The sequence below is a fragment of the Dama dama genome, chromosome 11 (assembly GCF_033118175.1).
Source record: "Dama dama isolate Ldn47 chromosome 11, ASM3311817v1, whole genome shotgun sequence".
Classification (NCBI taxonomy): Eukaryota; Metazoa; Chordata; class Mammalia; order Artiodactyla; family Cervidae; genus Dama; species Dama dama.
The window spans coordinates 42,433,322-42,577,500 of NC_083691.1; the positions used below are offsets into that span (position 1 = coordinate 42,433,322).

The window sequence follows — 144,179 nt, forward strand, 5'->3', positions numbered from 1 at the left end:
ATGGAGAAAATGACCTTTTGCTAGGTGAGTGCTTTAAAATGCCCCCTGGGAAAGCTGGTACAGGTCAAATAGCTCTGCATTAGGAAAGGAATTAGGGAGATTTAAGAAGCAACCAAGGAGAGGGTTGGAGAAGGCTAGAAGCTAAAGAGGGACTTGGGGAGAAAAAAAATCTAGTGAGGATTTTTATCCCTTTGTTTCTCATGTAAAGAGTGGTAAAACGCTCTTTCTCCCACTGGCCATTCTTGGCCAGTATAATCTCTTGTCTTTGAGGATGTGACAAGAAGGACAGAGGAGAATATGCCTGCTTTCAAGAATGTCTTCAGGTGAATCCCAGACTGTTCACATGAGACCAGCCACTTACAGTAACGTTGAATAAATATATAAATGCAGTGGTGTTAACCATTAAAAAAAGAAAGCTTCAGATCATCATGGCAATTCCCAGTGCTGTGGGGGCTGTGCTCTTGATGCTCATCAGAGGCATTGGTGCCCTGCTGACAACTGGGCAGAGGTTGCTGAAGGCAGGGCCCAGGCAGGTGCTGCAGTAGCTGTCAGCCCTGGCGGCACCTGGCACCATACTTGGCACTTCAGGAGCAGCTCAGAAATGTTGGCTGCGTGCTTCCTGCACGGCCACTTCCTTGTCCTTCAATGCTCCGGGGAGCAGGGTTTACAGGGGAGCGGGGCTTACAGGGAGCAGGGTGTGGGTTGCAGCCCCTTGTTCCTAGATTCAGGAATGGCTCCAATGCGCTGGGCCTGGGACAGTGTGAGTGACAATACGGATCTGACCGCATAGTTGCCACTTTCTTCTGAAGCTTGCCTGTCTTCCTGAAACAAACCCCCTCGTGGACTCTTTCTTTTGTTTCCCCTGGGTAAGTTCTTTCCCGTGGGTGTCTTGGTCTCTTCTATGAAAAGGCCTCCACTTCTCCACTAGCCTTCAGAATGTGTCTAGACTTTCCTGAATTTGAGAGTGAACATGGCTTAGGTTCAAATAGGAACTTCTACTACCTGTCATATGCATATGAGGATTGAGACCAAACATAAGCCCATCAGGGTCTGATGTTCTAGACCTGCAATGTCCAATATGGTAGCCATGAGCTACATTTGGCTATTTAAAGTCAGGTTAATGAGGGACTTCCTTGGTGGTCCAGTGATTAAGAATCTGCCTTGCAATGCAGGGGATGTGGGTTCAATCCCTGGTCTGGGGAACTAAGATCCCACATGCCGTGGAGCAACTAAGCCCATGTGTCACACATACATACACAAGGACACATACAAAAAGTTAAGTTAATGAAAATTCAACAAAATTTAAAATTTAGTTCCTCAGTGGCATTAGCCACATGTGAAGTGCTTAATAGACCCTGTGGCTAGTGGCAACCATATTGGACTGTGTAAATTATATTAGTAGATAAAGCCTCCTCAACACCACAGTTTTATTGAACAGCCTTGTGTCTAGAGCCAGAACTCAAAACATGGATTCTGCTATCAAAGAGCTGGCCATTATGTATACACAAGAAAACTATTCATTCAAGATAAACAGAAGTCTGTCTCACACATGGGTTAGGCGCAAAAGTCAGCATATAAGGCAAAAATAGCTTCATGTCAAACTTTCCCTTGAAAAGTCCCTTAGGAAGGGGTCACTTGGGAGATGAGCTCTCAGTGAACTCAAGACCACAATTTTTCATCCAGTGATAGAGCAGATCTTTGTTTCTTTGGCTGAGCACCAGATAGATGTGATTTGCAGTTAGGAGCAAGCACGAGGAAGATCAAAGATCTCTCTGCACATTGGCTCTCTGACACTGCAGGGAGCCAGAGAGCTCAACTGTGAGAGACGCGGGAGACAGAAGCACCTGAATCACATGTGCATCCTCGGGCCCTCTGCTCCTTCGACGGGAGGGCAGGTGGAATTGCCCAAAGTGGTTAAGGCTTCTTTTTCTCTATATGGTGTTTTTTGTATTGTGTTGTGTTTTGGTACCAAATGTGTGGAGGTGAAGTTGAATACATGAAATGCATTTACAATACAATTTCCCCACACACATTCCATAAAGACGTCATTTTCTTTTTTTTTGGTATTGTTGTGGGGCATATGGGATCTTAGTTCCCCAACCAGGGATGAAACCCATGCCCTCTGCAATGGGAGTGTGAAGTTTGAACCCCTGGGCCACCAGGGAAGTCCAGGCCATCCTTTCTTTGCCAGGGGCATCATTAGAGAAAGGGTCTGCTCTCCACCAGAGACTCATGTGTTTTGTAATTAAAGAATACCAGGTTTCTCCTTGAACTCCTCCTTTGGGAGGCCAGAATCTCAACTACAACACTGAGTCCCGGAAAACACAACACTAGCCCCTCAGATTGAACCTGAAGTTGGTCTATGTACTGGGGTGTATGGGTGTTGCACAGAGAGTGAGGGGCACTCAGGCCGTTGGAAGCCCCAGCTAAGGCCCTTTAGACCCAGCTGCCCTCCTGGGTCACCCCAGTGGACAGGTTGTGTTCCTGGGAACCCCTGTCATATGCACTTCTCTGCCCATTCAGTCTGGCTCTGTATATCGACAGTCATCCTTATGTTTTATTTCATAGGTACCTGACCTGTCTTTCAGTAAGATCATAAATTCTTCAAGGGCAGATGGCATAGGTCTTTTATCTTTTAATAACCCACACTGTCTAACATGGTGCCTTCATATAAAAGTGCTCTGTTTCTATGCAGCTTCATCAGTTATGAGTGATTCTCTCAGGATGTGAACTAATTCTACGCATGTGCTATAAGAGCTCCAACTATATGAAAAGGCCAGGATTTGCCCTTTCAATTTAGCAAGCTGAATTTTTAAAATCACTTACTTAATTTTGAAGTTGAGGATTGCAAGGGGATTCCCAAGTCAGGAATTTACATTTGTAAAAGCAAAGATAATGTTAGTTGCCTTAAAAACCTCAAACTATAAGGTAATCCCAATATTTGATGTTAATCAAAGCCTTACCAAAAAAATCAGCATCTATTTATAACTTCCTCAAACAAAGAGACTATGATCTTGTGTCTGTACAGGTGTGCGTTTTTTTTAAAAAATGAGGGATTAAATGAATGGTTAATTAGAATCTTAGAATAACAGAACACAGGACGCTAGGAAGACCCTCATTTAAAAAATTTTCTTTTAAGTCATATCTCATTATGTTGTATATTTCTTCCTTGTTCACCTTTCACAGCATTAAAAATAATTTTATGCTGAACTAAAGGTGATTTTTATTGCATTAGGAGAAACCCATGCTTTGTAATGTTGGAACAGCTGTGATAATTCAAAGTAAAAAAAATCCCTGAGTACATTTTACAAACATCATTCTACACATTGTCTAATACACTGCTAATTTTGGCTAGATTTTAAATAAAACAGGCTTCAATGAAATGACATGAAAAGTATGTTCCAGTGGATTAGACACAGTTTCAAGGATTTAACACTTTTAGTACTGCTTCTTACAAAATCATGCAGGATTATTACAGAAATTGGTATCATGATTATTTTAACTCTGGCCTTATCAGCTGTAAGAAATGCTTACACCACTATCACTGCTGGCTCTCAAAACACACTGTCACAAGTGTCATTATTTCCATTTCCCATGGGAGGCAGATTAAGACTAGAGATTCAAAGTGCCCGTCTGAACACACACAATATACACAATATATCCCCGAGGTCAAGATGGTTCTTCCTTCTCACCCTCATCACAGCCTCACTGCTTCTCTTCCCGTTCCCAGACTAACTGTTCAGGTAAGCTTTGATCATGTGCATCTGTCTTTTCAGAATTAATGACAGAATACTGACAGAAAGGGAGGTGCTGGAGTTAATGGCAAATGTTTCTTATTGTTCTTACTCATGAAAGCTTGGAAGATCCATCATCCCCAAGGTCTGTGGCTGGCTTGCCACTGCCAGAGCCTATTATTTAGAACTGTCTGTGTTGTCCTCTCAAACAACAAAGCCTGCTTCCCCTCTGTGTTTGCTCACCTCATCACCGTCTTTCCCTGGGAGATGGAAGGGTGTGTCAAAGCAAGAGAAAGCGTCAGTGGCTATTTCTTCCCCTTCTCTCTCTAGGTTGAGTATTGTTTCGGCACCTTGTATATACCTATGTAAATTCATGATGAAATATATGCTTTCCAAAGCAGTTCTTTGCCTTTTGCAAGAGACTTAAAAAAAAAAAAAATCATTGTGAAATTAACACAGTGATCAGGAAACAAGTTAGGCATGCATTACTGGGTACAAACTCAGCTGCTCTTTGTGAAAGGGAGACTTGAAATTTATTTCCAAAATGCTGTGAACAGCTCAGCTGGGGCATTACCACTTGCCCTCTACCCTCTTTACAAGTTACAAGCCACCTTGTATATTTACGTTATAGAAAAATCGGGCCCCACCCTGGCAATTCTGCAAATGAATAATTAATTGAAATGTTTACCAAGAAATGAGGTAAGCTTCCCCTAGAACCTTAGTCTTTCTCTGAGCACCTGCTACTTAAAACAGGTGTCAGGGTCCTTTGATGGCTCAGACGTTAAAGTCTGCCTGCAATGCCAGAGACCCAGGCTTGATCCCTGGATCTGGAAGATTCCCTGCAGAAGGGAGTGGCTAACCACTCCACTATTCTTGCCTGGAAAATTCCATGGACAGAGGAGCCTGGAGGGCTCCATGGAGTCACAAAGAGTTGGACACGACTGAGCGACTAACACACACAGAGGGTTCTAGTGAGGTCCTAAAGCCACCCCAATAAGGAGGGTTCTTACACAACTCTGTTGAAAGACACTTCCTTTTCCTACAGTGTTTATAGTGAGGGAGGGGTGGGAGTGAGGAAGGTTAAACCCGGGGCGGGGGGCATGGTGGGGGGTGGGGGTGGGGAAAGACATAGTTGTAAAGTTACAATGAAAGTTGCGCAGTGGTTTTTTTGGCAAAGAAGGATGCCCCAGTGTTCAAGTTTTCACAGAAAGATACCCACAGATCAGAATCCCACAGCCTGGCACAACTCAACAGCTTGATTCAGTGAATGTTTATGGAGCTGCTTAGTTTGGGACCTGGGACCACTGACACCATCAAGGATGTTTTTTAAAAATACAGACTCCTGAGACCTACTCCAGACCCACTGAAACATAATTTCCCAGGGTGAGAATGGACTTTTACCCTCTAAGGAGGCTACTTGGGTGATTCCTCAGCATACGGAAGTTTAAAAGCACCAGGGTCTGTTTTATTCATTGATGTGTTCAAGCATCTAGAACAGCAATTCAAACACCTGCTGAATGAATAAAGGTTCTTAAGTGTCTGTGGCACTCAGAGACTCCAGTTATAAATATCATCTAGACTGTCTAATTCAAAATGCTGTCATAGAACAGGGATACTCTTGTATCCCCCGGGGGCAGAGGAAGCTCTCCTATCTCTGCCCAGCAGCCTCAGCAAATTATTCCCACTTTGACAGGGCTTTCCCTGCCTATGTATGTGCATGCCAAGTCGCTTCAGTCGTGTCCGACTTTTTGTGACCTCATGGACTGTAGCCTGCCAGGCTCCTCTGTTCATGGAATTCTCCTGGCAAGAATACTGGAGTGGGTTGCCATTTCCTTCTCCAGGAGATCTTCCCGACCCAGGGATTGAACCCAGGTCTTCCGCATTATAGGCAGACGCTTTACCGTCTAAGCCACAGAAAGTGAAGTCACTCAGTTGAAGAAATAAGTAGGTACCCTAAATCCAGTATATTGAGTAAATTTTCTTTCCTAAACCACCCATAACTAAAGCTAGGCAAACTTCTATAAGCCAGTTTTATTTGTAGTCATAATAGTTAAGAGATCAATTTTCCTTCTTAATCATTCAAACCACAGGAAAGATTGTATACACAATCTTGCTTTTGTATATACATGTGCTAATAAGATTATATTAATAATTTATTAAGAACCCACTACATCCTTAACAGGTGAATGAATCAAGAATCTGATTCATCCACACAATGGAATACTACTCAGCAATAAAAAGGAAAAACTTAATACACGCAATATGAACCTCAAATGCATTTTGCCAGAAACCAGTCCCAAAGGATTATATGATTCTCTTTATATGACATTCAGGAAAAGGCAAAACTATAGGCAGGTGGAATGGGTCAGTTGTTGCCTGATTAGGCCTGGGAGTGGAGGTCATATTTAACCATAAAGTGACAACACAAGGGGGGTTTGGGGGGTGATGGGACAATTCTGTATCCTGTTTGAGGTGATTGTTATGTGAATCCATTCATGTATTAAAATTCACAAAACTGCACATCAAGAAATAATGTGAATTTACCATATGCAAATTGTATTTAAATATAACGCACTGCACACACAACTCATTAGGTCTCTGAGGCAGCCCCCTCAGACACTTTCCTTCCCTTGATCAGTTTATTAATGAGGAACACATAAACAAGTGGTCTTGGAGTGAGTGTGTGAAAGTGAGGGAGGGTTGCGCTACCAGATGGTCCATGCTAAGTACCTCACGTGCCTGTGCTCTTAGTCCCGTCCGACTCTTCACAGCCCCATGGACTGTAGCCTGCCAGGCTCCACTGCCCATGCGACTTTTCAAGCAAGAATACTGGAGTAGGTTGCCAATTCCTTTTCCAGGGGATCTTCCTGACCCAGGGATTGAATCTGAGTCTCCTGTGTCTCCTGCACTGGCAGGAGGACGCTTTACCACTGAGCCACCCGGGAAGCCCAAGTACATCACACCTGGTACCAAACTTAGCACCTTATAAATGGGAAACCATTTTGTAGAAAATTCCTTTATTATAGTGCAAATAACTTTCAGCAGTGACATCGTAACGCTAAAACACATTTAGCAACATTTTACACCACGCAGTAAATAAGAAAGTGTTTCTTTGAAAATATGTCATCATAGGAACATTATTTCTACATTAATAATGTAGCTGGAAAATGCCAAGGGTGTTTCTCTCAAGGCAAAAGGGCTCCCTACCTCTTTTTAGATATTTTCTTTTTAATACAAATGAAAGGAGTCGCCATTTTAATAAATCATCAACAATGCTAAGAATGATCCCTTTGGAGGTTTTGAACTAAGACTGGCATGATTTGAAATGGGGTTTCAAATTTTTTAAAAAATTAAGACAATTCTGGGATAGCCCAGAAAGTAGAAGTCACTTCTATTAACTTTTAAGAAGATACATACATTCACTCCAATTGTGATGCAGAAATGAACAGATTGTCTAAAGCCTGCCTATTATTCCCCCAGAGCCTGATTGTTATTTATGTTCCTTGGTTTTGGTCATATTGCAGAATTAGGGCTCTGGTTAGAAATAACACCTTACACACCCAAATGCTTTCCTGTGAAGCTTAAAATTGCACTTTTCATCCTGAATTCCCACCTTAGACCTCACATGCTGATGAGAGGATGTGAACAGTTTCCAGCTAATAATTAATACAGCTGGACTAGCCTCCCGCTAACTTAATTATACCTGAATCAAACCATCACATCATTCAGATAAATTTCAGTAAGTTTAACCAAGAGGTTCTCACTGACCTCACAGAACAATGAAGGGTTAACAGTGTATCTTTACACTAAGCTGCCTAAGGGCTTGGCTGCTAACCAGTTAGCTGATAGGTAGAGAGAACACTGTTAGTTCCAACAGTTACACCCCCAACTCCTCTAGTTTCTGCTGAATTATGCAGTGGGTGGGAATGGATGCCCACTCAAAGAAAACCTCCTGTGTGTGGGGGGTCTTCTACCACAAGGAGAATCAAAACCCCTACCAACATATTTCAGGGTGCCCTCTAGGTCTCTCTACAAACACTTGACAAAATCTAGTGGCTGCACAAGGTTAGTCTCGGGCTCCAAAATACCCGGAGCCAGGGCACAGCCCTCCTGGCTGAATATGGCTGGTTAAGTCTGCTGGGACATAAAGCTTTTCAATGTTCAGCCAGTCTTGTTGGATAAAGCATCTTCTTACATAACACAACGGAACTGTGCTAAACAGTTTCAAAGCTGAGGAGAATCCAAATATATCACCTATAAAAAAAATTCAAGATTTTAGTTTGCTTTTTCTTAAACTTTGGTACTGAAACACTGTCTACATTCTTGACACGTGAAAATGACGTGGCCACTTCAGTGCCTCTGCATGTTGTGTAAAAAAACTCAAAAGCAAAGTAGGACAAGGACGTGTCATAACAAGACGCAGTATGCTGTACAAATAAAACCTAAATTATATATAAATACACCCCCTCCCCAGCACCCCCTTACCCCCCCAGCTAGCTGACCAGAGCAATGCCAAGGGTCCTTCTCTCCAAGGCCAATGCAGTTTATGAAATCCAGCACCCAGGACTCCAACCATCCCTGGCCTTGCAGTGACGTGTGCATCACTGCAGGCTTTTCCTGGAGACTCCCTGCTGTCTAATCAGTTCCACAAGTACAGGGAAACTCCCAGAGCTTCACTGCAGCATTCACACTATTGGCTGGACTCAAAGACCTAGAGTCCTGGGAGTTAACTTTTCAGATAAACTAACTGGATCATTTCCTAGGTTGGATCTTGTCTTATCGTACTATCTCAGCAGAGCCCACATAGTAGGAAGCATCTTCTACTCTGAAGCTCCAAAGGCATTGCTTAGGGATTGGTGAGGGTCACATAATAAAAGTGATACAATGAGCTAACAGCTTAAGTTGATATAAATTATTTCCAAGTAAGTTATTTGGGGCCATTTGCTTCTGCTTTCCATTGCATTCCCAAATCATTTTCACACTATACCTTTAAAAATGTATATAACAGTCCATTTTTAAAACTATCAATGCAATCACCTCTTAATGTGTTTTCAATTAGCTTAACAACTTGATGAGCTACTATGTAGATCCAGTGAAAAGTAGTTAATTAGTCTTAAGGAAGTCAATACTGTGCCAATTTCACAGTATGGAGAAAAAGCAATGTAAGTAGAATTTTACATAATCATCAATAACTTGAAAAGCAGTCTTGCTGAACTGTTGCAAAGTTTTCCCAAAAGCACTTACAGCAATTTATATCAAGAGATCCTAAGTTTAGGGGTAGGAGGATAAGACTCAACTCTTTAAGGTAGAAACTCACCTTTCTCATGACTGTAATAGGTAATTTTCCCACTCAGACCTAAGATAATTAATTGTACATTCAAAAGTTCATAACAAGCTGTTCTTGAGACATTAATCATCTCTAACACATACACTGAGTAGAAATAAATAACTACAAGAAAGCTTAAAAAATCTGAGTTAACATTATGCTGTGCAAAAAGAAAAAAAAAAAACCTTGAACAACCTACATTCTATGTTAAATACCCTGACTAAAATGTTGGTTGTGCTACACAATTCCACTTCAGTGCAGAAATGAGTTGATTTCTGTGTACCGTCTTTGTTGTTGTTGTTTTAAGTCTTTAGCACTTTTGTTCTAAATATCACCTTGCTTTGAAAAGATGAATAACTTACTACTGAATCACAAATCGTCACAAATCCATCTCAGTTTAGTCTGAATAAAATCCAGCATAAATGTATTACTTTGTTCTGGGAATAATGGCTCGGTGTCTTAGTTCCGATAGCTTCCTAAGAGCAAACCACCGTTGAAGTCATTTTGGGTTTAAACTGCACAGAAAGAAGAGACAGTAAAGTCTGCCTTTTTGTTTTCAAGTCTTTAGACCTTGCTAGGACACTTCTTCCAGATCAACAGTCAGGCAGTTGTGGCACCTGATGCTCTTTGAAACAGATGTGGTTTAAACATCAGCCAAGCTTAGTGATCTGGAGGTCTCCGTTGATCTTTATGGTGTCGATTGCAGATAACGTTTGAATGCGGTGGTAAAAATCAAAAAGTTGGTGTCCATCCACAAACACTCTAAAACGTGGGTGCTCACAAAGGATTTCCACCTGGAAGAAACAAAATAAATCCCTCAGTTCATAATTTCAATGAACGCTGCTAGGAAAAATGAAAGGCAACATCTTCAGTAGTTCTCAAACTCTACAGAGTGCACTGGAATCAGACAGAAGGCTATAAAACAGACTGTTGGGCTCCGCCCCCCCAAATTTTCCATTTAGTAGGTCAAGGGTAAGGTCTAAGGATGTGCTTTTCCTCCAAGTTCCAAGATGATGCTGGTGCTGCTGGAATGTGGGACACACTTTGGAAGGCACTGCTCTACACTATTCAATGTCCTTGAAGGATTTAAAATTGCCTTACTATTTCTCCCTTCTCATTGCATGCCAGAAAGTGATATAAGTGGTACATATTTATCTATATGGCACTTAATGCCTCCATCCTCACCCCCTGAACAATTCTATCCCAACTTCAGAGAAGCCCCTCACAAGGCAGAGCAGGTACCCATTAGGAGCATGTAATAACAGTCTGGACACTCAAACAAGATAAACACTAAGCAGAGAAGGATACACAGTAATTACCATTGGACCAAGGATGTGTAATTAACAAGGCTTTGTTAAGCCAAACAAAAATACTGATTCCATATGGTAAAAGCTTTTTCTTCCTCTTTTTTCTAACTTAAGGAATTCACCATAGAGTTTAATCACTGGGTTTGCGCTATGTATTTATTAAAAGCATTTGTATTCATCATATAAGGAGAGACTCCATATGTGATATTAGTCACATTTAATGCATATTATTACTAAGATTATGTCAACGAGAAGGGCTGATTCCATCTCAATTTTGTTGTTGGGAAGCATTATTCCACTGGGCAGAAGCTTTGGTTACTCACTCATGAGCTCTGCATTAAGAGTCACCATTAAGAAACTGTCACAGTTCAGGGGAGCCTCAGGGTCATTATCATTCTAGAGAAGGGTAGGGGTGCCTTCCCCAGGCTATGCTAGAAGGGCAATCAGTCTCTATTCTATCACTGATGTGAATGTCATAGATTCTTCTTTCCCCCCCAAGACTGCAAGATGGGAAGAAAAATTATGACTTATTCATAAAGCCCTTGTACATTTCTAGATGAGGAGCAACAGGTTAAGGGTAGTTCTGGCTCGTTAGGTATATATGAAACAGGGAGTTTTTAACCAAATTGTCATTATTATGATATATTATATGTCATTATTATGATGTATGCTAACAAAGTGTAGGGTTTCCCTGGTAGCTTAGCAGCACAGAATTCATCTGCCCATGCAGGAGATGCAAGACACATGGATTTGATCCCTGGGTGGGGAAGATCCCCGGAGGAAGGCATGGCAATCCACTCCAGTATTCTTGTCTGGAGAATCCATAGGACAGAGGAGCCTGGCGGGCTACAGTCTGTAGGGTTGCAAAGAATTGGATACAACTGAAGTGACTGCACAACAAAGTATAATGCAGACACTTCATCACCAGGTCTGACATGTCAGTAAATTCTTCTCTAACACATTATTGACTTGCATCTTTTACTTGACGTCCTTCACAGAGGAAGGTGCGGCTTGTGCTATATGATGGGAATCGAAGTTTGGGCTGTGCTTACTGCCTGACAGATAGTGGGGAGCAAATCTATACTCATTCCGGCCCAAGGGAAGGAATCTATCAGCCACACAGCCTATGACAATAAAGTAGACTGAGGCTGCTTAACCCAGCATTAGTCACTCAGTCATGTCTGACTCTTTATGACCCCATGGACTGTAGCCTGCCAGGTTCCTCTGTCCATGGAATTCTCCAGGCAAGAATACTGGAGTGGGTTGCCATGCCCTCCTCCAGAGGATCTTCCCCACCTAGGGAACCTGGGTCTTCTGCCTTGCAGGCAGAGTCTTTACCATCTGAGCCACTAGGGAAGCCCAGGGGAGCAACGGCATGGCTAGTCCTCATTAGCAAAGGGAACAAGAGAAAATAAAATAATAATCACTCTATTCTTTAAAAAGGTGTAACTGATATGGTCTGGTACTACTTAATGGTTGAGAAAAAATAAAGAAATTCTAGGTATTTATTAATATTTATTAAATAGCTATCTTAGGACAATTATCTATTAAATGCCTAGTACTATATTGAATACTACACAGAGAAGCATTTATTAACAATCTAGACATGTAAATATGGGTTTATTTACATGTATTGGCTAAACAGAACCAAGAGCTACTATTGACTGTTAATTCATATCGGCAAACAGAGCTCTTTTGATCGTTTTTCTTTTTTTCACCATCAGGTGACAAATTTCCTGGATATGCAAAAATTCTGGCTGCTTAAAGCACTCTTGGCACATCTTAGATGAGAATATCACCATCCTGCCAATGGCTAGACCTGAAGCACTCGAGGTACTCACCCTGAATGGCTGGTCTGGGATGAATGGGAAGTAAGGGATCGCTGACTGTTCTTCACCCCTTTCCCCAGATATACAAGAATTTCTGAGTAGCTGCCGGTCTGTGAACACTGCTTTGAGTTCAATTGCCACGTCGGCGGGAGGATCTTCTGAATCACCACAGGTCAAGCTGATTGCAAAACTGAAAAGAAAACCATCTCATTTATTCATGGTTGAGCAAAATAACATTTAACAAAGACCCAGGCTCCCATTTCCTTCTTCCTCTCTGGATTTGTCAGCTTTTAATGGGCCACCACTCTCCACAGGGCAGGGGTGAGGGTGTGAGAGACTATGGAGAAGAAGGATTACAATCAAACTAGTTTATTTTGTTACCCATAGGAGGTGGCCCTGGAGAAAACTTTGACAGAGATGAAAATACCTAACTGTAGACATTTCAGATATCCCAAACTACCCACACATCTGTGTTTTAATCCATTTCCGAGGACTCAAAAACAGCCAGGGGAAATTGACCAAGGCAAACAATATCTTGTAGTTTGGTTCTCATTTATATTGATAGTTCTTACTCCAAGCACTATGTTTGAAAAACATTAAAAAAAAAAAAAAAAAAAGTCCTCTGGCCTCCCTAAGGGTCAAACAGAAAATGATGTTGGTCTATATTTATAATCTCCGATATAAATAGCTGTCTAGAGAAATGACCGCTGAGATTCATACACATTCTTTTCATGGGAACATAGTACTTTCTTGGCACTTGCAACCAGTAACACTGGCCACAGGGGTTGGAAGAGCAGCAGAAAGCCACAACAAGAGTGAGCAGCGCCTCGTAACTGCTGGATAGGTGTAAGTGTTGCAGTGGAAAAAAAAGAGGAAAAAGTTGTTTTGTTTTTTCTCTTGCCCTTTTCTGAGCTCTTTTTTTCACTTTAACTGTTCCTGATCTGTAGTAGGTAATCAAGACTAACCTGATATGCTGATCACATTCTGTCTGGGGCTCACCTTTACAGCACTCTCTTTGCAGAGGACCCCTCACAGCTCTTTTCCTTTCTTTTTGCATTACAGAAAGGAGGTCACAGTACAATTCATGCAAGACAATGGACCCAACTACTGGGCTACCTGGTGGCCAGTCTTTGACTGTTTTTGAAATGATCCAAAAGGAAGAATACAAGACCTTCACACCTTTGTTCCTCATCACCGACCCCCTCATCTATATAATCACCCCCACCCCCCCACCCCTGATTCCTCATGGAAGGGGCGCACAGTTCTTGAGGCTCTAGCCTGCTGTGTCTCCCCTCCTCTGGCTGAGGATTAAAGCCACCCTTTTATTTCCTCCAAACTCTGTCTCCCTATTTTTCATTTGGCTTAGGTGGGCAGAGAAAGCCATGATTTTTGACAGCATCATAGGAGACAAGGAATCTGCCTTACCTTTCTGGGTTGAGGTCTACAATGCCCATCACTAACACCTTCTTGCCTGGTCTCATGCCACCTTTAATATGCCCACAAAACGGCACGATCTATAGAGGATGAGAGCAGAAACAAAGTTTACAGTCTGTTAGGGAAGAGCCAAGCCCTCAGATCCTTAGGACTTGACCCATTTGAAAATGCAATTAGAAACAAGAGGGTACAGGCAGACACCGAAGAGGGAACAAAGTCATTTACCAGTCGTGGGAAGTACACGTCGGCTTGAACTGGAGAGCCCAAGGAGTTGTTTAAATGCCCATCATCTAGTTTCTAAAAATAGAAGCACACAGATTGGCTTTCCAAAGGCTTTCGGAGGTGGGTGTTAGCGGGAGCGGGGAAAAACCTATACAAATTTGGAGGAATCCAGCAGCCCTCCCCACAACATAGGCTCAGTCCACCGAATACCCGCAGAAAACCCCGGAACCAAACCCGTCCTTTCCATCAGGTAGCTAAGCGTCTGATGCTCCCCAGACCCTTCAGATCTAGATCAAAATGAAGGTCGAGGCCCACTGGGGAACCAGAGCCCCGCTCCGGAGGAGGGCAGGCTCCTCTCCAGTTGCAAACGCCCCTAGAACCTGTCGCCCAGGCCTGTCCTCCAGGACGTGGCTGGAGTGCAGCAGCCGCGCTCAACTTCTCCCGCTAGCCCCCGGCTAGGACCCATTTCCAAGGGGGAATCCCCGGGATGTCGTGGGGGGGAGGGGGAGCGGACACGGGGCGCGCGCGCCGGACACACACCCGCGCACACACACCTGGCTGGTGGCTGCACGGCGCGGGGTGGGCTGTAGCTCACCCTCTCCCGCAGGCCGCCCCCAACACCGCCACTCAGCCAGCGGTCCTGCCGCGGGGCACCCCTCCAGCCCTCCCCCTACTCCGGTCGCGCACAGCCGGCTCCCTCTAACCAGGTACTGGGGCGCCTTCTCCCGCCAGGGGCGCGGGGCTGGGCCTCCGCCAGGCGGGAGCCAGCGGCGGGGCCGTGCGGGCCGCGAGAAGGGGGCGCCTCGCCCGCACTCACCACCACTGCATCGCTGTCGGCCACCGACCCCGCCATCTTCTCGCGCAGCGCGGCGGGGTGCGCGGCTGGCGGCCGGGCGGCGGGGGACGTGGGACGCGGCGCGCGGGCGGGGATCCCGGGGCGGTCCGGCGCCGGGCGGGGGCGCGGGTCCGAGGCTGGCTGGGGCGCGCACACACGCGCGGGGACGCGCGCGCGCACGCCCGGGGGCCCGGCGCCGACCTGGCCGGCGGGGCCCGGGGGAGGGGGAGGAGTAGGGGGAGGCGGGGGAGGAGGCGCCGGCCCCAAGGTCGGAGGTGGCCGCCGCGGCCGGGACGGCGCTGCAGCGTCTAAGCTGATTTCTTCCTCGGGGTGCCGCTGCCGCCGCCCGAGGAAAAAGGTGGCGAGGGCCGCGCCGTGTCGGCCTAGGGCGGCATTTAAAGGCCGCCGGGGCCCGGCTCGGGAACCGGGAACAGGGCGGAGACCCGGCTGGGCTGCCGCGGCTTGCTCAGCTTGCCCTGCCCCTCGGCCATTGGACGGCGGCTGGAGGCTGGGGCGGGTGGGACTGGCCTGCCAGTGTCGGGGCGTGCGAGGGGGCGGGCGCCTGGTCGGTCCTCTCCTGCGGCAGGGTGGGTGGGGCCGGGGGTGAGGAAGTGAGGCCGGGGCCTGCCAGGTGACAGGTGCTTGTGACATCCCCGCCCCTCCCCTCCGGTCACCCCCTTCCTTCTCTGGCTGCGCCTGGGGGCAGGTGGGACAGTGGAGGCCGAGATCCAGGGAAGATTGGAGGTGGAGATGGATTCCAGAGCTCGAGATTTCTTTCAAAGAATTTCAACAAAGTGCTAGAAGAGATTCATTTCGAGCCTTCCAGGGTACAAAGATAATGAAAGGCCTCTGGGCTTGCATAAGTAAATATTTTGACCTAAAAGCAAGAGGCAGAGAGGACTCGGAGTAGGGACTTTTATATAACAGGAGACTGAATATAGAATAGACCTCCCGGCCCTGCGAAAAGGTGGGGTCCCCAGAGACTGTTTTCAAGCCAGGGGTCTGGTTAAGTCTCATCAAATTGAACTGGACACAGTGCCTGCCCTCAGAAAGCCTTCATTGGGCTGTTTTGTTTGTTTGCTTTTTACAAGTCACCTGCTCAATCTAGGGGAGTGGGTTTCTCACTGAACATCTCCTGATACCCCTTGAGGAGTGATTCCCAGGGAGTGCACCTCTCTTCATTCCAAGTCACAAATTCCTTTATGGTGTTTCCACATTAGGAAGATTATGTAACTTCTCAGATAAAGCTGTATCAACATAGCCTGTATTCGGTGACATCTTGGCTTAAACATTCCATTGTGTGAATCACCCTGGTGTTTTATACTTAATAATCAGAGAACAAGTGTGACCTCAGAGGGGCCCTGAGAGACTCCTTTCCTGTCATGGTTGCTGACTGTGTGGCCTGGAACATCACTGAGGCTTTTGTGTCTTAGCTTTCCCTTTATGGACCAGAGCTAATCATGGTAATCTCAGTGGAGTAGGGAGAATTACCTGCACACGACTGTAAGCCGCAGTCATACCCTTTGTGCTCTGAACTTGAGACTGAAGTGCAACACAGTTGTGACTCACACTTTTGCTCTTGTTTACCAGTCTTAGCTCAAAATCACACCTTATTGATGATTTTAAAATGTTAGGCAGTCATAGGAAACAATTAATGTTTTTAAAGTGCACTTTGATACATTTCAACTTCTGAGAGTTTGGTATAGGGAAGACTCATTGAAGTTTTTTTTCGTCATTAGCTGAGCTAAGAGGGACACAGTACACTGTGGTAGTCAAAGAGCCTGTTCCCTAGGTTCAAATCCTGGCTCTATGATTAACTAGCTGGGTGATCTTGGACAAGTTACTAAACTTCTCTGTGCCCCAGTTTCTTCATCTGTGAATCCAAGATGACAGCAGTGATGACGATAGCACTCATCTTGTGTTATTGGAAAGATTAGGTAATTGGTTCCCATACCTTCGTTAGATTAGTACCTGGCATATAGTAAACACTTTACAAATCCACAAACATCCTGAAGGCCCGCAGTGTATCAGGCACTGGGGAATTTGTTGGGATTCTTTTTGTAGTTCTATTTTATTATTATTTTAAAATCATTTTAAGAATGGAAACATAATTGATTATATTACATTGTGTTAATTTCAAGTGTATGGCAAAGTGATTCAGCTATCTATTCTTTTTCAGATTCTTTCCTCTTTTAGGTTATTACACATTATTGAATATAGTTCCCTGTTCTATAAGTAGGACCTTGATGTTTATCTATTTCATATATAGTACTGTTTATCTGTTAAATCAAACTACTAATTTATCCTTCTCCACCCCTTCCTCCTTTGGTACCCATAAGTTCATTTTCTATGTCTGTTTCTGTTTTGTAAATACAGATGTTCGTTCGTATCTTTTGTTAGATTCCACATATAAGTGATAAGTGATATCACATGATATTTGTCTGACTTACTTCACTTACTATAATAATCTCTAGGTCCATCCATGTTGCTGCAAATGGCATTATTTCATTCTTTTTATGGCCGAGTAATATTCCATTGTGGGCTTCCCAGGTGGTTCAGTGGTAAAGAATTCACCTGCCAATGCAGGAGATGCAGGAGACACAAGTTCAATCCCTGGGTTGGGACAATCCCCTGGAGGAGGAAAGCAACCCACTCCAGTATTCTTACCTGGGCAGTTCCATGGGACAGGGGAGCCTCGCGGGCTACCGTTCATGGGGTCGAAAAGAGTCAGACACGACTGAGTGACTGAGCAATATTCCATTGTATATACATAATGCATCTTCTTTATTCATTCATTTGTCGACGGATATTTAGGTTGCTTCCGTGTCTTGGCCATTGTAAATAGTGCTGCTATGAACATTGGGGTACACGTATCTTTTTGGAATATAGTTTTCGTCTTTTCCAGGTAACTTGTCCAGGAGTGGGATTGCTGGATCATGTGGTAACTCTATTTTTAGTTTTTTAAGGAACCTCAGTGAGGACTTTTTTGTTGACCTAAGTAGAGTATAAGCAGGACTTAGGAGGCTCCTGCACCAATCCCAGCAAGATATCGTGGTGGCTCAGACACGGTAGAAGTGCTGAAAATATGACAAGCTGTGGGCCCTTGATAAGTCCTAGCCGTTGTTATTACGTAGTTCGGAGAGTTCAAATCGACTTCTGAACCTCAATTACCTCACTGCAAAATTAAGAGGTTGGGCTCATTCACCGTTCCTCCTTAACTCTTAAAAAGTTCTTCTGGTTCCTGAAAAGCTGTGTAAATACCATCTAAATGTAAATGGTTTGAGAGTAGGTGCTTTTGAATGAAAATAATCTTGGGTTGAATCTTTGAATAAGTAGTTTGTAGGGTGAAGAATAACGCTTTGATTTACATTGTAAGTGGAGTTGAAGATACTTGGATTGCTTGAGATGAGGTCTTACATTTCTTATGTTTTAGGAATGTGAAGAACAGGAAGATACTGAGCCTGCCCAGAACATTTTATTTTGGAAAATTGCTTTTATTCCAAAAATGCTTTGTTCCTTCTCAATCATTCTATAGAATAGTTTTGAACATGGAGAGCAGGCAGAAAGCCTAAATGAATTTTTTTATTGTTATAATTAAAGCTGAGCAGAGTCAAACTATCCCTTACAGGGAAATTCATTAGCAAATAAATGAAAGATAGAGCTTGAGTTTTTAAAGAGCTGTACAGAGAAAGACAGGCAAACTTTGCTCTGGGCTTTGATTATGGGCATTTGTGTCTATAAAACATTAACCAAGACTGTGACCCTTTTATGAAATGCAAGAGTGAACTGCATTACTGCTGGAAACTACTAAAAAGGCTAAGGTAGGTGGGGGAGGCAGTCAAACATGATTAACATCAAAAAAGAAGTATGCACAGCTCTTTGAAGATAGACTTTGCTAAATGATCTTCCCAGATGGAAATAGTAGAAGGGAAGTGTCTTTCTTTCCTTCCTGTTTAATATGTTTTGTTTTTTTTTTTTCCTCAAATGCAGGCATGTAGAATTTCTAATACTGGGGGGAAAATATAGCATTGACTTCAGTTCAGCAACCATATTATGAGCAAGGCTAGGTGCTGTGATAGTGTGCACCAAGAAGAGCTATTTGAAAATCCATGGATGTTGTCCTGCAGGAGCTCACAGGTCATTCTGGGAACCTATGTAGAATGCAGGGGATGAGATAATAAAGGCCTCAGATCTACAGCCTGAGCTACAAGTTGGGAGAGTCCCTCCACTGAGGGGATTACTGCAGCTTTCTGGAGGGGCTGGCATATCTCTGACCCAGGTACAGCAGCTCCTTCCACTGTCCCCCCAAAGCGAGTCTGCAGAGACTGCGCTACAGCTCTAGTCATGGTTCAAATTCTAAACCAGCTGAACCCCTGTTCTCAGAGGCTGATTTTGTCTCCTGCTGTGGTCCAGATAGATGCGTGCCTTCCCATCTGTGTGTATGTATATGCATCAGCAGCAGCAGGGTTTCTCATCCTCAACCCTATTGACATTTTAGGCTGAGAAGTTCTTTCCAGTGTGGGGTAGATGCCAGTAGTGCTACCCGCACCACCACCAAATGGTGACAACCAGAAATTCCTCCAGCGTTGACAAAGGTAAAATATCCCTGAGTGGGATGGGGCAAACTTGCCTCCAGTTGAGAAGCAGTTATCTAAAAGATGCTTTCAGTTCAGTTCAGTTCAGTCGCTCAGTCCTGTCCGACTCTTTGCGACCCCATGAACCACAGCATGCCAGGCCTCCCTGTCCATCACCAACTCCTGGAGTCCACCCAAACCCATGTCCATTGAGTCGGTGATGCCATCCAGCCATCCCATCTTCTGTCGTCCCCTTCTCCTCCTGCCCTCAATCTTTCCCAGCATCAGGGTCTTTTCAAATGAGTCTTTGGCATCGGGTGGCCAAAGTATTGGAGTTTCAGCTTCAACGTCATTCCTTCCAATGAACACCCAGGACTGATCTCCTTTAGGATGGACTGGTTGGATCCTTGCAGTCCAAGGGACTCTCAAGAGTCTTCTCCAACACCACAGTTCAAAAGCATCAATTCTTCGGTGCTCAGCTTTCTTTATAGTCCAACTCTCACATCCATACATGACGACTGGAAAAACCATAGCCTTGACCAGAAGGACCTTTGTTGGCAAAGTAATGTCCCTGCTTTTTAATATGCTATCTAGGTTGGTCATAACTTTCCTTCCAAGGAGTAAGCATCTTTTAATTTCATGGCTGCAGCCACCATCTACAGTGATTTAGGAGCCCAAAAATATAAAGTCAGCCACTGTTTCCACTGTTTCCCCATCTATTTGCCATGAAGTGATAGGACTGGATGCCATGATCTTAGTTTTCTGAATGTTGAGCTTTAAGCCAACTTTTTCACTCTCCTCTTTCACTTTCTGGAGAAGGCAATGGCAACCCACTCCAGTATCTTGGCTGGAAAATCCCATGGATGGAGGAGCCTGGTGGGCTGCAGTCCATGGGGTCGCTAAAAGTCGGACACGACTGAGCGACTTCACTTTCACTTTTCACTTTCGTGCACTGGAGAAGGAAATGGCAACCCACTCCAGTGTTCTTGCCTGGAGAATCCCAGGGATGGGGGAGCCTGGTGGGCTGCCATCTATGGGGTCGCACAGAGTCGGACATGACTGAAGTGACTTAGCGGCAGCAGCAGCTTTCACTTTCATCAAGAGGCTCTTTAATTCTTCTTCACTTTCTGCCATAAGGGTGGTGTCATCTGCATATCTGAGGTTATTGATACTTCTCCCAGCAATCCTGATTCCAGCTTGTGCTTCCTCCAGGCCAGCGTTTCTCATGATGTACTCTGCATATAAGTTAAATAAGCAGGGTGACAATATACAGCCTTGATGTACTCCTTTTCCTATCTGGAAACAGTCTGTTATTCCATGTCCAGTTCTAACTGTTGCTTCCTGACCTGCATACAGGTTTCTCAAGAGGCAGGTCAGGTGGCCTAGTATTCCCATCTCTTTCAGAATTTTCCACAGTTTGTGGTGATCCACACAGTCAAAGGCTTTGACATAGTCAATAAAGCAGAAATAGATGTTTTTCCTTTAAGATTCCTTTTACTCATATATGTGTGTGTAGTAAGTCACTTCAGTTGTGTCTGACTGAAGTGGGTTGCCATTTCCTTCTCCAGTATCTGTGTGTGTGTGTGTGTGTGTGTGTGTGTGTGTGGGCTTCCCTGGTGGTTCAGTGGTAAAGAATCTGCCTGCAATGCGGGAAACCTGGTTTGATCCCTGGGTTGAGAAGATCCCCTGGAGAAGGACATGGCAACCCCCTCCAGTGCTCTTGCCTGGAGAATCCCATGGACAGAGAAGCCTGGCGGGCTACAGTCCCCAGGGTCTCACAGTTGGACACAACTGAGATGACTAAGCAGTACATATACATATATAATCTATCCAATCTGATCTAGAGTAGAAACTTGCACATCAGAAACATTTGCCTTTTTATTTGACAAGTCATTGCTTCCTGATATTGTGGGAGTACTTTAAATGATTCCACAAAGAACCTCTACAATGAAGAGGACCTGTGAAGACCCCTATGAATGTAGCTGCCAGCTCAAAATGTCTGTAATATTGAGAAATTTGTGTGACTTTTGCATTCTGTTCCACAATATCACCATGTTTATTTTTGATATAAACATGATGTGCTCCCACACCCATAAATACAGCAAAATTGAGGCATCTAAATGTTTACCCATTCATCTTGTGGCCGGATTCCCTGCCTGTCCCAGACCCCAAAGGGTGGTTGCAGCCCATTTTGAGGAATAAGATAATGCACCGTTTTACAAGCTGGTCAGGCTTTCAACGCTCCATAATTGTTTTAGTCAGGCCAGTCTCTGCTCGGGATAAATAATCACTTAGGCAGAAAATATACAAACTCAGCATTCTTTTGTTTACCTAGTTAGGTAGGAGGGCAAACATTTATCAGCTCTTTTTCTGTATTTCAATACATGATTAAAGTTCTTAATTATTCTAGGAACTCTGGTCATGGTTATCAAATAATTATTTTGGACACACACACAAATTTGTGTTGTACCAGTGTAATTAGGGGACAACCATAAAATTTGGCAATCAGTGCCAGTTTCCAACATTTCATTATTTTCAGTTTATTTATGAGGAAACTAGAACCAGACTCCTGCTTGCATTTTGATTATTTAGCGCAGGAAGGATTGATTTCAGAAAACCTTCAGGCTGAAGAGGGTAATAATGAGCCCATTTCCCAGGAGGAATTCAGGGCTTCAAAGCTGTGCACTGCCTCCTACTCCAGGGATGACACTGTGGGCCCTTTATCATGTCTGAGACACCTTGGGAGTACACAGCTCCCAAGTGGGCTCACTCCTGTGAAAGGTAACAGGAGTCTTTGCTGATGGGGAAGCAAAAAGCATTCTGCTGTGAAACAGAAAAGAACACTTCGTCCAGCCTGTGGATCTGGCAGCATGAATGAAAGGTATTTTAAGACACAGGCTTTGTGTGGGTATTGAGAGCCAAGGCTGTGTTTGTGTGCCCCCCTCTCGAGCCTTCCCTCTAAGTAATTCCAAAAGTCAGATCTGTGCGCAGCCAACCTTGTACCAAAAAGGAATGTGACCGGACTACGTGACGGAGCCCCAGGCCGCATTTCATTCGTCTCCTTATGCATGAGGTTTCTGTTTCCATCTGTTGGTTTATAGTCCTCCTTTTTATTGCCTCTGTGATTTTATTTTCTAGTTCATCAAGTGGCATAAAGAGTTTCTTGCTCTGGTAGTTTCATGGAAACTTGCTTGGCTTGGCTGCGTGGAAGCAGATGAAGGTTCAGATTTAGCAGTCCGCTGGAAATCCTGACTAATGGGCACAGGAAAACTCCGGAGGCAGGCTGCCAGGTGGTCATTTGATTTTTAGAGGAAACATGTTTGGGTGACACAGATTTCTAGACTCTTAAAAGGTGAACTGCACAGAGGAGGGATTAACACAGGCAGCTTCTGAACAAACCACCAGTCAGGAGGGACCTGAGAATTTAAACTTGGCATCCAAATTTGACTAACCAAAGAGACTCAGAGGAAACAGACTTCGTTTATTTGTTCAATAATCCTTTATTGAGCTGGGCTCTGTTTTAGTTGTAATTAGGATCACTTTTTACTTCCTTGAAAAAGCCCCAAACGACCATACACATGCTCATACTGAAAATATTTGCCGTCCTTTTCCATATGAGTCTCTTTAGGGCATCTCTCCTTCCTCATACTGTAGACCCCTTCCTGCATGCTGCCTATTCCATCTGACAGTATCCAGAATGGATCTAAGAGCTCCCTTGCCAACATGGCAGCATAGCCCAGAAAATAAAAATAAAGTGTTTTGAATTCAGAGTCTGGTTTCATTCCACTTCCAATCAGATAACACATTTTCTATCTAAATTTAGTTTAGCTGGTAACATGTTGATTTTTAGGCCTGAAATTGTTCAAATGATTAATTTATCCCATAGAGAAAGATTAATCGAAGAGTCGAAGAAAATGTTTTAAATTGCAGGAGTTCAAATTGGTAATCTACAGTATTTAAACTCATCACATTTCATTCATTCACAACCTTGGCCATGGCTGGCTCAGTGTTGCTCTTGAACATAAGAATTAATTGGAACTTGTAAATTTAAGGGTCTTCCCAGGTGATTCAGGAGTAAAGAATCTGCCTGCTAATGCTTGGAGATGCAGGAGACACGTGTTCAATCCCTGTGTTGGGAAGATCCACTGGAGAAGGAAATGGCAACCCACTCCACTATTCTTGCCTGAAAAATCCCACGGAAAGGAGCCTGGTGGGCTGCAGTCCATAGGGTTGCAAAGAGTAGGACACGACTGAGTAACTGAGCACATCACACATCACATAAATTCAGGAGACTTTGGAGTTAGGTGTGAATTTTCACAGTTGCTTGGTATGTGGGGTGTGTGTGTGTGTGTATGTGTGTGTGTAACAAATGGGGCTTCCCTGGTGGCTTAGATGTAAAGAATCTGCCTGAAATGCAGGAGACCTGGGTTTGATCCTTAGGTCAGGAAGATCCCTGGAGAAAGGAATGGCAACTCACTCCAGTATCTTGCCTGGAGAATTCCATGGACAGAATATCCTGGAAGCTTATAGTCCATGGGGTCTCAAAGAGTCGGACACAACTGAGTGACTAACATTTACTTACTTACTTGGTATGTGAGGTGTGTGTGTGAGTGTGTGTGTGTGTAAGGCCAGGTGGAGTGGGGAGGGAGGGAAAATTTCAGCCTTTCTTAAAAGCCAGTCCTCATTTTAATACCAGGAATAGATAGAAGTAACTTCAGGAGAGGAAGCAAACTAGGTGACTGGTTGTTTTTGAGTACATTGATTTTTTTTAAGTAAAAACCCCATCAACAGACGAGAACCTCATACTTTTTTTTCAGATGACTGAGGCAGAGATACACATATTACATTTCTATCCTTTGATATTTTCTCTGCTAACAGATGTCCTCCTTGATACTGGTTTGGAATCTTCCTTCACAAGACTCTATTCCGGGCCAGTGATGCCCACTTTGCACATCAGTCTCATGGGCACTTTCCCCAGTAATCCCAGCTCCGCCCCGCCAGGCTCCTCCACGGCATTGCTGTTCCCAGGCTCCTCCCCTCTCTTCCCATTGGATCTGGGCTCTCCTCCTGGGCAGGCCCCTCCTCCACAGCCTGTCTTCACTGAGTAGACTCTCACCCAGCCTGAAAGAGAAAATCAAAAACGACAAGCACGTTGCGTTTGCAAAATGCCCTTCTCTGGAAGGCAGGTCTTGTCTTTCAGAAGGCTTCTCTTTTAGTCACTGTTGACAGACTGATGCTGTAGCCACGACCGGGCAGAAGAAATGTCATCCCATTTCATAAAGTGATACAGCTGACAGTTAGTCTAGAGAAGCTATAACTAAGGGTTGCTTTAGATGATTTATACAAACTATCCAATGTCAGGTGATACTCTATAGTTAGAAATAACGAGGAATGAGCTCAGTGAGAAGAGAGGATGGGTAGACTTTCTGAGTATGGGCAGGATGCGTGTTTCCTCGGGTCTAGTGTTGGTTTTAATCTCCAGTGTGGTTTTATTCTCAGTGCCCTGATAGCAGCTCATAAAACAGTCACAGTTCACCCCAGAGCCCTTAGAAATTACTGCACCGTGCTAAAATAGAGCATCATCCAAGAATATGAGAGTAGCCACATCTTCTGTAAACTGCAATTCAGGTCTGTCTTCAACGCCGAGTTCACGTTATCAGTATGGTCTTTTAAAAAACATAAATCATGTACCATTGACTCTCCTTAAAATCACGTGGTGAGTTCTCATGGTATTTAGGATGAAACCCTAATTCCTTTCCATGACTTTTGAGGCCCTATGGGAGCTGGCCCTCTCTCTCCACATTTACCTGGGGGCCGTATTCCACCCCCTGCTCACTGCTTTTCAGCCCAAACTGGCCTTCCTGAAGTTTTCCCAACAGTAGAGCACATTCATTCCTTAGGGTCTTTTCACTTGCTCTTGGGGGAGAGTGCTTCCCCAGGCACTTCTTTGGGTTTCTTATTTTTAAATTCTTCACTCAAATGTCACTTTCCATGAGAGACAGTTCCTAATATAGGCTCCAGCCAGGGCTCTTGCACTGCATCCACGTTGTCCCTCCATCTTTAATTGTCTTGTTTATTACCTGGTGTGGCTTTTCCACATCAGAGGGTATGAGCCTTGAGAGCAGATTCTTGTCTTTCTTCTTCCTGAAGTGAAGTGAAACTGGGAGCAAAGATTTATTGATTGAATGTATGAGTAAATGAATGAATTACTGAATAATGCACAGCTGCTGATCTGCAGATGAAATAAAATCTCAGAACTGGACTTTGCTGGTGGTGCAGTGGATAATAATCCGCCTGCCAATGCAGAGGACATCACTTCAATCCCTGACCTGGGAAGACTCCACAGGCCTTGGGCAGCTAAAGCCCATGTGCCACCACTACTGAGCCTGCGTACTCTAGGGCTCATGAGCCCCTCTGCCACAATGTACTGAAGCCTGTGCACCCAAAGCCTGTTCTCCTCCAGGGAAGCCACTGCAATGACTGGCCCCCACTCACCACAACTAGAAACAGCAACAAATATCCCGTGCAACCAAAAATAAACAAATAAATAACTAAAAAAAATAAACCTCGCACTTATAGGGACCCTTCCAGGGTCCCAAGGCCAGAGTCTACTCATTTCCCTCTGTTGCACAGCCTGAGAACAGTCCTCTTTGGACTGACATATAAGGACGTGCCCTGAGAGATCCTTCCCATCCCTGAGAAGTCTTGATTCTCGATGCCATGGGTTACGCGTAAACTCAACCTAAACATGAAGCAACCTAAACATTAGGTTGTTGAACCTAAGTAAAAAGTGTCAGAAAGTACACTTGTAAGCAATGAAAAGTTGGATTGGTGAGATCAAGGGCAGAAAAGATAATAGTGAAAAAAAAATCCCAAAGCACAAGCATAACAATGTCAGTAGCTTTATTAGCAGTATTATTGTTTCCTCATCCTGATGAGATAGGCTCTCAGGCTCTTTAAAGTAACCTGATATTGAGCATTAATTATAACATCTTCTCTAAGAGGAATGAGCAATGAAGGTGCTGCTTTTCCCTGTTACTTAATTAGTGCTTACAGAATGTTCCCAGGTGGTGCTAATGGTAAAGAACCTGCCTGCCAATGCAGGAGATGTAAGAGATGTGGGTTCAATCCCTAGGTGGGGAAGATCCCCTGGAGGAGGACATGGCAACCCACTCCAGGATTCTTGCCTGGAGAATCCCATGGACAGAGGAGCTTGGGGGGCCGCAGTTCAGCTGAAGCTGAAACTCCAATACCTTGACCACCTGATGTTACAAACTGACTCATTGGAAAAGACCCTGATTCTGGGAAATATTGAAGGCAGGATGAGAAGGGGGTGACAGAGGATGAAATGATTAAATAGCATCACTGACTCAATGGATGTAAATTTGAGTCAACTCTGAGAGATAGTGGAAGACAGAGGAGCCTGGAGTGCTAGAGTTCATTGGATCGAAAAGAGTGAGACATGACTTAGTGACTGAATGACAACGACAACAAATAATCTTTTAAAGATATTTAGAAATCATTTCCCACATTACATAATTATGATTTCTTAATGCTACAGACTGGCTTAGGGTAAGGAAGGAATCCAAGGCTGACTGTTTTATTTTGGATGATGTAGAATACACATTTCTCCCTATTTATCATTCTCTTTTTGTCTGTAAGAGCTCAAGCAATAGAAGTCATTATCCTTAAGACTTTTCACTCCAGTGGAATTCACTTGTTTCACATTCTTTTTCTGAAGTTTGGGGAAATCCCCTCTTTAAAAACAGTAGAGAAATTCTGTTTTAACTCCTTGCTATCTTTATTTATATATAAAAACACACCCCCAGTGGCTGTAACAGTGTCTTGATAAGTAAGGGCTCTTTGCAAAAATAGTCAGTGGGGATATGATTCACAACAGGTCATGTAAACTTCCCAGCACACCAAATGTGTCCTCTGAGGGATTAAAGGATCTACGTGGGATTTGAATAAAGATCATTCTTGCTGCTGAACTGATTACATTGTTATTATTGATCCTTAATGTTAACAGGTTCTTTCCCATGTCACATGTTCTAGCACATTCCCTTATGGGTATTTCAGCACAATTTGCCCATTTTTATAACACATAAAGCCATCTTAGAAACTTACTTTTCAGCCCGCAGAATAACACTGCTCTAAATAATTCACAAAGCAAAGCACATACATAGATGTTAAATAATTTACAACCAAAGGAGAACTCATGATGCCCAGTACGGATCTTACTTAGAGTAGATACTCAAACTCATCTATTACACTAAACCAAATTGCGAGGATGTGTGTCTGGAGCATAGTATATTTCAAATGCCATCATCTTAAAAACGAGCATGTTTTCAGAGGAAAATAGCTGTTTCCTGGAGTACATGATTTGTATTTGGGCCGGGGGACAAGTAACTTATTTTTGAACTCCAGGGTTTTATTGAAGAATATTTTTTCCAAACACGACAGGCTTTATGAAGACAGAAGCAGGAATAAGCATGGAAGATCACTGTTGAGCAGTAAGGATTGGGGTGACAGAAGGAAGAGATATTTTGGAGTTCTTCATTGAGCCGTTGACAATTCTGACTTGCCTTTCTGTGGCATTGTGCATGGGGCCCACTGCAAGTAAGCCTTGTTTTAGGGAGCACTGAAAAGGTGGGCTGCTTTAGAACACTGAGGTGCCTGTATTCAATCTTTGGACACTGCGTTTGGAATCCATCTTTTCTAGGACGTTTGTCCCTTCCAAGAGCTGAATTCAGTATCAAAAAGTGGTCTGTTTCACAGAATGCTCCACTCACCAGATAAATCAGGATACATTCTTGTGAAAAATCAAAGCATTTGACTACTTAGAAGTGAAATCGCTTGATTATAGGGTACACGTCTAGTAGTTTTATATAGGACCACCTAAACACATTACCTTCTCTCACATGTGATATTATCATCACTCTCTTGAACCAACCCTAAGACAAAGCTATTTTCTTCTGAAAAACAAGGACAAACATGCAACATCCAGGTCACCAAAATTCAATCTCTACAAGATATTTGGTCACAGATAGGTCTAAAATAAATTCTATGGGGATCTGATATCGACCGTTGGCTCTGTGCCTCCCCCCTGTGATGCAAGCCACACACACACTTTTCAGCCTGCTGTGGTTCTAGAATTAACTGTACACCTCTTTCATAAGATGACATTCAAGCCACAAAAAGCAAGGTCAGTGAGGGCTGGAAGGGAGAGTGAGCGTGGTTCATAAAACCAAGAAGCACTTACGATTTAACAAGATTAACAAGTGCTGTTGAAAAGAGCTACCTGGCCTGAGTCACTGAGGGAGAAGGATGCCAGCTCAATTCTCTTGGCTTTGTTGTCACACAACACGAGTGCAAAGCTCCTGAAAGCCCTGCATGAAACTGCAATAAAGCAATCTGGAAAATGATTGTATTTTTAATGATTATTTCTTTTGGATCATTACAGAAGGAATGAGTTGTTCCTATTCACTGGCCCCGTTACTTGTTGTTAGTATTTCTTTTGTCTACTTTGTTGGGAAGGTTATGTCTGAAGCTTGCCCAAATTCTCAAATCCAAGGCATTTAATATATCATCAGCTCACACTGGACTCTTTTAAGCATTTTCTATTAAAAAAAAACTATAGCGGTTTCAGTATCAGCAAGATAAGGAAGACAGTTCTTCAATCTCTGCATGCTGGGTGAAAATGCATGAATTAGTGGAATTCACTGAAAAATTTGTCACTCAAATATCTATCAGTCTTTTGGTCCCTGGGCAAAAGGAGTTCTTCCAGAGCAGCTTTGATAGCAATTTCAATTTTCAGAGCACACTATGCTTTATGTCTCATTTGCTGAAAGTTCATTTTAAATGCTTAGCGACTAGACGATCTAAGGAATGCTCAGTCATCCTTGTGCAGGTAATTTGCTAAATGTTAAATAGAGAGTGGACTTCCCTGGTGGCTTAGCGGTAAAGAATCTGCCTGCCAACGCAGGGGACAACAGTTTGATCCCTGGGTCAAGAAGATCCCCTGGAGAAGGAAATAGAAACTCTCTCCAGTATTTTTGCCTGGGAAATCTCATGGACAGAGGAACCTGGCAGGCTAAATTCATGGGGTCGCAAAGAGTTAGCCACATCTTTAGTGACTAAATAACAACATGTACAGAGAGAAGGAACTCTTGAAGGTATGCTGGGTGCATGTGCACATTGCAATACAGGCAGGTAGTCAGAGCCAAACATTTATTTAGATGCTTTTTAGATGCCTGAGTCTGGGGGTTACATCCATATAGAAATTACAAGGACTCTGCCTGCCAGGGCAGTTAGCTTGGTACTTCCTTTATATCAGATACTTCCTGATGATTCCCCAATATCCAGTCCCCCCACCCCAATGTTATCCTTTCCTTACAAAAAGAACCTATTCAAGGTGAGTAGTTAATTGCCAGCTAGAAAGCTCTGTTCCCCAGACTTCCTTGCTGTCAAGGTAGTCATGTAATCTCAGCATGATTTTAATAGAAGTTTAATTGGAGGGGCTTTCTGAAAAGCCACTGTTTTACCCATAACTAGCCCGTGCCATTAGTTCTTTGTTCTTCCTCCTTCTTTCTTACTGGAACATGGACATAATGAGGGCACGCTAATCATGGTGGAGCAGAAAGTTAGGCAGAACCTGGTCCTTGATGGTATCAAGGACCCTTAGGTGTCTAATCTGGAGTGCTATCCACACAATTCTTAGGCAAGGGAAATAATCTGCTTGTTTTACGCACTGTAATTTGGTTTTTGTTTCAGGCAATGGAAGCACTGATACACAGTACCTAATTTCTGTATCATGGGTGCTTGTCTTGGGACTTGGTTCTAAACAAGAGTAGGTCAACTATCCCAAAAAGGCACTGTACTTGGGGTTTGAGGGTGATCAGTTTCAGATATCCTGAGGATTCGATTAACCGCAGAAAAGAAAGACAACTCTGAAATTCCGCTTTTAATCCTTGTGGTGCTTTCAGTGGTCACTGTGACCCAAAAGTCAAGGAGTTTATTTGTCTGATATTCTCAACTTTGCAGAGATCGAATGAAAGAAGATAACTTCATAGAGTCTGTTTGACTAACTCCTGGTCATATTTATGTCATTATTTCCCAACAAGCCAGTAAGTTTCTCTGTGTGTGCTTGCGTGCTAAGTCGCTTCAGTTGTGTCCGACTCTTTGTGACCCCATGGACTGTAGCCCACCAGGCTTCTCAGTCCGTGGGATTCTCCAGGCAAGAATACTGAAGTAGGTTGCCATTTCCTTTCTAAATTTTTTCTAGTAAACAAATATGTAAAGAACAAAAGTCAGTTTCATAGCCTGCGGTACCAAACAATCAAGACTTCCTTAGTGTGTATACATGCATCGTGGATATCATTCTTTGATATAGGAGGGAAATCTGGGCTTTTTTTCCCTATTAAAAGTCTAGTTAAAATGCACCACTATACATTTTAGTTTGGTAAATAGAAATGGGCCTGTGGATTTAGAGGGCAAGAATGCCGAGTGGTAGACTCCTATTTGACTATCATGATAAAACACTTTCTAGCTCAAGAGAGAAAGAAAAAGATGTATTGTCACTGAGATTTTTAAAATGGATAACCAACATGGACCTACTTAATAGCACAGGGAATTCTGTTCGATATTATGGAACAACCTAAATCAGAAAATAACTTGAGAAAATAATAGATACATATATATTTGTAACTGAATAACTTTGCTATACACCTGAAACTAACACAACATTGTTAATCAACTATACTCCAATATAAAATAAGATAACATTGAAAAAAGGGAAAGGTGTGTTGAGAGAAAAGTGACCAGTTCAGTCTGGGATGGTTATTTGGAAGCTGTGCATGATAAAGCTGGAAAGGCAGACTGGTGTTTGTCCATGGACTGACTGGCCAGATACAGAAATTTGGAATTCATCCCATACTTTGCCAAAGACTTTCTTAGAACCCTAGGGTAATGAGATATTTCAGAAAAGAGAGGTCCTATGGTCAGAAAGTCTTCCCAGGTGGAGCTAGTGGTAAAGAACCCATCTGCCAACGCAGGAGAATTAAGAGACGCGGATTTGATCCCTGGGTTGGGAAGATACCCTAGAGAAGGGCCTGGCAACCCACTCCAGTATTCTTGCCTGGAGAATCCCATGGATAGAGGAGCCTGGCAGGCTATAGTCCATAGGGTTGCACAGAGTCGGACACAACTAAAGCGACTTAGCACATGGTCATATAAATTTCAGAACCATACATCCATCCCTCCGTCTTGAAAATTCACGATGTATAATTGATGACAAAAGGCTGAGAAGTTCTGTTTTAAAGGAACTGGTTAAACTTAATCCAGGATTCCCCTCACCATTCTCCCACCATAATACCTGACAAAAGAAAGGTGCTGGAGGGACAGTGGGGAGCCACTGGAATTCTTTGAAAAGAATGATGTAAGCAGATGCTTTAGAAACATTTCTGAAAGCAACGTAGAACCTGTATCATCAATATTTTGGAAAGAGGGTGCCTCAGTGAAGACTAGGGGCAAAGAATCAGTAAGTCAGGCTCTTTTCAACCTGGCTACCTTTCAGAATCCCTTGGAGATTTTTAAAAAGGTGCCAACTCTATATTGCACTTCTAAAGGTTCTGATTTAGTAGGTATGCCTTTGGGCTTGGGAATGTGTGTGTGTGTGTGTGTGTGTGTGTGTGTGTGTGTGTGTGTACTTCTGATGCAGAAACTGGTGGTGAGAATTTATGAGCCCAAACTGATTGTGAAGACTATCGACAGTCCAGTTGAGAGCTTATGAGACCAGTACTTGGAGAGAGGCAGTGGGAGCAGAAAAGGTGGGGAAGGATGTAATAAACAAAGTGAGTCAAGAACTTACATGCCTTGACAAGTGAAGGAATGTTGGGATGGTATAGAACCAAAGGGAATTCAGAGAGGTTCTATGCCTGAGTCACTGGGGAAGAATGATGGTATCATAACAGGGGATGAAGGTTGTTGTTCAGTAGCTAAGTTGTGTCCAGCTGTTTGTGACCCCACGAACTGCAGCACCCCAGGCTTCTCTGTCCTTCACTATCTCCCTGAGTTTGCTCAAACTCATGTCCATTGAGTCGGTGATGCCATCCAACCATTTTATCCTCTGTTGTCCCCTTCTCCTCTTGCCTTCAATCTTTCCCAGCATCAAGCTCTTTGAAGTTTAGGGGCAAGAAAGTACTTCGAAGGAAGAAGAGCTCTGGTTTTGGACATTAGGTCGAGATGCCAACCTATGTGAAGGCCTGCCAGACAGTTGGAAATGCAGGTTTCAAAGGCAGGAGAACAGAGGGGTCTGGATCTACAGAGAGAACCAGTCACAACCCTGGGGATAGCTCGGTGATCTAAAAGATGATATCTAAAGAGGGGAAAGCCAAGAGTAGAACTGTGAAAATTCCTTCATTCCAGGCTCATACTCTTGGGATTCAGCAAGGATGGTCAGAGGAGCAGAACAGTCAACAATTATATTATGAAAGTGGAGGAGGAAAGCCTCTAGAAGGGTGCACTGGGTCAGGGGTCAGATCTTACAGCAGATAGTGCTACTGCAAGCTTTGTGCCTGACTCTCTGCTCCACTTCTTGATTACATGGTGTTCTTGAGCAAGTTTACTTAACCTCTCAGAGCCTCAATTTCCTCATGGGTGAGGATTACACTACCTCCATGCTATAGGTAAGGGCCAAATGCAAAACCATGTAATATGAAATATAATGGTGTACAATAGAGCATACTATATTACTACAATACATACTATATTGTATATATATTATTATCTTAGTGAGGTATCCTTTGACCCCTTAAAAATCAGCTATATTACAAAACTGGTAAAAGAAAAAATACTCAACCATAATTCTGTTGTCTTAAAAATAAATTCTTTTGATTTTAATGATTCCATTTTAGTCCTTGTTCACATCCATTTATTATTTTACATAATTATAGCATCACTATAATTTCGAGGTGTGCTTTTGAACTTAGCATATATGCTAAGAATTTCATCTCATTGTTAATTTTCTTTTTTAAAAATTTATTACTATTTATTTGGCTGTGCCACATCTTAATTGCGGCCTGCAGGATCTTTGATCTTTACTTGCTGCATGTGGGATCTTTAGTTGCAAAATGTAGGATCTAGTTCCCCTGGGAGTGAAGTGAAAGTTGCTCAGTTGTGTTGATCTTTGCGACCCCATGGACCATACAGTCCACGGAATTCTACAGGCCAGAATACTGGAGTGGGTAGCCGTTCCATTCTCCAGGGAATCTTCCCAACCCAGGGATCGAACTCAGGTCTCCAGTATTGCAGGCAGATTCTTTGCCGTAGTTCCCCAACCAGGGATCAAACCCAAGCCCCCTGTATTGGGTGCATGGAGTCTTAGCCATTGGATCTTCAGGGAGGTTCTATTAATTTTCTTAATTATCATTTTCTTTACTCAACAGTTTACCAATCAGTAGACATCTAAATCATTTCCAATCTTGTTTTCTGTTTTATTTTAAATACTTATCTAATTAATGCAAACATTAATATAGCCCCTTTAATTTTTATAAAGTATCTCCTCTTAGATGAACTTTCAGCATCAGAACTATTGTGTCAAAAGGGATGAACAGTAAATGATTTTTGAAATAGATTGCTCAGTGGCTTTATCATAATTGTATCAATAACATTGTTTCCAGGGGTAATACCTGTTAACCAAGTTTGAGTGTACCTGTCATTGTATCCTTACCAGAACTAGTAATCTCACTGTTTTTTTATATTTTTGCCAGTATAATGGGAACTGACTGGCAGAAAACAAAGTTCATTGTTGTTTAATTTGTGTTTTGATAAACAGTTGGGCCTAAATAGTGAATATTTTCCCACAGGCTGGTTTTACTAATTGTATCTCCTCTTGTAGAGAAGTCTTAATGATACTTGTATAAAGGCAAACTTGTTGATCATACACTTGTTCACTTTTTAAAATGAAAGGCTTATGGAGGTCACCCTTGGAATGATGAAAGAAAACAAAGAATTGGGTAGGATATTCTGTTAATCAAGGTCTTAGTCTTCAGCATGGTGAAGAGTGCTTAATGAAGGGAATATTTATAGAAGTGTGATGTGTTAAGGAAAGCTAACAGGGGCTGGTATAATATTATAGGGCTAGCAACACTAATACCATTTCTGGGGCGGGGGGCAGATCATGGAACTCAGAGAGACAACTATAAGAAGTGGCTGCCTGACATTTGTAGAGCTGTGACCTTCGAAAGGGAGACACAATCAATCCATGGTGACCCAGTAGAAGGTGAACAGGAAATAAATATCCTGACCTTGATGATTTCTACTTACCCTCTGATTTTTTGGGGTGTTTCTCACTGACCCAGCACAACTGCCAGGGGGTAGTTAGTGCAGTCCAAAAGGTTAGTCTCCTAAAGCCCTCAGCAGGATGAAAAAGAGAGCTGAGTGGATCTGGAAGGACAAATGGAAAATCTTCAGCACAGATATTCTGGCATTAAGATATTTTAGAGTGGTTGGTAATATGAATCTTCACAAATAGATCAAGATGATAGATCTGAGGTCCCATTTAATTCAATTTTTGAATGTTATTAAAAACTATTTAATGTACATAATTAAGCCTTCAAATAGAAACAAAACAGAATGTTAATGCCATTACTTGATTTTTTAAAGGAATCTGGATAAGCGAATTTACTCCTTACTTGAAGGAAGTTTTATTAGGCCTGATTTTCAGAAACAAGTATGAAAGAAGCATTCCAGGGACTTTCCTGGTGGTCCAGAAGAAATAAAACAATTCCTGTTTGCAGATAACATGATCGACTATGTAGAACGTCCCAAGAAATCAACACAAGAAACCCCTCCCAGAAGCAATAAGTTCAGCAAGGTCAAAGAGTACAAGAGGCACAGGATGCAAGATGCAAAATATATGCCAAATAATGTGCAAAAATAGATTATATTTCTATATAAAATATAGAACCATAGTCACTGAAATTAAAGATGCAAGATCATTTATAATTGCTCAAAAGAGAGAACTGCTTAAGTGTAAGCCTAATATGATGCATTTAGGACTTTACAGTGAAAACTACATAGCCCTGATAAAAGATAGCAATATCTAAATTAATGGAAACATACCACCTTTCATGGATAAGAAGACTCAACAAAGATATAAATTCTCCCCAAAATGATATACAGGCTTGACAGAATCCCTATCAAATCTCAGAAAGAGCTTTTAAAGATATAGTAGGAGCATTCTAAATTTTACACCAGAAGATAAAGGAACTAGAATGGCTAAAATAATTTTTTAAAATAATTAAGTAGGAGAACTCAGCTTACCTTAGTTCAAGATTTATTATACGGCTGCAGTAATCAAGACTATGTGATAATGGTGAAGGGACACACACAAAGATCCATGGAACAGAACAGAGAACCCGAAAATAAGTTCACATAAACAGGTCCAACTCATTTTGGACAACGGTGCAAAAGCAGTTCAGTGATGGAAAGACAGGCTTTTCAATAAATGGTGCTGTAGCAATTGGACATCTATAGGCCAAAAAAAAAAAAAAAAAAAGAACCTTGACTTAAATTGCACATGTTATACAAAATTAACTTAAAATGATCATGGATTTAAAAGTAAAATGTAAACTATATAGAAAGAAGCATAGCAGAAAGGCTATCAACTATGGAAAAGTTGACCTCTCGTGGCCAGGACCTTGCTGAGCTCTCTCTGCAGCTGGGCAGACTCCTTCAACAACAGCCTGGGGCACCTGTAAGCTCCTCCACAACAGAGTGTCCTTGGCCCCAAGAGGGGTGAGGATGATGTGGAAGGGAAGACGCAGCAGAGGAACTCAGGTGGGGCTGGACCAGGGTGAGCCCTCCTGGTTGCAGCGCAGAAGATCCTCTTGGTGAGCAGAACTGCGTCTCAGCAGAAAATGATTAACCTGACTGTGAAGTCCCCTGAGCTCCTGGGAAACAAGACTGAGAGGAAATAGGTGTTCATCTCTCATGGGGCCCAGGATTCAAAAGTTGACTTGTTATGTCTAAGCAGACTTAGGGAGGCCGGGAGGCACTGGTAATGAAATGGCCCGTGACCAGCAGGGCTCCTGAGTGGCACCATCCACAGAGAGACTTGTGGTTTTACCTTCCTGAGGCATCCCTGGATGCGGTTAAGAGACCGTTAAGGATCCAGTGTGATGGTAAAGAATCTGCCTGCAATGCATGAGACCTGGGTTTGATCTCTGGGTCGGGAGAAGGGAATGGCTACCCACTCCAGTATTCTTGCCTAGAGAATCCCCATGGACAGAAGAGCCTGTGGGCTGCAGTCCACAGGGTTGCAAAGAGTCAGACACGACTAAGCGACTAACAACTAACTAACTAACAAGGATCCAGTGAGAGGTTGGTGCCCTGGGTATAGGTTCAGGGTCTCAGATGCTGTCTCATGGGCCCCAAAGTGAAGGGTGACCTCTGAGTGTGAGGAAAGAAGGACTTCTGGGTAACAAGAGACGTATCCTCGTGGCCCCCATTCTGTCGCTTTGCTCTGAGCCTCAGATACCACAGCAACTTTATCCTTGGAGTTTTCGGATTTGGATTTGGTGTTCAGATTGAAAAATGAACGACAAGATTGCATATGTTGGGAGCTAGAGGAAGTCCATGGTTTTCTGCATGGGTAATGAAAGGAAGCAACACATTCCTTCCTTTCTTTTTTTTTTTAAACTTAAGTCAAAACAACAGCCGCACAGATGAGTGTGTATGACTGCTGCTGAAGCTGTCTCAGTTAGCGTGGCTCTTTCTAAAACTCAAGGAGAGGCACAGTGAGGACTTCCCTAGCACTGAGACGGGAGGGAAAAGCTCCAGCCTGGAGATGGGAATGCAGGCTTCCACTTCTGGCTAAACCCCAGCTTCTCTGCCTACAAAATAGGTTGAAATTAAATGTTCCAATTCTAGGATTTGTCATTTCACTCAGATTCTTACAAGTGTTTAAGTCAAACCCTACCTATCACAATGATTTTCTTCCTGCAGGTTAAATGGCAGTGTGTGTGTGCGTGTGTGTGTGGTGTGTATGTGCTGCGTGTGTAGTGTATATGTACATCGTGTATGTGTGTTGAGTGTATGCGGCACATGTGTGCAATGTGTATATGTTGTGTGTGTGGTGTGTGTTTGGCATGTCATGCACTATTTATTCCTGCTATCCAGAGCGACCACCCACATGGCCCCATCAGTGCTGGATTTCCGGATCCTTCAGAAACCCTGTCTCCCACACCCAGCCAAATAAGCAAGAACACATGTGAAAAGCCTTATTCCAGCGCCTCTTGAGATGCAGCCAAACAGCTGGAATTATATGCTTTGTAGAGAACCAGGGACGTGGCATGGCAGTAAAAAAAAAAAGTTCAGTTTGTATTTGGAAATCAAATTCCTTTTCCTAAACCTGAGAGGGCAAGGGAGGGCTGGGCTGCCCTCTCTAAGGGGGTGTGTGTGTGTGTGTGTGTGTGTGTGTGTGTGTGTGTGTGTGTCGGGGGCATCTGTCATTAAAATCTCTGTCTTTTCTAGTGTTCCCCCATTTACATGTGTATTTGCATTTCAAGCTCCAATTTAAAAGTCCGCCTCTTCTTCCCTTTGCATCTCTTTCTCTGGTTCTATTGTTCTTCATTCATCTGTCTAGCCCCAGCCCCCAGCGCCCCCGCTCCTGCTTCCTGTTTTTCCTGGGAACAGCGTGTCAAGCTCCCAGTGACAGCAGCTCAGTATTCTTAATCTGCTGTGTGGAGGGGGCCCCACATTCAAGCAGGAACGATTAGAATGCCGTGTGATTGCTAGGATGCTGGATGTCAGAATCTTTAGCACTTATACCTTCCTCGCAACAGGAGAGTTTCCTCTTGATTCTGGGGTTGTTCAGAGCTGCCAGGGTCCAGCTTGCTATTCCACATCTGTTCCAGTCCTAAACTGCTCCTTAACAAGTAACCCCAAACTCAGTGGCTTCAAACAACGATCATCAGTTTTGCTCATTGATCTGTGATTTCAGCATGGCACTTGCGAGGGTGGCTCAAAGGTGAGGGGTGACGCCACGGCTGGGGGTTGGAGTCATCCGAAACTCATTCACTCGCGAGTCTTCTATTTATTGCTGGCTGTTGGCTGGGACCTTAACTGGGACGGTCGGCTGGAACACCTTCATGTGGCTCTTCTGAAAAACCTGCGTTCTCACAGCCTGGTGGCTGGGTTCCAAGAGAGAGTGTATCAAGACACAAGGTGGAAGAGGGTATTATTTTTATGACTTAGTCTCGAAAGTAATTTAGCATCACTCTGTTATACTCTGCTGGCTGTGCGTGCTAAGTCGCTTCGGTCATGTCCGACTCTTTGTGATCCCATGGACTGTAGCCCGCCAGGCTCTTCTGTCCATGGGATTCTTCAGGCAAGAATACTGGAGTAGGTTGCCATTTCCTTCTCCAGGGGCTCTTCCCCAACTAGGGATCAAACTCACTCTCTTTACATCTCCTGCACTGGCAGGCAGGTTCTTTAGCACCATCTGGGAAGCCCATTCTATTATTTATTTATTTTTTTTTGGGTTTTGTCATACATTGATATGAATCAGCCATAAATTTACACGTATTCCCCATCCCGATCCCTTCCTCTGGGTCTTCCCAGTGCACCAGGCCCGAGCACTTGTCTCATGCATCCCACCTGGGCTGGTGATCTGTTTCACCATAGATAGTATACATGCTGTTGTTTTGAAATATCCCACCCTCACCTTCTCCCACAGAGTTCAAAAGTCTGTTCTGTATTTCTGTGTCTCTTTTCTGTTTTGCATATAGGGTTATCGTTACCATCTTTCTAAATTCCATGTATATGTGTTAGTATGCTGTAATGTTCTTTATCTTTCTGGCTTACTTCACTCTGTATAAGGGGCTCCAGTTTCATCCGTCTCATTAGGACTGGTTCAAATGAATTCTTTTTAATGGCTGAGTAATATTCCATGGTGTATATGTACCACAGCTTCCTTATCCATTCATCTGCTGATGGGCATCTAGGTTGCTTCCATGTCCTGGCTGTTATAAACAGTGCTGCGATGAACATTGGGGTGCACATGTCTCTTTCAGATCTGGTTTCCTCAGTGTGTATGCCCAGAAGTGGGATTGCTGGGTCGTATGGCAGTTCTATTTCCAGTTTTTTAAGAAATCTCCACACTGTTTTCCATAGCGGCTGTACTAGTTTGCATTCCCACCAACAGTGTAAGAGGGTTCCCTTTTCTCCACACCCTCTCCCGCATTTATTGCTTGTAGACTTTTGGATAGCAGCCATCCTGACTGGCATGTAATGGTACCTCATTGTGGTTTTGATTTGCATTTCTCTAATAATGAGTGATGTTGAGCATCTTTTCATGTGTTTGTTAGCCATCTGTATGTCTTCTTTGGAGAAATGTCTGTTTAGTTCTTTGGCCCATTTTTTGATTGGGTCCCATTCTATTATTAACAAAAATTAAATCAAACACTTTAAAGTATGCAAACATGTATGAAAACAGTGATAGAGTAAGAGGGAAAAAAGATTTGAACTCATTGTCTTGGTGAACAAATAATACTAAACCTTTAAGAAACTAGAAATCCTTGGAAAATCTAGCATTTACTGACAATATGCAATGCTTTAATGTTTCATCTCATTCTCCCTGAAGAAGGAACTGGAAAGGAGAATGAACTTGGAGTTAGGATCCTTCTAGGCTCTCTCACTACAAATCAGTTTTAGGAATCTAGATACATTTTTTTTTTTTAGCATTTCTTTAATTTTCTCATTTGCTAAATATTGAACTTATTTCATAGAGAGGTTGTAGCGCATAGTAGTGAAAAAAAATGTAAAACTGCTTATTTAATAATGACTGTAAAGCATTTTGTGTATAGAAAATACATGTTTAATGGTGTTAGCCATGGTAATATTTTGGTAATATAATAATACCAGTATTATAATTGTTGAGGCAGTCACAAAATTCTGTCCAGATTCAAGAGAGGGGTGTAGCATAGAACACACTGCAGAATGGGAGGAGGGTTCAATGTCGCATGGTAAAAACAGCCTGTGTGGTGTGTATGTGTACATGGAATGCTCTATGTACTCTATTGTAGTAATGTCGTGTATACGTATTAAGTATAGTGAACACGCACAATGTTGTGGCAGCTGTGTTTAGAAGAAAGTTCAATCTACTACCTCTATTTTCATGTTCACCATCCCTTTCTTTGCCTCTTATATCCTAGTGGTTTACACATATAGACAGAGATGGAATTTATAGTAAGGTTTGTGTAATGTATGGGTGTTAAACTTACACTTTTGCTTGAACCACGTGGTAGGAAGAATGGCCTCAAGATGGACCCCAAGATTTCCACCTCCTGGTCTGCATGTCCTGTATAATCCCCTCCCCTTGAGTTGGGGGAACCTGTGCCTATATTGGGGATTTCCTGGGATGATTAAGTTACATGAGATGCCAAAGGTAGAGGGATTTTGCAGATGTAATTAAGGTCCCTAATCAGTTACTTTGAGTTAATAAAAGGGAGATTACACTGGTGGCTGACATAATCAGATGAGTCCTTTAAAGCAACAGTCCGCGACCTTTTTGGCACTAGGGACTGGTTTCTTGGAAAATGATTTTTCTGTGGACACAGGGTGAGGTAGGGGTGGCTTTGGAGTGGTTCAAGTGCATTACATTTATTGTTCACTCTATTTTTATTATTATTAAATCAGTTCCACCTCAGCTCATCAGGCATTAGATCCTGGAAGTGGGGACCCCCTGTCAGATTTTCCCTAAATTAGGTATTCTCCTCCTGGCTTTGAAAAGTAAACTGCCTTGTTGTGAGAAGGCCATGAGGCTACACTATAAGAGTGGCCTCTAAGAGCTGAAAGCAACACCAAGCAACAGCCAGTAAGAAAAAAGGAACCTCAGTCCTATAAGAAAATTCTGCCAACAACTGAGTGAAATCGGAAGAACTCCAGGTGATAACACAGTCCAGCTAATATCTCCAGACTCAGAGCAGAGAACTTAGCTACTCCATGTCTCGGACCAACAGAAACTATGAAATGACAAATGTGTGTTGTTTTAAGTCATCCAATTTGTGGTATGTGTTACGCAGCAATAGAAAACTCACCCAAGTCAAAACTATGAGATCCACTGGCAAGAAAACATTATCGAGTGGGTAACTGGAGAAACACTAGGCAGATCTAGTAGCAAGACTGTGCACACCTTCTGAAACTCAGCTCAGATGTCACCTCCTTTAAGATCTTCATGGAGTCTCTTCAGCTAGAAGTAATCTCTTGCATCTGAAATCCTATAGCTTGTTGTCCCTCTTTTGTGGCACTTCTCACATTCTATTTGTGTTCACCAGGGCACATGTTTTGATTCCTCAACTGGACTGTAAGGTCCTCCCGATGGAAACTGTGTCCTGTTTTTTTGGGCACCAAGGTACTTAGCATAGTTCTTTGTGTATCAACAAATGTTCTTGATAATTTACCAGGTAATTTTCTCAATGACTGAACTTCAACTTTTTTTTGTTGTTGCGACAGTTCAAGAATACATTTTGAAATATGGAAATTCAAGAGATGGTAGTCCCTGTTGTTTTAAGGCTGCTTAAAATATAAAAACTCACCTAGTATTCTGGCCCTCATTTGCAGTCAGTGACAATGTTTCTGTCATTTGAGATTCTGAAATTAAGCCTCTGAATGTTCATCTAATAGACTCTGGTTTTCAGACTCTGAAACTCTCTTCCAAGGTAGAATCACAGATCTATGTGAGTAATCTTTATTTTTAATCCTGAAAACAGAGGAAAGGACTTCCTAAATCACTGAGATGAGGTACTATTTAGCTATGACCCTTAGAATCAGGACCACCATATTCATGAAGGTAGGGATGACACTTATTCATAGAACACTAACTAATAATACAAGTCTATTTAGAGAAACAGATAGACCTTGGATTTAGCTTTGGGACACTAATGCAGAGGAAGCAGAGAGGCCAAAGGACATTTAAAAAACAGTCATGCTTTTCATAGGCAAAATTTTCATAGCAAAAGAAGCCAGCATCTCCTAGGGACAGGTTGGTTTGAGCTCCGGCGGTCTCTCGTGTCTCAGGGGTGTGAGGACCTGAACACCAAAAGTACTGTTTTTGGCAGGCTTGATTATTAACAACAGAAAGCATTGCCATTAATAGTCTTCTTTGTAGCTCTTATAAAAGTAGAATTGTATTACCATGAGGGTTTCTTTTTGGGCCAAATTATTAGTCAGGTCCACACTTATGCATTTTAGGGGAACGCCAGCTGAGTACTCTGGGCTCGGGAACACCTTCCAAAGACTTCCAGATCAGGGCTTTTAAAAATAGCGAGTAGAAACACTGCATTTATATTGCTTCTGATAATTGGCAGAGTTTACATATATTATTCCACAAGGCAAAAGCTGTCTTCTCCTAACTTGGTCTACCAGGGGCAGGCAAAGTTCAGGGACTATGACTGCTAAGGCCTCAAATGGCATCCAGTCTGTTTAGAAATTGAAAGTGTGTGTCCTGTTCTGGTTGCCAGTCTCACGAGGCCCCAGATGTCTGGAGGGAGCAGATCAGATCACTACTAGTTAGTATCAAGATGGTGATAAAGGCCTGAGTCAGAAATTAATCACACCAGCTATTTTCTGGTTCACCCTATGGTTATCCCCATAGTCAATAATGAAACTGGATGTGACAGGTCCAGCTTTTACATTTCATATAGAGAACAGATAAGCATTTGTGAAATCTACCAGGAATTATTTTCCAAAACTCCTGGTATGGGATCTGTGGTCTATTTGCTGTTTAGACTCTAGACAGTCCTTGGACCTCACTGGGTGTTTATCCTTATAAATGGCTTATATGCTAAATGTGTTAGGGGAACAGATCACAGTACCGTGTGTGTGTGTGTGTGTTTATCTGGAGGGAGGTGGGACAGTAAGTAACTATGAAGAGACCAGGCCACTGCTTCTCCCTTCCTGGCTTCTTGGGAGGTGGGGAACTAAGAGGAAGGAGAAGGTGGAGGATTTAAGAAATAAGAATGTTGGGATAAATGAACTAGGTGCATCCATCTCTGTCTTAGCTTCACTTAGAGAAGACATGTCAGGACATTGGATGAGCTTGCAGAGTGGTCTGTCAAGGCCATTCCTGCAGTGGGATGGCTCAGTGTCACTGATCTGCACGTGGAAAACACCACAGACATTCCCTAAATGCATGCACAGGTGTGTCTCTAATTTGAATTCTCCTCAGCCAGATCCCCCAGATGCCCATGAGCAGTCCAGGACTGACTGACTTGGGATCAGTGCATGATGGAGGAGGAGAGAGAGTGAAAAGAGGCTGTGATTTCAAATTGTTGCTGATAGAAATACATATATTTACATATGTATATTTTATTATTTATACTGCAGATAGTATGATACATATTTCAAGTGGACCCTGTAACTTGTATATTATATATATATATATATGTATATATATATATATATATATACTATATATTCTGGAGAAGGAAATGGCAACCCACTCCAGTATTCTTGCCTGGAGAATCCCATGGACAGAGGAACTTGGTGGACTACAATCCATGGAGTTGCACAGAGTCGGGCACAAATGAAGCGACTGAGCAGCAGCAGCATACTGTATATGTCAATGATATATATAATAGATATACAGTCTATTATATGCTATGTATTATACATTTATAATAGTAAATATTCTACTGTATACATGTACCATATAAATTGATATACACACACACATATATATTGCCAATTTTACAAAAATATATGGTCCCATTGCTAGGGTCCTTCGAAAGCCTGGAGGAGTGAGTGAAAGAGAAGTCAGTGGATCTCAGAGCTTCATTGGCTTTACAGTAGATCCACCTCTGCTTTGATATTGAGACAGAGGCCAGGGTTGATTGTGGGAATCACAGGGCTGAGATTTTTCCCTTGAGAGTGCTGAGTGTTTTGAAAGTATTGGACCTGTGCAGGGTCTGAGCTGATATTTCCCAGTTAGTTATCCTCATTGTCTCCTATCCCCAGTTATCCTCATTGTCTCCTATCCCCTGAAACAGGGTTAATCTTTCAAGAAGTGGGGAGAAAAGTTCTAAGATGAGTACATATCTTGAGAAAGCACTGAGAAACAGAAGCTCTTCCTTGGAGCCCATCTAAAGAGAGCACAGACAAAGCTGGATTGTCAGCAGAGAATCCAGCAGAGAGTATGACTGACTGAGTCGTGTTGGAAGCTGAGCAGGCAGGAGGCATTAGCAAAGATATGAGGGAACTCTGCTGGGGGGTGGCGGGGTGGGACGGGGTAGTGAAGGTGCCTGTCTGTGTGATTGACTTCAAGAGGCAGGAGATAACTGGAGACTTCCCAGAACCCTCAATACGTGATCATCCAAGAGTATAGACTCCACCCAGTAGAATGTGGACACAAAGACAGAGAATTATAAAATCCCCTTGTGATATGGTGGCTGCTCTGTTGGCCAGGTTCACTCACACTAGCTAACTGACATTCTGGATCACCCAAGCTTCCAGAGAGAGAGAGATACAAGTGAGCCTCATCCAAAGACACCTGCATCACAGGGATTCTGGGTTATGAAGGATTAGTCAGATCCTCCCATCACTTCCTGGCAAAGAAAGGGAAAACATGGAAGAGTGGCAGATTTTATTTTCTTGGGCGCCAAAATCACTATGGATGGTGACTGCAGCCACAAAATTAAAAGACGCTTGCTCCTTTGGAAGGAAAGCTATGATAAACCCAGACAGTGTATTAAAAAGCAGGGCTGTCACCTTGTCAAAAAAAAAGTCTGGATAGTCAGAGCTATGGTTTTTCCAGTAGTCACGTACAGATGTCAGAGTTGGACCATAAAGAAGGATGAGAGTCAAAGAATTGATGCTTTTAAATTGTGGTGCTGGAGAAGACTCTTGAAATCCCTTGGATTGCAAGGTGATCAAACGAGTCAATCCTAAAGGAAATCATCCCTGAATATTAACCAGAAGGACTGATGCTGAAGCTCCAATACTTTGGCCATCTGATGTGAAAAGCTGACTCATTGGAAAAGACCCTGATGCTGGGAAATATTGAAGGCAAAAAGAGAATGGGGCAGCAGAGGATGAGATGGTTAGATAGCATCACCAACTCAATGGACATGCATTTGTGCAAACTCTGGGTGATAGTGAAGGACAAGGAATTCTGGTGTGCAGTTCATGGGTTCACAAAGATATGGACACGACTTAGCAACTGAACAACAACAATCAAACCATCATTGTTAAATTAATGCCATGACCCTGCTTTAAAATTCTGCCCCAAATTCTGCAAGTGGCTTCCTTTTGTAAGTAGAGAAAAAGTGTAGGTCAGGGAAGTGGACCTCAGCTGAGGGAAGGCTAAGGAAATGTACTAGAACTCAAATTCTGGGAACCTCTCTTTGCTGGAGGCTCAACTGGATGCAAGACTGGTGAACAGATCCTTTCTTCAGAAAGGATCCTTCTGAAGTCCTGCTCTCCTTTGGTTTTCTTCTTATTTTAAAAAAATTTCAAATCAAAGAATACAATATATATAGTAAAGTGTTTAAAGTGTATTAATCTTATGTATACTGCTCAATACATTTTTGCATACATGTAAATCCATGTCACCACTACTCGGATATATACACATTTTCAGCACCCCAGAAAGTAACCCTTGCTCCTTCATACTTTATTATCCTTCCTTACTCTAGAGGTAACCAGTATTCTGATTTCTCTTACCATTGATTAGCTTTTCCTTTTCTTGAACTTAATAAAAGGAGTCATTCAATGTATTTTCTGTATTAGTTTTCTGCTATGGTATAACAGATTACCATAAACATTGCTTTAAAACAACAGATATTTATCATCTCACATTTTCTGAGGCAGAACTTAGCTGTATCCTCTGCTCAGGATCTTTTGAGGCTGTAATCAAGGTTTTGGCTGGGCTGTGTTCTCCTCTGATGGCTTGATGGGGAAGAAACTGCTTGCAAGTTCATTCAGGTTCTTGACAGAATTCACTCCCTTGTGGTTGCATGACTGTTGGCCAAAGGCCACTCTCAATTCTTAGGAATTACTTATAGTTCCTTGCGACGTGGACCTCTTATCACCGGCTCTCTCACAATATGACAGCTACTTCATGGAAAGTAAGGGAGAATCTCTCTCTCTCTAGTTTACAATGACAGCGTCTTGTATAAAGTGATATTACCATGGAAGAAATGGTGTTCCATTACTTGTGACATATATCATGATCTAACCAAAGAAGCAATGTCCCATTACGTTTGCTTTATTCTATTCTTAGAAACAAGTCACAGACTCCCCCTGCAATCAGAAGGAGAGGATTGGATAAGGATATGATGTGTTGGGGGGAGTCACCACAGAGTGTGTCTGCCACATTCTGTTTTGTGTTTGACTTCTTTGGTTCAGCCTAATGTCTATGAGATTTGTCCATATTGATGAGTGCATACTTTGTTCATTCTTTTCCACCGTGTAGTATTCATATGTATGAACAGACCACTATTCTTTATTTCACTACTGAAGGATGTTTGGGATGTTTCTACTTTTTTGTTATTATAAATATAGCTGTTGTAAATATTCTTATACATGTCTCTAGAGGACCATATGCATTTGTTTCTCTGGAATTATATTTAAGCATGTTTAGCTTTTTTCCCCCTGTAATTTAATTAATTCAACAGTTCTTTACCCTTGGCTCCTTTTGTTGCAGTTTTAAACATCATGACTTGAGATCAGGATTAGAAAGGGGTTGACTTTCGACATGAAAATCATGATTCACCTCCTTCTGCCTTGGTAAAGGTAGTGGTGATTTGATCCCTATTTTATGAAAGCTTTCCTGATGATTCCTCTCCCCACCACCTTTTCTTTCAGCAACCAATGAAACATAAAACAGCAACCACTCACCCTAACCTTGAGACTGCACTGTGATTGCTAATCTAGTTTCAGTGGGATACACTTATCCAATACTTACCACTTTGCTCTGTGCGTGGTTTCAGCCCTAGAGTCCTGGACAACAGAGGAATGCCACAGAAGCATGTGACTTCCTCCAAGGGGCTGGAGTCTAACTTTGTAACTTTGGGAGGACTGCCAATACTCTCTGAGGAGCCTTACCCTCTGCAATGCAAGGGAAATGGCAAGATTCAGTCATGTAGTAAAGTCCAGGTAATGAATGAACCTTAGAAATACAGAAAAAGAGAAACACATCTGCCTTTCCTTATAGTTTGGAGTTGAAGAGGGAAGAATTTAGGTCACTCCTACATCTCTAATACAATCAGGGTGAATGGTGGTGCTGTTTTCTGAGAAGAAGAGGGCCAAGGAGGAGCATATCTGGGGAGAGAAAAAACAAAACAAAACAACTCTGATCTATTAAATTTGAGATGCTTATTAGACATCTGAGTGGAGACGTGGAGTGGGTAGGTGGTTATAACAAGTCTAAATATTAGAGGAAAGTAAGAGCTGGAGATATAAACTTGACACTCATGCATATCAGTGGTATTGAAAACCAGGTCGTGAATGAGCTCACAGAGGGAGAAAGGCAGAGAAAAGAGTTGAGAACCTTGGAAAACACCACATTTGGATATCAGAGAAAAGAGGAAGAGTCAGAAAAAGAGACTGGGAAGGAATAGCCAGCAGTGTAGGAGGAAAACCAGGAGTCTATGGTGTCAGTCAAAAGAGAAGAAGGTTTAAAGAATGAGGAAATGGTCAGCTGTGCCAAATGCTGTGAACAGCTGAGTGGGACGAAGATAGGCGAGTGTTCCATGGATTTGCCTGAGTGGAAGTAGTGTTGCCCTTGGCAAGAGCACTAGAGCAGTGGTTTCTGAGGCTAAAATGAAGTGGATTAGGGGTGAAGGGCAAGTGACTAAGTGGTGATAAGATGTGTAAATATCGCCTCCTAAAAAGTTGGTTTTGGAGAGGAGTAAAGGATGAGGCAGTAGCCAGAGGGGTTGGACAGCAGAGAATGAGGAAGAGACTGCTGCTGCAGGAGAGGAGAAGAGAACTGAAGGGGTGAAGATCTTCTTGGGGAGAAGTGGGTGAGACCCTGGGTGCCTCTGGAAAGACTGGGCTTCGGCAGGAGGAGGGACACGTCATCTCCCTCATATTGTGATGAAAAAAGATGCTCGTGGATTTAGGCTCCATCTGATGATTTCCGTTGTCAGGCTTCAGGACAGTGCAGGGGAGGAAGAGAAGGGAGTTCTTGAGAAGAGAGGAGAAGGAGGAAAGAGCCAGTTTCAAGAGTGGTCTTGAATAGGCCCAATAGGCCCAGGTCTTGGAAGAAGCAGATGCCAAGATGAGAGTAAACATGCAAGGATTTTATTAGTAGAATCATGCATAAGAAAAAAATGGGGAGGGAGCCAGAAGAGGCTGGGAAAGCTGGGAAAGCTGTCAGACAGTGATGCAGGTCTGACTCCAAGGGAAGGAGAGAGGAAAGGAAGGGCGGGTGGAAGCGTACTAGACTGCCATGAAATCTAGAGACGTTTGAATGAGGCCAATGGGGAGCTGAAGCTGGCTGTCAGAGGAGTCCTCTGTTTCCTTGTTGTTCCTGCTGAGCCCAGTCTTTGGGGAGCAGCAGCTGGGAAGGTGGTCTTAGCATCAACACAGACCTGGATGGATTTCAGAGCACAGCCGCTGGGTCCTTAGGCTAATTATGCTCCCTATGATGCGTTCTCAACTGCCACCATGGGGAAGACAGACTTACTAGAACGGATGTGATCATGCTCAGGAAGGGATGGGCACCCATTTGAAGTCTGAGATGATAAATTTAAAGTGAAAGTCATCTTTCCTTGGAAACTGTAATGCCCAAATTTAAATGCTTCATGAATGCATGACTGAGTGCTACGGTCTAGTGGACAGTTGGTAACTCCCAATGTGAACAGATTTTAGGCCAGCATCAGTGTGGCTAGTATTCCATGGGTGAAGGCTTGAGATTTTGACTTCTCAATGGCTTGTGTTTTGGTGTGTGGGTGTGTGTGTGTGTGTGTGTGTGTGTGTGTATACTCAGTCACGACGGATTCTTTGTGACCCCATGGACTGTAGCCTGCCAGGCTCCTCTGTCCATGGAATTTTCCAGGCAAGAATACTGGAGTGGGTTGCCATTTCCTTCTCCAGGGAATCTTCCCTACCCAGGGATTGAATCCTCGTCTCCCGCATGGCAGGCGGCATCTTTTACAAAGTAAGCCACCAGGGAAGCTATGTTCTGGGTTGGTTCCAGCATATTTGATGAGACAAACTTCATTTTTTCTATTGTACTGGCCCCAGCCCACCTTTGGACAGAGAGGCAGTTGTCATTATTTAGGAGAGTCATGGTCTCCTAGGCTCTTCAATTCTCATAACAGGTGCCAACAGACAGCTTCTGACAATTCAGTTTTTTAAAGTATTTTCCCAATAGCAAAAGTAATATACATAGAAAATTTGAAAACTATGTTGTCTGTCCATATTCCTCAATCTGTTCTGGAGGTCCCCTGCTGACAGGGGACCTTATCTGTCGGTGGTGTCCTTTTCTCAGCATCTCTGTCCTCTTTGTAAGGACTTTATCTTCTTCAGGCCACAGGGGCTTGTTTGGCCTCCACACAGGGCAGGTCAAAGTACTGGGGAGTTAACACCCCAAGGGCAGCCCTCAACAGTGGGGGGGGAGAGTGGCTGGGTAAAACCCCGGCTATCTGGCCTTCTGCGCCACAGGCCTGAGATATGTCACACCTGCCTCTCAGAGGGTCCCTGGGGGATTTCACTCCAGTTGCCCGCTTGCCCACATCAAGTGCCCCTCACCAAGGCACTCCTGATTGGCTTTCTTCCCTGCTCTGTTCACTTGCCCACTCCCCTTCTAGTGCCTCCTGGATTATCTCCAAACATACCACCTGCACCCAAATCCTTGTCTTAGGAGTAAGGAGAACCTACACTATGTCAAGAGGAAGTGAAAGTGAAAGTGTTAGTTGCTCAGCTGTGTCCGACTGTTTGTGACCCCACAGGCTGTAGCTTTGCCAGGTTCCTCTGTCCATGGGATTTCCTAGGCAAGAATGCTGGAGTGGGTTGTCGTTTCCTCCTCCAGGGGATCTTCCCGACCCACAGATGGAACCTGCATCTCCTACATTGGCTGGCGGATGATTCGCCACTGAGCTACCAGGGAAGCCCATGTCAAGAGCAAAGTGGTAGGATTCTACCTCCTAGAGACAGTTAACATTTGTATCCTTTCTTTCGCTTTTTCTCTCTCCCTGTATATAAGTATACACACACACACACACACACACACGCACACATTTTTCCACTTAGAATCGACCAATTAATATTTTATATCTTCCCTTTTCTTCCCCCAGTGCTTCATGCTACACATCATATTTTGTTATTGATTTTTTGTTAAACTGTTATATTATAGGCATTTGTAGATTGTGAAAATGATGATACAGAAAATAATGGTTAATGACTTTCTAGTGTTTCTTTGGAATGTGTTAGATTGATTTTTAAGATTACTGATTTGCTTTTAATCAGTATTTTGATTAATAGAAATACTATTCTATTAGAAAATTATTCTAGCTGAGTCTTTTCAGATAGTATAACTTTTATGTACAACTCAACTTTTAAGAAATGTTTATGGAAGAATGCTTGAAGGATATACAGTCCACTCTTTAGGGAATGCAGATATTATTTTTGGATCCACATTGGATTAAGTCTAATACTGTGGGTTGATATGTTTGGCCTTCCTCCTCTGTCACCTCAAAGAATTGCTGTCCTAAATTGAGCTTTGGAGTATCACCCACAGTGACCCTATGGAAAATGCCATAGAAAACTTAGTGTTGGTGGAGAGCTGATGGGGGCACTGGGAGACTGCCCTGCATGAGGACTTGGAGGAAAAGGTTCACTCAGGTCTCAGAACAAGGACAAGTAGAGCTAGTCCCGGGGAACTGGTTTTCTCAGGTCTTTTATTACATTTCACAGGGTCGTAAAAGAGTCTTAAGTGACTAAACAACAACAACAATTTTATAACTCACATTTTCATTTTTGCTTTGTTTATAGGAATTTCACAACCTAATTGATAGCCTACTTTTGAAAATTTTATAAGATCAGTGCAAATCACTGAGTACTGCCTTTCTACATGAATCTCCTTTCTTATACCTCTGTTCCATTTTCTCCTTATACCTAATTTCTTTATCAAATTTTAAAAGACTTTATAGTGGGTAGATTTTGTAAGTTGTCTCAAAAATATTCTAATGATATGTGGTATATATATATTTATAGCTCCCCACCATTCCTTCCTCTCTTGTGTGGCCTCTCGGGACTACCCTTCTGGGGTATTTTTGGAGTGGGAGAGCTGGAGGGCTGAACTAAACCCTCACCTCAGCCAGTTCAGACAATGGGGCTCAGCAATTTCAGGTGTGACCCCCACAGTGCTCAGCCAGCTGTTGATGTAGAACTTCCTCCCCTTCTGCCCAGGGGTGGAGATGAGTCAATGCGAAGAAGCTGAAGGGGTGTGGGTGTGGGCATCACGGCAGTCTCTCAAGGGGACTCCTCCTCCCTAGGCTGTGTCTGCAGCCTTCCTCTGTGCCACCTCCCACCCCGGTGGCGGGGGAAGAAGGCCCCCTTGGGAGGGGTGTCATCTGCCCCTCCTCTCTCCCCTTCTTTTTCAATTCACTTCCCTAGAGCCTTGCTTATTGATTCTCAAGAGCATCATTTGGGAGAAAGGGGAAAAAAAACCCCAACTGAATATTAATTTTGTTTTTCTCTTTATGTTTCTGCTAAGAGCATCGTAATTCTCCTGGGCAATGTTCAGGCCTCTGACTGCCTGAGGGAGAGTGAACAGAGAAAGAAAAACATAAAAAATGATTTATCTAGATTTATAGGAGTGAAATATATGTATTTCAAATATAAATATGTTTAGAATATTTAGATATTTTAGTGTATCTTATAGATATCTATATGTGTGTACCTGTTTGTGTAATATATATATTATATATATGTATGTATATGCGAGCATTGTCTCTCGATCTGATCATGTCATGCTTTCAAAACCTTCCATAGTTCCTTCTTATTATAGAGTGAAGTCCAAACTCTCCTTGGCGAGTCCTCCATACACACCCTCTGGCCTCTCCACTCCCAAGTTCTTCTTGTCAGGCCACCTCCCCACCCCCACACTCAGGCTCCGACGTGGGAACTACTCTTTAGCACGCTGTGAACCTTGCCCTTTTCCCCTTCTCGGCCTTTGCACAAATCATTCACTGTGCCAGCTCCTGGCTCCTTCCCCGTCAGCAGCCTGCCTTCAAAGTTCTCTTCATTCATCTTGAATGAGCTCACCATCCATCCTAAGCTAAGCCTGCTGAGATCCCAATGCCTAGCACAGTGCAATTGATGCTGGCTGAAGGCTCAGATGCACCCCCAGGGAGTCAGGAGTGCCCTTCTATCTGCCCTGGACACTCAGCTCACTAATGTCTCCATGAAAGCATTTCTCAGGTGCCTGCCTCTCCCATCACAACCCTCAGGGCAGGACCCATACTTCTCCAAAATAGTATTCTCCGCATCCTGCACAGGGCCTGGCCCGTAGTTGCCACCCAGTGCATGTTCCTTGAATGAATGAATGTGTATTTATAGACCACTGTCCATGTGACAGATAAGCTGGACACAGAGAAACTGAAAGCCAAATGTTGGAGGCCTTGCTCAAGAAATAATCATCAGGAACAGAGATAAAGTCTCCCACACAGACGAGTTCACTGTGGAAAACTGAATTTGATTTGGAAAGACTTGGACCTCACTACAGCTCTGGAGGACAGCAGCGATTGTTTCTTATTGGGTCCCCCGCCCAATCCCTGTCACCATGGGTGACCTGTGGGTATAACAGATTCGTTCCTGGTGGCTCAGGCAGTAATGAATCCGCCTGCAATGTGGGAGACCTGGGTTTGATCCCTGGGGTGGGAAGATCCCCTGGAGAACAGAATGGCAACCCACTTCAGTGTTCTTGTCTGCAGAATCCCATGGACAGAGGAGCCTGATGGGCTGCAGTCCATGGGGTTGCAAAGAGTCGGACACGACTGAGCGACTAGGCACACCCACAGCTCCTGTAGCAACCAGAAAAGCAGCACCAGGGAAGGAGGCCAGGGGCCCCTCCCCCAGCTTGGGGGGGATCCTCTAATTGCCAGCTGCTCTGCAGACTTGAGCAAAGGGTTCTGCGGCTGCTGCGGGCCAGGGCCCTCCCCTCTAAGCTTCCGATGATGGCTCACTTCCTTCCGTGTATGTGTTGGGGGAAATTCAAAGCTACATTTTCAATTTCCCACTCCCATTAGCCATTACATTCTTGGTGGGATTTTCAGCCTTCCTAATTGCTAGATCTAGACTTCAGGCCAGATGAATCCTAGATGCACCGATAAGTTTGCAATAGGGTCAAAGGATAGTTTCCGATCTGGGGCTGAGCAGCTCTAATTATTCTCTTTATTATCATTTTTCCAACGATTTCCTATTCCTTCCTTCCTATATATAAATTTATATATATATATTTAAAATTTTTATTTGTTGGCTAAGCTGGGTCTTCGTCGCTACTTCGGCAGGGGCTACTAGTTGCAGCAAGCAGGGGCTACTCTCTAGTTGTGGTGTGCAGGCTTCTTTTGTCATGGAGCGTGGGCTTCAGCAGTTGCAGCACATGGGCTTGGTAGTTTTGGCTCCCAGGCTCTAGAGCACGGGCTCAGTAGTTATGGCATAGAGGCTTAGTTGCTCCGAGGCATGTGGGATCTTCCCAGACCAGGAATCGAACCCGAATCTCCTGCACTGGCAGGCGGATTCTTTACCACCAAGCCACCAGGGAAGCCCCTTTCCTTCCTGTATTAAATCTCTAATATCCATCAATATCCATCAGTTGTACATAAGATCCACAATGGTGCAATACTGAAGGCAGCAGCTGGTACCTGTAGATAGCTTGTTGGACCGAAAATGAATGAATGAATGGCTGTGTATTGGAACAAAATGAATGAAGGCTGTAGACACTCCTTTGGTTGTTTTTTCAGCTAGACTATCTCCCTGTCATCTGTGCTGGCTTAAGTCTGGCTCAGTCTGAGGGCTAGATGAACTGGTCTGATTCCTCTGGTCTGAGAACTCTAGGACAGCGAGGTGGGGGAGAAGAAAGTGAGGGGCCTGAGAGAAGAGGCAGCTGGTAGGTCTTTCAGGAGCCTCACTGCCCAGTGAGATTTCTTCTGGCAGCTTCCCCCATTGCTGACCTGGAGCCAGAGCCTGCCTGCTCCACAGAAGCAGCTTGGCTGTGGTCACACTGTCTGGCTCCAAAGTCAACAGTGAAGTGGGGAGTGGCCTGCTCTATGGGCCCAGGGGTTAGGGAAAGGGGTGGGACTTGAAGGGCAAGGAGCCCGGGCTCCATATGGTATCTGGATTTTAAACAACTCTACTTAGAAATAGAAGAAAATCTCTCCGGAAAATGGGAGGGCTCTGGCAGGCATCCCAGGCCTGAGGAACAGCAAGTACCTGCCAACTTGTGACGGAAGTGGAGGTTTTGTGGGAAGGGTGGAGGGAAGAGGGCCCTGAAGGGAATGGACACAACCCAGCAGCGTTCTCCCTGGTTAAAAAGCCTGTCTGGGGTTAAACATGTTTCTGAAAATGAAGATGGTTTTTATTCTTCCAGACTGGCCTACTTCCTGTGAAGGCAGTTATTCCCAGGTGTGCGTGTTTGTGTTCAAAGAAGGGATATATAAACTACTTGTGGTCCCAGCCTGAGAAGGCTTTGGAATCATGGAGTGCAAAACTCAGGCCCACAGCAGAATGGATACATGTGTATGTATGACTGAATCCCTTCACTGTTCACCTCAAAATATCACAACATTGTTATAGGCTATACCCCAATACAAAATATTTTTGGTGTTAAGAAAATTTTAAAAAATAATAATAAATAAGCCCCACCTCCTTGTGTTTCTGAGGCAGGATCATGCCTTCTAGATATCATCTTCCAGGACAAGGCTGGGAATTCTCCTGGGAAGCTCCTTTCCAGCCTGTGAGAGCCAGAGGCCCAGTTTTGGCCTCTTCAGGGCTTTTTTAGGCTGGGGAGGGTGAGGGATACAGATATGCAGACAACCTGCCTTGGCTGCTCCAGCAAGGGGCACTTGGGGAAGGAAAGCTCTGAGCAGGGAGCGGGAGGCGTGAATGAAGAGGGGAAAGGAGTTACACATTTATAATTGCAGAGAGGTCTAAAATCAGCATGGTTCCCAAGAGATCCAAAGTGGATAAGCAGACCCTCAGTCTGCAATAACTCATTCTCCTGTCCAGAACCCCAGCCCACAGCTGTCTCTGATGGGGTGGGGGCATTTCATAATTTCTTTGACTTCAGAGCCTCACTGTGAAGCTGTCCCCAGGGCCAAAAGAGCCCCTTTTTTTCTCAGGGAGTGGACTGTGACTCTGATTAATCTGGGAAGCCCCCCTGGAGAGCCCACGTGGGGCAGGGGATGGAAGAGGGGACGAGTGTGTGTGTGTGCATGCTAAGTCACTTGTCATGTCTGACTCTTTGTGACCCTATGAGCTATAGCCCACCCCCGCTCCCCCAGGCTCCTCTGTCCATGGGGATTCTCCAAACAAGAATACTGGAATGGGTTGTCATGCCCTCCTCCAGGGGATCTTCCCAATTCAGAGATCCAACATGTGTCTCTTCTGTCTCCTGTATTAGCAGGCAGGTTCTTTACCACTAGCACCACTTGGGAAGCCAGAGGGGAGAAGTGGATGCATTTAAAGCCACCCCTTTCACATGGCTTTCTGAGAAGGTGGGTCATCTGTACTGCTATGGGAACTCTGAGGTGTTGCTGGTGGGAGGGTGACTTGGTACAACCACTTGGGAGAACTTGTCACATTACATAGGAGAGTCCAAGATGTGCAAAACTAACCCAGCAATTCCATTCTTCGTTACGTGTCCTAGGACCGCAGCTCTCAAGGCTTTTGGTTTCAGGACCCCTTTTTACTATGAAATATTGTTTAGGGTGCCAAATAACTTTTGCTTAGGTGAGTTATATTGACTAATATTTACCACACTAGAAATTAAACCTAAGAATTTGATAACTTAATGCATTTATAAGTAACAATAAAAATGCATTACATAACCAACAAAATGTTTATGAAAAATAACTATTTTCTAAAACAAAACAATTTAGTGGGAAGAGTGCCATTGTTTTATAATCTTGCAAATCTGAATTAATAGAAGACAGCTGGAATTCTCATATCTGCTTCTGCATCTCTGCATCTCATGTAGTTGGTGGAAAACTTCACCATTTACTTATGAGAGTATGAAAGCAAAAAAGCCAAAAAATCTTTATATTATTATGAAAACAGTTTTGACTTTTCAGATCCCCTCCTCCACCCCAGCCAAGATCATCTCAGGGTTGCCCAGAAAACATTTCTTACTTCGATCCCAGGAGAAAAGTACAAGCATGCTCAGAGTGGTCTTATTTGTAACAACAAAAAGAAATCTGACTTAAATGTTTATAAATAGTAGAAGTGATAAATTGTGATATATTCATAGTATTGCTGAATCCCACAAACAATACTTTACAAAAAACAATAAAGTATGATTTCATGTTCATAGAGTTCAAAAACATAAAGTATATTATTTATTGATATAAATATGTGGCAAAACCTTAAAGAAAAGCAAGGACGATGGTTATCACTGGGGAAGAGGGAAAGAATACCACTGCCAAGGGATATACGTGGAATTTCAGAGATACTTCTGTTTCAGTAATGATGGGCTAATTATGCTTTGGGAACAAACTGCCCCTGAAATCTCAATGGCTTAAATACATTAAAGATTCATTACAGGCCAGCTAATATGGCCTCCACCAGTTGGTATGTCTTGAATAAGTGTGGTGAGGAGAGGGACCATGATAAGACATGCACTGAGTCTTAGAGGTCATCCAGAAGAGGCACTTGTTACTTCTGCTTACATCCTATTGGCCAGAGCAAGTCACGTGGCCATGTGTATGTACAAGGAAGTGGGGAAATGCCATCAGATCATGTGCCCAGGAGGGAAATTGAGACATTTGGGTCATTTGGTATTGTTCTACTTCATTAGGATCATTTGGCTTTAAGTTGAGTGGTAGATTCATAGAGTACTTGCTTAATTATTAATTTATACATATAAATTTATAAATACATTTATGCTTATCATATGCTATTTACGTATATGGGCTTCCCAGGTGGCTCAGTGGTAAAAAAATCCACCTACTAACCAGGAGACATGGGTCGGGAATATCCACTGGAGGAGGGCATGGCAACCCACCCCAGTATTTTTGCTGGGAAAATTCCATGGACGGGGACCCTGGCGGGCTACAGTCCATCAGACACAACTTAGCAACTAAACTATGACAACAGCAACTATATATATATATATATATATATATATATATGTCTTATTTAAGTATATATATGTATATATGTAGGGCCTTCCCTGGTGGCTCAGAGGTTAAAGCGCTTGTCTGCAATGCGGGAGACCTGGGTTCGATCCCTGGGTCGGGAAGATTCCCTGGAGAAGGAAATGGCAACCCACTCCAGTATTCTTGCCTGGAGAATCCCATGGACAGAGGAGCCTGGTGGGCTACAGTCCATGGGGTCGCAAAGCGTCGAACATGACTGAGCGACTTCACTTTCACTTATGTATATATGTATATTAGGTATAAAATATTGGAAAGGAAGAAACAAAAAAAAGAGAGAGAGAAAAGAATAAATCTTTAATTTAATATTTTTTATCCAAATACATAATTTGTATATTTGAATTTTTAAAAAGTGGAGGCTGAGAGAGGAGGTGAGAGCTAAAATGAGAAACACTTGGAAGTCCTGGAACAGTGGTCTTTAACTGGGGTAAACATATTCCCAGGGTCCATGAAGACATTCTAAAAGGTTGTAATACATATTCTATTAAAGAATCAGTTTCTAGATGCTCATTTCTAGACGACCTCTTGACTAACATTGGTCTTCCTGAGAATACTACTGTCTTTGAGCTGTTCTCCTTTCCCCTTTCCTCTTTTCTAAGTGGGCTTTTCACATATTTTTCAAAAGAAAGATGTGCTCCTTCTTGTCATTTTGTCCTTGGTAAAAATCTTCAGACGGGAATCAAAGAGAATTCAAAGTGTTGGTTCTAGCTGAGAAAATGAATTACTCCAAAGATAGGACTACAGATCTGTTTGCAAACCAGAGATTACCCCATCATTTTAACAAAGGTGAAGGAGAAACCAATGAACATTTAGTAATATCACATGATAAATGATTAATAATGATCTTGTTATTGTGCATGAATTCCAAAAGAGTTCAGAGAATCAAATAATAACTACAATGAATTTCCTCCATCCTGAACATGTTTTCTTAGCACTTACATTTTTAAAAGTGAAAAATTAAAGCTAGAATTGATGCTGAACCCACTCTCATTCTGGAAAGAGTAATATTTATCCATGGATATGTGGAGCGGAAAGCACCAACTGTCTCATTAAGAAAAGCATTTCCAAAATATTCTTTGGGATAATAATATTTTATTAAAATGTTAAATAAACCTGTGATGTATTTATGTTATTTTGATGAATTGTGTGTTACTACTAACTGTAATGATAACTCATTCTGTAAGAAAATCTTCATGCTGTAGACCAGCCCTGTCTAACAGAACTTTCTGTGATGATTGGATTTGCTCCATCCAATACAGCCCCATATGCCATGTGCTGCTATTAAATACCTGTGTGGCTAGTGTGAATGAGGAGATGAATTTCAAATTTTATTTATTTAAAAAAGTTTTAATAGTCACAGGTGGCTAGTGGCTATAGTGTTAGACAGCACAGCTTTAGAACTTTATGGCCACAGAAAAGGAAACTACTAAATTTGAATTTATATACATTTTTAAGAGAACTATGATAAAGTGATTAATAAAGTATTTTAATAATAAATGTATATTATATTATGATAAAGTTTTACAGGGAAAGAGAAATGGAAATACAAATTCAAAGAGAAGAAGGAATAATGTAAAATTTCTTACTGTTAAGGAAGTGCACATTTGTGATATTTTTAAAAGGATGATGGAGGATATCAATTCCTTTAATATTTCAATTCTATTTGGATACATTTAAATGAGGGATAACAATGATTTTTAAATGTTTAAACTGTTAAAATATTTCAGATTTACAGTGGACTTTTAATTTTTTGCAGCTATTTAAACTTAAGATGAAAAATCTTAGACACCAATGTAAAAATGTTTGAGAGGAGTGTGTAATGACAGCCCCAAATGTAAAACTTCCCTTAAAAACAGGTGTCCTTAAAAAAACCCCAAAATCCAAACAAATGAGCCAAAAATACAAAGTTGCCTGTCTCTAATGCACACACGTGTACACACAATAGACCCCCAACAGACCCCCAATTCCACACTGGCAATTACGGTGCAGCCGGCTAATGAACCACACTTGGTTAGCAACTTGGGGTAATCTGATCAGTTAGAACTCTTCAGAGGTGGGACAGCCTCAAAGAAGATTCTTAAGGATCAAAAGTTCGTTTCAAAGTTGTTTGTATTTCTGCACCCTAAACCTGCTTGGCCTGAGCAGCCCTCGACGGACCACACACAGGTCTTTCGTGAGTGTTTGGTTTGGTTTTGGTGGAAACTGAGGCAGGGACCTGAGTTAGGTGCAGACCTAGGACAGTGCAGACAGGTCCCAAAGTGACTCGAACTGAAAAACTCCAGAGGAAGCAGAATCTAGGAGGCAGAGGTGATCCTCAGAACATAAGTCTGCCCTCTTATGTGGACGTGGGCCGGGGTTTGGGATTCATGTGCTTTGTGTGTTGCAAGGCATGCTGAACCCAGCGTGGTTATCCTCATTCACCCATGGCCTCCCTGCAGTGTCGCTCAACTCCAGGTGTCAGGAATGGTTCAGCCCATTCCCAGTGGCAGCAAGAAGACAGGAGGCCCAGAGGAGACCGAGAGGCCGGGCACTGAATGACCCCAAGTCACCACCACCAACAACCCACCCCGGGGCTGTAGGGGATGGGAAAATATTCCCGTGACCCAGTGAGTGCTTCCCACACAGGGGAGCGCTGCCAGCCAGAGGGGTGGAGGTGGGGAGAGGGGCAGGGCTGGGTATCCTGGCAAGTGAGTGGCAGGAGAGTGTCTTCACGTTGTGGGACCTGGGATTCCGGATCAGCAGCTATGACTCAGCCTCCGATTGGCAAAGGTCAGGCCTCCCTTTCGCAAGGGCTTCCACTCTCGGCTGGGCCCTGCCCAGGTTAGGCAGGTGGGAGGCCTGGTGCTCAGCACTGACCTTGGGACCAGCTCCCAGGAAGCTGCAAGGGATCCAGGTGGCCTTGGCACCATTTCAAAGGCTGGCTTCAAGATGCTTTATCAGTGGGCTTTTGTACCAGGCCCAGGCTGAGGCTGCATAAGAACATAGAAGATGCCAGGGAAGTCAGAACAGCTTTTTAAAAATAAGGCTCAGATCATAGGCAGGTTCTTCCATACCTCTTGGACCTTAGTGAAGGAAAAAGCGAACATTAGCCCAGAGGTGGAGAACAAAACAGACACCTTCCTGTAGGAAGATGGGGGAATGACTCCAAGAGACATGGGGTGTCAAAGAAAGCCTGGGTCTGCACCTTTTTTTCTTTGACACTTGTCATCTCTGAATGCCTCAGAGTTTGATGTCGTATCACACGGTGAATGCCTGCGTGCATGTGTGCTAAGTTGCTTCAGTTGTATCCGACTTTTTGCCACCCAGTGGACTGTAGCCCACCAGTCTCCTCTGTCCATGGGATTCTCCAGGCAAGAATACTGGAGTGGATTGCCATGTCCTCCTCCAGGGGCTCTTCCTGCCATAGGGATCAAACCCACATCTTGCCTGTGACAAGCTAAAGAGAACTAATAGCCAACAGCAGTGTTGATGGTCACTAACATTGGCTCCTTGAAAAAAATCTAGAAAACCCAATCATCCTCAGCCTTTATTTTAATGTGACTCACATGACCTTTACCTGCATGATTCACCTCTGTAGACAGTGCCAGATTTTGACACAACTGTCAAATGTGTGCAATTCCTGGGCCCTCATTTCATCTCTTTTTCTCCAGCTTAGCAGCTCAGGAAGAATGCATGTAAGAGTATAGCCATTATAGGGTAACCTTGAATTGCTCTAAGTCATTAAAACAATAAATTCTTTGCAAAACTGAGAATGAAATGATGTTGCGTCTCTTTTGTCAGTTCCATTACTTTGGCTCCAGCTTCATCCACTCTACAGTGAGGATGGCCTTCTATCTTTCCCCAGGTCACTTGTTCTGTGATGGACCCAGGAAGTCCAGGTTCCCAGGATGATTATCTGAAATGCAACAGGGACTCCTGGTCCCTTGGACCACTGGAGCCACTTCAGATGCATGCCTTCAGCCTGGGAGCTCCTCAGTTACTGCCAAACCCAGGGTTCTTGGTTGGTCGCCAAAGCCCGAGGGGTCAGAGCCCACAGCAGCTTGTATGGTTGCTGCAGTTGCTGCCAGTTTGTAATTCCATGACCTTGTCTGAGCCCCAGAGCCTGTCCTGGTTGCTCCCACTTGCTTTAACCCTGAGTCTTGGACTTCTCTTGCTGCTGATCCTGGAGTCTGTGGCACAGCCAGAAGCCCTGGTACAGGTCCCACTGGCAATTGTCCTTTGAGCCCAAGACAGGATGGTCCCTGGCCCCTCTCACCATGCTCAGCTAAGGCTGCTCCCCGACTGGAGCCATGAGGAGCTACTGCCCCTGGGCAGCCTGGGCCAGGACAGCATGTGGGAACAGGTTCCCCTGTCTGCCTGTGGCAGACTGAGGACCACAGCTCCCTTCTCCTCTGCATTGCTAGAGCCTAAGCCCACACCCAGTTCCTATCACTGAATGAATTACGTGTCTTTCAAGGAGACAGACTCCTCAGTCATAAAGTCCTTGGAATCCATCTTGCAGCCAGGGGGTTGTGATTCAGTCTTTGAGAACTGCTGAACTTGGAGATGTGCCCTCAGCACAAAGGTCTGCTCATCTCCAAACCAAGCCAAGCTCTGACGGCATCTTCTCGCTTGTTCTCAGAGGACCATGTTGCAGTGGTATCATGTTGTGACATCAGCCATGACTATTGGCTGCAAGTTGTGTTAGGGTGCCACTAGCTGCTGTAACAAGCCCCAAGTTCAGTGATTTAACACATTAGAAGTCTACTTACCACTCACATAAGAGTCTAGTGCCTGATTCCTAGTCAGCAAGTGGCTTTTTGTCATGAGGCTGTTGCCATCGTGTGGCTTTTTCCATTCAAGGACCTGGAAGTCCCCTGCATCAAACTGACAGATGTAGAGAAGTCACATCCTCTTCTTTTTTTATTGCAGTAAAATATACATTAAATTTACCATTTAATCTTTTTAAATTATATAATTCAGTGGCGAGTACATGCACATTGCTTTGTAGCCATCACTGCTGTCCGTCTTCAGAACTGTTTCTCTTTTTTTTGGCTACACTGCTGGCATGTGAGATCTTAGTTCCCTGACCAGGGATCAAACCCATGCCCCTGGCATTGCCCATGCAGAGTCTTAAATATTGGGCCGCCAGGGAACTCCCTAGAACTTTTTCATCTTCCTAAACTGAAACTCTTTTCCCATTAAACACTAACTCCCCATTTCCTGCTACCCCCTAGCTCCTGGCAACTATCATTCTATTGTCTGTCTCTGTGAATTTGGTTACTTTAAATACCTCATATAAGTGGCCTCTTGTGATATTTGTCCTTTTGTGACTGGATTATTTTGTTTAGCACCATATCTTCAAGTTTCACCCATGTTGTAGCACCTGTTAGAATTTCCCTCCCTTTGAAGGCTGAATAATATTCCATGGTATGTGTACACCACATTTCTTTTATTCATCCGTTAATGGACACTTGGGTTGTTTTAACCTCTTGGCTCTTCACACCCTCTTCTTAACCATCTTGACATGCAAGTGACATCTGTCATTTGATCCCATTCCTTAGGAGAACCTATTATATGGCCCCACCTACATACATAGGAAGCTGGGAAATGTAATCCCTGGCTGGGCAGCCACTTCCAGAAATAATTCAGCCAGGAAGATGAGGCACGATTTGTTGGTGGACAATTAGCTGTCCCTGCCATCCCCTCACCTTTGTACTTCCTAGAACCACCATTTACTGTGGTTTAGGAACAATGTCTCCCCCCACCCGCCCCTAGCTTCAGTTTCTAATTGGATGAAGATTTTGAAGTCTCAGTGCACTTTCAGCAAAAGCTGTAGTAACATTTGTGTAGTCTTTTGCATTTTTCCATGTCCTTTTCATATGGTGTCATTGTTCTGATTCTGTCTCTATTGTTTTCTCACCAGCTGATGTTTGTAGAGCTCATTCTGCTACCATAAATCTGATAAGTAGTAATTATTAATCTTCACAGCAACACCAGGTTTGATCATCTTCCCCTTGTGTATAAGTGAACGTATTGAGATTTGTTCAGAGTTGTGTGTGCTTAGTCGCTCAGTCGTGTCCAACATTTTGCAACCCCACGCACAAGCCAGGTAGTAAATTGTGACTCCATCTGTCTATCTGTACCTCTTGCTTAGGGAGCCATCCTCATGGATTTGAGAAATAACCTTGATGTCCTTCAAAGGACACTTTGAGCCTCCAAACCAAACTCTGCCCCCAGAACACCCTCCTTACTCTAGAAATGACAGACTCTCTCCTCTAGCACCCAAGCTGAGCCCCCCCTGGAGAACGTGGTAAGAAAGGGAGGCGAGATCCTCTCACTCTGGAACCTGTCCTGTGCTCCTGGTCTCTAGGAGCTTCCCAGGACCCTTGGAGCAAAAAAACAAAATGTCTTCTGATGCTGCTTCTCTCATGGCAGCAACAACATTCATGAAGCCACTTCTGTGTTCCAGGCCCTGGGGATGTACGCAGGAATAAGAAACGGCCCCTCCCCTCCAAAGAGTGCGTTGTCCGACCAGTGAGACAGACATGGGAATGAATGCTCTCATATCGTATGACAAGCGATATAGACAAAGTGCTATGGAAATTTGGAAGAGGGAGTCATTAATTTTGCTTTGTTATGGCAAGTTACAGCAAGGAGGTGACATCAGAGTTGGGTGTAGACAACGGAGAGAGGATTGGGGAGAGCTATTTTAGATAGAAGGGACTCAATGGTGTCAAAGAATATGGTGTGTTTGAGGATAAAGAGGAGGCCCTGTGAGGGGAAAGCATGAGTTGAGACAGGGTGGGGAAAGACTTGAGATCGGGTGGAGCCAGGGGTAAAGGGCCATCATTCTACAGATGAGGCAAGGAGATTATTAACTGGGGACAAATGCAACCAGAGCCATCTGATACACAGCTTCCTCTGGCTAGGATGAACAATGGGAAATGGAACCAATCACCTGTTTTATTCCAGTCCCATTCATTCCCACAGGGCAGGCCCACCCCAGTCATCCTGTGGCCATCCCATATGCCATGTAACTGGGTCATTCTGGGCAAAGGCCAGAAAAGAGACTGCCTAAGGACATCAGTACTCCCAAAATGACCCCTCCCCCTTGGCCTGTAGGTGAAGAGGGACACATGATAGGTTTTCTTCCTCCCTCGTTGGCTTATAGGGGAGGATTAAGCTGAATCCCAAGTTGGTTATCTCAAAGCCAGGGTCTCTATCCATTACCTGCAAAGACAGGATTGAAGCCTGGGGGTGCCAGGAACACTGTGTCTTCTCTCCTGTCCCATGGTTGAGTGTGAAGGAGGTGGAGAGAGAAGGGAAAGAAGGTGGTGGAGAGAAGAGAGAACAGTGTCAGAACCCAATTCACCATCACGGCAGGTACTCACCAGCCCCTCACTCATACTTCCCCACCCCTTTACATCAGGATGGGATTCCCAGACATGACATGTTTTTCTAAGTAATTTACAATTAGAAGTGGAAAAGCCAAGGGATTCTGGGTTAACTGTGAACCCGTGGTGAGAGATCAAACCCTGAAGGTGGCAGCTGCCCTGCCCAAGAAGCCAAAGCCCTTCTCTCATGGAGGCTGTGGGCCAGTGAGGCTTTACTGAGAACCCACCTGTGCCAACCTTGAGGGTACAGTGATGAAGGGGACATACTTCCTGCCTTCAAGGTCTTCACAGTCTGGTGGCAAAGGCAGGAAGGTACACAGTTCCCAGCATCTTAGGTGCCATGCATTGTGTAAACTGTGATGAATTCTATCTAATCTCTTCAAATGAAACATCTAATCAAGATGCTGGGTAATCTGGCCTCTCCTTCTGCAAATTTGCCCTCAGTGGGATCCATTTCTAATATTATGAAAGACATACTATGTCATCATTTGCTAATCAGAAATGATACCATGAAATTGATATAAAAATCTATTTAGAAAAACAACTCAGATTCTCTCATCAACATATGTCATTCTATGGCAAAGGCTCTAATTAGTTATTTTATTTTCTTCTCCAATTTTGTTCTAGTCTTCCAATGACTTTGTACAGCAAAGTTCTGGATTCCTTAATTCCTCTGAACCCTGCCAGGTCTGGGGCTGTTTTGGTGTTCAGCGATGGGGCAGCTGAAACATTCAGAATTCAAGGCAGGGCCCACGATTGGTTTTTGTAATAAACCATGAGTTTAAGCTGCTGGTTAACATACCTTTGCAGAGCAGATTTTTTAAAGATCCAGGAAGATCTTTTTTAAAGATCTATTTTGAAGGAGTGGAACTGAGGAAGTTAAGAAATGACTCTTGAGAGTCCTTTGGACAGCAAGGAGATCAAACTAGTTAATACTAAAGGAAATCAACCCTGAATATTCATTGGAGGGACTGATGCTGAAGCTGAAGCTCCAATACTTTGGCCACCTGACAGGAAGAGCCGACTTAGTGTGAAAGACCCAGTGCTGGGAAAGGTTGAGGGTAGAAGGAGAATGGGTTGACAGAGGATGAGATGATTGGATGGATGGCATCATTGACTCAATGGACATGAACTTGAGTAAACTCCAGAGACAGTGAAAGACAGGGAAGCCTGGTGTGCTGCAGTCCATGGAGTTGCAAAGAGTCGGACACGACTTAGTGATTAAACAACAAGAAATGACAATGATAAGCATAAAAGGATCTTTGGATGAAAGTTATAGGAATATGAATTTGAGTTCAAAACAAGGAAAACTTTATCATAGTTGGAGCCATCCAAGACTGGTGGAGGTAGTGGGTGTTTGTTGACAGAGGCCAAGCAGAGGCATGATGACAGTCAGAGGGTCTTATACTGGGAGGGAGGTTGAGTGAGATAAACTCTACAGCCCTTTGTGCTGGACTTGAGTCTTCACTCTGCTTTCAGCTGATGGAACAAACCTGGCCTGGCAACATCACCTTTCCTGGGCTCCATTTTATCATTGCTGAGTTGGATAGAGGGAGTAATGGTCAGAGCCCTCACTGACCACTGTGAGTGAACCCCAGACCATTAGCCCTGGGTCTCAAAGGTAAGTGAGCACAGTCTTGGGACCTCTGGATCCTCAGGTCCATCTGATGACTCGGAAGTTCCTTTAATCTTCCACACTGGAGACCAGCCAGGCTGGTTTGTCTTGTTCTAATTATTATTTAGATGACTGTTTGGCTCATTCCTGGGCAAGGTTTAAATCAAGTCAGACCTGTTAATTGGATCAAAGTTATATAATCATATTTGGGCATTTAAGTGCAAACCAATTATTTTGAGCCCAAGCTTCTTATACACAAGGAGGGAGTTCTGTTGTGTGTCAGGAATGTATGCTAATACAAGAAGCCTAACCCCTAAAGTGGAGGGTGGAGCACTCCAGGGCACTCCTGTTTCGATGAAGTTGTTGTAATAGTTATTGCTCTGGGCACGTTCTGGAAGGCTGCTGGAAACATCTCAAACAAATATGACATTGACATTACCCCAGCTTGTCAAACCCATTACATTTGGAACATGTCTTTCTGTAGCATTTGGCTTAGCTTATAAATGCATTTTCAAAATCTGTAAGAGGTGTTATCAGCAGCCTTCCCTTGGCCTTTCTGGTCATCAGCATTCCTTCCTCTCTTGACAAATATATGCCATAGGGCTCTGTTAGGCATTTCATTTTTTCACTTGGGCCTCTTTCTAGTTTCCAGTGTCAGTCTACAAGCCTCTAAACCCTGCAGTCCTCAACTAGCCTCCTCTGCAAAGAGAGAGGAAAATAGGGAGGAGTAAGTAAGGAAGTAATTGAGGAGTTGATGGGACGGACTAGTGACATAAACCAACCCATCAGGAAGAAGATGCCAGACTCAAGATTGAAGTGTTTGCCCCTAAATGCTCTAAGGTGGGAATATAAACTGATACAGCCACTATGGAGAACAGTATGGAAATTCCTTTAAAAAAAACTAGGAATAAAACTACCATATGACCCAGCAACCCCCTTACTGGGCATACACCCTGCAAAAATCATAATTCAAAAAGACACATGTACCCCCAATGTTCAGGCTTCCCCAGTGGCTCAGTGGTAAAGAACCTGCCTGCCAGTGCAGGAGATGCAGGAGACGTGGGTTCAATACCTGGGTTGGGAAGATCCACTGGAAAAGGGCATGGCAACTCACTCCAGTATTCTTGCTGGGAAAATCCCATGGACAGAAGAGCCTGACACGGTACAGCGCATGGGGTCCCCAAGAGTCAGACATGACTGAAGTGACAGCACCAGCACACCCCATTGTTCACTGTAGCACTGTTTACAAGAGCCAGGACACGGAAGCAACCTAGATATCCGTTGACGGATGTGGTACATACATACAATGGGATGTTACTTGCCATAAAAAGGAACAAATTTGAGTCAGTTGCAGTGAAGTGGCTGAACCTAGATCCTGTTGTACAGAGTGAAGTGAATCAGACAGAAAAACAAATTTTGTAATATTAATGCATATATATGGAATCTAGATATATGGTACTGAAGAACCTGTTTGTAAGGCAGGAAATAGAGAATGGACATAGAGAACCGTCTCCTGGACACAGTGGGGGAAGGAGAGGGTGGGATGAATTGCGAGAGTAGCATTGAAAACATATACATTACAATATGTAAAACGGATAGCTGGTGGGAAGTTGCTGTAAACCCAGGAACCTCAACCCAGCGCTCTGTGGCAACCTAGAGGGCTGGGATGGGGTGGGAGTTGGGAGGGAGGTTCAAGACAGGGGACATATGTATACTGACATCTGATTCACATTGTTTTTTTTTTTTTTATTATTATTATTATTTTTTTTCCCAGTGGGTTTTGTCATACATTGATATGAATCAGCCATGGATTTACATGTATTCCCAATCCCGATCCCCCCTCCCACCTCCCTCTCCACCCGATTCCTCTGGGTCTTCCCAGTGCACCAGGCCGGAGCACTTGTCTCGTGCATCCCACCTGGGCTGGTGATCTGTTTCACCATAGATAGTATACATGCTGTTCTTTTGAAATATCCCACCCTCACATTCTCCCACAAAGTTCAAAAGTCTGTTCTGTATTTCTGTGTCTCTTTTTCTGTTCTGCATATAGGGTTATCGTTATCACCTTTCTAAATTCCATATACATGTGTCAGTATGCTGTAATGTTCTTTATCTTTCTGGCTTACTTCACTCTGTATAAGGGGCTCCAGCTTCATCCATCTCATTAGGACTGGTTCAAATGAATTCTTTTTAATGGCTGAGTAATATTCCATGGTGTATATGTACCACAGCTTCCTTATCCATTCATCTGCTGATGGGCATCTAGGTTGCTTCCATGTCCTGGCTATTATAAACAGTGCTGCACATTGTTGTAAGGCAGAAACTAACACAACATTGTAAAGCAATTATCCTCCAATTAAAGATAAATAATTTTTAAGGAAAAGCACTCATCCAGGCCGCACAACCCCAAGGGGGCCTCTAACCCAGAGGTTCCCTGAACATTCTTCACTCCGCACTCGGAGAGTGAGGTACCAGGTGCCCATTTTCTGCCTGGTGTTAAGAACTGAGCTGGCAGGCTTTGCCAAGATAGCTCAGCCTGAGAAACAATCAGATGTCATTGCTGGAGATGGTGTGCTTGCAGAGGAAGAGGCATTTTCTGCCCTCACATTTTGTCTGTGTCTCTAACACAAAAGCATCAGGTGCCTCTGAAGAGAAGCATTCTGGGGAGAGTTTCATCTTCACCACCATCCTAATACGGGAGCCCTTCAGCCTAGGGATTGCAAAAGCCAAGGAGGTACTGCTCACTAGAGGTGGGGACCTCGCTGCAGGTTTCAGTGTAAACACACGGCTGAAGTGTGTCACACGTGGACAGACATGCTGGTGTGTCCAACATCAGCCACCAGCCAGAGGACACGGACTTTCAGCAAGACCAAATGGAACAGCAAGCTGATTTTTTTCAAATAGGCTTCATTAGACCCACAGAGGACTAATCCTCACCCTGACTTTGGATTACACTCTTCTTGCCAGGAATTATATTAAATGATTCTATCTGGAACTGAAGGCCTTGATAGACTTTGGTGTGGCTTTGGAGTCTTTTGAGAGTCAGCTGTCAGGACTCAGCCATTCAGATCATCCACAGGTCCCCAGGGCACCTGTGACACAGGCAAGCCCATGACATCTGGCAAGACTATTAACTTTAGGCAGGAAGGTAGGTGTTAGCATGTCAGAGAAGATCTGAGCAAACATTCCAAGCCAACCCTTCCACATAGGGAGCTCAGTCCCTAAGAAAGAGTCAAGATAAGGGCGACCATCTCGCCTCTAAGAGGGCAGAGCAGGGTAAAGGCCACACCTGCTGTGTGCTGGGCTCAGGGAAGAAGAGGCTCAACTGGGCCCTGCTCAGACCCTTGAGGGACTTTCAGAGCGAAACAGGTAAGAACACCATGCCTGCCCTGAGCTCTGGGATGGTGGCTGTGAGCCCTCAAGATTCTGCAGAGCTGAAAGGTGAGCTACGTGTTGCTTGTTGTTCAGTCGCTATTTCGTGTCTGACTCTTTGCAACCCCATGGACTGCAGCACGGGCTTCCTCGTCCTTCACCATCTCCGGAGTTTGCTCAAACTCATGTCCACCCAACCATCTCACCCTCTATGCTGCTTGGCTGAAGGATAATGGATTCAGGCCCAGGTTTAACTGCATCACTCACCCAGAGGGCTCTGATCAGGAGTTATTTTCAGATGACATAGATCCCCACGAGGCACTTGCCTCCTGCCTGTGACACTTTCAAGAGTGACTCTTGCCACATGACTGTAGTGACAAATAGAACTTTTCTCCAGTGATGTCACTGAGAATTCCAAACTTCTCTGAAAGGAAGAGGGGTGACTACAAATACAGACTTCCCAGTGTATCTCACTTCTTAAACTCCTGTATCTGTGGGCATAAAAAGAAAGCTTAGAATGATGAATACCAGGGAACTGAAAAGGAAAATGCTTTTCAAGTTATGAAATCTGGTTGTTGTTATTACTAGTTCAGAATATATTGTGCTGCTTGAGTTTCTAAAACAGGAGGTGACCGGATTCAAAATTCAAAGTATTTAAGTGGTGGTTTGGGAGCAGGTGTTTAAAGGAAGCTTAGAGGAAGGAATTGGGGCCATAGGTTGCTGGTCACTTTAATGAAACCTATTTGAAGTGCACTCAGCTGTGCTCTGAGCTCTCAGCAGTGTTCTGAGGTCTTGGGTTTCATAAAAGATAATCATAATTTCTCCTCTTAAGGAAAATTGAGTCTAATTGGAGTTTTTCCTTCCTCTACTCCTTATTTCTTAATCCTATCCATCCTTCAAAACCCAGCTCAAATGCCACCTCCCTCCATAAGCCTTCCATGATTGAGCTCAGTTGGAATTTCCTTTTCCCTCCATTCTCACGGTACTTTATCCTCACCTCTCTGATGACTACTTTCCATTTTCTATAAAGCAAGTAACATACTTGTTTATATTCACACATTTCAAAAGACTGAAAAACTTACAGAGTATGTTCTTTGACCACAATGGAATGAAATTAAAATTGAATAAAATACCTAGGTAATTATAAATATTTGAATATTAAACAATAGGTAATACTTCTAAATAGCTATGGATTAAAGAAGAATTTTAAGAGAAATTAGAAAATATTTAAATGGAATGATAAAAAGTCAATATTACATTTCCATTTATAAAATTTATAGCGTATAGCACTTAGAGAGAAATCAATAGCACCAACCTGATCATACCACCTCATGCGAAGTGTTGACTCATTGGAAAAGACCCTGATGCTGGGAGGGATTGGGGGCAGGAGGAGAAGTGGACGACAGAGGATGAGATGGCTGCATAGCATCACCAACTCGATGGGCATGGGTTTGGGTAGGCTCTGGGAGCTGGTGATGGACAGGGAGGCCTGGCGTGCTGTGATTCATGGGGTCGCAAAGAGTCAGACACGACTGAGTGACTGAACTGAACTGATCATATTAGAAAAGAAGAAAGGTTTAAAATTAACTATCCAAATTTCCACTTTAAAAAGAAAAATAAGGAAATTAAACCCAAGGAAAGAAAAAACAATAAGTATAAAATAGAAATCAGTATATCAGAAAACAAACTGTAGGGATTTTTAACAAACTTGAAAACTTGTTCTTTGAAAAGTTTCATAAAATTTATAAACCCATAGTAAGACTGATCAGTTAAAAAAAGAGAGAGAAAATTCAAGTTACCAATATATGGGATGGAAGACAGGCTGACATTACCAATCCTACAGGCATTATAATGGTAATAGGGGAATACTATGAACAACTTTATGCTAGTAAGGTTGATAACTAAGTGAAATGAACTTTCTTTGAAAAATACAACTTACCAAAATTGACCCAGAAGGAACAGAAGATCTAAATAATCTATATTTTATAAAGAAATTTAATTCATTATCAGAAGCTTGCCACAAAGAAATGTGAAGTTGCTCAGTTGTGTCTGACTCCTTGAGACCCCATGGACTGTAGCCTACGAGGCTCCTCCATCCATGGAATTTTCCAGGCAAGAGTACTGGAGTGGGTTACCATTTCCTTCTCCAGGGGATCTTCCCCACCCAGGGACAGAACCCGGGTCTCCTGCACTGCAAGCAGATGCTTTTACTGTCTGAGCTGCCAGGGAAGCTCCCTATGTCTAGATGATTTCCCTTGTGAATTAGATTCATTTAAGGAGAAAAATAGTATAAATCATGCACAAACTGTTTCAAAAAGAGAGAAGAAGGGAAAGTTTTAAAATTCATTTTAGGAGATCTGCGTAACCCTGATATTAAGGCCTGACAAGACATCTAAGGAAATGAAGTGACAGGCCAATATACCTGTGAATATAGACACAGAAATCCTCAACAAATATAAGCAAATGAAGTTCAGCAATGCATAAAAATAATAATGTGTTGTGACCGAGTGGAATTTATCCCCAAAATATATATAAAATGCACAAAACCCCTCTTTTGTAAGTTTTACTTGAACTTTTAAATGTTATGGATATATTTCATTATATTGGTTTCTAGCATCTGTTAAGAATAAATCACAGGAGTACATAAAGCCTCACTTACTATTTTTATAATTTCTAATCTATAGTTATTTAAGAGGGCTTCTCTGATAGCTCAGAGTAAAACACCAAACTATTGAAAAATAAGTTCAAGAACAATCAAGTTCAAGAACACCATAACAAATCTTTATTGCGAAACTGTACTTGAATGAAGTATCACATTTCTTGTGAAGTCAACTCTATTCCAAAATTTAGAAACCATTTAAATATGGATTTGAAACATACATACTGAACAATACTTACACATGTATGAAATAGAATTGTTTTCCCAAAACATGTTCTTTTTCGTTATTTCCCACATCTAATCCTAGTTTTTAAATGCCTTTTAGTTTCAAGTGTTCTATCTTTATAAAATAAAATCTGAAATTTTAATATTTAATTTCTTGTTGAAAAATAATTTTCTAGCCATGACTCAGAGAGGGGAAACTGAATGCAGGTCCAGCCTGCTGATTTCCATAAAAGAGGCTCCAAGACAGCAATCTCCCACCCCATATTTCCCTCTGAACTGGTCACCTGAAGAGATGAGAGTAGTTTATGGAGGCATTTCTGTGATCTGGTGTTGGTAGAGTTGGGGGAGATGGGAATGGGCCCTGTATTTGTGGTTAAGGAATTGGATGTCATACTCCAGGCAAAAGAGAGTCACTAAGGCTTTTAATAGGGAGAAACAAGCGTAGCAAGGTACCATATTTCATCCAGTCTAAGGTACCTGATTGTGTAAACCACCATTATTATAAGTACCTCTAAGAGGGACTTCCCTGGTTGGGTTAGTGGTTAAGAATCTGCCTTGCAATGCAGGGGATGTGGTCAGGGAACTAAGATCCCACATTCCACATGCCACAAGGCAACCGAGCCTCTCGCTGCTGAACCCTCATGCCACAACGAGAGAGTCTGGGCGCCACAATGAAAGATCCTGCATGGTGCAATTAAGACCTGATGCAACCAGATAAATGAATGAATTTTTTTTTAAGTACCTCTAAGAAAGAGAAAATTGCAGCTCAGAGAGATTAAGTCACTTGCTCAAGGTCACACAAGTAGAAGCTGGACTTTGAATTCAGATAGTCTGTCTCCTGAGACAGCACTCTTAACTGCCACACTATTATTCACACTCAAAAAAGGAGAAGGGGGTTGCAAATGAAGTAGGGATGTCAAATAAGATTAGGTCATCCAAGCTTGGCACAGGAACAATTTGTAAAGGGAGCGGTGTGGTGGGCAGAAACCAGACAGCAGCAGGTTGCAGAGAGACAGGGTGTGAAGAAGGAGAAACACCACTGTGGACCTCTTTCATGAGGTGGTTGACTTTTTAAATTTTTTTTAGGTTGGGAGGGAGTTGGGCAGTCTTACTGGTTGAGGAGAAGGAGCCAGGGTGGAGAGAAAATAATCAGGTCTGGGAAGTCTGCAGAGGTAACAGGAATGGGATCCGGAGTGAAGGCAAAGCCTGGAGGAGATGGGACACATCCTCTTAGGCTGAGCATAGGAACCTAGGTTCCTATGTTTGGAGATGCTGGGACATTTATGGGAGCAGGAAACTGAGGGGCTCAGATGCTCTCTTCTTGGTGGAACAGGTGGTGAGGCCGTCAGCGGATAGTGAGGGAAATAGGACATTGAGGATGAGGTGCTTTGGTATGGTGACTATGGAAAAGGAGAAGGAAAGGGACATGGAAAGGAACTAGACCCCACCTTCCCCCAGGAATGTTCTCCAAGACTTTATGTGTATTACGCACATACAACTAATTCCACAAAACAGCCTCTGTCCCCAAATGCCTGACTACTCTTGGCCCATCTCATCCTGAGAGGAATAGTTCACATCTCACTTGTAGGAATAGGTTGGAGACATGCTTGGCTGGTGCTATGACATTAGTGGAAAGCAGGTTTGCACCCCAATACATGGGGTGGTTAGAAAAGAGTGTAGGTTCTAGATTCCTGTATTGAATCCTGGTCCCACTATGCCCCAGCTGTGTGACTTTTAGTAAGTTACTTAACCTCTCTTCTTCAACTCCTCATCTGTACAGCAGGGATAAAAATAGTGCCTATTTCATAGGATTTTTGTGAAGATTAAATGAGTTTACATATATGAAACATTTTAGAACTCTACCAGACACATAATAAGTGCTTAAAAATGTTAGCTATTACTGTGAGATCCTATTCTGATCTCTTACCCTGGTTGGCTTTGAAAGATGCCGAGAAAAGTCAGGCTGAGGTTCTAATGAGCCAATAACTCATTGGAAGGTTCTAGAAGTCACTTATTTCTTTAACCGGACAATGTAGATTTTTCTCTAGCAAGTGTCCCATCAATTATCTTCCAGAGATAAAGGAGAGGCTTAAACTCACTTCTAAGGACTGATTGTATTGCTTTGGTAACCCTTAAGATGCCATTCACCAAGGTTTCAGAAAATTAGTTCTGAGAAGCATTAAGAGCAGTTGACTAGAGGGGTGGAATGGGGTGGGATATTGGAGAGAGGTTTAAGAGGGAGGGGACATATGTATAGTTATGGCTGATTCATGTTAATATATGGCAGAAACCAACACAATATTGTAAAGCAGCTATCTCTAATTTTAAAAATAATTTTTGTTTTTTTTTAAAAAAAGAGCAGTTGACATTTTTCTTGGTTCTTTCAACCAGGGCTTGCCTGGAAATCTTACTGTTTGCAAGTTCATATCTTATATTTGCAAAAACTCTTCCAGATATAAGTGACAGAAAAAAAATTGCTTTAGCAAATTATATTCATCTTAATACACATAACTGAAAAGTCAGGAGTGTATTTGGTTGGTACTCAGGCATTGCTAGACCCAGTAGTTCATGTGATGTCATCAGCCCTTGGTTGCTTCACAGCCTTTGGCTCTTTTTTTTTTTTCTGTTGCTTTTCTTCAGGCAGTTTCCTTTTATACAGTGGCCGCCATAGCTCCAGGCTTACAGATTCGCAGTTTCATGTCTTGCAGAAAGAGAGAATATTTTCCTTGTTATTCCAGCAAACATTCTAGAATTAATTCTGAATTTTACTAATGTGGGTCTTAAGTTCATCCCTGAACCGGTTGCTAGGACTCGGGCCATGAAATACACTGATCCGCCATACTGCATGGAAAGAAACCAACAAATATGCCCATACATGAACACTCTGTCTAGGGTCATTGCCCCCGGAAGCATGGCCCAGCATTCCAGGTGCTGGGAAACGAACAGATTTTCAGGTAAAGCTCTGTATTTATCCATTTCCCAAGAGCTATTCTGACCTGAGCCTCACTTTCATGTGTGCTGAGAGGGGACACAAGTTTCTTGTTCTTCTGACATTATATATAAAGATATAGGGCCTCCCAGAGTTGTCTCTGCCCCTGAAATGTAAGCATGTGTGAAGCAGACACTGTCAACACCCCAACAATATTTCCCAGGGCCTCTACCACTGTGTGAATGCTGGCCAGACCTCCCAATGCACTGGGCTTTCTCTGGCACCCAGAGCCTGTTAGACAGGAGGCCATGTGGCTGATGACAGGCCAGAAGTTTCAGAGAACTGGGACTTCCCCCAAGCTCCAGAGCAGCCCTCCACCAATGGATGATGCAAATTGGTGTAGAAGCAGCTACTCAGGTGGGATAACTCTGAGGTGACTTTGCTGTGTGGACTCCAGAATTTCCAGTGGGCTTAAGCTCCAGTTAGCTTTGTTGCTATTTGGCTTTAAAATGTCCCCTTCATGGGACTTCCCTGGTGGTCCAGTGGGTAAATAAATCAATTTGTTGTTTAGTCACTAAGTCTGTTGACTCTTTGCAATGCCATGGACTGTAGCCCGCCAGGCTCCTCTGTCCATGGGATTCTCCAGGCAAGTATACTGGAGTGGGTTGCCATTTCCTTCTCCAGGGGATCTTCCCGACCCAGAGATAGAACCCATGTCTCCTGCATTGGCAAGTGGATTACTTACCACTGAGCCTCTTGGGAAGCCTCTAAATAAATCAGTGTGCTGTGCTTAGTCGCTCAGTCATGTCCGACTCTTTTCGAGTCCATGGACTATAGACCATCAGGCTCCTCTGTCCATGGAATTCTCCAGGCAAGAATACTGAAGTGGATTGCCATGCCCTCCTTCAGGGAATCTTTCCAACCCGGGGATCGAACCCAGGTCTCCTGCATTGCAGGCGGATTCTTTACCAGCTGAGCTACCAGGGAAGCCCTAAATAAATCAATAAATATTGTAAAAAATGTGCCCTTCATGGATGTTTTCCCTCCCTCACTTCTAGTCTTGTTGTGTTGACTAGGATCACCTCCCCACAAAAACTGTGCTCAAATCTTTGTGTCAGGGTCTTTTGGGGGAAGAACTGAAGCTAGGACAGCATCTGCCTTCACATGTGTACATGCATGCACACATGTAAGCTCACTGTGTCATAAAGATCATGTCTTGTTTGGTCTGTTCAACACCTCCTTTCCCACCAGGAGAAATGCTCTCCTCCACTGGGGATGACTGTCCTTCTTATCCTCCTTCCCAAGAACTATTAGGAAGAAAGCAGACATTGCCAGAAAGCAGAGATCGCAGTGCTGGCTGCACACCATTGTAACGCTAATCCTAGCACACAGCACAGTACCAGGCCTGGGTAGACATGTAATGTTCATGGAATGCATGAATGTGAATGATGACACATTTGAGATGAGTAATCACCTTGAGTTCAGGGGAAGTAACATCATTTTTAGGGAAATGGCTTAAGAGTAGCCAGGCTGGCGTCCTCAAGAGTGGTCTTTTTTCCTGGTCTACAAACTAGCAAGAACTAATTGTGTATGAAAATCCCTTGGATGCTGTGACTGGGTACCCCCAGCTTAAGAAAACTCAGTGGGCATACGAATAAAACGTCATAAAGATGTGATCTCACTCTTAGAAGTTCATTTAAGAGAAAAAGATACACACACACATAAAGGAGTTTATCACAAGGATGTGAATGAGAAAAGAATTTGGAGGGAAGAAATTCATCACCATGACACGTAAGAGCAGACTTCAAACTTCTCCTGGGACCCTTAGAGTTGGAAAAATTGTTCTGCCTGAGGAAGAGGGGAAAATGTGTTTGGACACTAGAGAAGAGATGGCAGAGAGGGAGTGGGGTTGGCACATTCAGGGCAAGCCAGGCTTCCTGCATTGGAATCTGCTCCTGTGGCAGCTCAGACCCCCCACTTTGTAAATTAACTTTTTTCTTTTGTTGAAATATAATTGATTTACAATATTGTATTAGTTTCAGGGGTACAGCAAAGTGACTCAATTATACAGATGTATGTATATATCTGTATTCTTTCTCACTTCTTTTCCATGATTATTTATTATGAGATATTGAATATGGTTCCCTGTGCTATACAGTAAATCCTATTGATTATTTTATATATGGTAGTGTACACCTGTTAATTCAATACTCTCAGTTTATCCTTCCCCCTGCCCCACGAATTAACTTTTTAATTGAAGTAGAATATAAATAAACTACACAAATCAAGAGTGAACTGGGTGATGTATTTTTACAAAGTAAACACGTTTGTATAACTGTCTTGCAGATCGAGATATTGGACATTACTTAAACCCCTGCCTTGTTCCCCCCTCCCCATCATCTTCCCCCTAAAGTAACTACTACTGTGATATCTGTCATCATAGCTCAGTTTTGCCTGTCTTGGAAATTTGTATGAGGGGACCACAGAGTCTGTGTCATTTTGTATCTAATGTCTTCCAGCCAACATTACAACCATGAGTATTGCTGCCTGTAACAGTGCTGCCTGTAACAATGATCTATCTGTTCTTTTTTATTGCTGTCTATCATTCTATCAACCAACTGTTGATTTATGTACCCAAGCTTTTATATGCTACTCCTTTGCTGTTTGATGTGAACAGATAAGAAATAGCTTATAAGCATGGAGATAGAAGCTTGAGGAAGTTCACTGTCAGAAATTTACAAAATTGAAGGGGATGTTTTGAACTCTCAGGGCCCTTGAACTGGATTCTGGGGGAAACTTTAACTCTTTAGGAAGAACGATGCCTCTGGGTTACACTGACTCTGTGGCAGGCCCTCTGCTAAGTGTTTGACCCTCTTACTTCAGTTAATCCTCAATAACAATCCCATTTTTATGGAGTATTATTATAGGTGTTATTAACCCCATTTTAAAGACAAGAAAATTGAGGCTCTGTGAGTGAAGTGACTTTCCCAACAACAGCAATGGGTGTGTAGAAATATGGGGAAGTATAATTAGAAATTTTAAAGTTGAATTAACTTGTAGATAAGATTGATAATAACCAGTACAAAAACTAGAAGGGATGTTTATATCAAAGATTCCTTTTAAAGTTCTGTTAAAAACTAGTGAAATCACAGAAGCTTAAAACATTCTTTCACTATTACAGTGATTTTTCAGTGAAAAAAGAGATTTGAAAAAACACGTTGAATCCTTCTGTGCACCTCCCAAACCAGCCCCTTGTGACTCAGCTCAGCCTCTTTCACCTCACTCTCCTTTTCTCTCTCCCAGCCTTCAGATCAGATTAGATTGCCTATCTAGTTTCTCCTATGATCTTACATCCTCCAAATATACACACACCCTGTTTTTGTGAGATGAGGCCTCTTTTTTGGAGTGTCAGCTCTTGGCTTAGGAAGCATTGCTCTGGTTTGATAATTTTCTGCTTTACGCTCGTAAAAACTGCTGGGACATTTATGGTTCTACCTAAATAAGAGCATCAGCGCCTTGCTGCAGAGATGGGCTCCTCCCACCTCTGTTGTGTGAGTCTGGCTTGTGTAGCCTGCTGTAGAGGTCTTCAGAAATCTCTAGCCTCACACAGAGACGAACATGACGCCTTGGCACGTCAATTTCTGAGATGAGGGCGGTGGCCATGCCACTGGCAAACCTCTGTTTTCCAGGTTGACTTTGCCCACTTGTCATTACAGATACTAATTCAGCGGTTGTCATGAAGACCTGATATAACAGAGGCTTAAACCAGGCAGAGGTTGATTTCTTTCTCCCCTAAGCAATCCAGGATGGATAAAAGGGCTCCATCCTGTCAGGGACCTAAGGTTCTTCTATCTTGTTACTTTGTTAAATTTCGGTTTCCTTATCTATGAAGTGATAGTGGTGATGATGATGATAATAGTACTTTCTCCTCAGCATTGTTGAAGCTTAAGTGGGCTATTATGTGAAAATTTGAGGCTTTATGTTTATATGTGACTTAAATTTATATAAATTATATATGAATTTACATATTAAATGTGATGCTTAAGTGAGTCGTTATGTGGAAAGTGCTAAGAATGTGCTGTGTGCTAAGTCACTTCAGTCACGTCAGACTCTTTGAGACCCCATGGACTGTAGCCCACCAGGCTCCTCTGTCCATGGGATTCTCCAGGCAAAAATACTGGAGTGGGTTGCCATTTCCTTCTCCAAGGGATCTTCTTGAACCAGGGATCAAACTCTCGTCTGTCTTGTTTCCTGAATTGGCAGATGGGTTCTTAACCACTAGCACCACCTGGGAAGTGCTAAGAGCAATGTCTGCCATACAATAGGAGCTTATACATAGATATATATGTATATATTAACTATATGTGTATTAATGTGTGTCTATTAACTAGTATAATTATTACAGAGGCTTTTTTTTTTTGGTGTGTGCATGAAGTGGCAGTGACGGTGATGTTGATGGTAGTGATGATGAGGTGATGATGGTGGAGTGGTGGTAGCGCTGATGATCATACTGGTGATGGTGGTGGTGACGATAGTTATAGCAGTGATAGGAGAGAAGGAATCAGGTTGTATAGGTCCTCATATATTGTGGTAAGTAACTCATATGTTATTCTGAGTATAATTGGAAACTGATGAAGCCTTTTGAGCAAGAGAGTGGAATAAACAGATTTATCATTTCAAATGCTCTCTCTGGCTGCTGTGTGCTGAACAGACTGAAGAGGACCAAGAGCAGAAGCAGGGGGCTTAGCCAGGAGGCCCCTGCAGAGGTGTGAGGTGGCTCAGACCCAAATGCTAGTGAAGGAGATGGTAACGGCAGTCAAATTTCACCCAGAATGGGTCAAGCTCTCTGGGCCATCACATGGCCTTTGCATGGCTGATCCCGAAGCCTGGAAAATTCTTCCCCCAGAACATCCTCTGGCTCACCTCCATCCCGTTATTCATGTCTTTGTTCAAATATCGCCCCCTCCCAGAGGCCTCCTCTGACTGTCCTAGCTAAAACACAGTTTCTTTATAGAACTTATCCGAAATCATGTGATTCTTTTTTCCTTTTTTTTGGCTCAGTTATTTATCTCTGCCAACCACCCCCGCCACACACACACAGGGGGAGATTCCACAGGACCAGGGACCTACTTATTTCACCTGGCCACTGGCATATATTAGGTGTTCAGTAGATACTTATTGAATGAATAAATAAGTAAAAGTTCAAAGTACTGGTAAGAAGGTTGGAAAGCATCACCTCCAGAGGCAGCTGCACTCACTGGAAGGAGTCACTGTGTCAGCCACCCTGATGGGTAGCAGTAGAGAAGAGATGTAGATGGATTCAACTAAGCTCTGAGGTCAGGCTTTCTGACTTATTTATTCATACCCCACCTCATTCCACAAAGGATTCAATATGGCTTATAGGGAATGCACAGTGTGTTAGTGAAATGTAAATGCAAAATGAAATTAGCATGAGGGAAAGGACCAATCAGAATAGGTTGACGGATTTCCCTGGCAGTCCAGTGGCTAAGCACACTCACAATGCAGGGGGCCTGGGTTCAATCCCTAGTCAGGGAACTAAATCCCATATGCAGCAACTAAGAGCCAGCGCAGTCAAAAAAATAATAAATAAATAAAATTTTTTAAAGAAAAAGAATAGGTTGTCTAGATGAGAAGGTATTATACACCTGAGATATTTGGGTGGCAAAAGTATCTCTGAGTTTGCTGGGGGCCGAAAGCAGAAAGCACAAAACTTCCCTTGAAACTGGGTAAGGACACAGAAAGGGAAGTTGGCTGTGGCTGGTGGGAGAGTGTCAGTGGTTCACTGTGGGTTCCTTTAGAGGAGCTGTGTTGGTGGAGCCAGCATTACATTTCCTCTTGCTGCAGTATTTTGTGGGGTGGGGAGGAGAAGGGGACTGGGAGGCAGGAGTCATTTTGAAAATCTAGCTCTGTGCATGGCCACACCTCCCGTTTTGTCCAATTCTCCAAGTTGGGCCTCAGCAAGTCCAGTTGATGGACCCTCTTTGGGAACCCAGGCCTTGTCAGCCACCTCACTGTCCTCCTGTGAGAGACACATCATCCATATTCCACTTTCTGGATGAATGATAAGGTGGAGACACTCTAGATGATTATGCTATATCCTATTGTATTGATTTATATGTCTGTATTGATATGTCTGACCTAAACTCCAGCAGAAGCTGAGGTTCCCATTGGCCTTCAGTTGGTTCATTGCTTTGGAATTTGGCAAACAGTAGGAGTCTACTTCCTTTTGTGAATTTTGTTCATTACTCAAGAGTCATTGTTCCAAGAGCAGAGTTACTCACCAGAGTGAGCTGAATGGCATATCTGGACAGGTCTACTTGGCAGTCAGTCATCAGGCAGCTGTGACTGCCCCTGGTTTACTGGTCTCTGACTTAATCTCAGTTGTCTCTCCCTTAGCACTGATGCTGCACCAAGGCAAAGAAGCCAAGGGACTCTCAGCTCTTAGAAAGCTAATCAACTCTTTCCCAGGGAGCTGTAACATGGAGGCTTTGATTTCCACTCTAGCAGCTAATCCTGAGTGGACCCTGCATACCTCCGAGGTGCCTTAGAACATGGTTCTAAATCACAGGTGATAGAAACAGCCCCAGGTCCATCAGTAGGAAAATAAGCTGTGCTTGTCCATACAACAGAATACAAAAGAATAAACAGAATCATCTCAGCAATAAAAAAAAAAAGAACTGCTTAAATATAGGCATGCCTCACTTCATCGTACTTTGCAGATATTATGTTTTCCACAGACTGAAAGTTTGCAGCAGCTCTGTATTGAACAAGTCTACGAGCACCATTTTTACAGGAGTGATTGCTCATTTTCTCTGTGCCACGTTTTGATAATTCTTGTCATATTTCAAACTTATTATGTCTTTGGTAATTATTATCTGTGATCAGTTTGATGTTACTATAACAGTTTTGGGGTGCTGAAAACTACACCTATGTAAGAGAAAACTTAATAAATACTGTGTGCGTTCTGACTGCTCTACTAGCCAGCTATCTGCCCCATTTTGTCCACTCTCCTCGGCCTCCCTATCCCCTGAGACACAACAATATTGAAACTAGGTCAGTTAATAACCCTACCATGGCCTCTAAGTGTTCAAGTGAAAGGAAGAGTCACACAGCTCTCACTTTAAGTCAAAAAGTACGAGTGCTTAAACACAGAGAGGAAGGCATGTCAAAAGTTGAGATTGGCCAAAATCTAGGCCTCTTGCACCAAACAGTTAGCCAGGTTGTGAATGCAAAGGAAAAGCTCTCAAAGGGAACTAGAAGTGCCTCTCCAGCAGAACCTGTGGGCTTTCCCTCTCCTTCTAGCTAACCCCGGCTGTGGTCCCTCCCTCTATTCAGTCATCCCACTGCCAGGACCAGAGCAGATGCCAGGACCACTGCAGATGCTCTTGACAAAGGGAAACAGTGTTTTCCTACCACCCTTAGACCCAGACAAGTGAGGCTCTGATCCTCCATACCCCTGCTCCCCTGCTTTGGAATCTGTTTTTCTAAAGTTGGGATGGTTCCTGGGACCTGTGGAGCCCTGGGAAGGAGGCCTGGTGAATGACTTGCTTTTGCTGGGTCAGTGCAATATTGCTTTCAGGGATCACAAAAGATCGGGCCACCAGAATGGGGTGAACACCCTGGTTTGGGGAGATTCTCACTCTTGTAGGACTAAGGACAAGGTTGCGGTTTGGGGGTACCTGTGGCCAGACTTGGGCTTGAGCTACGCTCTGACTCTCACCCACATGTGTTCCCACTGTGGAGTCACTCCCAGTGTAAACACCCAAGGGCGGCCGGGGTGTCAGAGGGAAGTCCTGTACACCTTCCTCCCCTCATCACTGTTATCCCACCTCTACCACAGGCTCCAGGCCATGTGTCAGACCGTCCCCTGGGGTGGCCTTGCCTGTCTCCTCCAGGGGTTTAGGAACAATTGCTCTGCAGTGCTAATGAGCCTTTCTGACTGATTTCAAACTCGCCCAGTTGGTCGTCAGCCTTGCTGGACCAGGACCAGAACCAGGACTGACCGCTTTGTGCAAATGGGTTGGATCTTCTGGCTCCACCACTGGTCCCTCAATTATCGTCTCTACTAGGGGAGTGTTTAGTAGTCAGGGATGCTTTCTTTTTTGTTTTTTAATTTAAAAATTTCTTTTTCTTTTCCATTATGTTTTATTATAGGATATTGAATATAGTTCCCTGTGCGATATGAGAAGACCTTGTTGTGTATCCATTCTATTTATAATAGTTTGCATCTGCTAGTCCCAAACTCCCAGTTCATCCCTTCCAAGGCCCCCTCCCTTTTGGCAACCATGAATCTGTTCTCTATGTCTGTGAGTCTGTTTCTGTTTGGTAGATAAGTTCGTTTGTGTCATGTTTGAGATTCCACATATAAGTGATATCGTATGGTGTTTGTTTTCCTCTTTCTGACTTACTTCACTTAGTGTGATAATCTCTAGGTCCATCCATGTTGCTGCAAACAACATTATTTCATTCTTATTTTGAGTAGTATTCCATTTCCGTACATCTTTATCCATTTATCTGTCAGTGAACATTAAGGTTGCTTCCCTGTCTTAGCTATTGTGAATAGTGTTGCTATGAACATAGGGTGCATGTATCTTTTCAAATTATAATTTTGTCTGGGTATATGCTCAGGAGTGGGATTGCTGCATCATATGGCAACTCTATTTTTAGTTTTTTGAGAAATCTCCATACTGTTTTCCAAAATGGCTGCACCAATTCACATTCCCACCAACTGTGTGTGTGTGTATATGTGTGTATATACACAGTATAGTAGGGATCCCTTTTATCCACACCCTCTGCAGCATTTGTTATTTGTAGACTTTTTAATGATGGCCATTCTGACTGGTGTGAAGTGGTACGTCATTGCAATTCTTACTTGAATTTCTCTAATAATTAACAATGTTAAGCATCTTTTCATGTACCTATTGGCCATCTGTATGTTTTCTTTGGAGAAATGTCTGTTTATGTCTTCTGCTCATTTTTTGATTGGGTTGTTTGGTTTTTTGTTACTGAATAGTATGAGCTGTTTGTATATTTTGAAAATTAAGCTCTGTTAGTTATATATTTGCAAATACTTTTTCCCAGTCTGTAGGTTGTCTTTTCATTTTGCTTATGGTTTTCTTTGCTGTTAAAGTTTTAGTTTGATTAGGTCTCATTTGTTTATTTTTGCCTTTATTTCTATTGCCCTTGTAGACTGATTCAAAAAAATGTTGGTATGATTTATGTCAGGGAATGTTTTGCCTATGTTTTATGGAGTTCTTCATAAAACTTCTAGGAGTTTTATGATGTCATGCTTTATACTTACATATGTAGGCCATTTTGAGTTTACTTTTGTGTATGGTGTGAGGGTGTCTTCTAACTTCATTGATTTACATGTGGCTGTAAACTTTCCCAACACCCCTTGCTGAAGAGGCTGTCTTTAAGGATGCCTTCTCTTGAAAGAGATTACATTCTAGCAATGCAGTGACTTCGACTAATGAGTTTAAGAGAAGACAAAATCAGAAAATATGTTTCTGTACTTTCACTATAAAATTCTTATAAATGTTAATAATTCAACATGACTAGAAAAGGCTCAGTAGTAAAGAATATGCCTGCCCATGCAGGAGACATGGGTTAGATCCCTGAGTCAGGAACATCCTCTGGAGAAGGAAATGGCAACCCACTCCAGTATTCTTGCCTGGGAAATGCCATGGACAAAGGAGTCAGGCGGGCTATAGTCCATGGGGCCACAAAAGAGTCAGACACGACTGAGTGACTAAACAACAACAAAAAGACAAATAACTGTTTATATTTATCTACATACTCTGAATAACACTCCCATTTTTTGTCATCATCAAGGAAGCACAGAACGGCCTTTGAGAGAGTGACTGGCAGATGGTGACATGATGGATGATGCAGCATCATGAATAAAGATATAACCAGTATTAACAGTTTCATGGAACTGCAGAGGCAAGAAACCTACACAGTTTAATTGCAAAGGGTTCTAAAGTGCCATGGGACTGTGTTGCCACCTTTTTGGGTGCTCGGACTTTACAAAGAATCTTCAGGTGCACAACTTTACTGATTGAAGAATAAACAGAAACAGAAGTACTTTTTTCCTACCCATTATTCTAAATCTTCATGGATAAATGGGTGTATGAAATACAGACCTGTTAATGCAGTGATACGTGTTTAAGCCACATGTTTTCTATAGACAGAGACTGTGAAGGGTGGCCCTGGTGCCTCCTCTTTTCTGTGCCAAGCTGGTTTCCTTGGTTCAAGAAGCAGCTGCCCTCAGCCAAGTCCCCAAGTCTCTCAGGAAACCATTCTCCTCAATTCTTGCAAGTGCTTCTCAGCACCAGAAAGCCCATTCTGGTGGTGATAGTCCCAAAACCAAGGACTGTGTGTGTGCACTTTGTTATCAGTTGTGTCCAACTCTTTGCAACCCCATGGACTGTATGGCCCACCAGTCTCCTCTGTCCATGGGATTCTCAAGGCAAGAATACTGGAGTGGGTTGCCATGCCTTACTCTTCACTAATGTTGAAAAGAAGTACCCACCTCCAGAGACTAAAAACCCCCTGGCACCTTTAAGGGAACAGTCATTTTCCAGGCTCTTAGCCCCATCATGAACCCACCCTGCTTCCATTCCCATCATTGCAGTTTAAAAAAATTTTAAGGTCGAGCCTCAGCCTTACTGTTCTAAGTATGATAAGTGTGTTTTCAACAACCTTTGAAGTCAATAACATTTGTCTCAAAACTAATCACCAGTCTTGCAGGTATGTAACCTCAGGAACACTACTTCACTGAAGCTTCACTTTCCTTCTATGTCATACAAGGACACTTCTCTTTATTTTGGTTTGAGAATTAAATTTAACCTTGAACTACCTAGTACAGTGACTGGCATAGAAAGCTAAATGTGCGATTAACCTCAGTCCTCTAATCTTTCTTCTCTTTTTGTTCAGTCACTCAGTCGTGTCTGACTCTTTGCAACCCCATGGACTGCAGCACGCCAGGCTTCCCTGTCCTTCACCATCTCCTGGAGTTTGCTCAAACTCATGTCCATTGAGTCGGTGATGTCATCCAACCATCTTATCCTCTGTCACCCACTTCTCCTCCTGCCCTCAATCTTTCCCAGCATCAGGGTATTTTCCAATGAGTCAGTTCTTCACATGAGGTGGCCAAAGTATTGGGTCTTCAGCTTTAGAATTAGTCCTTCCAACAAATATTAAGGACTGATATCCTTTAGGATTGATTGGTTTGATCTTGCAGTCCAAGGGACTCTCAAGAGTCTTCTCTTTAGCAATAGCAACTTAAATTGTTTCTCAGCAGGTGAAGTTAACCTATTTGGATTGTAAGAAACACTTTCCCAAAGGTGTTTTACATCCTCTGGGCTCCACGAGTCCACGTTTTACAGCACGTGCTGGGTTGCAGGATCAGAGCTGTAGTTACAAAGGCAGAGGGAGAACAAACCCAGACTTATCATTTTTGCTGAAGCCTCCTGAGACAGAAGTGGAAAAGCCACTGCTAATTTAGAAGGTCCAGAGCTGTAAAACATTCCCACAACTGCTAATAAAGGTCTAAAGAGGAGAAAACAATTATGTCCTGAGAGATAGATTTTTCTACCAATATAGAGGTTCCCCAGGTTCAATATTCTCTCTGTGAAGGGTCAGGATGGAAGGCAGAAGGATTAGACTACAGCAATAATGACTCGCATTAGTTCAGCACTTGGGGGCTTACTAAAGGTCATGTATTATCTTCATCCCCAAAGAAGACTTGAGCCCTGGTGTCAAAATGCCACTCTTTCTGCTCTACCCTCTGCCCAGCATAAAGTTCTTGTATTCATTTCTTAGGAGAAACTGTTCTTTCTTTGCATGTACTCCAAGGTCAAGAAGACACATAGATAAAACGTCCCTGAAGCCCTCAGTAGAGAGGAGGTTTAGTAGGATATGACTACAGAGATTCCCTGATGGCTCAGTGGTGAAGAATCCGCCTTTCAAGGCAGGAGATGCTTGAGACTCACATTCTATCCCTGGGTCAAGAAGATACCCTGGAGGAGGAAATGGCAACCCACTCCAGTATTTTTGCCTGGGAAATCCCATGGACAGAGGAGCCTGGTGGGCTAAAGTCCACGGAGACACGAAGAGTCAGATAGGACTGAGGACATGCACAGAGCCACATAGTAAGTGCTCTGACTTCTTCGGAACCACAATGCTCTCTTTCACTAAGATGCTATTGAAAACGAAGTGGTGACAAGGCAGTGAGGAATCAGCCCGCTTCTTCCTGAGCCTGGCTTCTAACTGAACCTGAAATAGAAGTGTGCCTCCGGCACATCAGACAGACAGAAGCTGATGAGGGTGGTGTATGTGGCAGACACTTTCCATAATTTTGTTTGAGCGCCTCTCCATTGCTGGGCACTGCCCTCAGATGCAATGTTTAGTTCCAGCTCACAGCCTAGCAGGGGAAGACCTGACAAGGGGATGTAAATATTCATAGGAGATCAAAGAGGGACTGGAGCCAGGCTGGTCACGAGCTCCACTTACTATGTGTTAAGGCTGCAGCAGGGGCAGCGGGCTTTTTTCAGGGTCATCTTTGTTCACCTCCCCAGGAGAAAGCCTTGTAAGAAATGATCTTGCTGGAAATGTGGAAGGAAGAGATGGAAGACCAAGCCGAGTGGATGGGCAAGCTGGTACTGACAGTTCTGTCCAGAGAGGCTGGAGCTGCTGTTCATTGAGGATGAAGACTCTGAGAAGGCATGTGGGCATACTTTCTCAATGATAGGCACAGACTGTTAGCCCCTGATTCTATTAGACCTTCCTAAGACAGGAAGCTACAGTTAGAACTGGACATGGAATAACAGACTGGTTCCAAATAGGAAAAGGAGTACATCAAGGCTGTATATTGTCACCCTACTTATTTAACTTATATGTAGAGTACATCATGAGAAACACTGGGCTGGAAGAAGCACAACCTGGAATCAAGATTGCCGGGAGAAATATCAATAATCTCAGATATGCAGATGACACCACCCTTATGGCAGAAAGTGAAGAGGAACTAAAAAGCCTCTTGAAAATGAAAGAGGAGAGTGAAAAAGTTGGCTTAAAGCTCAACATTCAGAAAACTAAGATCATGGCATCTGGTCCCATCACTTCATGGCAAATAGATGGGGAAACAGTGGAAACAGTGTCAGACTTTACTTTTTTAGGCTCCAAAATCACTGCAGACAGTGATTGCAGCCATGAAATTAAAAGACGCTTACTCCTTGGAAGGAAAGTTATGACTAACTTAGATAGCATGTTAAAAAGCAGAGACATTACTTTGCCAACAAAGGTCCGTCTAGTCAAGGCTATAGTTTTTCCAGTAGTCATGTATGGATGTGAGAGTTGGACCATAAAGAAAGCTGAGCACTGAAGAATTGATGCTTGAACTGTGGTGCTGGAGAAGACTCTTGAGAGTCCATTGGACTGCAAGGAGATCCAACCAGTCCATCCTAAAGGAGATCAGTCCTGGGTGTTCATTGGAAGGACTGATGCTGAAGCTGAAACTCCAATACTTTGGCCACCTCATGAGAAGAGTTGACTCATTAGAAAAGACCCTGATGCTGGCAGGGATTGGAGGCAGGAGGAGAAGGGGATGACAGAGGATGAGATGGCTGGATGGCATCACTGACTCGATGGACATAAGTTTGATTAAACTCTGGGAGTTGGTGATGGACAGGGAGGCCTTGCGTGCTGCAATTCATGGGGTCGCAAATAGTCGGACACGACTGAGCGACTGAACTGAACTGAACTGAAGACAGAAGGGGAAGAGATGAAAAGGGAAAAGATGTTGTCTTTTGAAACTGCAGAGCTAAGAATATTTCTAGGCAGAACATGAGGGAAGCAAGGTTGGCAGGTCAGAAGCTAGATAATCGGGAGCCTTTGTGTGAATTAAGAAGTGAAGTGAAGTCGCTCAGTCGTGTCCGACTCTTTGCGACCCTATGCTAGTAGTATGGAGTAGCCTACCAGGCTCCTCCATCCATGGGATTTTCCAGGCAAGAATACTGGAGTGGGTTGCCATTTGGGTGCCCCTTCTAGGTACACAGCCCAGTGAGCAAAAATGGATGCAGTTCCATACCAGAGTACATGACTTGGCAAATAAAACTCTGGCTGAGTTTCAGCCTCCACTCATGCCCTCAGCAGGGCAAATTTGTGCAGTATGCAACCTACACAACTGTCCACAATGGTCCTAAGGGTCAGTTGAGTTGTTTCTGAGAGAATCTGAAGTTGCTGCTTTTCCTGAATGGAGGGAAATATACCACTGGGAACTCTACATTTCCTGCTGAAGATTTTCTCAGCCTACTTCAAGGCTTGAGTTTGGCTGTGGGAAGGATCAGCAGAAGTTCTGACAGAGAAGGAGGAATGGTGTACTACCTAGGACCTTCCCAGAGGGGAGGAAGCGCATTCCTGGTTCATGATGGATAAACACCCACGAGTGGAGGATAAACTCCAATGAAGACCACACCTAGCATCACCCAAGAAGGAAGAACTGCCACAACTTCAGAAATGAGGAAGAGGGCGGGACTCAGCATCCCTTTGGGGCCAAGGAAGAGACTCCTTCTCCCCAGAGGTGGAACAGCTGTCCTCCTTTGCGAGGCTGTGGAGGGAGGCACCTGCATTCCGCAAGCAGCAGGTCACACTCTCTGAGCAGGTGTGGAGGGCGAGAGTCAAGATGACTTAAGCAGGGGAGGGGCCCGTCACTGTCAGCTAGGTCTCAAGGCCTTACAGTGCTTCACTTTCTTTCTTCTAACGCCACCACCTTTTCTGTGACCTGAGCTGGTGGTTATCTGGGTCAGGCTGCCAGCTAGGGCTTACTTAAGCACGAAAATGCAGGCATCCCAGAGTCTGGCTTTAGTGCAGGCCTCAAGGCTGGGTCACCTGCATCGACCCAGCTGGCCTTGACTGAGGTCAATGGGTGGATGAGAGATTACAAGTGGTGTGTGTGTATGTGTGTGCTCATGGGTGTGTATGTGCAGGAGGTAATGTGGAGTCTCCACAGAGGGAGTCCTAATCACTGGGTGTCTTCCCATCAGAATATTTGCATCTGAAACTCAGGAAACATGGCTCCTCAGATGAGGTAACTCCTGTGGAAATCACCACCCACTCTCACCTTAGTGCACTATGACTTGGAGGAGTAGGAGTTACTGAAGGAAGAAAAGGCTGATATTCAGTGGCTCTCCCAAGCACGGGCTGAGGACTCTACAGGTGGCCTAGAGGGGTCTGACCTTCAGTGAGCTAGCTGCAGGGCTGTGGCCCCAGGTCTAGCTCCACTAAAGAGTGGGAGACCCAAGAGGACTTCCTCCCCAGTGTTCATCTTGTTTCTCCCCCAAGAATGTTTTCCCTCACCCTCCTACCTATCCTTTGGGAGGGGTGAATGCCAGCCTGTGTCCTTGCCCCGCTCTCTGAAAGCTCTCACTCTTCCTTTAGGGGTTCTTTAACCCACAAAGGTTCCCAGAGTCTCAGACTTGGCATGGTATCCAGTCAGCTCAGGTTAACTCGGTCTCCCCAGGGGTGTTGCTGGAACTTCACAGCCATATTGTCTTAAGTCTGGTTCCTGGGAGCGGCCCTGAGATGAGGTTCCTGCATACGTGATTGGGAAGGCGGTGCTCCCACGAGAAATCGCAGGGAGTGGGGACGTAGGCAGGGTGGCGGGCAGTGGATGTGACCTCGGGGGAAGCCCGGCCCCAGCCCGCCCAAAGAGCTCTGGAGTGGAAATCACACCTCAGTGTCGGTACCACCTGGAGAGAAGGTTGCTGAGCTTTCATCCTCCAGTCAGCCTTGGTTACAGGTGACTCTGGAGGGCTTACATATTCCCAGGGCTTCCTACTTCTCAAGGAGAAAGTGGTTCCATTAGCCCACGGGCAGGCCTTTAAGGAAGCCGCAGGTGCAGGTTGTTCAAAGCCAAGCCCACACAGGGGAGGAGGGATCTGGGACGATAAGGTGGAGCACTAGAGTGTCAACAGAACACTGAGTCCCCAGAATCAACCGAAATGAGAGAGGCTCCCACACTGGTGGCCAGATGGTCCGTCAGAGCAGAAAGATTAGACACAGCTTTCAAGATTACCACAGGCATCCTTTCAATATCAAGCTTGGAGTGGAACTAATGGATTTTCATGGCAGAGGCAAGGCTCTCTTTTCCAGAGTTTTATTTCTCGTTCCCTCTCCACTCCTTCTCTTTCCTTTTATCATCTGGCTTTTTCATTCTTCTGAATTGCCATGTCACCTACTGTTTGCACCACTCCCAGTGCTATCTACTTTGAGACCTAGGGCAAGTTACTTAACTTCTCTGAGCTTTAGTTTCCTCTAAACTCTCATAACAGCGGTACCTGCTTCAGGTGTACTATGGGGATTAAAAGGGGTCATCCACATGACGTGCTTAGCAGTGTATCTGCTGTGGCCCATACTTCATAAATGCCAGCTACTGTTTTGAAACAATAGTCGTTATTCTTGTGTGCACATAACAGGTTCAACAGTACCCTGCAGTCTCCTTGAGGGCAGGTGCCAGCTACAGTAGCTTCTGTACCAAAGTAGGTGCTCATATATGCAAACGGTTTAAACACAGAAAATTCTGGGCAGTGACAGAAGACTATGGGTTCAGGCCCACAGTTAGTTTCATAACAAAGCCCAGGATTTCCACGTTCCTAACATGAGACCTGCTTCTGCCCAGCATCTGCCCAGCATCTGCCCAGCATCTGCCAAGAAAAGTGTCTTCTGGCATCATGCCACCCTTTCACTACCCTAGCACCAGTGGCCTGAGGCTGCTGTCAGCCCTCTGGAATACAAGGCTGTATTAGAAAGAGGATCTGGAAAAGTCTGGCGACCCCCTCTCCTGCCCTGCCCCTGGAGGGTGGTGAGGGAGGCCTCGGGCATTGGGCTCTCTCCAGGGCAGCTGAGCCCAGCACAGAAAGCAAGCAGGCCTGGCATTTCCAGCCTAGGGTGCTGTCACCCAGCACCTCCAAGTCGGTTGCTGCCCTCCCTGCCTCAGTCCTCACTTGTCACGGTTTCCACTGCCAAGGAGATGGAGTGAGGGCTGGGCTGGGGGTGCAGCTCTCATGTGGGAACAAGGCTTCCCTTTAGGAGCAGCCTCTGCCCGTGGAGGGGGAGCAGGCACACATCTTGCTGAAAATAAACCCAACCAGGCCTGGAGAACGGGGCGATGTTGGGTGGGTGTGAGGAGTTCAAGGTGGGCAGAGGTGGGGGTGTTGGAGGCAGGAGGGTCATCTCGGAGGAATTTCCAGTCATTCTGAGTAGGCCTCACAGAGCCAGGGAGTACTAAGGCTGTCAACAGGGAAAGGCAGGGACATGAGACACAGTTGCTGTCGCGAGTGACACGCACACTCAGTGTGAGGAGGGCTGCAGTTGTCTCACATACACACACACTCACACACACTCAACACTCTCCCATACATTCTCACACTCACACTCTCACACACCCACACACTCTCACACCCATACACTGTCACATGCACATTTACACATTTTTACACACTCTCACATAATTCTTTCACATACATTCTCACACATCCACACACTCACACACTCTCACATACACACTAACACTTTCCCATACACAACACTCTCACATACATTCTTTCTCACACACACTTACTCACACTCCCTCACACACCCACACACCCATACAGTCTCACACACATATTCTCATACATTCAAACACACATTCTCAGACACCTATTTTCTCACACACTCATACACTGACTCACATATTCCCTCACATACCCATACACTCACATGCACACTTTCACCCATTCTCTCACGTACACTGTCATACACACTCACACACTTTCACATACTCTCTCACGTGCAGTCATACACACATATTCTCACACACTCACACTCTCACACTCTCTCACTCACATACAGACACATGTCAGTGTTCAAGATGGAGGATGACAGATGGCCACTAATATGCTCCTCTACCTTCCAAGGTCTCAGAAAACCAAGTAATCCCTGGTCTCTTTCTATATCCACAGAGGCTGACCTAACCTGGACAACCTCATTCCACATCTTGTGCCAGAAGGATGTAGAACTCACCCTCTCAGGACCTTCTAGAAACAGCAGAAAGTTAAAATTGTAAGGAAGACAGTGGCAGTCAAAGGGCCAAAACCTTTGCAGTTTCACGAACAGCTTTAACTATCTGAAGAAAATTAGGGGGCTCTCTCTTTAGAGAAGGGCTTCCCTGGTGGCTCAGTCAGTAAAGAATCTGTCTGCAATGCAGGAGACCTGAGTTCGATCCCTGGGTTGGGAAGATCCCCTGGAGTAGGAAATGACAACCCACTCCAGTATTCTTGCCTGGAGAATTCCATGGACAGAGGAGCCTGGTGGGCTACAGTCCGTGCGTTCACAAAGAGTTGGGACATGACCGAGCAAGTTAGCACAGCACAGCTCTTTAGAGAAATGTGCTCAAGCATACAGATGCAACACCCCACGTACAGTCTCAGGGAGTCACGGCCCCTCCTCCCCAAGACCCATCTGTCAGCCCTGGGTTAAGACACCCTGCTGTGAAGCACTCAGTCCCAAGGAACACAGCTCCCTAAAACCAAACACAAAGATTACCAGCACCACCACCCACCACACCCGGAGTCTTGAGCTGTATGAAGTCATCCTGAGACTCAGAGAAAGACAAGTGACAATGTCAGATCAGTGACACATCCCAGAGAGAAACCATTCCTTATGGAACACTTACTTCCACGGCCGCAAGGACCTTTCTCAGAACCACCCATTCGGTTCCAGACCTTCCAGTGTTCAGGAAACTGCATTCCTGGGCCAGTAGGAAAGTAGGTGATGAAACATTCTGGGCTGACAGTCCTCAGCTGCAGCAAATAGGGAACTAACCTATTGTGGTGAGTTTTCCCTCCTGTGGAGGAGGCAGCAGCGTAACAATTCCACACAGAGTACCTGCCAGGCAGGGGAGCCTGGGGACCTGAGTTTGAAATGTATTGTGATGCAAAGTACACATCCAATGTGCACCAGATGGTGCAGGGTCTCTGAAGGTGAATTTGAATGGCAGAGCATGGGATGTGGGGGCAACCATCCACTTCACCTTGTCTGGGAGAGGCACCTATGCATTGAGCTAACATTTATTGAGCTCCAAGGTGTACTGGACAGAAAGAAGCAGATGCCATGACACAGCCCCAGTCCTCAAAGAACTCACAGTCTATTGGGAAAGACAAATCTACGCTGAACATTACAGGACGGTGTGATGTGATAGATGCAAGCCTGAGGTTCACTGGAGCAGAAATCCTACCGCTGGAAATCATCTGTGGGGAAGAGAAACGTGAAGCTGGTGTCAGAATGGCCCAGAGTTGAGCTCTCAACCTTGGCTGTGCATCTGATACACCTGGGAAACTTTGAAAACCCAGCCACACTCAGACCATATAAATCAGCATCTCTGGGGAAGGTTCCAGCCCTCAGCACTTTTTAAAGCTCCCCTGTGGCTCAAATGGTTAAAAAAAAAAAATCTGCCTGCAATGCAGGAGATCTGGGTTTGATCTCTGGGTTGGGAAGATCCACTGGAGGAGAGCATAGCAACCCACTCCAGTATTCCTGCCTGGAGAACTGCCATGGACAGAGGAGCCTGGTGGGCTGCAGTCCATGGGGTCAAAAAGAGTCGGACACGACCTAGTGACTAAGCACAGCACAGTAATTCCAGAGTAGCAGGATGGGAGGCCACGGACCAGAGCTTCACGGCCCCTCTCGTGAGGTCTTGCTCATATGAGAATCTCTCTTGTTGAAAGCTTCATGATTGATGAGTTAGGACCTTAGGGGACACCTAGGACAGGAGATGGACTAGTGAGTAAGCTGACATGAAAAAAGCTTTCAAATGTTTTATGTCAATGTAAGGAACCTGCCCACTACTGGCATTTTCAGCGCCCCCAGGCCTTGAATCCAGAGTGATTATGGTTTCCTTCACTTGCATCTAAGGCTCAGAACCAACCCTTTTGTGACTGAACAGCAGTGAGAACATCTTTTTCCTTCAGGGGAAACCCTCCTCCCGTCTTACCTGAAAGGGTATGGCCTGGCTCTGTGGTCCCAGCAAGGCAGTCACCATAGTTTACAAAACATTTCTCAACATTTCAGGAAATATGTGGGGTGTGGACTTTTGTTGGTTTTGGGGTGTGGAAGGCCATGATTCAAAATATCATGAATGTACCAGGAAAAGTCCAAATAGTCCAGTAGAAGTAAACTCAGGGAAAATGACATATAGCTGCCTATCAGGGTCGCGTACACACGGAGAGTGAGGGTAGAATTCTAGGTCACACCCACTCACATACACCCAAATCACACTTCACACACACACTCAGAGATTTTAGCATCACGCATCATCACCCAGGATGAAGACAAGAATAAATTTCTTTAATTCTCAGATGCTCAGAAATGCAGATGAGCACTTGTTTGGAATTGGTTGGCTGTGGGACATCCATGAAATAGAAAGACCAGAGAGAAGCCATATCAGCAGGTAGTTTGGTGAGTCAGCCCTGTGTTGGCTGGGTCTGGGTTGGTGAGAGAAATTTGGGAGTCAACACCAAAAAGGGGAAAGTTCAATCCCTGGGCACTGGTGAGATGACCCAGGGAGAGTGTAGATGGAGGAGGAAAGAGGCTAAGATGAAACCCTCCAGCGGCCCCAAGTTTTTAAAAATTTTCCATTTGTTATTTATTTATTTATTTGGAGCTGTGCTGGATCTTCATTGCTGTGCGGACTTTAGCGGTAGCCAGTAGGGGCTACTCTCTAGTTGCAGTGCACAGGCCTCTCATTGCAGTGATTTCTCTTGTTGTGGAGTGCAGGCTCCAGAGTGCGCGGGCTTCAGTAGTTGCTGCATGTGGGTCCAGTAGTTGAGGCACACGGGCTTAGTTACTCCATGACATGTGGGCTCTTCCTGGATCGGGGATTGAACCTGTGTCTCCTGCATTGGCAGGCAGCCTCTTTACCACTGAGCCACCAGGGAAGCCCTGCCCCAACTTTTGAAGTTGGAGAGAAGAGGCTAAGCAGATGGGGGCAGGGAGGGAAGAAGGAAGCCAGCAGATGGGTTGATCCAGAAGCCAAGTCCAAGAGGAGGGAATGGTCAGAACAAAAAAGCTTAGGACAAAAGCATGAGTCTTGGACTTGCGTAGCAGGGCAGTCACTGGGGGGCCTGAGAGAGGTCATTTCAGTGGTAGCATGAAGACAGAGTTTTCAGCAGTGGGCAGAGAAGTCATTTGGGTATGATGGGAACAGGGAGGTGGGGCTGTGGCTGGGGGGTGTGAGAGAAGGGCATGTTTTCATGTGTGTTTTCTTTGCGAATGGGAATGATTCAGGAAAGAGAGAGAGAGGTATCAAGGCAACAGAGTAAGAGAGGCCACTCCAAGGAGTGAAGTTATTGGGTAGATCAGAGGAATCATCCCATAGGAGGGAGGAGCTGGCATTTGGTAAGATGAGAACTATCTAGCAGTTCACCTGTGAAGGAAGGAAGTTGAAGTTTATTCAACTTTGCAGTGAGAGAACATATTTCTTGATTCTTTCCCACCCTGCAGGTGGTTAGAGTTTATGGGAAGAACCTGGGAGAGATCTCCTAACAGCAAGTGGGAAGTAAAGCAAGCAATTCAAACTCCCCTGCCCTGAGCTAATCCGAATTTCAAAGGCATGCTTAGATGTCCTATATCACATCAGAACGGTATGGGTGAAGTGTGAGCTGTTCACCACTATGTAGGTCGAACTTATTAAACTATGGAAATCTGAGATCTCTTTAATTCATAAGATGACAACAGACATTTCCAGACAGCAGCAGGAGTACAAAGGAGCATTCCATCAGCGTGACCTCAAAATCACAGAGTTTGAGAAAAAGTATGCAAGTGTCAAACAGTCAAGAAAATCAAAGCAACATTCAGACCCTCTGTTTTGGTCTAACTGTGAGATAATGATCTACTCTTTACCCCACTCACTGACAGAAGGATAACCAATGACCCTTGGGAACACATGTGACAATTACTTATGAAAATATGTTAAAGTGTTCCTGAGACATAGCACACAAGATAAGTCCTATGCTCAGATGCTCAGTCGTGTCTGACTCGTTGCGACCCCATGAACTGTCAGCCGCCAGGCTCCTCTGTCCACGGGATTTCCCAGGCAACAATCTTGGAGTGGGGTGCCATTTCCTGCTCCAGGCCAGAATACTGGAGTGGGTAACCTTTCCCTTCTCCAGGGGATCTTCCCAACCCAGGGATTGAACCCAGGTCTCCTGCACTGCAGGCAGATTCTTTACCAGCTGAGCCACAAAGGAAGCCCCAGGCTACAGTATATTTCTGGAAATGGAAACCTGTCTTCCAGAGAAAAAGTTGTTTCTTTGATGTTTCTTCTCAAAAATGGAGGAAAACCTATCCAAGGAGACAGGAAAAAATACACAGAGAAATACATTATTTGAGTTGATCGTTGAGTGCCCATAGTGAAGTAGGCACAAACAGCATTGCACAAATGGAAGAAGGGAGAGGCTTGCATGGGTTTGAGGAAAATAGGGACAGTGCTCCGGGATCTTGCTTCACCTAGAAACCTCCCTTCAGAACCCCACCCTGCAGCTTCTCTTTTCTTCACGTGGATTTCCTTCAGCACTTAGGCATTTGACACTTGTCCCAATTTCATAGCCTGTCTTTCCAGAGCTGTCTAGACATTTCCTGATCTCTGAATATAGGCTACCACTTCTAGCCCCTCCTCCTCAACAGAGGATTCCTACACTCAAAGTTGCCTCCAAAGCCATCATCACTTTCTTGAATGCGTTAATTAACACTAGTTGAACTGAACCAAAAATGTGTCTGCTCTAGGCTAGGGAATGCTGCCCTAGGGTGGAACCACAAACTCTGTTCTCTTTTTCTTGACCCTGTAGTCTCCATGTCCTCCTAAATTCCAATTAGACCGAGGGCCCAGAGTGAGCAAAGAGGGTTCACTCTGCTTACGAACTACCTGGGAGTTCACACACCACTCAAGTTTTCAACAAAGCTTCCAAGGCCTTGTGAAGGGTCGGAGTGAGTGAAGTCTGGGAGCGGCCCCTTGGCTGAAAACCAGGGGAGCTGAAAGTTTGCCAGCAAGCCCTAGAGGGTGACTCAGTGGGAAACAACTTTATAGAGAAGAGTGGTGAGTAGGATGTGGTCAAAAGAGGCGTGAGGAGAGGACGCCTTTCACACGTTGTAAAGCTAATGTGGCTTGGTGGTTCAATCAGCATTTCTCCCCAGTTGGTACTGAGATCTCAACCAGCCCAGCCTCCAGCTCTGGGCCCTGTGGGACCCTGGCTATAAGGGTATTCCTCCCTTCTACTTTTCCAGTGACCTCCCAACCATTACCAAGAGAGCAGAGGAAATCGGTCACCTTGAGAGCAACTGATATCTTGAGGGGACATGGTGACCACAAAAACAAAGAGTTGTGTTTGTGGTTTGGAATGTCATTCCGATTGCGAGGATGCGTGTCATCCTGAGTATGCAGAAGCTTGCTCGCGGCTCAGGAGGGATGGATCACAAACCCCGTCCTGTGTTTCTAGGAAACGCTGATACCTGATTATTATTAGACCAAGATGCCAGCCATGCCAGTGGCCTCAGACCCGTTCCCTGTTGGCCTGACTCTGGGGTATCCAATAGCACCGACATTAGACTGTGTGCCAGTCTGGGGCCCACATGCCTGTGGACTCCTGTGGCCCCAGGCACGCCGCTGGCTCCGTGCTGCCGGGCTCAGCCACATACACAAAATGTGACCACTCTGCTCAGTACTCCGTGCCGGCTAGCTAGTCTCATCCCGGAGGAGCTGGGTGGGTCCCAGCCTAACTCGTAAAACCTATTTAAATACTGTTTTTCAAGAAGCCGCAATTGCCAAGAAATGACTATAAGTTATAGCCTATTTGTATGTGAGGAGAGGAGTGTGGAACAAGGTTGGCAGGACGGCGTCTCAATACTTACCTTTTCACATCTTTTTGTAATTGAACTATGGGAGCATATTATATATTTCAAACGAAAATAAGGGAAAAACCCTCATTATCTCAGAAAGTTTCTTCTAGCCAAGAAACTTCCCAATGGTGTTTCTTAAAGTTGCTTGCTGTGTAGAAGTACTAGTCATAGGTTCTCTATCAAGGATGTGCTGTGTGCCCTTGGACTCAAGTTGACCCCTCCCCAAAGCAGGTGAGAGCTTCACTCTAGTCCTGGCCTGGTGAACCCCAGTGGCCCACGGGCGGCCCTGCGGATCGCCTCCTAGATCGCTGTTGTCAGACTTGTACCTTCATGCACACATCCCCCACCAACCACCCACAGTCTTCTCAGTGCCCATGACTGAGGAACCACTTGCCCTCAGAGAACTTGTGTCTGCATCACATCACATCCTCATGATTCAAAGCATTAAGCCTGGAACCAGCTGCAGTTATTCTTACTGTTTGCGTGTAAAGCTATTCAGAGGCTTGCCTGCTGTTGTCCAACAGCCTTTGGCTAGAAGGAATATACAAATGTAATTCCCTTAATCTCCTGCAAGGCCCTTAATCATTCCTAACACACTTGGCCTGATCCAGTGTGCTAAGGGAGCCGCATCCTGACGAAGTAGATAATAGGAAGAAGGGTGACTCCGGCAATGCAAGAGCAACTGACACCCAGCTCCTTCCCAGCCCCAAGCCCCTGACACTGTCCTCATTCCTCCGCCTGCTGCTGCTTTGGGAGAAGCGGCACTGTAGTGACTCCTCTTCATTTCCCCAGCTGACACCCTCCCCCACGGCCAGCCAAATGTTTTACAGCTGGAAAAGAGGGTGAGCAGTAGCTTCCTTTGTAAAGAGCTGCAATATGAGTATATTTTCCACATGCTGACTCACGAAGCTCTTGGTGCCCTTGACCCCAGTACATGGGTCCAGCTCCTTGGCTGACTTGGGGTTGGGGGTGGAGGAGTGACTTTGATCTAGTAGTTTAAGTCACTCCTTGCCTCGGTTTTCCCATAAGGAGAACACTGACGCCCTTCTGCAGGCGGGGGGCAGGCTCACTGACCTCTCATAGTCTCTTCCAACCACAGGACTCCATCGGGCTATTATTAGAATCATCCGGACAGAGCTTCAGTGTGACAGGAGGCTTCTGGAGTGCGTAGAACCAAATGAAAATGTTTACGGGTGTTCGGGGGCACCAGATCATCTCTGACTGTCTTTCTGAAGTCATTCAACTTTACTAGGGTTATTTCTCTGAGTGTTTCTTTATGCTAAATGTCTGTTTATTTTTCTCAGTCTGTTCAATCCTTTAGCCTTTCTCTCATGTTTCCCGTCTCAACTAGGTTCCGCTTATATAAAGGCAGGGCGGCCTCATTCCTTCTGGTACCCACCACTGTGGCCCATATCCAATCAGGGAGAGTTGGCTGGATGTCAGCCTGCTGTTTGCTAGCTAGATGCACCATTGGGCGGATGACCTAACCAGTCTTTGGGGCCCAAATTTCTCTCTTATAGAATGGGATGATAGTATGTGACTCATGGAATAGTGTGAGGATTATAGCAGATCAAGTACAGAGCACAGTGTTCAGCATAGAGTGAGGAGTAAAAATAATAGCTGTTGAATGCATAAATGAGTCTTCGCATGATATAAAAAAACAGCTATACGAGAAATACATGAGTTTGTCCCTGTTGCCTAAATTCAAATAATACAGAAGTATACAGTCAAAAATGAAAGAGTCCTTTCATCAACTACTCCCCTTCTCTCCCCTCCTTTCTCAGCATTAATAATAGTTCTTTCTTTGGCTCTCTTCTTTCGGGGGGAAGGAGTTAATTATCTGATATGTGAATACAGTCTTACTTTGTAAAGATCCAAATGTTTACAAGCATACCACCTCCCCAGATTTGAAGATGTTCCCCTTCATATCTCTTTCATTCTTACCTCTGCCTCTGGAGGTAACCACTTAAAAAAAAAAATCTTTTGGCCACACAGCATGTGGGATCTTAGTTCCCCAACCAGGGATCAAACCCACGCCTCCTGCAAGAGTCCTGACCACTGGACTACCAGGGAAGTCCCTGGAGGTAATCACTTTTGGCAGAGATTCTTCCCACATCTCTTCTGTTAATTTGTTTTTGTTGTTCATTTGGTAAGTCGTGTCTGACTCTGCAACCTCATGGACTGCAAAATACATATACTATGTATGTACAGTATACTATGTATGTACACACATATATACACATATTTATACAACTTTTAAAAAGTACATTTAAAAAAAGCATTTTACCAGGAATGGTAAGTCACTTCCAGTTTCATCTAGAAAAGTGAAACATGCAGTTTACTCAAGAAAGCCCTGACTTAATGTCCCTGGTTCTTTCCTGCAAAGGGGTGAGGCTGGTTTTTCCAAAGTACCAAGGAACAAAGAAAACAGAAAGATATCAAAACCTCTGAATACAAGTTTGGCTTCACCCTTTGAGGAGGACCACTGCAAGTATCAGAGAGGTGGGTATTTGGGGCTTAGGGATAGAAGGAGACCTTGCTTCTCTTTAAGATCAAAGTTTTACCAAGCAGAAAGATGAAGCAGGCCACCAAGTCCAGGAAGACATATTTTTCTTAGGGGAATGGTGAGCAGAATTTTAACTATAATCCATAAGAGAGAATGGAATAAAAAGTATACTAAAGATTTGTTATCAGCCAGTAGACCAGTGGTTCTCAACATATACTGTGACATCCATTCATAGTTTTGCCATCAAATGTTTGTTAATACATAGAACTTATTTTTGCTAAAACACAGGATGAATATTACTACAGCGCTATTTGGCAGATAAAACACTTTGTCAAAGAAATTTTCTAATGTCACATCAAGTGGAGTACAATTCATTGCATGTAAGAGGCATGAGGCATGATATAATAATTTAGAGCAAAATGAAATTTGTGAATTTACTGAAACAGGGGAGAACAACATAGGTTAGAATAACATAGTGGTTAAAGGTTCAGACTCTGGAGCCAGCACCCTGGGTTAAAATCCTGCCTCTTACTATTTATGGGCTCATGGGTGAATTTTCTCATGTGTAAAGTAGGGGTAATACTACCCACCCCATAGATTATTAGGAAGATCATAATATTTCTAACATGCTCAGAACTTTCCTGGAACATAAATATTAGCATTACCTACCAGGTTATACTTAGCCCATCATTCACCATTCACTCAATAAATATTGAGTATCTATTATGCTTCAGCCATTATGCTAAGCTCTGAGGATAAGTGGTAAGAAAACAAAAGATACCACTTGAACTCATGGACTGGGAGAGAAAACATTAATTAATAATTGCACAAACAATATAAAATTGCAACTGTGATGGGTACTTGAGCCAAGAGCTGGTAATGACTACCTGGGAGCAGGTCTTCTTGAGGAAGTGACATTTACATGCTACTTGATGCACTCACCAGGTAGAGTTTCACTAAAGAAAGATGGGAGGCCAAAGATGAAACATATATTTCTTATTATAAATCATAATATCTCAGGCAGGTAAAGGCTAGGGTCAGAGACATCCTTGAAAAGGCTGTAGATTCTGGGGGGAAAGGTGACAGGTGGCCTGGGTAAGGATTATGGTGAAAACAAGGGACTTCCCTGGTGGTCCAGTGGCTAAGACTCCATGCTCCTAATGCACATGGCCCAGGTTTTATCCCTGGTCAGGAAACTAGATCCCACATGCCACAACTAAAGATCCTGCATGCTGCAACTACAGATCCCCCGTGCTGCAACCAAGACCTAGCGCAGCCAACTAAATATTTTTTTAAAAAGAAAAAAAAAATCAATAAATGGGGCACATTGTTTCCGTACCCCACTGCCTCTGCCAGCCACATCCATAGAAATGCATCTCAGGCCAGAGCAAACCCATCAGCAACAACTTCTCAGCAGCCATGGTTCTGAGCAGGCATCAGAGAAAATGCAAAAGAGAAGCATGTGTTCTTTTGTTTTCTCTCTCTTCTGTTTTCTCTCTCGGAGCGTCTCACCAGGAACAGGCATGCTCTTCATGGTGCTGTAGGCAGCAGGCATGAGGGTGCAGGCCAGGTGCACAACCCTTCCTCCTCCTCTAGCCATGAGCGGCTGTGAGTTAAAAGCCTCTAAAATCAAGACTAGCGCCTGTGCTCACATCTGATTCATTTCGTTTGCTTCAAACTCCAGCCTAGCCTACACAGAGCAGGGTGTGGCAGCCAGGAGAGAGATTTCAGGTTGGAGATAAACAGGGCTAGAATTAATAAAGAAATTGATAATGGGGGAGGGGGGCTGCATACAGCAATTCCACCCCATCCCATCACCAGATGAAAACCTGCTCTGAGAGAGGGAGGTGTGTGGGGGTTGGTTATGTAACTGAACGTAAACAGTGGGTGCAGTGTCTGGCATTTAATAGATGCTACTTATGATTATCATTGTCTTCTCCTATGCATAGAACTGAATCATTCTGCTTCATTTAAGATATTGGGTAAATGCTCCAGGTGTCAGCTTTGTGGAGGGCAGGGACGAAGCTGTCACTTCTTACCTAGTAGCTGGTTCTTTTCGCATCAATGCTAGGGTCCCCTTGCCTTAGAGAAGTCAGACAGAGGCTCCCCAAACCATCATTCTCTCCCATACCGTCTGGCTTGTACCTTGGACACACCACCGTCTGGCTTGTACCTTGGAGGACAGGTTGGTCTCTCTCTCTCTTATCTCCAAGGTGTTTAAGGCAAGAAAACTGGGAGAAATTGAGGGACTATAAACAACCAGCCAGAGAGGGCATTGCTCACCTCTGAGGTGAGTACTGTTATTACCTCCATTTGACTAATGAATAAACAGACTTAGAGAGGTTAAGTACCTGGTAAGTGAACAGAGTAGGAATCTGACATAAGCCATCAGAATCCAGGGCTCATGCTGTCAACACTGTTTATCCTGCTTTTCCAAGAAACCACATGGCCAGCTGTCCCCAGCTCTCCGTTTCCTGTTTTTAAGCAGCTGAGTGCGTCTTCATAGCTGGGGACTGCAGGGCACTAAACAGGAGACTGCACACACCTCATCACTAGTGTGCCCAGGCACACACAAGCTCTCCCCACCCCTGCTGTTTCTCAGCACCAGGGCTGTGCTCCCAGTAACCAATCGCATCCTTTGTCTGCTTTGACTGAACTCGTGGCTGTTGGTGGGAGGTGGGTAAAGAAGTATCCACTCATCCTTTCATCCACCAATAGTGATAGAGCCAGACTCAGTGCCAGAGGCTGGAGATAAAGACAGGAACAAAGCCCTCTCTTCTTGGAGCTGACAGCCTGCTCAGGGGTGAAAGATGAGCAAATTTCACGGAAATTCTCATGGGTGTCGCACCTGTTGATTGGAGACAGAGCAGGGTGGTTCAAGAAGGCTCCCTGAGTCCCTGAGCCAAATCCTGATGGGAAAGTAATTGGGGGACCTTCCCAGAGATAGATCAGCATGTATAAACACACAGTGATGAAATAAATAAGAAGAAACAAGAAGTTATGAAAAAAAAAAAAAAAAAGAGCCACATGGAATGAATAGATCAGTCGTTCTCAAGAGGGGTGATTTTGTCACCCAGAGGATGTATGGCAAATCTGGAAACTTTTCTTCTTTTCTTTTTTGTATATTACAAGTGTGTGTGTGTGTGTGTGTGTGTGTGTGCATGTGCATGCACGTGTGCATGCACGCATGTTCCTGCTATTGACAGCTAATGGGTAAAGAAAGGCCAGGGATACTGTTCAATATCTTACATTGCACAGGACAGCCCTCCACAACAAAGAATGACATCTGGCCCAAGATGTCAATAGTGTTGAGGTTGAGAAATCCTGGACTAGATAGACTTACACACACACACACACACACACACACACACACACATATGTTTGGAAGAATATAAATATGTTTAGCATACGATAAAGGTGACATTCCAAATCCAGTGACTCATTCAATAAATGGTGTTGAGATTCCTGGGTAACCGTCTAGAAAAAGATTAAGTGGAAGCCATGGGTGCGTTTGTACTTAATCGCTCAGTTGTGTCTGATTCTTTGCAACTTCATGAACTGTGGTCCACCAGGCTTCTCTGTCCATGGGGATTCTCCAGGCGAGAATACTAGAGTGAGTTGCCATTTCTTTCTCCAGGGGATCTTTCCAACCCAGAGATGGAACCCACATCGCCTTCACTGTTAGGTGGATGCTTTACCACTGAGCCACCTGGGAAGCTCCACCATACTATATACCAGAATAAATTCCAAATGGATTCAACATTTAAAATTTGATAATAAAACCACACAAGTACCAAGAGAAAACATGGGAGAATTCTTTTATAATCTTAGAGTGTGAAAATTATTCCTCATTATGACTCAAAAACCATAAGCTAATAAAGTAACAAGTTGATAAATTCACCTAATAAAAGATTAAAAAAAAATTTAGAGCTTGTGCACGCCAAACAAGAAACTTGTATAAGCAAAGTAACAAACAAATGAAAACCTGCAAAGAATATATGCAACTTGGCAGACAGAGGTCTAATCGCCTTAAATTATGAAAATATAAACAAATCTCTACAGAAAAGATTCATAAAAATACAAGCAAAGGTAATGAAAAGACAACTCACAGAAACAAAAAGAAATCCAAATGGCTATGTGCTGAGATGCCTCTTGTGTTTTTTAACCTATTAGCTTGACAAAAACACAAGTTTGAAAATACGCAGTTGTCTGTGAGGACTCAGACATTTCCATCCATTGCTGGTGAGCATGTCCACTAGGACAGACCCAAAGGGCAATTTAACAATCTTTATCACAATAAATCTGGGCTTTCCAAGTGTCGCTAGTGGTAAAGAACCCGCCTGCCAATTCAGGAGAGACAAGAGACGCAGGTTTGATCCCTGGTTGGGAAGATCCCCTGGAGGAGGGCATGGCAACCCATTCCAGTATTCTTGCCTGGAGAATCCCATGGACAGAGAAGCCTGGTGGGCTATAGTCTAAAGGGTCTCACAAAGTTGGACACAATTGAAGTGACTTAACATACACACACATACATCAAAATAAATGCATACACCTTCTGACCCAGCAACCCTCCTTCTTAGAGCTGACCCTACAGAGAAATCTATTTGTTGCATATAAAGTGACATGTGTACATGATTATAAATTGCAGGAAAAAAATAGAAATGATATAAATGCTCATTAATTGAGAACTGATTGACTAGGTTAGGGGTCAGTGAACTCTCATTAAACTGGCCCTCTGCCAGCTATTGTAGGGCCTGAAGCTATGAATCATTTAAAAATTTTTTAATGGTTGAAAAAAATCAAAAGAATAATTCAATTTCATGATGCGTGAACATCATATAAAATTCTAACATCGGTGTCCATAAGTAGAAGTATACGGAACACAGCCAGGCCTCTTTGTCTACACAACACCAAGGGCTCCATTTGCACCACAGCAGAGAGGGGAGTGGTTTCATGGAGACCGGATGGCCCAAAAAAACCTCAGATATTGACTATCTGGTCCTTTACAAAAAAAGTTTGCCAGATTAGAGTGTATCCAAGCAATTGGATACCACAGAGCTACGGAAAACAATGAGAAAGCTCTTTATGAATTGCTGCGGAGAAGTTTCTAGGATATTATGACTAAATGTTTAAAATGCAGATATAGAAAGTGTGACTTACATGTTATCATTTGAGTAAAAAAGGGAGAAGGCTATGCATAAAAATGATCTGGAAGAAAATGCAAGAAATTAATAAATGGTGGTTAGGAGTGTAGATTATTATGTATGTGTGTATTGGTATTATCTATTCAAAAAAGTAAATTAAGAATTATTATTATTTTTAAATATACACTCTGACAGAGAAGAACGTGGATTTAGGCCACTGCAAATATGTGTGCCTGGCCGGAGCACAGCTTGTGAGGGGCTGGGGGCGGTATACGGGGTTCAGGGAAGGTTGGAGAAGTCTACAGGGACTGATGGCTGGGCCAAGGAGTTAGCATTTTCACCCATCCAAGATCAAGGGCAAACAGGATCAATTTGTACTTTAAAGAATGAGATTCTAGAGAGCAGAGAAGGGTGGTTGAACAAGGCTTGGGCTGGTCCCAAGGGAGAAAAAGGGGTGGACTGCTTTGTGGGGAGGACCTGGGAGGCTGCGGCCCTAGAGTGAAAGGGTGGCTTACTTTTACTATAAATGCTTTTGTCAGACTTATGCATGCATACTCATTTCCATGTGCATTTATTTCCTATAGAAATCATTTTATTTTTAAAAGTCCTTCAGACCAGGTAAGATGAGGCCTGAAATGTGTCAGTGGTGGTGGGTGGGGGTGGGGAGGAAAGAGAAAGTCCAGAGCAGAGTTGCCGGGACTGACCAGAAGTGGGGGTGATGGGCCTGGAACTGTGCCCATACCTCCAAGGACCTGGGGAACAGAACCTTGTAGGGAGGAGGGCAGGAGAATATAAAGTTCAAGAGTAGAAAGTTCACCTGCCCCAGGTGACTTCCTCTGACTTCCTAGGCCACAGCACAGGTATCCTCTAGGTACAGTATACCGCCCACCCAGGCCCTTTGCACCTTTGATTCCACTCTGACCCAAGCAGGACATCTACAGCCTGGACATGACCTGAGCACAAGCCCCACATTATGCAGACTCTAAGGTCCAGCCCAGGCCACCAGTAATCCCAACTGGCCCCTTCCTCCCATCTCCTTCTAGCACCGCCAACCCCTTCCCTCCTCCTTGCTTCAAAGGGAAGCACCACAGAGCCAAGCCAGGATATTCTCTAGGACTCCTCTGAGTCATTAACTTTCTTTTTATCTGCACATGCTATACTTGCCCCATTGACAGTGCACCACCAGCTCTTTGGAGGCAGACTTAAAGGCTCTGAGACCTCACGAGCCACAGTATTTCTTTTCTATATGGTAGGTACCCATGAATGTGCTGACTGGCTGGTTGATGGGGACTCCCCCTGTTGTCTTCTCAACAGCACTGCCAACACACCTGCCTCCCAACACATCCCCCCTCCAACTCTGCAGAGCCCACCCCCCATGAAGGAAACTCTTGCCTGGCTAAGAAGTCGAGGGTCTGCTCAGTGTTCACCCCACTTCATTGGCTCTCCACATTCAGCTCTCCTTTGCCTAGATACGAGTGTGCTAAGTCACTTCAGTCATGTCTCCCTCTTTGCAACCCAATGGACTGTAGCCTGTCAGGTTCCTCTGTCCAGTGGGATTCTCCAGGCAAGAATATTGAAGTGGGTTGCCATGCCCTCCTCCAGGGGATCTTCCTGACCCAGGGATCGAACCCTTCTCTCTTATGTCTCCTGCATTGGCAGGCAGGAGGTTCTTTTTAACCACTAACACCAGCTGGGAAGCCCCTTTGCCTAGATGTTATCAGCCAAACAGAAACTCAGTAGCCAAAAGCTGTCTTTAGGCAAGTTTTCTGTTTGGCCTCCTACACAAAAGGGAACAAATAGTGAAAATGATAGTAAGCAACAAGGATCATCACTGTTTCAAAGAGACATCAGTGCCAGCAGTTCCAGTGAGACCCTGGCGTGTCAGTCACTTTATCTGCAATCAGAAAATGAAATTCACCTGCCTCTGTAGGTAGAGTGCTCATAAACACTTAGAAAACTGGAAATGACTTTATAACTGCCACTTACTGCTGCTGACCTTTGTAATCACAGCCCTCAGGATCCCAATATGCCACCAATCCATGTGAGGGTGTACTCTTAGTGAAGTCACTCAATCGTGTCCGACTCTGCGACCTCGTGGACTGTAGCCCACCAGGCTCCTCTGTCCATGGGATTCTCCAGGCAAGAATACTAGAGTGGGTAGCCATTTCCTTCTCCAGGGGATCTTCCCAGCCCAGGGATCGAACCCAGGTCTCCCGCATTGCAGGCAGACGCTTTAACCTCTGAGCCACCAGGGAAGAGTGCAATGAAATTAAGCGGGTATTTAACGGCAACCTCAGCTCAGCTCCCTCGACGGAAAATAAACCCACAACTCAGCTCCTCAGGGGCACTAAGGATGGCCGGTCCCCGCCAGACAGGGGGTGGGGCCTGGAATGAAATGGCCTGGGGTCAGGGTTGGAAGTCCTCGGCTCCCTTCCTTCCGGGCTGGGCAGATGCCGGGCAGTTCAGGGAGGAGCCTGGGCATCTGCCTCTTTCCCCGCCCCCCACCTCTTCTTAAGGGAGAAAGTTCTTTTCCTTCCTGCCCCTTTGGGCAGAGCAGTAATTGAAAAGAGCTACTTGTTCCTAACAAGTTATATATAGCTCAGCAACTGACTGCTGGGTCTCCAGCCTCAGGTCTGGGAACGGCCTTCCGCAGCCACACCCGGACAATTGTCCCAGTTAGCAGAAAGGCCGGGGGCAGTCTTCTGGTGGCCCTTTATGCTTGTGGCATAAACTTAAATAGCCCCCTTCTCGGAGAAGAGGACGTCGCTGCAGCCACGATTTTCCAGAAAGGGAAGCGGTGTCAAGTTGCCTGAATAACGTGGGGTCCGGCGCCACCTAGTGTCCACTGCAGGGCTTGGCGCGCATCCTGCTCCCTTGAGGGGGCGTTTCGGAAACTGACTCCCACCGCCAGAGGGGCTGAGACAAGGAAACAGGACCAGACCTCAGGGCGGTCCTCAAGCCCACGACGAGGGACTGTGATTTTGGTGGGAGAAACTGAGACGTTATGATCCTAATGCGTCATAGATGGGGGTGTTGGGTGAAGGGACGGGGGTGTCTTTCTCTTGGAAGGAAGCTGAGGTGATTCACAAGTAAATTTAGTCTTGTTCCCAGAAGATTGGCTTGGCTTTGTCAGCTTGAATATTTTTGCTCACACTAAGGGGAAAAAACCAATAATACCAGTGCTATTTTATGACTTTTGTGCTTTTCAAACTAGTTTCTCAGTGTTCCCCCAGAGCCAGCATATGGCCTATTTGCAAAAGACCTTGCAAGCTGTCTCATCACTGAACCCACTCCTGCCCTCTTGCTAATGTCTTTGTGGGACAAGCAGTCTCTTTTTATTATCCTCCCACTTCCTGGCTGCCTCAAACCCTCTACTAATCAAAGCCACCTTTTGCTCTTTGCTTTACATCATTCATTTAAACCTCAAAACAGCCCAGAGAGGGGATGTTAATATTCTCATTCAATATATGAGAAAACTGATCCTTGGGGAAGTTAAGTGACTTACCCAGATCTGTCAGCTAACAAGTGGACGTGGGATTTGAACCCAGGTATTTAGCTTAAAAACATTTCACCAAAGTATTTTGTCTGACACAACTGAAGCGACTTCACACACACAGACACACACACACACACACACATTCTATCTGCACAATGAGTGGGTAGCCAGCTAGAGCAGAGGAAGCTACAGAATACAGGAGGTTCTGGAGGACACTTCCTACTTTGGACCAGCCCCTGTGACCCCAAGGCTTGGCTGGACTCTTGGTGTAAACACCCTCCTTCCTGCCAGCATCAATCGCCCTGCAACCTCCCCCCCCACCCCCCCACACAACCCCAACACAAACACTCCAGCAGACTACACTCCTCCACACTTGGAACCAGCCCAGAGGAATAGTGAGAGCAAAGAGCAGGGACCTGGCAAACATTCAGAATGCCAGGAGAATCGTGGATTTGTCTGATTCCCCGGGCCTTGGCTTCCTCCAGTGGAAAACTGGGAAAATTTGCTGCTGGCTGCTCCCTTCCGCTCTCCCCTCCACCCTCTTCTCTACTCCCCACCAAAGAGACATACCTCCAGAGGAAGGTTAAGTAAGGCTACTCTCTGGAGTCCTCTGAAACAAAACTGTTGCTGAAATACACAGATTCAGAAATGAAGTTTAAATGGATAACACCCTGCAGTAAGATACAAATGCTGACCTCCACAAATCGGGTAAATGTGCGGGCTGCCAGCAGCCTGTGAGAAGGGGTTTGGGGTATTGGAAGGAGCACAGGATTCAGAGACATGGACTGAAATCCTCAGTCTGTCACCCCCTAAGCTGAGTGGCTTTGGGCAAGTCGCTTAACCTCTCTGAGTCTCCGTTTCCTCATTTGCAGGATGAGGGCAATTTTTTTTTTAAAGCTATAAGATAATAAACAAGTGCTTTATAAAGCCCTGCAGAGTAGGAGGTGGCATATGAAGGAAAGAACTGCAGGTATTAGGATTTAGATAAGAGATTTTTATTCACTTTATCCTTTCCTTACTCCTCTCACCCCGCCCCCAAAAAGAGACCTTCTCTTAGAAAATGGATCTTAACACACACACACACAAAGTCTCAAAGTCCCTGTGGGTTCATCACTTTTTTAGAGCTAAATGATCTTGGAAAACAGCTTTTCCAATAAAGACCCAGTGGCCAGGGACCACTGGACGCACTTTCTTTAGAGGAAGCAGAAAAAACAGAAGCAGGAAGGTCTATGGCAGCATATCCATTATTCTCAAGAGGAAGGTACAGAAAGGCCATTTTCTCTGTTGCCAGCTAATAAAAGCGGACGTCTGTGGCTGGCACGGGAGCAGACGTGTCCATAGCAGCCCAGCAGAGCTAATGCATGCAAGGGGAATTTAAAAACCCCAGTGAGGAGCAGTTAAGAGAGCTGGATAAGGGGTGTGGCGTCCTCTCTCCCGGTGGTGAAACCAGCTTGAAAAACTCTTGATTTCTTCACACGCTCCATTTCTAATTTAAGGCGTCTCCACCCCGTTTAAAACTCTGTGCCTCTCTACAGAGGGAGGAAAGAGCTTCAGAAGAGTGACTGAGGAAGAACAAAGACCTCATTAGGACCCATCACTTATTCTGACGACGCATTCCCGAGAATCTCTATGATGATCCCCGGTACAAATGAAGTGGTGATTAAGGATATAATGCAAATAATCTGCAGTTTAGTAACTCCCCTTGTAATTGAAATTTACTAAATTAAGCCTGAGATTTTTTAAAACTGGGTATCTTTTTTTTTTAATTCATCCAATTATAATGCGCCACCCACCCCTCTGTAATGTAATTAGTTAAAAATAAGCTCCACCATGCCTATTGCTGCCTATTGCTGTTCAAGCTGGCCCTTGCTCTCTGAAATGCTGGTCTCTAATAAACAATCCCCAGGAAGCAAATGAGGAGAGGGGTCATGCATCAGCCAAATGAGGAGGCGGTCATGCATCAGTCAGGCTGCTGTTGCATTATCACACACAGACTCAGAAACTGCACACGGGGCTGGTGGCACTAGTGACGCTGAACACAGAGATTTCTCAGTTTCTCTCTCCTGGCCCTTTCCTCTGATTTGGAGCCAGCTGAGGACGGCTCAGAGGAAGGAGTTGGAGTAGCAGAGGGTGTAGACTCGGGAGACAGAGGGTTTAGATGAGATCAGAAACCTGTCTCTTTTCTTACAGGCCAGAGAGAAACTCAACCTGGAACAGCTGCAGGACACCTCTGAATCCTGTCCTCCGCCAGTTGGTGCAACCACCACTAGCCTTAGTAGGTTTCTCCCCAGGGGAGGGCCAGGCCCACCAACCTCAGCCTTCCAGATGGGAACATGGAGGAGCCTCGTGGCCGCAGACAGGGACCCCCGGAGGTGCTCCAGCCTCCCCATCCTCAGCCCCAGTTTGGCCAGACAGTAAAGGCTTCCCTGGTGGCTCAGATGGTAAGGAATCTGCCTGCCGTGCAGGAGACCCAGGTTCGAACCCTTGGTGGGGAAGATCCCCTGGAGAAGGGAATGGCCACCTTCTCCAGTATTCTTGCCTGGAGAATCCAATGCACAGAGGAGCCTGGCGGGCTACAATCCACAGGGTCACAAAAAGTTGGACACCACTGAAGTGATTTAGCGTGCGTGCCAGCATAAACAGTAAAAAGGCTTGAAAGTTGTCCTAAGGACATGTGACCTTCCAGACGAGCACCTTGGTTGTTTCATTGGACTCAGATGAAAAGAAGTGTTCACCTTTGAAATCAAGCTCCAGTTTCCTTGAGCAGCAGGGCAGGACTGATGTCTGAGAACAGGCGCGAGCCTCCCACACTTGACTCCTTCCTTCTCCTCCCCTTCTCTCCCCTCCCACCCTCCAAAACTGTTAGATAAACATAGAAACACTTGGAGCTAATTGGCCCTCACCTTCCAAAGTCCAAGGCTGCAGGTCCCTCTGAGAACTCTGTAAAAGGTAGCTCTCTGACAGGCAGCATGGACAAGAGAAAAATGCTTCCTTCCCACCCCTTTGTTTAATTTTTTTTTTAAAACTGTGATATGATTGATACATAACAGTGTATTCGTTTTAGGTGTGCAACATAGTGATTTGATACCTGTACACCCTGTAAAATGGTCACAAGAAGCCTAGGTATTTTCCTTCATCTCACATGGTTACAGATTTTTTTTTTTCTTGTGATGAGAACTTTTAAGATCTATCCTCTTGGCAACTTTCAGGTATCTAACACAGCATTACTAACTATGGTCACTGCATGGTACATGACATTCCCAGGACTCATTTATTTTACATCTGGAAGTTTGTTCCTTTGACCCTCCCATCACCCCTTTCCATTGTGTGTGTGTGTGTGTGTACATGTGTGTGTGTGTGTACACGTGTGTGCGTGTCCCTATTTTCCCTTTATCAGTTCCCATCCCTAGTGTTTGAAACTTTAGTAAACGTTTAGCTGAATAACTTCTGTTGGCACTGGCAAGCAGCAGAGTTGTTTCTGGAGAGCATAAGAGGTGTTCTTTTCCATTTGCAAATCAGATTTTTTTTTAAAAAAGACAGACAATGGCAATCTTGTCTCCAGATAAGTTTGTTCTTAAAACGCTGGCCTGAATTCACACTGGTGTATTTTCTCCCATGCCCAGTGTGGGGCCTGGCACATGGTAAGTGCACAATAAACATTAGCTGAGTGAACGAGTGAAAACGTGACTCATGTTCAGGAACTTTTCGTAGCTCTCAGTGGGACAGGGGAAATGCCCTGTGTCTGTGCTCAGTCGCTCAGTCTTGTCTGACTCTGCGACCCCATGGACTGTAGTCCGCCAGGCTCCTCTGTCCATGGGGATTCTCCAGGCAAGAATGTTAGAGTGGTTTGCCATGCCCTCCTCCAGGGGAATCTTCCCAACTTAGGAATTGGACCAGGGTCTCCCGCTTTGCAGGCGGATTCTTTATCAGCTGAGTACCAGGGAAACCCTAAGTGTAGAATCTGGCCTTTAGGATCCTGCAATCAGATGCCAGCCCACCTTGCCTGCCTAGCCCCCATAGACATTCTCTGAACGTGGACTGCATGAGGCCAGACTTCAGAATCACCTGGAAGGCTAGTTAAACACAACCAGCAGGGTCGCACCCCTAAAGTTTCTGAATTAGCAGGTCTAGGGTAGGGTGGAGGATTTGCCTTTACTCACAAGCTCCTGGATGCTGCTGTCAAGAACAACACTCTGCCCACACCTCTGCATTGCCACCGAAGGCAGCTGTCCCCCAGCATCCCACCAGTCAGTCAAGGTCAAGTGCTACCCGATCAACAGATTTGAATGTGTGAGCAGAAATCTGTCCACCACCCTCCCACACGTCCTATCTACTACAAACCCCCATGCCCACCAGGACAGTTCTCATTTTATCTGTTCAGCTATATCTTCCTGACCCCTTGCAGATCTAAAGCTCCTGCTTCCCTTAACCCACAGCTGCCTGATCTTCCACTTCACTCTTCAGACTCAGAATCCTAGTCACCCCTTCCCCCTCCTTCCCCACCGGAGGCCAATGGAAACCCCACTCTCCGGCCTTTCCAACCTCTCAAGAGAGAGCTCCACCCGTAGATGTGGAATCGTAGCTCCATGATATACTGAATTCCCCCAGTACAGTGATTTCATCACCTCCCTCTCTCTGGTGGAGCTCCCTGAAGGCAGGAGGCAGGTCTCAAGCCTTTTCAACCCCCCTGTAAGGGCCTCGTCCCACATGGCCTTATAACCCGAGTGAACTTGCCTACTCAGATTCCTTCCACTCGCTGAGACCTTCACAGAGACCTCACTGAAGCACCTGATACTGCACTCCCCCCGGGGAATCCAAAGGTGAATGAAACACAGAAAGTGCCCTGGGATTAGTGCCTGTTTTCCAGTTTAAATTTCACTGCTCATTACGCCCACCTTGCTTTCCTTCCAGCCCCTGGACTGACCACTGGGTGTCCTTCCTCATCTAAACAAGTGAGAGGTCCCCGTCACTAAGACCCAGTTCCATTTCTCAGCCTACATTTTGTCTCTGAGACTCGGAAGGGAAGGGGACATTTGGGGGTGAGCCACGTGATGTAACTCATCCAGGACAGGTGAGAGGAAGATGAAAGGAGATGTTCTGCTGCCGGTTGAAACATCAGTGACTAAGACCTGGGGAATGGACCAGGAACATTCTCACCTCTCAGTTGTGGGCTCCTGAAAGGGCACTGCCTCATCCCATCCTCCTGTCGTACGGGCTTCCAGCTTCACGTTCTCACGTCCTCATAATCCCATCAGTATGTTATAGAAACCCAACTCAAGTCACTTAAGCAAAAGAGGAACTTTTGGCTCACCTTTGTGACTCAGCTCAGAGCAGCTGACAGAACTGCATAAAGAGCTATTAAATAGGAATCTGAAGCAACCTAGATGCCCATCAGCAGATGAATGGATAAGGAAGCTGTGGTACATATACACAATGGAATATTACTCAGCCATGAAAAAGAATTCATTTGAACCAGTCCTAATGAGATGGATGAAGCTGGAGCCCATTATACAGAGTGAAGTAAGCCAGAAAGATAAAGAACATTACAGCATACTGACACATGTATATGGAATTTAGAAAGGTGATAACGATAACCCTATATGCAGAACAGAAAAAGAGACACAGAAATACAGAACAGACTTTTGAACTTTGTGGGAGAATGTGAGGGTGGGATATTTCAAAAGAACAGCATGTATACTATCTATGGTGAAACAGATCACCAGCCCAGGTGGGATGCACGAGACAAGTGCTCCGGCCTGGTGCACTGGGAAGACCCAGAGGAATCGGGTGGAGAGGGAGGTGGGAGGGGGTATCGGGATTGGGAATACATGTAAATCCATGGCTGATTCATATCAATGTATGACAAAACCCACTGGAAAAAATAATAATAATAATAAAAATTAAAAAAAAAATAAAATAAATAGGAATCTGGATTTAGGGACCAAAGTTGGCCCCAAGTGTGCCAGGATTGTCTCTCTGTCCACCCGGCTTTCATTTCTGCACAATTTTGCATGTTGACCTAACTCTTGTCTGCCGCAGATAAAGGACAGGGTACCATGATCAGCCCAATCTGGGTTCCATACCTACCAAGCCATGTGAAATGGGAGGACTGTTCCCCAAGGGAGAGATGGGTGCCAGGCAGACCAACACCAGACATCCACTACAAATAGTTGTAGCTTATAACATGCCAGGCACGGTGCTGTTTTACATACATGATCTCATTTGATTACTAAGCTGATTCTACAAGATTCCTATGTAAGACATTTGCCTTTCATACAAATGAAAAGTCACAACACAATTTGTAACTGTGTCCTTTCTGCCAGCTCCAGTGCTGGGTTTGGGACACTCAGAAAATATGATCTGGAAATGAGAACACAGTTTCTTTGGAAATAAACACTTCCCTTAGTAAGAGGACATGTAAACCAATGTTTTTAACTCTGGTTATCTCTGTATCAGTAGTTAAGAGGCCAAGACCATAACTGTTGTTTAGTCTCTTGTAAATGTTGTTTTATGTTTCCAGTAGTTAATTTTGGATAATTTAAATTTCTCTACTAAGCTACCATCTCTGTGAATCTACACTGAAGGGAGGTAAGTCTCATCATGGAAGATCAAAGGGACTCCCTTCCTAGTTCCATCCAGCCAAGAACACACATCCCTGGGGACAGCATTGTAAAGGATGGTCAGATTACATCGGGATGAGGCATGGGGTTCTCTCTGCAGGCAGAGGGTATCAGGAGATGTTTTCATGGATCCTTGGACTCTACTCCTCTCTGTTTTGTTTCCATGACCATTTCTTACTTGTATTTCCTCCAAGCAGAAATGGGCTTTGAGACTTGTTCAAAACTTTACCACTGAGAGAAAATGGACTATAACAGACCCTGAGTAACATTGACCTATGTACAGTACCATGTGTAAAATAGGTTGCTGGTGAGAAGTTGCTATATAACACAGGGAACCCAGCTTGGCGCTGTGTGATGACCTAGAGGGATGGGATGGGGGGAGGCTCAAGAGGGAGGTGAAAGTGAAGTTGCTCAGTCGTGTCTGACTCTTTGCGACCCCTTGGACTATAGCCTACCAGGCTCCTCCGTCCATGGGATTTTCCAGGCAAGAATACTGGAGTGGGTTGCCATTTCCTTCTCCAGGAGACCTTCCCAACCTAGGGATTGAACCCTGCATTGTAGGCAGACGCTTTACCATCTGAGCCACGAGGGAAGAGGGAGGTGATGTATGTATAATTTGTATGTATAATTTGGCTGATTTGAGTTGTTGTATGGCAGAAGCCAATACAACATTGTAAAGCAATTTTCCTCCATTAAAAAATAAATTTAAAAAAGATTAAAAATAATAGACACTGGTCGCCATCTGCCCAAGTGATCCTATGTTCCACCAGGGGTGTGGCTCTTCAGCTGCCAAGATTCTCTGAAGCTAAGAATAGCCTCTCCAGTGTTCCTACTAGTTCACAGCTTCATGCAGTTGCAGACACAGCGTCTTAGGCTTGCCATCACATCCTGACTCCTATCACAGTGGCTGGTACGATAGGTGCCCAATAAATGATTGTTGAATAGATGAATTCCATTCTCAAGTGATGCCTCAGGTAATGATTGAAATTAGTTGGTGATAATGAGCCAGGGTCAATGTGCTGGCCACTGTAGTTATAAGCAGAGGGGACCATCTTGCTTAGTTTCAAGGACCCAGGTTTGTCAAAGACACACACCCTTGTTCGGTACTGAGGGTCCTACTACTTTGGTTTCCATCAATGCAAATGCCAACTCTTTGGGTAAGTATTTTGATAAATTCTCTAATATTCTGCTATGTATTTGTTTAGTATAAACACTGGTCACATACTTCAAATCTAGGGCAAAGAACATTCAACTGAAGCCAAATTACCAGAATTCATCAGTTCTATTTCCACTAGCAAAAACCAGTATTTACTGAGCACTTACTATGTGCCTGATGCTTTTATGCATCATCTCATTTAACTTCAAGAAAATACTGTGTAAATGGTGCTATAGACACCTCCATTTTACCTATGAGTAATGTGAATACACAGAAGAGCTGTACAAAAAAGATCTTCACAAACCGGATAATCACAATGGTGTGATCACTCACCTAGAGCCAGACATCCTGGAATGTGAAGTCAAGTGGGCCTTAGAAAGCATCACTACGAACAAAGCTAGTGGATGTGATGGAATTCCAGTTGAGCTCTTTCAAATCCTGAAAGATGATGCTGTGAAAGTGCCGGACTCAATATGCCAGCAAATTTGAAAACTCAACAGTGGCCACAGGACTGGAAAAGGTCAGTTTTCATTCCAATCCCTAAGAAAGGCAATGCCAAAGAATGCTCAAACTACCGCACAATTGCACTCATCCCTAATGCTCAAAATTCTCCAAGCCAGGCTTCAGTGATACGTGAATCGAGAACTTCCAGATGTTCAAGCTGGTTTTAGAAAGGGCAGAGGAACCAGAGATCAAATTGCCAATATCCACTGGATCACCAAAAAAGCAAGAGAGTTCCAGAAAAACATCTATTTCTGCTTTATTGACTACACCAAAGCCTTTGACTGTGTGGATCACAATAAACTGTGGAAGATTCTGAAAGAGATGGAAATACCAGACCACCTGACCTGCCTCTTGAGAAACCTGTATGCAGGTCACAGGACGCAACAGTTAGAACTGGACATGGAACAACAGACTGGTTCCAAATAGGAAAAGGAGTAGGTCAAGGCTGTATATTGTCACCCTGCTTATTTAACTTATATGCAGAGTACATCATGAGAAACGCTGGGCTGGAAGAAGCACAAGCTGGAATCAAGATTGCTGGGAGAAATATCAATAACTTCAGATATGCAGATGACACCACCCTTATGGCAGAGAGTGAAGAGGAACTGAAAAGCCTCTTGATGAAAGTTAAAGAGGAGAGTGGAAAAGTTGGCTTAAAGCTTAACATTCAGAAAACTAAGATCATGGCCTCTGGTCCCATCACCTCATGGGAAATAGATGGGGAGACAGTGGAAACAGTGTCAGACTTTATTTTTTGGGGCTCCAAAATCACTGCGAATGGTGACTGCAGCCATGAAATTAAAAGACGCTTACTCCTTGGAAGGAAAGTTATGACCAACCTAGATAGCATGTTAAAAAGCAGAGACATTACTTTGCCAACAAAGGTCCGTCTGATCAAGGCTATGGTTTTTCCAGTGGTCATGTATGGATGTGAGAGTTGGACTGTGAAGAAAGCTGAGCGCCGAAGAATTGATGCTTTTGAACTGTGGTGTTGGAGAAGACTCTTGAGAGTCCTTTGGACTGCAAGGAGATCCAACCAGTCCATCCTAAAGGAGATCAGTCCTGGGTGTTCATTGGAAGGACTGATGCTGAAGCTGAAACTCCAATACTTTGGCCACCTCATGCGAAGAGTTGACTCATTGGAAAAGACCCTGATGCTGGGAGGGATTGGGGGCAGGAGGAGAAGGGGGTGACAGAGGGTGAGATGGCTGAATGGCCACCGACTCGATGGGCTTGAGTTTGGTTAAACTCCAGGAGTTTGTGATGGACAGGGAGGCCTGATGTGCTGTGATTCATGGGGTCACAAAGAGTCGGACACGACTGAGTGACTGAACTGAACTGAACTGAATGTGAGGACTGAAAACCCATGGACCGAGGAGCCTGATGGGCTATAAGGTCTCAACCATAAGGTCACAAAGAGTTGGACACAACTGAGTGACTGAACACACAAACACACAATGTGGAGATTCCAGGGTTTGAGTACCCAGTTCAGTGCCACGTAATCACATGGTAAGTATTGTGAACAAAGCTGTAATCTGTCCATCTGACTTCCATGCTGGTGTTACCTGCAGCAAATCACTCTGTAGCCTTGCAAGTCATTGAGCCTCACCTTTGTCTTCCTTCTAATAGATATAAAAATCACCTCATGGGATAAATATTATGTTGTGCCATTGTGTAAACTGTGTCAATGCTTCATTCATCAGCAAACTTTACCAAACACCTGCTCTGTGCCATTCATACAATGATGAATGAGTATGTCCTTGCCCTCAGGAGGCTCACAATCTTCTGAGTATCTCCACTGCTTAATGAGACTCAAGGTTGTATCTATACTCACTTGAAGAGTCACCATTGCCTTATGACACCCCTGTTCCTCTGGAAGAAAGGCAAAGGTAAAATTTAAGACTAATGGTCAGATGCCTCCTACATGTAATGGTATAACAGAGTGGTTATAGCTCCTTGCTTTCCTGACCACATGACCCTCAGTAAATTACTTGACCACGTCATGGCTCAGTTTCCTTGTCTTTAATGAGGGTGATGGGGTAACTTTTAATAGTAAGTGTAAAGAGTTAAGTTCAATGCCTGGCTCATAGCAAACAGGCAGGGGGAACAGCAATGCTGGCCGCAGTGGGGACGAGTGTATGAGCCTGGGAAAGGGGACTCTGTGGCCATTGCCTGGAGGCAGGACAGACCCTTAGGAAAGGGGGAGGGAGACCACCCCTTCCTGAGAGAATAGGGAGGGTGTCTTTGGAACCAAGCATCAATGTTTTTAGACAGCTTTCACTTACAAAAGGTAACCAGAGAAGAAAGGGCCAAAGCACCAAGCAATAAAATCTGAATGCCTTATCCACACTGAAAACTATAGTTTGTTTGCAGGTAAAGAATATCAGGTATTTGTGTTAAACTTTCAAATTCAGCATCTCATTAGATCCTCAAAACACCCTCCATGACTGCCCCCCCGCCGCCGCAGGCACACAGGAAGAAAATAAATATGATGCCCATTTTACAGATGGTGAAGTCGAGGTTCATGACGTGAAGCCATTTGTCTGAGGCACACTGTTAGGAGTAGTGGAACTGAACTAACACCCAGTGCTCAGTCCAAGGTTCAACACCATCTTCCCAAGCAAATCTTTGTGGAGAAAATGGAAAAAAATGTGGACACACATCTGAGTCTCCCGTAGAAGCTTTAAAACTGGATTCCTGGGCCCTCCTGAGACCTTCTAAATAAGAATCGATATGTATAGGAGTGGGCTTCCCTGGTGGTTCAGTTGGTAAAGAGACCTCCTGCAATGCAGGAGACCCAGGTTCAATTCCTGTGTTGGGAAGATGCCCTGGAGAATGAAATGGCTACCCACTCCAGTATCCTTGCCTAGAGAATTCCATGGACTAGGGAACCTGGCCGGCTAGAATCCATGGAGTCACAAAGAGTCGGACACGACTGAGCAACTAACACTTTCAAGGAAGCTTCCTCAGGGAAACTGATGCAGTTGGGCTGGCAGGGTGGACTAGGGTCTGGAAGCCAGTCTCAGAAACAGTAATGCTGTGTTTGTGGCTGTAAGAGGGTTTGGAGGCACATGCCAGCCCCAGGCATGTCCAGCTGCTTTGGCCAGGACAATCGCAGTAGACTACAAGCTGGGTTTATACCCATCGATAATGCAGCTACTACTCTTGCCCTGCCCTACCCACCCTCCAGCTGTGACCAGCATCAGCATGCCCGCCCCCCCCACCAGGCACCCCGTTCTGATCCACATGCTCAAATCCAGCTTAAACCCTCCTGAGTTTTTCCAGATCTCTAGACTGACTGACAAACATTGCCTGATTCCACTGCATTATCCACCATTCTCTGTTCCCTGCAAGCCTTCCTAGAGCTGCAGAGATCCCCTCCTACCACAGGGCTTTTGCACATGTTGTCCCCACCATCTGCAACGCCCAGGGCTCCCACCTCACCGCCCCATCCCTTCTGATCTCATCATCATCTCGTCAGGGAAGTTGTCCTCAATCCCATCTAGGGCAGAGTCCTCTGTTACCCATTCTCTTAGGACCAGTTTCCTTTTCTCAGGAGTTCTCATCACTGATTACAGTTGTGCATGAGGAGTGTGGCCAATTTTCTTTAGGTCTATCTCCCTTCAGACCAGCTGTGGAAAGAGGCGATCTATCTCTTTTGTTTGCCCTGCTCATCAATGTCTTAGAGCTTGGCAATCAGTGAGCACATATGGAATTGTGGAATTGTGTGGAATTGTGTTGCATGATATACAGAACAAACAGGCCAGGAGCCTGAAGCCTCCACCTCTCCATCCCCAGGAGGCGGGACATCTGAAAGAGGCTCTTGTGACTGTGACGATGGAGCCGTCTTGTCGTTAGTGCCCTGTCCGAGTGCAAGGTCACGAGGTTTTATTGCCAAGTAACATGCATAGCAGACACTCCCGGCTTTGTGTTGCTCCTAACCCCGACCCTGACCCCGAGGGACTCCTGCAGTCTACTTCATCTCTGTTTGGTTTGAATTTTTATGAGGTGAATTATTTTTATAATCAGAAAAGGCCATAAAGAGAATTTTTAAGTCTGTCAGAACTGGAGAAGACTTTAGGGCTACATTAGTTTTGTCTCTAAAAAAAATCATAATTTGGGAGGCACCATGATGCATTTAATGTATGTCTTTAATCGAAAGTATTTAGAGAAGCCCTAGAAATTTAATTGATGGCTTTTCTGGGCATGCTGAAGTAAGAAAAAGAGATTATGTTATGGTTCAAATGTCCTCAGTGAACCCCACACAACAACTTGTTGTTAATTTAAAGGGATCGAGCAGAGAATGTGAGAGGCGGACTAGTAAATTATGAGCAAACTCTCAGAAAAGGGCAATTGCTGTCTGTCTGACTGATGGCACCTCCTGAGATGAGCACATGGAGCAAAAACAGGAACCTGGATCTCTGTGCCAGGCGGTACCAGCCCTTCACCCCACAAGCCCCTCTTTCCGGGGGGTCCCTCCACGTCATCCTTTCCTGTCCTTTGCCTTGCCCCAAACCCTGCTCCGCAGAAAGGGAGGCCAGGGATTGAGTGAGATTATTTGATTCTGCAAATCCCTAGTTACTTTTTGAGGCCTTAAGATTTAGTAGGTGTTTCTGTTTGACTCTGTTAAAGGATGAAATGACTGCATTTGAATTTTACTCACCAAAATGATTCCTCCCCTCTCCCTGCAGTGACCCTGGGTTCTGGCTCACTCCTGGCTTCTTACTGGTAAGAATTTCTTTGATTACTCGATTAGTATAAAGAAATATCAGAAAACCGTTAAAGAAACCATGCTTCGGGTTGGGTCTAGAGGTCACGGCAAAGGCTCCTTTGATAGAAGCAGAGCAGTTAACAATGGCAAAAAGGTCAGAAGATCCAGCCCAACTTGGATAGGTCATTTTCATCTCTTTTAGTGTCAATGACTCTTACCAAGTGACTTTTCTCCCTTTATCTCTTATAGGCCAGATCCAAGGGGACTCCATCTGCCAACCTGTCATTGAGTTTTGAGTATTGGAGTGGGAGTGGTGGGTGGAAGGAAGTTTTAAGCACCACAGATTTTTTTTGGAGAATCAGAGTAAACAATACTTCCTAGATTTAATGATCAAGTGGGCTAGGAGACTAGCCGGCAGATAAAGAGAAATATGGTGGACAGGTGTACCCTCCTGGTTCTTCTCTGCAAAGCCACTGTACAGAAATCTGTAAGTGTTTATGTAGCCAGCCCTTAATCTAAATTGTATATGTCTGCCACTTGATCGAGGGCTTCCCAGGTGGCTCAGTGATAAAGAATCCACCTGCCAAGGCAGGAGATGAAGGAGACGCGGGTTTGATCACTGAGTGGGGAAGATCCCTTGGAGGGGGAAATGGCACCCCACTCTTGTATTCTAGTATTCTTGCCTGGAAAATCCCATGGACAGAGAAGTCTGGAGGGCTGTACTCCATGGGGTCGCAGAGAGTCAGATAGGACTTAGCGACTGAGCACACACATCACTTGCTCATGATTCTATTGGATGGGTGGATGGATGGATGGATGGATGACTGCTTTACTCTCAGCATTCATCCATTGCAGCAGACACTGTTAGTGCCTTGCGCATATGAACTCTGTATGCCAAAGTGTGCTTATTTCCCATACCTGCCTCTCTGTCTCTGAGAGGTTTTATCTGGCCAGGGGAGCACATTAGGCCTAGTAGCCAGAAGAGGAGAGTTAATAATATCCTAGAAGTCCACCACAGACTGATGGATGGGAACTTGGTGGATAAACAGCCCAGCTTCCTTGCATCTCAGGGTGACCGAAGCATGTCTGCATGGTTGCATGGCAACCCAGTTGCCCTCAGTGGTAACTGCTTGATAACAGATCCTCCGTACCCTTTCTTTTCTTCCCTTCTCCCTTCTCCATTGTCTTTCCAATGTTTACTAGCATCACCTTCCAAATGAACTACTTGCGCTATTAATATAATCCTTGTTTTAGAGCATGCTTCTGTGGGAACCTGAATTAAGACCTCCAGCTTACTGGTTGCTCTGATATATGACTGACCAGTCTCCAGGGGTCACCCTCAACCTTCTGTCTGCTTCCTAAAAACAAGAATAATCTAGTTGGAAGAAAAGTGACATTTAACCTCATTGGAATAATATTAAGCCGTAACGAAGTGCAAAATCACCAGATTTTATTGCCAAGTAACCTGCACAGCCAACCTTCCCTGCCTTCGAGCACAGCCAGAGGGACTCCCGCCGCCTACTTGATCTCTGTTTGGTTTGAATTTTTATGCTGTGCATTATTTAACCCACACCTAATTGGAACAGTATTAAACTCATTCTTGATTAATTCTCTCTGGAAACTCTCATTAAGTATTTAACAGAACTTCAGTTTTGTTACCAAAGCTGATCAAAATCTGTTGTTTAAGGACTGAAAGGAGGACAAAGGTACCCACAGCCCATTTTCCTGGTCAACCTTCTTGGGCAACACGATTTTTCTCTCTCTAAGGCAGTCATGTTTGTTAAAGGAACAGTCCTTTTAGCTTCTCTCTGATTATTAACTTTCTAAATTCTCTACAGCTCCTCAGAAAACCTACGATAGTTTCAACAACACTGAGAGTGATGATTCTCTACCCTAGGTGGGCACTGGAATCACCCAGGGAGTGTTTATTTCCAGGGATCTTGGAATCCACTCCAGACCAGTCAAAGAGCAGTGTCGGGCAGTGGTGATTTTAATGTTCTCTGGGGGGCCTCATGTACAGCCAGGGCTGAGAACCACTGACTGAATGGGCAGAGCTTCCAAAGCTATGAACACCAGCTGCCTCAGGAAATGCAACCCTGGGCAGAGCAGGAAGAGCTCAAAGTGTCATAGACGGCAGCCTCAGCGGACAGCACAGGTTGTAACGATCCAGTCTCTGCCTGTGTGGCCCCTCCTCGCTTCACTCCACCCTCCACTCACACTTCAATCCCTGCACTTGAGCCAAGAGGCCTCAGGGAGCCTCTCATCAAGCCGCCCACACGCTAATGAGAAAACATCCGCCATCCACCAAGGCAATAACCTTTTGTTCCCATCACAGAGCAAAGAAGAACCTCCCCAAGGAGACTTCAAATCAGGAATTTTATTTTCTTGTTTGAAAGTTGTGCAGTTGAGCCTCATGCATTTTCATTTCTCATGCATTTTCATTTCCCTATCTTCCAATCTGGGTAATTTGTGCTCCTGGCTGAACCTTCGGGTATTTTCTCAGCCTGGTGGATGTGGCTGACTTTATCCCTGGGGTGTCATTCTAGAGAAGGAGTTCCTCATATTCCCAGAAACAAAGAAATCCAAAAAAGGGGGGCAGGGGAAAGAAGGAAAATGGAGCCTACAAACTGTGATATCTGTCTACAACTGGCCTCTATGTAGCCTGGCCCTTAATGAGCTTGGGATCCCGGGGGACTTCTTCAAGCCTGATAATGCTCTCTCATAAAACTTTTAGAAGCCACGGCGATCATCTGGGACTCCAAGTCAAATGATAACACCATTTAATTAAATAGGTGCATGAACTTTCTAAGATGTTTGCAGATTTTGGTGTGTACATGCATTTTTCTGAGGAGACAATCTCAAACTCTCAGACAGGCAAGTGACCCCACGAAATTTAAGAATTAGCGATTTCATGCTTCCTCCCTCTTTCCAAAGAACCCAAATGCAGATGTTGACTTGAGGGATCAATGCTGAAAGTTTTCCACACCCTTGGCTTCCTCCCTCACTCCGTTAGCCTCCAGCAGCTCTGGACAGTATGTCTCAGCATGTGAATTCCTGATCTTAAGAAAGGATATCTAAGGTCACAGACCTCCCAGAAGCAAAAGGTCAAGGGTACAAAGTGACCCAGCTCTAAGGTTCCAGCAGTCCTTCTGAATAAAGAACTGGCATGGGTTCTCAGGTGGCCCAGAATGTTCCAGCAAGTATTGTCCGAGACAAATGTGCCTTCTGAGGCCTGGGTTAGTTAGAGAGAATAACCTCCCTCTCTTTTGCAAGTATATGTGATTATTTTTTCCCATGAATTCTTTCAAAAGCTTGAGAATGTGGTCATCTGTCACTGTCAGGCTTTCCCCTGCATCGAAGGGGACATTAATGAGCCGAGCAAGAGAGAGCTGGAGCCCCTACCCTGGTAGACACTTTGCTCCCTTACCTTGGCCAAGTCTCAAATCCTCTTTTGTGATATTGTTCAGTTGCTAAGTCTTGTCCAACTCTTTGCCACCCCATGGACTGCAGCACACCAGGCTTCCCTGTCCTTCACCACTTCCTGGAGTTTGCTCAAACTCATGTCCATTGAGTCAGTGATGCCATCTCATCCTCTGTTGCCCCCTTCTCCTCCTGCCCTCAGTCTTTGCCAGCATCAGGGTCTTTTCCAAACAGTCAGCTGTTCGCATCAGGTGGCCAAAGTACTGGCGCTTCCACATCAGTCCTTCCAATGAATATTTAGGACCGATTTCCTTTATGATCGACTAGTTTAATCTTACTGTCCAAGGGACTCTCAACAGTCTTCTCCAGCACAACAATTAGAAAGCATCAGTTCTTCAGCACTCAGCCTTCTTTATGGTCCATCTCTCACATCCGTACATGACTGATGGAAAAACCATAGCTTTAACTATATGGACCTTTGTCAGCAAAGTGATATCTCTGCTTTTTAATCCATTGTCTAGGTTTGTCATAGCTTTTCTTCCAAGGAGCAAGCATCTTTTAATTTCATGACTGTAGTCACCATCCGCAGTGATTTTGGAGCCCAAGAAAAAATCACCTTCTGTGATAGGGATGGGGTTCTGTGATGGGGGAGTGATTAATGATGCCTGTCTCTCAGGGAGGCAGTGTAGGGCTCTGGAAATAAGTTCTGTATGGGGGAGGGGCACCATGAATATGGATGAGGGCTTGGTGGGTAGGGGACACATAGGGAACTGACATCTGGTGACTGCCTGCTATGTGCCAGGCCTGTGCGAGACCCTTGACCCATGATACGGTTTGGTGAACAGCTGCAGGGCACGCTCAAATGGGTGAGCAACCAGAGCACAGAGCAGTGCTGGACAAAGTCCTCAGCCCGAAGGCACCTCCTCGTGAGAGGGGCAAAGTAAATCTTTATATTGCTGGTGACAGTGACTACGAGCCCTGCCCCAGTGTCCCACTCTTTCTGCTCCAGCAGCACTGTCCAGTAGAACCTGCTGTGATGATGAAAATGTTCTATATCCACACCATGCAATGCTGTTGCCATGAGCCACGGCACTTGACTCATGGTTGCTGGGCACTTGAAATGCAGCTAGGCTGACTGAAGAACTGAATTTGAATTTTTAACTAATTTAGTTTTATTTTCATTAATTTTCTTAAAAATATTTATTGGGGTATAGTTGCTTTACAATGTTGTGCTTGTATTATATAGTAAAGTGAACCAGCTATACGTATACATATGTCCCCTCTTTTTTGGATTTCCTCCCCACTTAGGTCACCAAAGAGCACTGAGTACAGTTCCCTGTGCTATAGAGTAGGTTCTCATTAGTTATCCATTTTATACACAGTGTCAATAGTGTATATATGTCAATCCCAATCTCCCAATTCATCTGACCCCGCCATTATCCCTTGGGTATCCCTATATTTGCTCTATGTCTGTGTCTCTATTTCTGTTTTGTAAATAAGATTATCTATGCCAGTTTTTTCAGATTCCACACATATGTATTAGTATACAGAATTTTTTTTTCTTTCTGACTTATTTCATTCTCTATGACATTCTCTAGGTCCATCCATGTCTGTACGAATGACCCGATTTCATTCCTTTTTTATGACTGAGTAATACTCCATTGTGTGTATGTACCACATCTTCTTTATCCGTTCCCCTGGTGTCAGACACTTAGGTTGCTTCTGCAGCCACTAGGAATCAGTGGCTGCCAGTACTAAGGGCAAAGTTCTGGAGTAGCCCTGATTTTTAGCTGGGCACATGGTCACCTAAAATGAAGACGTTGCTTCTTAGCCTCTCTTGCAGGCATGGGATTACATTTTGGCCAATAGATATGAAGGAACATAATATAGGTGACTTTCAGGTTATGCCTGAGGGAGGCAGCCCTTCCCTGGCTCTCTGCTCCTTTTTGCTAAATTGACTGGAACGTAGCTGTGTGCCATCTGGAACTGGGCGATGAAGACAACACCTTAGGGATAGAAGAGCAATCAGATGCAAGGACTCAGCAGTGCCCCAGGTCCAGATCAGACATCTCTGTGTGGAGAAGCTAAAATTCTGTTTCTTTCAGCCACTGTTGTTGTGGATCTCTGACATCAAGCCACACTGGTACCCTATCCTATCCACTATACTGTCCTCCTCTCTCTTACAGAGATTGTGGGGAACTGATGTCCAAGTTATAATTTTGATCTTGTGTTTGCAAAGCTTCTCTCAGATCATTATGCAGCTTAAGGGCAGAACCCCAAAGGCAGAGGACCCGCTTAGCAAAACACCTTGGGGGAGCTGGCAGACATGCAAAGGTAGATATGAGTTTAGTAGGGAGCAAGCGATGGAGAGCTAGGTGCTGTGCATGAGAAAGAAATTTTAATCTGGAGAAGACTGGCCCCTATAAAGGGAGGAAAGGCCTGCAGAGAGAAGGGAGGACCTGGGAAATGGCACCTAGGTAGTACAGGGAATTCTACTCAGTGCTCTGTGGTGACTTAAATGGGAAGGAAGTCTAAAAAGAGGGGATATATGTAAACATACAGCTGATTTACTTTGCTAGGCAGCAGAAACTAACACAACACTCTAAAGCAACTATCCTCCAATAACTTAAAAAAAAACGATGGGTCTAAGGCCAGCTGGAAATTCCCCCAGGTAACAATAATTGATGGGCTTTTACATCGTGAGGTTTGTTGTTCCTGTTGTTCTTGTCACCTCTCCATTGCTCGAAATGCTACTACATACCACAACCTCCTGTTGGTGCTTTGGCGAAAATGTAGGAATTAGGGCCAGAATGGGACTGAACAGTGGGGAGAATGGATGACTTCTAGGAAGCAAGACATGTAGTAGCTCAAGAGTGCAATGGAAGCAAGAAATCTGGAAAAGAGGTGACTGGGAGGCAAGTAAACTCCTTGAGATATCCCTGACAAGGGAGCAAGCAAGCTCCCTATAATATCCCTGAGATATTGTAGGGAGGGGCACGCTGGCTTTCACCACATGTGGGGTGGGGGTCCTTGTCATGCTGCTTGAGTGCCAGAGAAAAGTGAAAACCCCAGGAGTCTTTATAGCCTGTGATAGCCAGGCAGCTGACCCTGGTTTTGCGGTTCCCTAAGGTGCCATCCTCTGTCCTTGGCCAGCTCCCAAATACCTGACAGTCAGGCAAGGAAGAGAAACAAGTGTCTCCTTCATGCTTGCTCTGCACTGGCCTAGAGGAAAGGAGATCTGCTCCTCCTAAATCTAGAGCACACAACCATTGGGAGGAGTGAGAAAATCTGTAATTGATCAGAAGGCCAAGATGAATGGTGAGCCTGGTGTTTGGAGACACAGGGAGCAGGAGCTTGGGGATTCTGGGTTTGAGATGGGGCAGAGCCCTGTATCTTAACTGACTTCAGAGGCTGAGGATGTAACACTTGCAGAAAAGTGTTTGCAGTTGTTACTGCTAATAGTAACACTTGTGTTCAACATCCAAATATACTCTGTTGACACTTGCTCAAATGATGGAAATTTTAGGAGCTGTACCTGGGGCAATAGAAAGGTGATAGGTGTTTCTATGGTAACCCTCCCGAATTTGGTCCTATCGAATATATTTAGTCAGGTCAAAGCATAGACTGAAGGTTGGGATCCATTGGGAGAAAAACATTTGGGAATAATAATCACTGATGTTGATGGCCTATGTTTATTGTTCTATGTGCCAATATTATGCTAAACACTCTATATTCTATATATTCTTCACAAGTCTGTGGTGCACATTAACAGATACGGGAACTGAGACTAAATCAGAATAATAACTGGCACAAAGTCACACAGCAGTTAAATGGTCTGGCAGGGCTTTGAACCCAGTCCAGCTGCCAGCTGCCATCCACGCACTCAGTCACAGCAACTTCCTGCCTCTTTGCTCTGTGGGTGTTGTCCTTGGGCCTTGGGCACACACAACCCTTCAGAACCATTCAGGGCCCTCCCATGGGCACAGAACCTAGAGCAGAGGACTAGAACCTCAGATGGCAGATATCCTGGGGTGAAAGCTTAGTTACTAGTCACATCATAAAAACCATAAAAGCAGAATATTTCCAAAGCATTTTTTTTGACATCTCAAGCAATTTGGATTCTGGGCAAATAAGAATTTATTGTAATTTGAACAACAAATGCTCATTTTCAACTTTAAATTTACTGAACATGTAGCTCCCTCATCTTGTTATTCATTGCCTGCCAAAATAACGACACACATTTTCACTAAATTTTTCATTTAGTGGGAAAATTATATTTCATTTAAATATACATAGATAGTAGTTCTATTGAGTACAAACCTTAATGAAGCTCATGTTGAAGCAAAGCAGAGTATCTGATTGGAGATTGTCTACATGGTATATTTTTCTTTGTCTTCTCAGGTTAATAAATACCTAGAGACCAGCTTTCCTATCAGTTTAATGCTTTTATTGCATATCTATACAAGCATCTAATGATTCTGGAAGAAGACAGTTTGTTCCATTTTGAGACAGCATCTCTTACCCTAGAATTAGAATTCAAGGTTTACCTGATATTGACTTTGCATGGTCAAAAAATACTTTGGAGATGATGACATTAATTTTTAAAGAGGGAGGTCCAGGATGGTCATCTTGTTATATAAAAATCTGTATTTTAAATTTGTAATGCATTTTCAGTTCTTCACTTTGGTGTATTTTCTTGTGCTTTGTTGCTCAGTCATGTCTGACTCTTTGTGATCCCATGGATTTTAGCCCACCAGGTTCCACTGTCCATGGGGATTCTCCAGGCAAGAATACTGGAATGGGCTGCCATGCCCTCCCTCCAGGGGAATCTTCCCAACCCAGGGATCAAACCCAGGTCTCCTACATTGTAGGCAGATTCTTTCCATCTGAGCTGCCAGGGAAGCCCAAGAATACTGGAGTGGGTAGCCTATCCCTTCTCCAGGGGATCTTCCTGACCCAGGAATCAAACTGGGGTTTCCTGCATTGCAGGCCGATTCTTTACCAGCTGAGCTACCAGGGAAGCCCCATTTTGGTGTATATCGAACCCATATTACTTCATTAGTAGAAAGCAAGGAGAAGGTTTTAATATTTTCTATTACATTGGCGGTTACATCAGATGTTGTAAAGGAGAAAGTGGACTTGAGCGGTTTGTAAAAGTAATGCGTTTGATTTTCACCTTGTCAGATTTGTAGAGTGATTTGCGGACTTAACCTCATCCTAAAAAGGTTTGAAAGTGAGAAGCACACCAGTTGTATTGAAAGGGGCCTTAAAAGATCTTCTCCCTCCAAGGTTCAGAACTTGTGCGACATCATCAGCTAGTGTCAGTGTCCCTGCTGAAATCTGGTTCCTCAGATAAAACAGGCGCCCAAGAAATGACATTTACAGAGTGTGTGTCTAGCCAGTTTGGAGCAAGAATTCGCATATTCACACTGCAGTCTTCACTGCTGGCATAGACCAAATTGTGAACATTTTTAGCACGAAGAGCTGGCACTTGGCTCTAACCCCCATGGATAGAGCCTGTGAAGAAACAGATAAGGGGTTGTACCGTTTGCTGCTAATAACCATGTTCTCTCGACACTGGATTTTTGCACCAAATCACCCAGAAGGCATACAAAATACTCCTTACTTTAGTGAAACCCCCTGCCAGTGAAAAATACATAGTGATCACTGAAGAAGTGAAGTTTCCTTTTCTCAAGTTTCTGATGTGGACTCTTCAGTTTGTTCCCACCCAGGGAAAAATTGCTACAACACTTGTGGTTGGGAGGTGGGGGGAGGTAAAATTTGTTTGTTTTCATGGTGAGCTGTGACAAACCGAGGGATTAGAAATTTAGGAAGAGGAAAACTTATCTGAGTGAAGATAGCAGCCAAGAAACTCAGAACAACATTGAATAAAAGATCTTTTCAGATGTGTATCTGGTGCTGTTGGAATATTCTACACCCACTTACCCACCCCTTGTGCTACCCGATGCCTCAGAGGCTGATACCAGTCTCCTTCTGGAAGGCACAGCTCCACAAAGTCAAGTACAATAAAATGCTATCTGGAAGAAGGGATATGTTAATTCAACAATGTTAATTTTCAAACTCTCAGAGTCCTTAAGGGAGAGACTAAGGATGGGTAAGTTTGGAATATAAGGACTGAGTGGTCAATATTAAAGGAAATCAACCCTGAATATTCATTGAAAGGACTGATGTTGAAGCTTAAGCTCCAATACTTCACCCACATGATGAGAAGAGCCGACTCATTGGAAAAGACTCTAATGCTGGGAAAGACTGAAGGCAGGCAGAGAAGGGGGCGACAGAGGATGAGATGATTGGATGACATCACCAACTCAATGGACATGAGTGTGAGCAAACCCTGGGAGATAGTGAAGGATAGGGAAACCTGGCACGCTGCCGTCCATGGGGTTGCAAAGAGTCGGACACGACTTAGCGACTCAACAACAACTGAGTAGAGAAGGGAAACAGGACTCAGAAATGGATTCAGAGGATGAGACAGGCAGTGCCAGGCATGAAGCAGGGCCCTGGATAGCCCAGGAAGCCTAGGAGCCTATGTTTTGGAAATAGGAGGTGAACAGAAGCAGGTCATCCCTGACTGCAGCTCCACTACGTCCTTATTGACTCTGACCCAGGTACACAGGCCCTGTAAAACCAGTTTTTCACAGGCTGTTGTTATGCAACACTTGTCTTCATCAGTCACAAAGCCTCAGACCTTGCTGCAACACACATGGTGTGACTCTTTGCGTCATGTCTATGCATCTCTGGTTTCACTATCTCTGCTAATCACAGGCATTTCTGGATTTTTTTTCTTCCAAAGTGCTCTGAGAATAGGGGCCTGAAATCCACAGAGACAGAGACTCATGGCAACCATCAGCCCTCACCTGCTCACATGGATTTTCCTACCAGAGTTGCCCTTCATACCTAAATAAGCAGGGAGCATTTCCCACTCTGGCCCCACTCTGCCGCCTCCTGGCCTCTAATAGAGGCAGGAGGTGAGAGGCAAAAGGCCAATGAGTCTGAATTATCCTCAAACAAGACAATAAGCCCTGTAATAATCAGGAAACATTGGGGTTCCCCTAGATACTTGTTGAGCATCCTCCCTTCATGCTCTGCTTTGCAGACACATCACTCATCAGATGCTGAGTCATGGATAATTTACCAGCTATTTTACTGGTCGCATTACTTCACAGCGGGTAGAAGCTTCCAGTTGGCTTGGAGCCCTCCAAGGCTAAAAAACAAGCTTATTATTATTATTATTATTTTTACCATTTTAAACTTTTAGGCTCTAAGAGTTACTCTACCTGAGCCCCAAAGGGTACCCTTAACGTAGAGGAGCTCTAGATAGTGGCCCTGACCCACAGACCTATCTGTTGCTTGCCTAAATTTTAAAAGTCCAAGTCTATTTTCCCTGCTTTTTCTGGGAAGCTTACCTAAACAAGTAAAGATGAGCTATAAATGTCTTTCAAGACTTGACTTGTAGGTTCTAATTATAATAAAGCGATAATAATATTACTTTGTATTTTCCCTGTGCCTTTCTTCCAAAGTGCCTCGAGTACTCTCAGTTGTGTGAGGGCAGGTGTGACCTGTCTGTCTGTGTCTACATGCAGATTATAATTACACATTCTTTGGATTGGGGCTCTAAACTCATTTTCTATACCAGAGCCTGGGGCGGAAGAGTGCATCACCTGGGCTCACTTTCCCAGGTGTTATCAGATGGAGGAGCTTTTCATCTGGGCAGGGCCCCCAGGGGCTGGACCTGACCCTAGGGTGGTTCAGAAGCCTTCCAGCGGCTCTGCCCCATCCCTCCCCACCAGGATCTGGGAGCCTCTCCACCAGCACCCACACTTCCCAGACTCTTTGGTGCCAGAGTGAGCTCGGCATCCTGCTTTGCCCCAGGGATAGAGCTCTCTGAACAGGCTGGAATCCCAAGCCTGAGCCGGTGGACTCTGTACTCTCTCGCTGTCCCTGCTTCAGGGCAAGGATGGGCCTGCTTGTGTCCCCGCTACTTTTGTGCCTTGCGACTGGGGGCAGGCATCACCCAGAAGCTTGGTTGCATCTTCCAGGATCCCTTCAACCTTGTATTATGGGCTCTTCCCCCTGGCTCTGAAAGGAAACCTAGGCAGACCCTCCAACTTCTCAGGTCCATCTTAGCTGAAAAACAGGCCTGTAGTCATTGAAGTAAAAAAAATAAGAGTCTCAATCCAGAAATAAAAATGTCTATTCCTATGTACTAATAAAAACAATGAACCAGCTTTAAAGCTGAGGCCTCTCCTGGCTTCCAGCTCAGGCCAGCCATGGGAGGGAGGGCAGCCGTGGGTCACTTTTCTTCCCTCCTTCTCCTCCTGTAACTGCTGACTGCAGTTTCTGACCCCGCCACCCTCCCAAACATGCAGGCATGCACGCACACACACATACCAGGCAGTTGGAGGAAAAGGGAGATCTGAAGAGGGAGCTGGAAATTTCTAGCTTTCTTAAGACTTGGTCATGATTACAGTTTACTCTTTCGGAGACACCACCCCCCCATCCTCCACCTCAGCATTCCCGGGCCAGCACCTGTGAGCTGCAGGACAATAAAGGTCAACACATCTAGATTCCAGAGTGTGCTTACTCTCCCTCTGTTCCTGGAAATCCAGTGATATCTCTGCTTCTCCCAGCCGAGATCCCTTTACCCCATCCCGAGATGACTCTAGGGGCAGCAGCAAAGTCTCCATGCTGGTAACCTCAGCATGGTCTGCTCCCTGCATTCTTTGTCCTAACTCACTCGCCCAGCCCTCTCTCCTCCCTCGGCCATCAAGGCCACTAGCCAGTCCGTGTAGGTTTTCCAGGCAGTTCCAACCTTCTGCGTCTCCTAAACTAAAAGCGACACATTTTAAGTTCTCCATAAGCCCCGCTATGGTGAGGGGAAGGGCATGCATCTCTTTCATTTGTGTGCAGGGATGAAGGAAGCCCTCAGCACACCACTGGTTTTCTCCAAAATTCTCACTGAAAGTCTTGTCTCTAAAGTTCCATTCTCAACTCTACTTTTAAGTTGGATGTTGAGAGGGCATTAAGAATTATCTCACTGGATTTTTTTTTTGATAGGCCTTTGTACCTAATTTTGAACCTTGTACCTCCTTTTGAATTGTGGTGTCTTTGGATGTAGCCCAAATCTGGAAGGAGAGGGATGCACCAGCAGAAATCCTACCTAGCTTCTCTTGGGGATTTTAACATCACATGCTCCCAGAGTGCAGGTTTTATTTGAACACAGATTTCCCCCCATTTCCAAGTTGGAGCTTTTACGAACCCAAGGAGTTAAATCTCTGAGGGGAAATGGAGCTAGGGTTTCTGTGTGTGTTTCCTTGTGAAAATCAGTGTAGCTGGTCCCCTTGGCCTTCACCAAAATGTACTTAGGCTTTTCAACAAGGGGAAGAGAGCCATAGTGTTTGAGTACATATTACAAATGCATCTTGTGAATGCCTGATATCCACAAGGAGTTTATCCCATTCAATCTCAATTCACTTCTTTCATTAAGATAACTCTGGTATGTCTTAAAATACCTAATCCTTCTGGTGGTATCATCTAGATGTTTAAAAAGAACAACTTGGAGAAGCATCTAGACATAAAAATGATGGTCAAAGACAGTACCCAGGATATTAGTAATGTACCTTCCTTATCAAGGTAACTATATTAGAATACCTACTAAAATTCAGTATCCGAAAATATTTTTATCCATACTCAAACTTGTAAGCTTCCTTTTATTTGCTAACGAGGAACTGTATAACTTGGTGTTTTTCATTTTGCTTTGCTTACCAGGAAGCTCAGAACTAAATTGAATGTTCCATTGCAGTAACTAATTCATTCCAGGAAACTGATATGTCCATCTCATTCTACTTTTATTTGGTTTCCACCATTTCTTTCTCTCTTTAAATGCTTACTTGTATTTTTTTATATATTTTAATATTATAAGCCACCTTCATTCCTTTCCTTGAAGTCATCAGGATACAAATCCTAAATAAATATGAACAAGACTTTCATTTGTTCATCCCTTCAAAAATATTTATTGATCACCTTCTACATGCCCAGAATTTTGCAAGTCTCTCCCCAGAGGTGGAGAGGAGCTGGTACTACCAGCTGTCCTCTCTCCGAGCCAAACTGTAGAGAGAGAAACAATGGTGAGCAAACAGATCTTCTCTTCCCTCAGAGCTCACAGGGCACCAGGTTTGCATGCAGGGGGAGGGGCAATAAAAACTCAGGGCCCAGGGCAAGAACCTGAGAATAAAAGTCAGGAGACAATGGAGTTATAGAAACCAAGGGAAGTGAGTTTCCAAAGAAAGGGTAGCTCTGCTGCAAAGAGATCAAGAAGACAAGAGATGTGCCCACCAAGCAACAAGAAGGTAAAAAGGTCATTAGCAGTTTCACTGGAAGATTGGATGGGAGGTAAAGAAGTAGAAACAGCACGTGGAGACAATTCCTTCAAGAAGTTTGGCTGTGGCAGAAAGAAGTAGGGTGGCTGCTGGAGGAGGCTGTGATGGCTGCATTTTGAGTGGACTCAGCCCCAATAGGGAAGACCATCTTGGTCCCTTAAATGATTATTTGAATTTCTGTTGAGTTCTAAGTCTTCTTATATTTAGGGTCAATGCAAATTTCCCAGAAAAGAGAGGGTCCCAGGATGCCAGGGCTATCAGGTCAAGGAGACAAGGAAGGGAGCTGACACGTAAGCTGCTGGCTGGTTGGCTGTCTTCTCGTCTCTGAAATATCACAGTGGGTGTAGCTAGTATTGTCCTCAAGTACCCAGGATCCCAGGAGCACCTAAGGACTCCGTTCTCAATGCCAGCATCGGGTGCGCTTGGCTACCAATCCACAGGTGGCCTGCATCCCAGCCTTCCAAAATCTGCACAATCAGCTCCTCCACCCAGCAGAGGAAGAGGGCTGCCAACAAGGCCCATGAGCACAGGAAATATTCTTGCACTTTTGCAACCTGAGTTCAAGTCCCGCCTGGCTCTGCACTGGTTGCTTTCTCCATTTACCCTGAATTAGCTTGATTCATCTTAATGATGGCTCTGTTGACAGGAAAGCCGCCTAAATTGTGGTTTTAATGTTGTGACCCTAAGAAAGGAGCCAGTGGGGCCACGTGAAGCTTTTCCAAATTTACTTTCCCAACTGATGAAAGAAAGATGGTAACTTTCTCCAAAATCACAGTGACTCCATATATAAGGACATGACATTTCACCTACCCTTCTTTTTCTATCTTGCACTTAACTTGTATATCATAACAACATTCGATCAACTCTCTCCTAGTTTACAATGAGATTTTTACAGTTACTTGTATTTCTTTCTGTCTTGGCTGCCAGGAGGATCATATTTTGGTTTTATTTTCAGATATAGCAAACTTCTTGACTTTTTTGGTTGGCATATTCACTTAACCACTTGCTTAGGCTCTTTTTACTTTGCTCATATTTTATTTAGTTTCTCAGTTCAGTTCAGTCACTTAGTCGTGTCTGACTCTTTTCAACTCCACGGACTGAAGCATGCCAGGCTTCCCTGTCCATCACCAATTCCTGGAGTTTGCTCAAACTCATGTCCATCGAGTCGGTGATACCATCCAACCATCCCATCCTCTGTTGTCCCCTTCTCCTTCTGCCTTCAACCTTTCCCAGCATCAGGGTCTTTTCTATTGAGTCAGTTCTTCGCATTGGGTGGCCAAAGCATTGGAACCTCAGCTTCATCATCAGTCCTTCCAATGAATATTCAGGACTGATTTCCTTTAGGATTGACTGGTTTGATCTCTTTACAATCCAAGGGACTCTCAAGAGTCTTCTCCAACATCACAGTTTAAAAGCGTCTATTCTTCTGCCCTCAGCATTCTTTATGGTCCAACTCTCACATCCATACATGACTACTAGAAAAACCATGGCTTTGACTAGACAGACCTTTGTTGGCAAAGGTCTCTGTTTTTTTTTTCTTTTTAATTTTTATTAGTTGGAGGCTAATTACTTCATAACATTTCAGTGGGTTTTGTCATACATTGATATGAATCAGCCATAGAGTTACACATGTTCCCCATCCCGATCCCCCCTCCCACCTCCCTCTCCACCCGATTCCTCTGGGTCTTCCCAGTGCACCAGGCCCGAGCACTTGTCTCATGCATCCCACCTGGGCTGGTGATCTGTTTCACCATAGATAATATACATGCTGTTCTTTCGAAATATCCCACCCTCACCTTCTCCCACAGAGTTTGGTCTCTGTTTTTTAATATACTGTCTAGGTTCATCATAGCTTTTCTTCCAAGGAGAAAGCGTCTTTTAATTTCATGGCTGCAGTCACCATCTGCAGTGATTTTGGAGCCGAAGAAAAGAAAGTCTGTCACTGTTTCCATTATTTTCCCATCTATTTGGAAGGACTGATGCTGAAGCTGCAGTACCAATACTTTGGCCACCTGATGCGAAGAGCTGGCTCATTGGAAAAGACCCTGATGCTGGGAAAGATTGACGGCAAAAGCAGAAGGGGGTGACAGAGGATGAGATGGTTAGCATAACTGACTCAATGGACATGAATTTGAGCAAACTCGGGGAGTTGTGGAGGACAGAGGAGCCTGGCATAATGCAGCCCATGGGGTCACAAAGAGTCAGACATAACTTAGCAGCTCAACAACAAAGTTAACCTGCGATCAGAGATAAACTTGCTATTTCACTGAAGACTTCAAACATTCAGGCAGGGGTGTGTATGTGTGTAACTAGACACAGCATGGCATAATCATTGAGAATGTAAGCCTTGAAGACAGACCAGGTGCTGCCTGCTCAGTCGCTCGGTAGAGTCCGACTCTTTGCAGTGCCATGGACTATATAGTATGCCAGGCTCCTCTGTCTATGGGATTTTACCGGCAAGAATACTGGAATGGGTTGCCATCTCCTTCTCCAGAGGATCTTCCTGACCCAGGGATCGAACCCATGTCTCCTGTGGCTCCAGCATCAGCCTGCAAATTCTTTGCCACTGAGCCTCCTGGGAAGATAGGCTGCCAGGGTTCAAATCCCGAATCTACCACTTACCAGATGAATGACTTTAAGCAAGTTCCTTCACTCTGTGCCCCTCATTTTTAATTATGAGAGTCAAAATATTTACCTTAAAATGTGATTGGTAATAATTAGTATATGTAAAGTGCTTAGAACAGGTGCTCAGTTAATGTTAATGGTTATTGTTAATGTGAGGCAGGTAGGGAGGTGATGCCAAAAATCTAGGTCTTTCATCCTGGAACTTAAGCCAAACTGTAGAGCAGAGAGAGGGGGCTGGGCAGAGTGCTAAATGACTTAGAAATCACCCTGCTCTGCTCAGCAAGTCTGTTTCCTGGTGAAGACACACTCTCTTCCTAATCTCTCTTCTTTTATTGGTTGGACCAAGAAACTCCAGAGGGAGCTGTGTCTATTCCTCAGTTCAATCCATCTTTTGAGCTTTTCATTTCTGTGGTTTAATTTTTTAATTCTTAGACTTTCAACTTGGTTCTTTGTGATTATTTATCAGTGGAGTCAGTTTTTATTATTATAAAGATATATGTGCTCATTGTTAAAAGAGGCAAATAGGGACCCTCTGTTCTCTTCCCCAGAGAAGTCATTTTCAGCTCTTTCAGTTGATTGTTTGGGGTTTACTGCTCCATCTCTAAGTAACACGTTTGTGTTATTGTTTCTTGTCTGCTTATTTGTTTTGGTGGTCAGAATCATAGTGCGATCCCACTACGGAAAATAAAGGTTTAGTTCTCTTGCACCATTTACCCATTCATCCATTGATGGCCCTTTATGTTGCTTCCATATGTTGGCTACTGTAAATAATGCACATAGAGGTGCATACATCTTTTCTAATTCGTGTTTTTATTCTCTTTGGATAAATATCCAGGAGTGGACTTGTTGGATCATATTTTTAATTTTTTGAGGAATCTCTGTATTGTTTTCCATAATGCCTGCACCAAATTACATTCCTACCAACAGTGCCTGAGGGTTCTCTTTTTTCCACATTCTCACCAATACTTATGATTTGTTGTCTTTTTGACAATAACCATTTTGATGGGTGCTAGGTGATATCTCATTGTGATTTTGATTTGTGTTTTCCTTATGATTAGTGTTATTGAGCATCTTCTCGTGTATCTTCTGGCCATCTGAGTGTCTTCTTTAGAAAATGTCTAGTCAGGTCCTCTGCTCATTTTTTAATTGGGTTGTTTAGGTGGCTCAGTTGATAAAGAGTCTGCCTGCAATGCAGGAGATCTGGGTTCGATCCCTGGGTCAGGAAGATCTGCTGGAGAAGGAAATGGCAACCCACTCCAGTATTCTTGCCTGGGAAATCCCACGGACAGAGAAGTCCATGAAGTCACAAAGAGTCAGACACAACTGAGTGACCAAGTTTCAATTGATGTCAAATTGCATAATTTCTTTGTATATTTTCTATATTAGCCCTTTGTCAGATACATTGTTTGTAAATATTCTTTCCTATTCAGTAGAGTGTCTTTTCATTTTGTTGATAGTTTCCTTCACTGTGTAAAAAGCTTTTTAATTTGATGTAGTCACATTTGTTTCTTTTTGCTTTTGTTTTCCTTGCCTGAGGAAATAGATCCAAAAAGAGCATTGCTAAGACCAATGTCAAAGAGCATACCTATGTTTTCTTCTGGAAGTTTTATGGTTTCAGGTCTTACATTTAAGTCTTTATAATCTATTTTGAATTTATGTGTCCTGAATTCTTTTTGATCATCCCATTCCTTTCTTTTTTTATTTTATTTTTTTAATTAATTAATTTATTTTAATTTACAACATAGTATTGGTTTTGCCATACATTGACTTGAATCCGCCATGGGGGTACATGTGTTCCCCATCCTGAAACCCCCTCCCCGATCCCTCCCCATCCCATCCCTCTGGGTCATCCCAGTGCACCAGCCCCGAGCATCCTGTATCATGCATCGAACCTGGACTGGCAATTCGTTTCACATATGATAATTTACATGTTTCAATGCCATTCTCCCATATCATCCTACCCTCGCCCTCTCCCACAGAGTCCAAAAGACTGTTCAATACATCTGTGTCTCTTTTGCTCTCTTACACACAGGGCCATCGTTATCATCTTTCTAAATTCCATATATATGCATTAGTATACTGTATTGGTGTTTTTCTTTCTGGCTTACTTCACTCTGTATAATAGGCTCCAGTTTCATCCACCTCATTAGAACTGATTCAAATGTATTCTTTTTAATGGCTGAGTAATATTCCATTGTGTATATGTACCACAGCTTTCTTATCCATTCTTCTGCTGATAGACATCTTTCCTCTTTTTACTTACCTGTAATACTTGCTCTGTTATGAATCAAGTTGTTCTCAGGTAGTGAGTTTATTTCTAAGCTCCTTTCCATTCTAGAAATGGTTTCTTTGTTTATTCCATCCCCATCAATTCTTCCCTCCCCCAGGTCTTCATTGCTGGAGTTTTTTTTTTTTTTTTTTTTTCATTGCTGGAGTTTTACAGTCAGTTTTTGCCACCTGATGGGGCAAGCCCTCTTCCTCCTTCTATTTCTCCCTCTTCAGAATTTCCTCTCCTCTTTCTGGCCCTTTGCCCTTCTATGTACATTTTATAAGCAGCTGGGGTTTTTCTGCAGAATATCCACAAAATATTCCCAAGTTTACAGATAAATCTGGCCAAATTAATCTTCTTGATAGTGAATCTTCTTATCCTTGAGCCTGATTTATTTTTCATCTTGAAGCCTTTTAAATCTAACTTTTCATGAGCTCATATTTTTACATCAAGGTTAAGACAAGTTTTTAATGTTAGTATCAAAGTTTGGGTTTCCACATTCTGTAGATAATATGAGATTAGATCTCACTTTATACACAGTACAACTCCCATTCACCTCTGACCTTGAGTTCTCTTTTTCCTTCTGCAACTTGGTGATTTTCCTTTCTGACTTCATCTCTACTCATATATTACAAGCACTTTGATTATATTGTATCCAGAAGTTCTCAAGTGTTTGGATTGAGTCAAGAGCTTCCCTTTGTGTGTTTATCATCTTTAGCTAAAGTCCTCCCTAACTGTTTCCCAATTTCACAAATGAAGCAGAGCTTTGGAAAGTCTGTGATAAGATTTTATGACTTTCTATCATTGGCCATGTCTGTCTGGACTAATTCTCATCCTTCTCCTTTGGGGCCTCCTCATTTGCATGAATTATCAACAAGGGCACATCTACTTCTTCAACATTCTGATGACTTTAAAAAGCACTTAATAATAGTAGAAATAGATTTATTAAGAGCTAAGTGTGCACATATTTTATTAGTCATTTCCTTCATGGATGGAAAAATTCAGAAACATCTATGGTAATAGCCAATAGCAGAACTTTTCTGGACTGCAAATCACAGGTCTTCATCCTCTCCTATCTTTCCCCTTCTCAAAGTAAACAAAAATGCTCATTAACCCCAGAAGCTATCAGACAAATACCCACAGAGCTGACCTTGCTTGACTCCTGTTAGAAACATTGCATGCCATTAGAAATAATTTGCAGCATTATGACCCCAGCCAGCAACTACAATGTCAGTTTTCAACAAACTCTTGCTGAGTAAGAAAACAGAAGATTCAACCACATTGGTAAGAAAGTCAGATGTTCTATTTATAGGCTATGGGCTTGTGTTGCTGGCTGCCTTCTGCAGAAAAATCCCAGACAAACATACTTCCTCCTCTGAGATGATCACACTCTACAGACACACATTGTCTTCCCAGTACAGTCAAGTGAAATAGCTCATAGAGTTGGGGAAGTTCTGTAACAGAGAAAGGTAAGCAGAGGATATTTCACAAAGAATTTAAAGCACTGTGCTGTCTTGAAAGGAACAGGAAACAAAGAATTGAAAGAGATCTCTGTTTTTCA

The 144,179-nt window shown here is 44.1% G+C and overlaps 1 protein-coding gene and 1 long non-coding RNA gene across 3 annotated transcripts; one reads left to right on the top strand and one right to left on the bottom strand.

The window, feature by feature from the left end:
• Window positions 1-6,734: 6,734 nt before the first annotated feature.
• On the bottom strand, window positions 6,735-14,784 carry LGALSL (galectin like). 2 transcript variants are annotated; one of them, XM_061155193.1, is made up of 6 exons: window positions 14,670-14,764; window positions 13,856-13,927; window positions 13,622-13,710; window positions 12,209-12,386; window positions 9,052-9,854; window positions 6,735-7,988 (listed from the first exon to the last, which is right to left on the bottom strand). In XM_061155193.1, the coding sequence occupies exons 1-5, from the start codon at window positions 14,703-14,705 to the stop codon at window positions 9,711-9,713; spliced, it is 519 nt and encodes a 172-aa protein (XP_061011176.1). In that variant the 5' UTR covers window positions 14,706-14,764; the 3' UTR covers window positions 6,735-7,988; window positions 9,052-9,710. The 2 variants fall into 2 exon arrangements, with proteins under 2 accessions (XP_061011176.1, XP_061011177.1); XM_061155194.1 differs by having other exon boundaries at window positions 6,735-9,854; window positions 14,670-14,784.
• On the top strand, window positions 14,137-116,649 carry LOC133064751 (uncharacterized). The gene is made up of 3 exons (XR_009694707.1): window positions 14,137-14,559; window positions 113,104-113,188; window positions 115,825-116,649. It is a non-coding gene; the product is annotated as an uncharacterized LOC133064751 (long non-coding RNA).
• Window positions 116,650-144,179: the final 27,530 nt, after the last annotated feature.

What these genes read in the sequence shown, in the direction of transcription:
- LGALSL (XM_061155194.1), bottom strand. Translation starts at nt 14,705, where the DNA reads ATGGCGGGGTCGGTGGCCGACAGCGATGCAGTGGTG. An exon ending in CCGACAGCGATGCAGTGGTG is followed by an intron (nt 13,928 to 14,669) that starts GTGAGTGCGGGC and finishes TTCTATTTTTAG; the next exon opens with AAACTAGATGATGGGCATTT. An exon ending in GTAGACCTCAACCCAGAAAG is followed by an intron (nt 12,387 to 13,621) that starts GTAAGGCAGATT and finishes TTTTCTTTTCAG; the next exon opens with TTTTGCAATCAGCTTGACCT.